The sequence below is a fragment of the Symphalangus syndactylus genome, chromosome 15 (genome assembly GCF_028878055.3).
Source record: "Symphalangus syndactylus isolate Jambi chromosome 15, NHGRI_mSymSyn1-v2.1_pri, whole genome shotgun sequence".
Lineage (NCBI taxonomy): Eukaryota > Metazoa > Chordata > Mammalia > Primates > Hylobatidae > Symphalangus > Symphalangus syndactylus.
The window spans coordinates 9,494,134-9,636,283 of NC_072437.2; the positions used below are offsets into that span (position 1 = coordinate 9,494,134).

The window sequence follows — 142,150 nt, forward strand, 5'->3', positions numbered from 1 at the left end:
AGTGAGTTCTCATGAGCTCTGATGGTTTTTATAAGGGGCTTTCTCCCAACCTTCACTCTGCATTTCTCCATCCTGCTAGAAGGGCATGTTTGCTTCCCCTTCTGCCATGATTGTAAGTTTCCTGAGGCCTTCACAGCAATGTGGAACTGTGAGTCAATAAAACCCTTTCCTTTATAAATTACCCAGTCTCAGGTATGTCTTTATTAGCAGTGCGAGAATGGACTAATACATGTGTACTTTTGTAAACACAGATAAAAGCATTTGTTTTTGTTTCCTTCTTACTTGATTCCCAGAATTCAAATACTATTTCTGGGTATTTTTATGGCAATATGATTATTTACCTAAGTCCAAGAAAAATCTGCTCTCTCTTTATAGCAGAATACAATACAAAATGTTTGTTATATTGCCAAGGCTTCAACTGAAATGTCATATTTGAAAATATAGGTCAGTTGCGGTGGCTTATACCTGTAATCCTAGCATTTTGGGAAGCTGAAGTGGGAGGATAACTTGAGCCAGGAATTCAAGACCAACCTGAGCAACATAGCTAGATGCAGTCTCTAAAAAAAAATAATAATAATAATTAGCCAGGCATGGTGGCACACACCTATAGTCTTATCTACTTCAGATTCTGAGGTGGGAGGATCACTTGAGCACAGGAATTCAAGGCTTCAATGAGCTATGATTGTGTCACTGTACTCCATCCTAGGTGACAGAGTGAGCCTCTGCCTCTAAAAAAATAAATAAAAACAAAATATGCATACACCATCTGACTTCAATGGTTCTCAGCCTTACGGTGAGTAAATAAAAACAATCATTCACTTCCCAGCAGGCCCACGAACCTTAAGACTATAAGTAAAATCTAAAGTGTGCGTCTGTTTGGCTTCCTAATTTCAAGAGGCTTTTAAATCTGAGATTCCTATAAGATCGATGTGGGGGGAAAAAGTCATGTCTCTAAAGGAGAGCTATAATACAACTGTTATTAAATTGTAGCTCTCTACATTTTCCAAATTCTGTTATGTTCCTCTATTCCAACTTTCTTCTATAAAGGTAGTAAAATGGGAACTTCTCTGTTCCTAAAGCCCTATTAGCTAAAACAAGATGAATTTTAAGGAACAAGTCTCATGCTTGATGTATGAGCCACAAAGAAAGTTCACCAAACTGCCAATGCTATACCAAGAGACATTCAAACTGCAAATCAGAGTGAGAAGTTGACATTTTCCACACTGTAAACAGCTTTTCCTAAGACTTCAGAACAAGACTCTGTATCATAATGAGACTTTTATCCACCTTAATACTATCTTTTTCATTTGACAGTATAATGGTATAATTAAAATTTCACCATCAGTAGCTTCTGCTGGTAACTTGACAAAATCTGACCTAAAAAATTATTATGCTGGGCCTGGTGGCTCGTGCCTGTAATCCCAGCACTTTAGGAGGCCAAGGCAGACAGATCACTTGAGGCCAGGAGTTAGAGACCAGCCTGCCCAACGTGGCGAAACCCCGTCTCTACCAAAACACAACAGTTAGCTGGGTGTGGTGGCACACACTTGTAATCCCAGCTACTTGGGAGGCTGAGGCACAAGAGTCGCTTGAACCCGGGAGGTAGAGGTTGCAGTGAGCCGAGCTTGCACCACTGCACCCTAGTCTGGGTGACTGGGCAAGGCTAAGACTCTATCTCCAAAAAAAAAAAAAAATTATTTCAGTCCATATAGTGGGAAACTTTAAAAATATCCCTAATAACTTTTTGTTCTAATTGTACTGGTGGTCTTTTTTGTTATATTGGCATTCTCTGCATTGATTCAACCCAGTCATAAAATGCTACTCAGTAGCTACAGCAAGTCTCACTAGATATGCCTGGACTTTTTCATCTTTACAGTTGGTTACCTTCAAAATTAGATTCATGACTTTGAACTATTATGCAAACTGGATTTATTATATAGTTGCTGATTATTTTTTGTAGCATAGTCTTTAAGCTTTGCTCTTATAGCCTGTCTAATCCTTGTAAAGCCAACTCTCTTAATAGAATAATATTAGCCCAGTGCTTCAAGATGATTGCTGATGCCTATGGAACTGACCATATGGAACTTGATGCCGGATTCCAAACAAGCCTGTCCTGAGAGTTTTCCTTCTGGCCTCTTTATTATTCAAATGTGGACTGGGACCCTTATATAGACCTTCCTATACTCCCCCTGACATGGGACAGACACAATTGTGACAGGTCCATCCTGGCACTGAAGGAAAATTAAGCCTAACTTCAAAATAGTTGATCAGTGCTGCTTTCAGAGAAAGATTTTGACCAAAAGGGGAAAGTGTGAAAGTTGATCATATGAATTGGGTCACTCTTGTCATAACCAACTAAAATAAATCAAGAAGCCAGAGGAAAAGAGACTTAGGGAACAAAACATTGCTCCAAGAATGTAATTTTCTGCAAGTTTTCCTGCTGAAGCTGCCTCCTATAGCCTGAGACCAGTTTTATCTAACCACTACTGAAACAACCTGCTACAACTGTAAGGCTAATGACTACCATTTTCACTCACCAGTCAGAGCTTGCCAGCTGCCCCAAACTTTGCTAGTGCCAATGAACTTTCTCAAAGAGGAACACACAACATTTCTCCTTTTTATAAAACCTCCAATCTCCTTTTTATTCTTCAGACATGCAGAGGACCACCCATCTGTGTGTATGCCCCAAATTGCAATGCTTGTATCCCAAGTAAAGCATTAAATAAGATTTGTCACTACAAATTTTATTTAACTTCAACAGAACCCAGAAGAGAATGACCATTTAGAATGAAATCTAAATAATTTTTATGGATATTTGCCTATGGAGAAAAAGTTACAATCTCCCAAAAAGATAAAACAATAATGAACAGTTAAGCACCTTGCACACACACACACACACACACACACACATTTTACATTCTATAAATATGTGTGTGTGTACACCATATACATATATACACCATTGTATTAGTCCATTTTCACACTGCTATAGAGAACTACCTGAGACTGGGTAATTTATGAAGAAAAGAGGTTTAATTGACTCACAGTTCCACAGGCTTAACAGAAAGCATGGCTAGGAGGCCTCAGGAAACTTACAATCACGGCAGAAGACAAAGAGGAGGCAGGCACATCTTACCACGGTGGAGCAAGAGAGAGGGAGAGAGCAAAGGGGAAAGTGCCACACACTTTCAAACAACCAAATCTTGTGAGAACTCAGTCACTATCATGAGAACAGCAAGGAGGAAATCTACCCCCATGATCCAATCTCCTCCCACCAGACCCCTCCCCTGACACATGGAGATTAAAATTCAAGATGAGATTTGGGTGGTGACACAGAGCCAAACCATATCATTCTGCCCCTTGCCCCTCCCAAATCTCCTGTCCTTGTCACATTTCAAAACCAGTTATGCCTCCCCAGCAGTCCCCTAAAAAGTCTTAATTCATTCCAACATTAACTTAAAAGTTCAGGTCCAAAGTCTCATCTGAGACAAGGCAAGTCCCTTCTGTCTATGAGTCTGTGAAATCAAAAGCAAGTTAGTACTTCCAAGATAGAATGGGGGTTCAGACATTGGGTAAGTGCTCCTATTCCAAAATGGAGAAATTGGCCAAAACAAAGGGGCTATAGGCCCCATACAAGTCTGAAATCCAGCAGGGTAGTCATTAAATCTCAAAGCTCCAGAATAATCTCCTTTGACTCCATGTCTCACATGCAGGGCATGCTGATGCAAGGGGTGGGCTCCCAAGACCTTGGGCAGCTCCTCTCCTGTGGCTCTGCAGGATACAGCCCCCTTGGCTGCCTTCACAGGCTGGTGTGGAGTGCCTGTGGCTTTTCCAGGCACATGGTGCAAACTGTTGGTGGATCTACCATTCTGGGGTCTGGAGGACAGTGTCCTTCTTCTCACAGCTCCACGAGCCAGTGCCCCAGTGGGGACTTTTTGTGAGGGTTCCAGTCCCACGTTTCCCTTCAAAGTTCTCCATGAGGCTCTGTCCCTGCAGCAGACTTCTGCCTTGACATCCAGACATTTCCATATATCCTCTGAAATCTGCACAGAGATTCCCAAGCCTCAGTTCTTGCCTTCTTCTCACCCGCAGGCCCAACATCACATAGAAACCACCAAGGCTTGGGACTTACACCCTCTGAAGCCACAGCCCAAGCTGTACCTTGGCCCCTTTTAGCCACAGATGGAGCTGGAGTGGCTGGGACACAGGGTGCCATGCCCCAAGGCTGCACAGAGCAGTGGGACCCTGGTCCAAGCCCATGAAATCATTTTTTCCTTCTAGGCCTCTGGACCTGTGATGGGAGGGGCTGCCACGAAGCTCTCTGAAATCCCCTGCAGACACTTTCCCCATTGTCTTGGCTATTAACATTTGGCTTCTCTTTACTTATGTAAATTTCTGCAGCTGGCTTGACTTTCTTCCCAGAAAATGGATTTTTCTTTTCTACCACATTGTACAGGCTGCAAATTTTCCAGATGTTTTATGCTTTGCTTCCCTTTTAAACAAAAGTTCCAATTTCAGACCCTCTCTTTGTGAACACATATGACTGCTGTCAGGAGCAGTCAGGTTATTTCTTGAATGCTTTGCTGCTTAGGAATTTCTTCTGCCAGATACCCTAAATCATCAGCTCTCTCAAGTTCAAAGTTCTACAGATCTCTAAGGCAGAGGCACAATGCCACCAGTCTCTACTAAAGCATAGCAAGAGTGAGCTGTACTCCAGTTCCCAATAAGTTCCTCATCTCCATATGAGACCACCTCAACCTGGACTTCATTATCCATATCATTATCAGCATTTTGGCCAAAACCATTCAACGAGTCTCTAGGAAGTTCCAAACTTTCCCACATCTTTCTCTCTTCTTCTGAGCCCTCCAAACTATTCAAACTGCCCATTACCCAGTTCCAAAGTAGCCTCCACATTTTCAAGTTTCTTTATAGCAGTATCCCACTCCAGGTACCATAATCCATATTAGTCCATTTTCATAGGGTTATAAAGAACTACCTGAGGCTGGGTAATTTATGAAGAAAAGAGGTTTAATTGACTCACAGGTCAGCACAGATGAGGAGGCCTCAGGAAACTTACAACCATGGCAGAAGGTGAAGGGGAACAAAGCATGTCTTACATAATGGAGCAGGAGAGAGAGTGGGCAATGGGGGAAGTGCCACACATTTTCAAACAACCTGATCTTGTGAGAACTCACTATCATGAGAAGAGCAAGGGGGAAGTCTGCCCCCATGATTCAATCACCTCCCACCAGGCCCCTTCCCAAACACATGGGGATTACAATTGGAGATGAGATTTGGGTGGGGACACAGAGCCAAACTATATCCACCATATACATGTAGCATATACATATATACACATATATACACACCATATATCATATGTATACACAGACACAAAAACATACATACATGTATAAAATGTGGGTATATATGTATATATACATATATGTATATGCATATAGCACATATATACACATAGAGTAATATATATGTACATGTATATATATAGGACACACACAAAAGTGAAAACTTGTAGAAATAAAAGAAACTAACAAATCCACAACCATATAAATTATATGAATACACTTTTCTTAGAAATTGACAGATTAAATAAATGTGGCTACACAATGTCTAAATAATAGGAGATTGACCACGTGCAAGAATATCAGAGGGACAAAAAGATTTCTAAAAAGCAGAAATCAGGCCAGGTGTGGTGACTTATGCCTGTAATCCCAGCACTTTGGGAGGCCAAGAGGGGCAGATTATGAGGTCAAGAGATCGAGACCATCCTGGCCAACATGGTGAAACCCCGTCTCTACTAAAAACACAAAAATTAGCTGGGCGTAGTGGCATGTGCCTGTAGTCCCAGCTACACTGGAGGCTGAGATAGGAAAATCACTTGAACCCGGGAGGCAGAGGTTGCAGTGAGCTGAGATTGTGCCGCTGCACTCCAGCCTGGTGACAGAGTGAGACTCCATCTCAAAAAAAAAAAAAAAAAAAAAAAGCAGAAATCATGAGGACCAGAGAATGTCTGGCCACAGCATCATAAAATCAGTGATAAAATTAATAGGATAGCTGAAGGAGAGTATTATACCTATGAAAACTTTAAAACGTGCTTCTAAGTAACTACTCAGTCACAGAAAATATAAAATGAAAAATACAGGCTATTAGAAATGAATGATGTTATAAATATGCAGGATGCAAACAAAGTAGTATTTGGATGAAATTTTATGGTGTTAAATTCATGTATTGGAAAACCAGAAAGACTGAAAATACAAGAGGCTTTTAACTCAAGAAGCTATGCAGAAAAAACGGGAAGAAAGATAAAAATCAGGCTGATAATAAAATAAATCAATAAAAGAAAAATAATAACAGGCCGGGCACGGTGGCTCATGCCTGTAATCCCAGCACTGTGGAGGCCAAGGCAGGTGGATCACCTCAGGTCAGGAGTTCAAGACCAGCCTGGCCAACATGGTGAAATCCCATCTCTACTAAAAATACAAAAATTAGCCAGGGGTGGTGGCGTGTGCCTGTAATCTCAGCTACTTGGGAGGCTGAGGCAGGAGAATCGCTTGAGCCTGGGAGGAAGAGGCTGTAGTGAGCCAAGATATCGCCATCACATTCCAGCCTGGGCAACAGAGCAAGATTCCATCTCAAATAAAAAAAATTAAAAAAAAAGAATAGATTTAATCAATAAAACAAAATACTGGTTCATTGTAAAGATCAATTAAATGGACTAGTATGTGACAAGCCAATTTAAGAAATAAGAGAGAAGATACAACCGATAATATTAGAAATGAGAAAGGTGATACAACCAGAGTCATGAAGGTGATGAAAAAGTAAGTGATATGTTCAATAGTATGCCAATGCATTTTAAGACCTAGATGAAATAGAACATTTTCATGGAAAATATAATATGGAATAAAGAAAATAGAAAGAAGAGATAGAGGCCAGGCACAGTGGCTCATGCCTGTAATCCCAGCACTTTGGGAGGCTGAGGCGGGCAGATCATCTGAGGCCAGGAGTTCAAGACCAGCCTGGTCAACATGGCGAAACTGTGTCTCTACTAAAAATACAAACATTAGCCAGGTGCAGTGGCATACACCTGTAATCCCACCTACAGGGGAGGCTGAGGCAGGAGAATCGTTTGAACCCAGGAGGTGGGGGTTGCAGTGAGACGAGATCGTGCCACTGCACTCCAGCCTGGGCAACAGAGCAAGGCTCTGTCTCAAAAAAAAAAAAGAAAGAAAAAAAGAGATAGAGACCCTGAAGAGAAAAAATTGAAAAGGCAGTCAAAGACTTACTGCAAAAATTATTGTTTGCCTGTTATTTTTAACAAATATTCAAGGGACAAATAATTCCTTGAAGAGGAATTTGCCCTCGAAGGATAAATAAATGGTAAAACACTGTCAAAAAATACAAAAAACTAATTAGCTTGGCAGGGTGGTGCACGCCTGTGGTCCCAGCTACCGGGGAAGCTGAGGTGAGAGGATCAGTGAGCCGAAATCTTGCCACTGTTCCGCAGCTTGGGCAACAGAGCGAGACCCTGTCTTCAAAAAAGAAAAAAAAAGATTGATTGTACCAACTGCCTGCTGTCTGATAGCCATTAGTCTCCAGATCTTTGTTTCTAGGGTTGACCCTCTGCTTTCTCTGCACTAGAGGAATGTTGGCCTGGCACCCTATAAAAAGATTTCAAGTCTCCCCATCACTGAAGAGAGGAACAACGCCTTTGGTAATGGAACAATATTTTATCCCACGAACACACTCCAGTGACATAATTTCACAGTAAAGCCAGAAATGTCATTCATTAGCTTCTTCCCTATGCTGGATATTAAGAATATAAATAAAACTTTCATAAGAGTCATTCTACAAAATACCATTATGGAAATATAAGAGGAAATAAAATTAGTAAATCTGTCCATGTATTTTGGTCCCTCAAGAAACAGTATTCCTGGTATTATTAAATGTGTTCTTCTATGGTCTATTTATGTCTTACATTTTTCAAAAATTAGGTTGCACTGCAACCTCAGTGGCAGGAGTTGTAACCTCATGTAAGATCTGCCTCATACCAGTGTCCTGTGAGAGCTTATCACAGTCCTCCTGTGCTGCTTTCCTTTGACCTTTCTGGATCATTCCTGAAATATGGAGCCACGTGCAGTAAGCCTCACAAGCTGTTTCCTAATTATCCTCACACAATCTATTCCCATTCCTCCCCTGCAGTGCAATCTAGCTTTTACTTCTGTAGACTGGGTTCTTAGCTGCTCATCTTTTTATTCTCCACATCTGGCCTGGCACTTTCTAAAGAATTAACGTCCTGGCCGGGCGCGGTGCCTCACGCCTGTAATCCCAGCACTTTGGGAGGCTGAGGTGGGTGGATCACCTGAGGTCAGGAGTTCGAGGCCAACTTGACCAACATGGCAAAACGCCATCTCTACTAAAAATACAAAAATTAGCCGGGCGTGGTGGCAGGTGCCTGTAATCCCAGCTACTCGGGAGGCTGAGACATGAGAATAGTTTAAACCTGGGAGGCGGAGGTTGCAGCGAGCTGAGATCGTGCCATTGCACTCCAGCCTGTGCAACAGAGCAAGACTCCATCTCAAAAAAAAAAAAAAATAATTAAACTTCTTGGTCGAGTGTAGAAGGTTTCAAAATTTGCAAAGTGAAATGGTTCTTACCAGCCTTCCAAGATGCCAAGGAAGGTCATCCTTGCATATCTTGACTTTCAACTACCTCATATTATTGAAGATCTTTGTGTCATAAAAGTATTTCATTGTTAGTTGACTTCTAATTTCTCATGTTTATGGAACAGATTGATGGTGCAGAGAGTCATAAATATTTTGAAAATTGTGTATATTGGCCATGGAAAACTGTAATTTCCTCTCTTCCATCTAACTTTTACTTGCTTTAAAATACAAAAATTAATTTCCATTCCCTGAGCACATCCCAATTAAAGGGAAAAGAATGAAGCCAGAGCCAGTAGTTGTCAGGGTGGCATAAGTGTCTATTCAAACACAGCATCTATCAGGGCAAGTGTTTTTGTTTTTGTTTTTGTTTTTGAGACGGAGACTCGCTCTGTCGCCCAGGTTGGAGTGCAGTGGCGCGATCTCGGCTCACTGCAACCTCCAACTCCCAGGTTCACGCCATTCTTCTGCCTCAGCCTCCCGAGTAGCTGGGACTACAGGCAAGTGCCACCACACCTGGCTAATTTTTTGTATTTTTAGTGGAGACGGGGTTTCACCATGTCAGCCAGGATGGTCTCGACCTTCTGACCTCGTGATCCGCTCGCCTCAGCCTCCCTAAATGCTGGGATTACAGGCTTGAGCCACTGCATCTGGCCGGGGAAGTGTTTTTAAAATGGAAGGATTTGCTCTAACATAGCACCTGACTGTCCCCAACAGGCTCCAGCAGCTCAGTGTCCACCACACCATCTACCCCTTGGCCATGGTGAGCCTCGTGGATCGGTCTCCACCCGGTCCCCACTGCGTCTGAACACATCTGTGCTGCAGAGAAAAATCCTTCCTGCAGTGTCCTCATTGCTCTTCCGATTCCTGAATTTTCTGACACTTATCTTCTCTGTCTTTGCTTGAGACATAGTCAATTATTGTTACTTGCAACCAAAAGATGCTCAAATAATATAGAAAATAAGTATTTATCTAACAATTTCTTATGTTAAATAAACACTTTGGGAGACAGCAAACTGTTTCCAGGCATCTTTGTAAATAGATACATTGTTAAACTCTGTGAATGATTATTTACATTTGTTTTTATAAAATTTTATAATAAAAATATTACATTAATTGGGTGATTAAAATCTAACCACATTGATGTCTCAAATATTAATCATTTAGAAATATTGCATTTCCAATGGCATACACATTTATCCAAAAATATTCCCTTCACACAAATCAAACTGAAATTCCCTTTTAGGTGTGTTTTTAGAACTGGTTTCCAAGTTAGAAAAGAAAATGTTTCATGTTTAAATGTCAATTCTTGGATTCAGGCTTTACTCTACATGTCTTTATTAAAGGCCTATGGCTTAACACCAGAGACCCACGGTTCCTAACTTCCACATAAATGAGAACAGGTGCACCCATGAAACAGCATGGCTGATGAAGCGGGGGAGCGGCTCTGGCCTGGAGTAACAGCACTTCATCCCGCTGGCAGCCCCACCCCCAACTCACGGAGTGCCTTTGAGGAAGTGGCTTCGTCACCCTTGGGCCTCAGTTTCCTCACCCACACAGTGAAGAGATTGAATGAGATTTTCTGCCTACTCTGAATTCAATCAAGAGGTGAGTCAAAAGGAAGTTTAACAGGCTCTGATTGCTGCTAAAAATAAAAATTTGATGTATTTACTTCTGTGTTCTACAAAGCGAAATGGAATTGTTTATAGAAAAGCAGCCATGGATGACTTCCTCCTTGTGCAGCAGGAACCTGGCAATGACCACTGACATGCTAAGGGTGGACTTGATTCTCTTCAGCTGTAAGGAATCGCAAGTCCCATTTTTTAAGAATACATGTGTTAAACTAGAATAATTTGACCAAAAATATTACTCAAATTGTTATCTATACGGTGCTCTAGCATTTCTGAAGTATTTTCAGACATTAACAAGTCTGGGCCGCCACTCCTGGGATGGGCATTATCACTGGCCTTATTTTGCTTCTGAGGACACTGGGCAGAGAAGAGTGACTTCCTTGAGGTCAGCCTGTGATAAACTAGGCCTGATTCAAATCTGACTTTGACTCTCATGCTGATTCTAGCACTGTGCATGGCTCCTGGTGAATTGCTTAAAACCTTGCAGGTAGGCTGGGCACGGTGGCTCATGCCTGTAATCCCAGCACTTTGGGAGGCTGAGGTAGGCAGATCACCTGAGGTCACGAGTTCGAGACCAGCCTCACCAACATGGAGAAACCCCGTCTCTACTAAAAATACAAATTAGCCAGGTGTGGTGGCGCGTGCCTGTAATCCCAGCTACTCGGGTGGCTAAGGCAGGAGAATTGCTTGAACCCGGGAGGCGAAGGTTGCAGTGAGCAGAGATTGCGCCATTGCACTCCAGCTTGGGCGAAACTCCATCTCAAAAAAACAAAACAAAACAAACAAACAAAAACCTTGCAGGTAAATTACAATCCTAAAATTCACTGTAGGGCAAAACAAGAAACTTGAAGTAAGCATCCTGGTTTACCTGGAGGAATATCAGAAGCATGAGAACTTGGTAGTGCAAATATCCGTGGCTCCCGCAGACCCCTTCATTCAGGCAAAGAAGCCCAGCAATTGAGACTTTTTCACTTTCTCCTCCCGTGAGACCATGAGCGTTTCTTTCACCTTCTATGGCTTTCTCAGTCGTAAGACCCCCGCAGAGCTGGGAGGACAGCACGCTCCTGGCATGTTAGGCGTTCAGGGAACACCAGCAGCAACACCAGGTCCTGACCATGAGGAGGCCTCCGGGTGCCAGGCGGTGGTCGAAGATGCCGGTTTTGGAGCCAGATGCAGGGCGTTGGCCTTGTGCAAGTCAGGTCCCTGGCTGGAGTCTCGGCACCTTCATCAGGAAAAGCAGCCATTTTTTGGCAGGGTTGTCATAAAATATAAAGTATGCAGTGCTAGCAGTGTCTAGCATATAGGAGGCAATAAATGGTGGCTATATTGATATACATACACCATGACACTGAGTACCTTTATTTAAAGTTGCCTGCTGAAACAAGCATTTTCTTGTTTCGTAGAAAATTCTACTTTAATATAAAATATTATACCATTGAAGAGTTTGGATGTGTAACCTGTGATGCCTTAGAAAAATATCCTAAGGGGCTAGGTGCGGTAGCTCACACCTGTAATCCCAGCACTTTGGGAGGTTGAGGCGGGTGGATCACCTGAGGTCGGGAATTCGAGACCAGCCTGACCAACATGGAGAAACCCCGTCTCTACTAAAAATACAAAATTAGCCGGGTGTGGTGTGGTGGTGCGTGCCTGTAATCCCAGCTACTTGGGAAGATGAGGCAGGAAAATCTCTTGAACCCAGGAGGCAGAGGCTGCGGTGAGCCAAGATTGCGCCATTACACTCCAGCCTGGGCAACAAGAGCAAAATTCCGTCTCAAAAAAAAAAAAAGAAAAAGGAGAAAGAAAAAAAATCCTAAGCACAAAATAAACTTTTCTAACCACTTCAAAAAAAAAAAAAGAAAAAAAGAAAATTTCTACTTTAGTCAGGCAGTGGCTCACGCCTGTAGTCCCAACACCTTGGGAAGCTGAGGCAGGTGGATCACCAGAGGTCAGGAGTTCGAGACCAGCCTGGCCAACATGGTAAAACCCCATCTCTACTAAAAATACAAAAATTAGCCGGGCATGGTGGCGCACGCCTGTAATCCCAGCTACTCGGGAGGCTACAGCAGGAGAATAGCTTGAACCCAGGAGGCGAAGGTTGCAGTGAGCCGAGATCGTGCCATTGCACTCCAGCCTGGGCAACAAGAGCAAGACTCTGTCTCAAAAAAAAAAAAAAGAAAGAAAAAGAAAAAGAAAAATTTTACTTTAATGGTGCATTGACTGACTCCAGTCAAGATTTAACCTGGACTGGGCGTGGTGGTTCACGCCTGTAATCCCAGCACTTTAGGAGGCTGAGGCGGGCAGATCACGAGGTCAGGAGTTCATGACCACCTGGCCAACATGGTGCAATCCTATCTCTACCAAAAATACAAAAAAATTAGCTGGGCGTAGTGGTGCGCGCCTGTAATCCCAGCAACTCGGGAGGCTGAGGCAGGAGAATCGCTGAACCTGGGAGGCAGAGGTTGCAGTGAGTTAAGATCAGGCCACTGCACCCCAGCCTGGGTGACAGAGCAAGACACCGTCTCAGGAAAAAAAAAAAAAAATTTAACCTGTTTACTCAGTTTGTAGTAGCTTTTCAGATTGGGGTTTTTAATTGGAAAAATACCAACCCCATCTTTATGAACAGTCAGGTAATACAGAGTATTTGAGGTAAGGAAAGAGAACTGACCTAATGATTTTCTTCATTCCAGTTATAGAATTCCTCATTCTTTTGGTGGCACAGGGGGCACAGCTCACTAATGTTTGGTTTGTTAGAAAAAAATGTAATAGTTGGATTCTCATTGATGAGCTGCTTAAAAAACAAAGACGGAATAGTTAAAATAAATACTCTGAAACAAAGACCCTCATAAAAAACCTCAGGAGGCAATTTTGACTTAGCAACACAACACACATTTGCTCTCCCACCTCCTTCCCATTAGCAGTGTCTTCCTAGGAGCCTTCCACATGAGTTCAGAATGACAGCCTGTGCAGAGAACACAAGTGCCTCAAGAAATGCAGTCACGGACTAGCAATTTTTCCAGATTAAAAAACCCCAGAAATCTAGCCCCCAAGGTGCTGAGAACTGTCTGGACTCTGCGATGAAAGACGCACATTCTACACGCTAAAACGGAGAGGGAGACAGACAGTATCAATAAAACCTCGCTCCATATATGCCGAGGATTCTAGAGCCATAAATTACTTTAGAAAGAAGGAAAAAAGCTAGATGTCCTCGAGAGCACATCGTGTCTTTGGAAATGCACAGATGAAGCTCTTAATCATTTTGCCTAAGAAAAAGATTTAATACTTCAATGAAATATTAACGTGTTCAGGTAAGTTCCAAGTGTTACCTGGAACACTACATAAATGTGAACTACAAAAGGATATCACAACTAAATGTGTACTCTTTCTAAAATAATATATAATAAGAAGAAATGGCTTTTACTTTGATAAATGCTTTATTCAGCACTGGCAACCACCGATAGTCTCAAGTATTGAGACAACTCGCATAGCTCTAATCACACCCAAAGAGAACCACCAGCCAACGTCCGGGTCACCGGCAAGTAAGTGCCTGCAGGTCTGTGACTCCTGCAGCACCTCTCTCAGCACCTGGGGAGCCTGTCCCAGGAACACCATGGCTGCTCAACACTTCCTTGAACATACAACGTTTCTTTAGTCCAGTTTACAATACAAAGTATTACATCATAACGAAAACACTTTGGACCCTTTATCTGAACTGTAGTAACTTAGTTATTATACAACAAATATGCATTGAACGTCTAAGTAAAAGCAACTGTTCTACATTAGATCGCTTTTCACTCATCTATTTTTCAAAAAGAATTCAGTACCATTTTTGGTCCTCATGTCGGGATTCCGGTGTCTTTCTATTGTATCCAATCATGATCTAAATCCCAAATCGTGAGTGTTTTAAGTACTTATCTGTGATTTTTTTTTAATGTCCACTGGAAATAACGAGTGATTTAAGACTGCCAATCCAACAAAACATGACTCTGTATTGTATCTAATTTTTTAAACGAGTAAGTGGCTACCCACCTGTCCTTATGAGAAACTTGAAGAAAGCTAGAGAAAAAATACCCAACATTTGAATATGCCAGTGCATTTATTTATTGGAACCACCCTCTGTGAAACATATTTTAAAAGTGTAGAACTATAGACCAACTGTTAAGCAATTTATTCAAGATCAAGCCCTTAAGGACAGGGCTGGGTTCCTAGATTGCAAGGCTTGGCCTCTGAGCCGTCCCTCTTCACCAGCTGTCTACACCAAAACTGAATATGAAGAAATCCAGGATGAGCAACCGCATTTCATTGAATCTTCATTTCTATAACTTAATTTCCATCATTACCTCCCATTAATACACAAGTGAAAAATTAGCATAAAATTTTATATAAGCAAAGACTCAAGCTATTTTTATTGTCACTGGATTTTTATTAAGTATTTTAGTTCTTCTATAACTTATTTTCATAAACTTTTTGTTCACTGTTTGTTTGGGTAAATCTCATCAAATTTAAACACCCAAGACTCTTAAATGTTCTGGAGTTTTGCGGGAAAGTAAACACCTATTTGTAAGTATTGATATGTAAAAAGTTCAAATTTTAGTGTATGACCAACTACAATTTGCATTTCTCTACCAAGTAACCCTCTATAATGTAATTTCACTGTAAAACAGTCAGACACTTATGTCCAGCACAAATAAAGTTCACAGTAATTGTCTATCACAAGTAAACAATCAGCAAACTTAATGTTTTACTTATAATAAATACATGCCATATACTTAGATTCTAGAAAGTCATCACTCACTACTTCTTTGTGGTAGCTTCACAGAGACTGTGAAACAGATCATGGAAAGAAACTGAGTTTACCATGCGTGAAGTTAAAGTGAATCATGTATCACTTAGCGCACGGTGGCTCACGCCTGTAATCCCGGCACTCTGGGAGGCCGAGGTGGGCGGATCACGGTCAAGAGCTCGAGACCACACTGGCCAACATGGTGAAACCCCATCTCCACTAAAAATACAAAAATTAGCTGGGCATGGTGGCACGCACCTGTAGTCCCAGCTACTAGGGAGGCTGAGGCAAGAGGCTGAGGCAAGAGAATCGCTTGAACCCGAGAGGTGGAGGTTGCAGTGAGCCAAGACTGGGCCACTGCACTCCAGCCTGGAGACAGAGTGAGACTCCACCTCAGAAAAAAAAAAAAAAAAAAGAAATGAAAAATCTGGCCGGGCATGGTGGCTGACACCTGTAATCCCAGCACTTTGGAAGGCCGAGGCGGGAGGATCACCTGAGGTCGGGAGTGGGAGACGAGCCATGACCAACATGGAGAAACCCCGTCTCTACTGAAAATACAAAATTAGCTGGGCGTGGTGGTGAATGCCTATAATCCTAGCTACTGGGGAGGCTGAGGCAGGAGAATCGCTTGAACCCGGGAGGCGGAGGTTGCAGTGAGCCAAGATTGCACTATTGCACTCCAGTCTGGAACTCCATCTCAAAAAAATAAAAAATAAAAAATAAATGAAAACTCCACTGACCCTTTCAATATGTGGGCAAATCAATGTTAGATGCTAGTCTAAATCAGGTCAGCAAACTCTTTCTGCAGAGGGCCAGAAAATAGTTTTGGCTTGTCAAGTCAAATGGTTTCAGGCGCAACTATTGAACTCTGCCGTTTTGCAAAAGCAGTCACAGACAATACATACGCACGTAAGCACGGCTGTGTTCCACTGAAACTTTGTTTATGGACACTAGAATTTAAACTTCATATAATGTTCAAACAGATGGTGAGCTGGACTTGACAAGTGGGCAGTAATTGCCTGACCCAGGGTCTGAATACAGATTCTTTTCTGACACGTATTTATTTGCTGGCAATTAAGTAACTTCTACTTCATTATTAATAATAAGTGAGAACAATAATACAAAATTTGCTTAAGGCTTTGTCTAAACTGCTGGTGTATAAATTTTTAAGACAAATTTTAAAAGTTACTTATGACAAAATTAAATATACTACTAGAGGAACAAACTGGCCAAGTTTCATTTATTTCTTCACGTAACATTTTTACAGCTCACATACAGCAGGAAGCACACCTTTGCACATAATTGTGACATTAGCTTCACAACAGCATCTGCTGACTGCACTTCCAATTATAACAAGTGCAAGTTCACTTGGAAATGTACATTTATACACCTGATATAAATTAAAGATGGCTAGACTATGATTGGTGATAGCAAAAGCATGACTTGAGGTTCCTTGACTAGACCACTTGTTTAAGAGAAGTGTACCCAAGCATTTTAAAATGGCCATTTGGGGAACAGGCCAATATATAAAATATCTGTCATGTAAAATTTAACCATTTACTTTTTTAAAAAATAATCTTCAAACTTTAAACCTTTGTTACTGAATTGTTATATGGATATACATCATGACAGCAAGAAACACATTTACTACAGGCTGTAGTTTTGGTGACGTGGCCAATTAAAAAAAATTGTTCATAAAGTAATAATATTACTTTTATTAAAATAAAAAAGCTAAATGAAATATCTTCCTTCCACATTTAATGTGTTAGGTTGAGTTTAGTCCCCCTCCTCCCGCAAGAAATCAGTCTGAGACTTAAGTGTTGAATCAAACCTATATTTGTAGTTTCTAAAATGCTGATCCACAGACCACTTTCTTGTTACACGTGTACCAATGACAACAAAAGGCAAACAGAATCACTGCCATCCCTATGATGAAAGGAATGGTTCCTTTTCTAACATTCTTTAAAAATATACATTTTACACTCCTTGCACCTCAACAAAGGCAGCAATGTAATAAATACACGGTTTATTTTGTCCTCCTCACTACAAGGCGCCTGTCCACAAACTACCTGTTGTAAGCCCTCTCTTTTTTGGATTTCTCCAGGGCTTTGTCCATGGTCTTCTCGTTCTCCCCCCGGCACTTGGGACAGTACCACTTGCCCTTGGGTTTATGATTGAGCCCCACGCACGAGAAGTGGAACCACTCGATGGGGCACTCGTCGTTGTCGCAGCCGATCATCTCCCCGTAGGAGACCTGGTTGCACAGACAGTACGTGGGTTCATTGGGGTCGATGGGGAGGTCGGCAGGGGACGCCTCTCGCTCCGCCTTGGCCTTGGAGCGCTTCTTCTTCTTGGAGGTCTTGGCCTTCTTCTCCTTGGGTGTGCCCGAGGCACCGTCGTCGTGGTCGTGGTTGCTGGATGCGTTCTCGCGGTTCTCGTTGTTGCGCTGCCGCCGTGAGCGCTTGCTGTTGGGCTTCTCAGCCTGCGCTGCCGCCTCGCCTTTGGGCCTGTCCGCGCCAGCCTTGCCGCTGTTGCCCGCTGTGTCGCCCAGCTCCTGCTGCGCCTCGAACAGCTCCACGTGGCTGTCCACCTGCCGCGTGCGGTTCTCCACCAGCTCCACCATCTGGCTCACGATCTGGATCTTCTCGTCGCCCAGCTCCTGGCTGCGGATCAGTGCGCGCTGCACACAGTGCAGCATCCGCCGCTTCTGCGCCCCGTCCGTCTCGCGGCTGAAGCGCTCGTAGCACTCGTCCAGCTCCTTCAAGATCTCTGGGGGGCAAGAAGGACAGGCGTCACTCGCGAGCAGGACACCGGGACAACCCACACGGCCCCGGACGGGTCTATGGAGAGGGCTGGCAGGCGTCCTAGGGGCCAGCGCATGGCTTGCCCAGAACAAAGCCCACCAGCCACAGGCCCTCCCGGGCCTATCTGTTCCTGTGCTAAACTAAACACAAATGCCAGCACAGCTCCCACAGCGGGAGCAGCCGCTCCAGCCACCCCAGGGAACCTGAGAACAGTTCCCAGGCACGCACGGGTGACAACGCCCGAAGCCATTAAGAGGAAACGTTTAAATGAGGTGCAGTGCTCGGGACCCAACGTTAATACTTTCTATTAATGATTATGTCTATACTGCCATCATTTTTACTCAAATGCTTCTGTTTGAATACAATTATTAATATACATATAACTATATAAACATGGTATTTATTACATTATTTATACACAATATACAAACATTAATAAAATATATTATAAATTATTTGAATATTTTAAATAAAAAAGGTCTTTATTTTCTTTATTTTAACATACCAACATCTAGAATACCCTGTTAAATTAAAGAATGTGTATAAATTTATATAATAGCTCTCTATGATTTAAAGAACCGGGTTAACAGTAAAGGTCTAGGCTACTTTGTGACTTAGGTCCTCAGTTTCAGTCCCCACATTTATTCTAGCATGTTATCCCTCTGTATTAGTGACAGCAAGAACAGTTCTGCCACAATAATCCAGAAAACCTAGCTTTGCTTTATTATCATCATGACTTGTTATTATTTTAGGGACAAGGTCTGTCTCTGTCGCCCAGGCTGGAGTGCAGTGGCGCGATCTCGGCTCACTGCAGCGTCGACCTCCCAGGCTGAAGGGACCCTCCCACCTCAGCCTCCTGAGTAGCTGGGACTACAGGAGCACCACTGTGATGGGCCATTATTATTATTTTTTAACTGCTGTGAATGCACTAGCCTTGCTTTAAAACGAAGCTGGTAGATTTTACTTTTGCATCTACTGCTTAAACAAAAACATCTTCACATCTGTTAAAGTCAATGGGCCTTAAAATGTTATCAAAAACAAAAGAAAACCTCTTCAGTATTTAAATGTAAACCTTCTTGGGCATGTTAGAGGAAAGTGTATATGATTTTAAAGTGTAATTTGGCAAGTGTAATTAGGCAATTTCTCAAGAAACAAAAGCTGTTAAAAAAAATCTAGTTGAAATAAGGGAAGTAAACAGTCTTGCCAAAAGGCTACTTAAATACACAGAAATTCCAGAGTTCTTTTTCCTCAAACAGTAACCATTAAATTAAACAGTACCAGATTATTCTCCTAAAACCTTTTTGCAGTCTCTTTAAACAAGGCAACAATACTACTTTTTTTTGTTGAGACGGAGTTTTGCTCTTGTTGCCCAAGCTGGAGTGCAATGGCGCGATCTCGGCTCACTGCAACCTGCTTCCCAGATTCAAGCGATTCTCCTGCCTCAGCCTCCCAAGTAGCTGGGATTACAGGCATGTTAATCCATGCCCGGCTAATTTTGTATTTTCAGTAGAGACAGGGTTTCTCCATGTGGGACAGGCTGGTCTCCCAACTCTCGACCTCAGGTGATCCACCCGCCTCGGTCTCCCAAAGTGCTAGGATTACAGGAGTGAGCCACCGTGTGCCTGGCCAACAATACTACTTGTAAACTAAGGGAGGGGCTGAGAGTGAGAGGCATTGTCTAAAATGTTACCCCCTTCCTTTCCAGATCTTATCTCCAAATAGTTATAAGACATATACCTAACACTAGAGTAAACATAAGAACTTAGGCCAATGCTGAAGCTTCTCTAAATGGTAATATTTTCCAGAGTATATTCTCAAACTAAAGACAGCTTGAAGACATTTCCTAGAGGAACAATGCAGGCTGCCTGCCACCAGGAGGAATGCCCTAGTCTAATATAGTAATTAATTATAAAAATAAATAGCTGTGTTCAACGTATCCAAGTAATACCAATTTATCCAACTTATTTATCATAATGTTAAAATTGTGTATCTTTTTTTTAAATGGATTTAGGGTTACAAAATGGTATCACTTCATCAGTAATCAAAGTTCTAAAGACAATATTGTCATTTCATAGAAAACTATCATAAATTTAAAATTTAATAACACAGAGGTTATTTTACATCAGAAGCAAGCTTCCATCCAGGTGAAGCCTAATTTGTGGGCAAGAGAAACAGATACCCCATCGCAAAATTACCAAGAAGTATTTCTGTTACCTAACATTTCTTTGATACTCCAAGCAAAGTATTTTATCAACAAAGCCACTAAATACAAATATTTATAAACAAGAACAACACCACTGCTAAATAGGAAGCCATCCTTCCAGACACTCTGCTTCTTCAATGCCAGCAACTCAGCTTCACACACACTGCTGCCTTTCTTCCAAACATATTCCACACCAACATTACCATGGAAAGCAGCAGCACATGCAATTTACAGATTAAATGGGATTGTAGCAACATTTAAATTGGTTTGTCCAGTTACTTTAAATGTATTTTAATTTTACATAAGGGTTGCACTGAAGTTCTTTATGAAGCGAACTTCCCAGGGGGTGGGTGGGTATTTTTATAATAATGCTTGAAAAATAATTCAAGCAACCTCAAACACCATTTTAAATCGATAAACTATAATCCAAGTTTATGAATTAACATACAATTGATGCCTACTAAGCAAAAGACGTTTGACTTCCTACAGAGTAAGTCTGTGAAAAAAAGCTTTGTCTTTCAGAACTACGGGGCAGAGCTCAGCATTTACACCTAAGTCCAAGGAGCTGTGACCCTCGAGACAGATTCGCGCGTTTCTCGGCGCTCCCAGCTGCGCGGCTCCAGTACTCCCCCGGGGCGGCGGGACTGTGATCTTTCCTGAAGCCAAAAAGTTCATCATCCTAGGTGAACGTGAAGCAAGCAGCAAGCCAGGCTCTCCCCGACAACAGGAGGACAAAGTGGCTCCGTGAACTTTGCTGTCTGTACAGCTGGGACCCTGCACCCCGCCCCGCGCTACTTTTTTCTATCGTCGAACAATCAAAGTGGTCTCAGCTCCTGCCTCCCTTCCGTCCGGAGTCCCAGGGTCACCCCACGGGGCCCGTCTGGCCCGAGGACAGCACCTTCCAGAAAAGTTTCTGCGCCGAGGGTCCCGCTCGTGGACGCAGCCCCAGTCACTCACGTTTCCACGGCCACGCGCGGCCCCACCCTCGGGTCAGCAGAGATGCGACCTGAGACTGTCTGCGAGCCGGTCTCGCGGGTCGTGGGAGGCGGCCCGAACTGCAGCCCCAGCCCCGAGCTCCCAGCCCCGGGATCACTGCTACTACCATAGCTCCGCGCCCGAAAGTGGCCGGACTGAGTGGAGGGGCCGGGGCGACACCCGCCAGGCCTCCAGCCAATGGGGAGGAAGCCAGCGAGACTCGCCCCGCCCCCCGAGAACCGCCGCCTATGGGAATCGCCGATTTGGAGGGCGGAGGCCAGGAGGAGAACCAACCACACCGCAGGGAGGACGAGCACGGCCCGCCCCAGCAGCGAGAAGGACCAATCCAAGGCCGGAGACCGAGCGACCCGAAGGCGTTCAAATCAATTCGTCCACCCTGCACCCCGCTCCTCCCCGAAAAAGAAAAAAGACAGCGGAAACACAGACCAATGCCAGTTATTGCGCTAGGCCCGCCTTCATCCGCCTCAGCGACCAATCGTTCCGCAGGGGAATGATAAGGACATTCCACGAAGGACGTCACAGCCAACCACTGGGAGGCTGAGGCGGGACGTTCCACAATATGCTAATGAAGTTCCTATAAAAGTCGCTGCGAAGCTACGTCTCGGATAGAGCGCGCAGGGGCGCCTTCCTGGTAGAGAAATCTAGTGCTTTCGGGGACAGCGGTCAACATTTTTTTTTTTGCGCCCCCCCCGCCCCCCCAGCCAACTCTTCCGTTTCCCTACTGCGTAGCCTTCTAAACATTAGTAAACTCCGAGTGGTGATCCACATTCAAAACAGAGCCCCTAAAGCCTTGACTGACCTCGCAGGAAAGTTTCCCCAACAGCCAACAATTCCCGGCGGACACGAACTCGCCACCTCTCTCTGACACCCTGGGCAGCCAGGTCTGCACAGAACGACCCACAGGTCCTCTCACCTGCCACGATCCTCTCCAAGCCAGCGATCTGCCCGCGCCCCCCCAAGCGCAGCGCAGCGCAGATGGGCGCCTTCCTCGCCTCCGCTCCTCCCCTTCCCTTCCCTACGGCACACAGAGAAAAGCCCTCGTCCTCCGCAAACTACTACCGGCGGCGTCGCCCCTCGCAGTCGGCCCCTACTCGGTGTCCAGCGCCAAGTGAGGGCCGGAGGGGGCTGGGCGAGGGCGGCCGACCTACCCCGAGCGGAGTATTACCCGGTACTTTATGTAACACTCAGATTTGGGACTGGGTGGGGGGCGGCGAAGAAGGGCCGGAGGAGCGGCGTTGCCCGGGACCGAGGCACCGGGTCGGCGGGAACCCCGGTCCACAGCCGCCCTTCTCCTGCAGCCCCGTCTCGGCGCCCTACAGCCCCAGGCGCCGGCACATCCCTCCATCTCGCGCCGTAATCTGCACCCCCTCCTAGAGGACGCGGCTTGGACCCGCCGCCCCCTCCCCCGCAGCACCCGCCTCATCACTTCACTACAAAGAGCGCTTTGGTCGCGCAGCCTTGCAGCGAGACCTCTCGCGCCTCCTTCCTCCTCCGTGTCCCGGGCTTTGCACACAAGGACCTTGGCGAATCAAAGGCGTTCCAGACCTTTTGTTCCTGCCCCTGCCGAGGGCCGCCGCTGCGGAGCCGGCCGCTTCCTCTGGTCCACGGCAGGACCGGCCCGGCTCCGCGGCGCGCCCGGACCCGCCGAGAAGGAGGCGGCCGCCCCCGCCCATCCATCACCCGGCCGTACCTTGGTATTTCGCGTCGATCTCCCGCATCAGCGAGACATTTCTCTGCAAGTCGAAAGGGAGAGACTCGATGGAGTCCAGGTAGTCCTCCACATAGTTCACCAGGTGGAGCTGCTCCCCGTTGGCAGGACTCAACATGGTTCACCCTGGAGGTCCCCGGCGACTCGGCGCGGCTTTCCGCTTCCTCCAGCCCCCGCCCCCCTCAAAAAATAGCACTGCAAAATGCAAAGCTCTCGCTCACCCGGCGACCCCCTCACGGGCTCCTGCTTCGGCCCGGCGGCTACATCTGCCGAGCCCGTCTGCCGCCTCCGGGTCCGCGGGGACCCCAGCGCCTGAAGGCGCGGGCCGCGGTGGCGGTGGCTCCCGGGCGCAGGCCCCCTCTCAGGCGGCTGGGCTGGCGCTGGGGGCCGCGCGTACGAGCGCGCACACACCGGCGGGAGAGGGCCCAGCGCCGCGGCCGCCGCTGCCCACCCGCCCACTGGGCTGGGGAGAAGAGAGGAGCGGAGCGGGCCGCGGGAAGGGGCGCGCTCCGCCGGCCGCTGAGCCGCACTTGTCCAACGTGGAAAACCCAAATACCAGTTTCAAACACTTGGGAAACATTCAGCCCCGCTGCGCAGCGCGCATGCGCCCCGGCCCCCTCCCCCGGCGACGGCCCCGCCCCCCGCCGCATTCACGCCCCTCACCGTCCCGGGCCCCGGGGGCTGCGGGCCCGAGGCCGGCCCTCGCTGGGGCGTGGCCTTGCCTGTCACTTTTGCCAGGGGCGAGGGTCGCGGAGGGGGCAGCGTCAGGGCCGCTGGGGTGGGGACGGCGGGCGAGGCGCAAACTTTACTAGGAGTTTTTGGCACTTGGAGGCAGAGCCCGTTGGGCGGCGCAGCACGCCCGCCGGGAAACGCAGGGGAGCGGCCTGCTTAGCTGAAAACCCGACCAGGACGTAACGGGCCGCGGGACAGAAGCCTCCGAGACCATAGAACGCAGCAACTACCACAGCCCGCTCCTCAGCCCGACTCTTCATCCCCGCCCCACAGCGCGGTATAAGTAGGACCCGAAACAGAACTGGCAACCGCAGTAGCCAATCTACTTGCTAACCTCACTTTGACAGCCCAATCACGATGAAGAGGAGGCGGGGAGACCGTGAGTAATGCCCCCAGACTCTTACTACTAGAAACCCAAGTCCTCCGGGAGGCGGAAGGAAGGGGAAGGCCGGCCACGGGCGGAAGTGGCGGCGCATGCGCACTGGCACCCTCTAGGAGTCCTTTGAGCTGCGGCCGCAGTGTGCGGGAGACCTACCCGTTCCGCGGCCGGACCACCACTCCCAGCAGCCTAGGCGGCTCCCGCGCCTGCGCCATCCGTCACCGCCCTCCCTTTGTGTCGCCTCCCGGTACTCAGTTTGGAACGGCTTGGAGACAAAGGGGCCCGAGAGGGAAGCTGCTTCCTAGTGCCGAGCCCCAGAAGAGGTGGATAGGCACGAGGGGCGCCTTCCCTAGGCCTTATCTCTTCCCGCCCTGTGCCATGGACACTGTTCTCGGAGGCCGCTCCTCACACTTGGAAAGGCCGCCCACAGTATGCAGACACCCGATCGGCCAGTGTCTTGAGGCCATTCAGCTCCCCGGACCGCCTTCCCCCGCGTCGCCCCTCTACCCTCCCGAAGCTCCCGGATTTTGGGCTGAGAAGCCTGCACGCCACGCGAGCCCGTTGCCTAGGCGACCGGCCCCGCGCGCCGGCCCGCCCCCTTCCGGTCAAAGGACCCGCCCCTCCTGGGCGTGGCCTCATGCCTTTGTGCACTTCCCGCCTGGTTCTCCGGTTCCGGCGCGGCCTCGGCCTCGGCTTCGGTCTCCGCCCGGCTGCGGCCGCCGCGGGTCCCCTCCGGGGTGGCCCCGAGAGCTGTGCTTGCCACGCTTGGCTGCTTTTTTTTCTCTGATTTTCTAACGCTTTGTACCCTGCTCTATTTGCATTGTCTTTTTTTCACCAAGTTGGAGAACGATACCCTGTCAGTTTTCACCTTTCTCACCGGACTTTCTCTTTTTCGGAGAGCCGGGTTGGTGGGCCCTGTCCCCAGCCCTTGCAGTGTTTTTATATCAACTGCACTCCAGCGCGGTTCTCCATTTTTCTTAGCCTCTTAATTTGGACAGGGTCGGATTTCAGCTTTTATCCACCGGGTTTATCCTGTTGCAAAGCAGAGTACACAGCTTTAGACACAAAATAATTGCAGTTGAAATGGATACACATTCTGGTGGTAAGATTTGGAAACGTGGTATTTGATGGAACCCTGTTGTGACATCTAAAACTATTTGGATTTTTAAAAAAAGTATTCTATGTAATCCAATAAAAATTTGGATTCGTCCAGTATTTATAGGGTAGATTATTAGCCGCAGTGGTGCTCATTCCAGCGCCCTGCGGGGTATTTTGTGCTATGGATGTGAGTACGGCAGAGACTGAATTGAGCTGTTTTGTATTTGGAATCGGATTGTTCACGTTGCAACGTTGCTGCAATGATAAATGGATGGATACTCTTTACACTTTGAAGTGGATTTAATCTTCACTTTTAAGCCCCTTCATCTCATCTACACATCAGGAGAGCTTTTGCTTTGATAATTTGAGGAAATGGCTGTTATTTTACTTACAGATCACGCTATTCTAGTCTTGGCCTAGTTAAAAGCAAATGAGTAGTTTCTACAAGATTTATTGGCCACTACTTGGTCTGCACAAAAGACCATAACACTTGGCCGGACGCGGTGGCTCACGCCTGTAATCCTACCACTTTGAGAGGCTGAGGCGGGCGGATTGCCTGAGCTCAGGAGTTCGGGACTAGCTTGGGCAACATGGTGAAACCCTGTCTCTACTAAAAATACAAAAAAATTAGCAGGGCATGGTGGCGCGTGCCTGTAGTCCCAGCTATTCGGGAGGCTGAGACAGAATCACTTGAACCCAGGAGGGGAGATTGCAGTGAGCCGAGACTGCGCCACTGCACTCCAGCCTGGGCGACAGAGCAATACTCTATCTCCGGAAAAAAAAGAGAAAAAAAGACTATGACAAGATAACATTATGTGGAAACAAACATTATGTCGAATAGAGAGTATAGAGGGAGTACAAAGTTGAATAAGGAAAATTACGTCTTTCCCTCAAAAAGCATATAAGTAATTTAAAAGTACAATAGTAAGAAATAGACCGGTTCTTCTATTCCTAGCATTCATTGGCTCTAGGATGAATAGTGTTTATCTGAACTCAAGAATAAAGTTGGAAGTAATTTACCCCTTACAAAGATAAGATGGAGTTTAACCTAGGTTATCTTTAAAAAAAAAAAAAAATCACAATACAGTACAATCTGAGTAATGATTTTGTTCCTCTCGTTATGTACTCTTCACATACACATAAACCAAAAAGGCATCTTATGCATTCAACAAGGAATATTGATGAGTGTCTACCATGTGCCAACTACTGGTTCGTGCGCTGGAGATACAGTAGTGAAAAGTTTTCTGGAGCTTTACATTCCATAAAACTCTTAGCCCACCCCTTGGGATAAAAAGTCAAAAAAGATTTTATCTTTTTTGGAACAAACTTAGAAGACCAAGCCATAAAACATAATTAACTTTGATAATGAATTTTAAATGTCACTGAAGAAAGGTGCTTAATTTTGAAGTTATGTTGAAGAATCTTGTCTCTCAGTTTTGTTTCCTGTGGCGTATTACAAAAATGGATGTTAAAACTTTTCTGTAGAACAGAAATTTCAAATGGATTAAAAAGAAACATTTAAGGCCGGGCGCGGTGGCTCACGCTTGTAATCCCAGCACTTTGGGAGGCCGAGGCGGGTGGATCACGAGGTCAGGAGATCGAGACCACAGTGAAACCCCGTCTCTACTAAAAATACAAAAAAAATTAGCCGGGCGTGGTGGCGGGCGCCTGTAGTCCCAGCTACTCGGAGAGGCTGAGGCAGGAGAATGGCGTGAACCCGGGAGGCGGAGCTTGCAGTGAGCCGAGATCGGGCCACTGCACTCCAGCCTGGGTGATAGAGCAAGACTCCGTCTCAAAAAAAAAAAAAAAAAAAAAAAAGAAACATTTAAAAATTAAACTTTTTTCTAAAATTGTATTTCCAGTCTAACTGAAAATGCTCAAACCTATGAGAGTCAGATATAAGAGATGAACATACAATTCTTTTTCTTTTTTTGAGACGGAGTCTTGCTCTTGTCGCCCAGACTGGAGTGCAGTGGCGTGATCTCGGCTCACTGCAACCTCCGCCTCCCGGGTTCAAGCAATTCTCCTGCCTCAGCCTCCTGAGTAGCTGGGATTACAGGTGCCCAACACCACGCCCAACTAATTTTTGTATTTCTAGTAGAGACGGAGTTTTGTCATGTTGGCCCAGGCTGGTCTCGAACTCCTGACCTCAGGTGATCCGCCCGCCTTGGCCTCCCTAAGTGCTGGGATTACAGGCGTGAACCACCGCGCCCGGCCAAGCATAGAATTCTTTAAGTTTCAAAGTGCTTAAAAAATAAATGCAAACTCATTCATCTTAAACCTGAAAACCCCTAAACCATATGCTACCATAATCAACTCTACTTCTGATTTACAAGATTTTGCCTTGAAAGAAAATGTAATACTGAGAACTCGATTTTGTTATTGTTGTCATTAAGGACTAAGAAATGGCATTAGTGATATTTTGGAATCATTAACTTTAACACACTTCTTCCTTCTAACCTGGATTGGAGAGGGAGGTGACTTAAATTAAACGAATCCTCTTTTTAGGTATATATGGTGTGTTAGTCAGGGTTCTCTAGAGGGACAGAACTAATAGGATGGACAGAGATATATATAAAATGTATATACATATAGATAAGCTTATTAAGTACTAACTTACATAATCACAAGGTCCCACGATAGACTGTCTGCAAGCTGAGGAGCAAGGAGAGCTAGTCTGAGTCCCAAAACTGAAGAACTTGGAGTCCGATGTTCGAGGGCAGGAAGCACCCAGCACGGGAGAAAGATGTAGGCTGGGAGGTATGGTAATGAAGAGCATTAGCAGTCTGTTTTACTTTACCTTAATATTCAACCTGCAAATATTCAATATGCAAAAAAGATCACATTTCTAACCATCATTAAGTAATGAGTTATGTTTCTCCTTGTTTTGATGATCCCCAAAAGCCTTAAGAAAACAGAATTGGGCCGGGCGCGGTGGCTCACGCTTGTAATCCCAGCACTTTGGGAGGCCGAGGCGGGTGGATCACGAGGTCAGGAGATCGAGACCACGGTGAAACCCCGTCTCTACTAAAAATGCAAAAAATTAGCCGGGCGTGGTGGCGGGCGCCTGTAGTCCCAGCTACTCGGAGAGGCTGAGGCAGGAGAATGGCGTGAACCCGGGAGGCGGAGCTTGCAGTGAGCCGAGATTGCGCCACTGCACTCCAGCCTGGGCGACAGAGCGAGACTCCGTCTCAAAAAAAAAAAAAAAAAAAAAAAAAAAAAGAAAACAGAATTGGCTGCTGGGCACAGTGGCTCATGCCTGTAATCCCAGCACTTTCAGAGACCAAGGTGGGCGGATCACCTGGGGTCGGGAGTTCAAGACCAGCCTGACCAGGCCGGGCGCGGTGGCTCAAGCCTGTAATCCCACCACTTTGGGAGGCCGAGGCGGGCGGATCACAAGGTCAGGAGATCGAGACCATCCTGGCTAACACGGTGAAACCCCGTCTCTACTAAAAAAAAAATACAAAAAATTAGCTGGGCGCGGTGGCGGGTGCCTGTAGTCCCAGCTACTCGGGAGGCTGAGGCAGGAGAATGGCGTGAACCCGGGAGGCGGAGCTTGCAGTGAGCCGAGATCGCGCCACTGCACTCCAGCCTGGGGGAGAGAGCAAGACTCCGTCTCAAAAAAAAAAAAAAAAAAGACCAGCCTGACCAACATGGAGAAACCCCATCTGTACTAAAAATACAAAATTAGCTAGGCATGGTGGCACATGCCTATAATCCCAGCTACTCGGGAGACAGGCAGGAGAATTGCTTGAACCCGGGAGACGTGAGAAAGAGGCAGGAGAATCGCTTGAACCCAGGAGATCACGCCATTGCACTCCAGCCTGGGCAACAAGAGTGAAACTCCATCTCAAAAAAAAAAAAGAAAGAAAAAAAAGAAAACAGAATTGGCCAGGTGTGGTGGCTTAGGCCGGTATTCCCACCACTTTGGGAGGCTGAGGTGGGTGGATCACTTGAGGTCAGGAGTTCCAGAGTCCCAGACCAGCCTGGCCAACATAATGAAACCCCATCTCTACTAAAAATAGAAAAATTAGCTGAGTGTGGTGGCATGCATCTGTAATCCCAGCTACTCAGGAGGCTGAGGCAGAAGAATCACTTGAACCCGGGAGGTGGAGGTTGCAGTGAGCCGAGATCACGCCATTGCGCTCTAGCCTGGGTGATAGGGCAAGACTCTGTCTCAAAAATACATACATAAAAATAGAAATAAAAATGCAAAAATTAGCTGGGCACGGTGGCGCGCACTTGTAATCTCAGCTACGGTGGAGGCTGAAGCAGGAGGATTGCTTGAACCAGGAGGCAGAGGCTGCAGTGAACCCAGATCAGGCCACTGCACTCCAGCCTGGGTGACAGAGCAAGATTGCCTCAAAAAAAAAAAAAAAAGAAAACAGTAGAATCACTGCCAGTGAGGGGCTAAAAACATTACATGAATTTTCTGAAGACAGAAGATACTATTGTTAATTTAAAAGTTATGATGTTCTATGAACAATTCAAATACACCACATGTCCAGATTCATGTGCAGATTTGATCTTCAGTGTTATTAAGCTGCTTTCAGAATCTCTGCTCCAGTTATTTCCTTGAATTCATGTGTTCTCACAGATTGCAGCTGAGCTTTTTGTTAATTGGCTTTATTTACTGGCACATCTGATATCTGAATCAGCTTTATCAGGTATTTTACTACCCAGATTTCTTCCCACCTGCACAATTAATCCCTTGTGTAAGGGATTAATTCATCAACGTTCAACAAGCTCTTTTATTTCTTTTTAAATTTTTTTTCCAGCCACAGGAAAACAAAAAACAAAACAAACAAAACCCAAGTCCTTTTCTGAATTTAGTGCAGGGCACAGTGAGAAGTTCAAAATAATGTACAATTTAAGATAGGGAGGTAAATATACACACAGCACTAGAAAGTTACAAAATAACATAAGGCAAGAAAGAAGTGATAATATTCAGGGGAATTTAGAGTAGTTAGGTAACATGAGTGGTCAGCGTTGATGCAGGCTATGTGGTCTCCTAATTCTAACATTTTAACCTTATTAAATTAGACCATAGATTACATTAGACTACAGTTAGCTTGAAACAGAATTGCAGAGTTGGACTCCAGGATATTGAGAAACTACTCTAGGTACACACTTGTTTGTGTCTACCTAAACCTTTGCTTTTTAATAAAACACCAAAGCAAACTAAAAACAACAAAAAAAAACCAGAGGAACCTCTCCTGTTTTGAGAACTGGAAAAGCAAAGGGGACTTTTCCTTTTTTTTTGAGACATTGTATTGCAAGACACCAATAGAGGCACTTTTTTTTTTTTTTTTTCAGAGGGAGTCTCCCTCTGTTGCCCAGGCTGCAGTGCAGTGGTGTGATCTCAGCTCACTGCGACCTCTGCCTCCCGCGTTCAAGCGATTCTTCTGTCTCAGCCTCCCCAGTAGCTGGGACTACAGATGCACGCCATCACGCCCGGCTAATTTGTGTATTTTTAATAGAGACGGGGTTTCACCGTATTGGTCAGGCTGGTCTCCAACTCCTGACCTCAGGTGATCCACCCGCCTCAGCCTCCCAAAGTGCTGGGATTACAGGCGTGAGCCACTGCGCCTGGCCCAATAGAGTCACGTTTGTCAAGCTAATGTGAGTAACTTTCAGAATGTTTCTGTTCTCAAGATATGGGATCATGGAACTTTTAACCTTAAGATGAATCACAAGCAGACATTTCTGCTGCACATACCTGATGAATGAAGTTTCCTAGCTTTGGTCATTTCATCCGGAGACCCCAGGAGAGTGTTGAAGTGCAGACATGCTATGTGTCGGGGCGGGGGTGGGGGGGAAGCGCCCTGTGTATTGGAGTGCAGACGTGGTGTGTGTTGGGTTGCACACTGTGTATTGGGGTGCACACTATTGGAGTATAGATGTGTGAGGGTGCACACTATATTGAGGTGCACATTGCATTGGAATGCAGATGGTGGGATGCACACGTGCTGTGTTGGGGTGCACACTGTACTGGGGTGCAGACATGGTGTGTGTTAGAGTGCACAGTGTATTGGGGTGCACACTGTCTATTGGGGTGTACACTGTACTGGGGTGCAGACGTGTGCTGGGGTGCACACTGTATTGGAGTGCACACTGTATTGGGATGCTGATGTGGTGTGTGCTGGGGTGCATACTGTGTATTGGGGTGCTGACTGTATGCTGGGTTGCACACTGTGTATCGGGGTGCACTGTGTTGGGATACTGACGATGTGCTGCAGTGCACAGTGTATTGGGGTGCAGATGTGTATGCTGGGATGCACACTGTATTGGGGTGCTGACGTGTGTTCTGGGGTGGACATTGTGTATTAGCGTGCTGAGGTGGGGTGTGCTGGGATGCACACGTGCTTCGCGAACAGGCCAGGGCCCGGCAGCAGAAGCTTGCACTGTAAACGCTCCCCCCGCGCGGCGGACACAGGTCCAGGCTGGTACAGGGCGCACACGGACGCCTCGCAGGACCTGGGCTAATAAGGAGAGGGGATCGGCACGGTCCCGCCTCTTCCTACGGCCTCCCGGCGCGGCACCGCCCTCCTCCCTCCACCCCGGGCCTTCCCCGCCCCCACCCCTTCGGGCCCTGGTTCTCCACCCTTGCCTCGGGCGACTCGCGCCAGGCCAAAGGGAGGCGCTACCTGAGGATTGCTTCCGGGAGTGGGCGTGGCCCCAAGGTCGTGGGCGGGGCGGGGCCGTGCTGCTTTTGCGCGCCCGGCCGCGTACCCGGCGTGGCTCCAGTCTCCGCCCAGTCGTAGGCGCTGGCCGCTGACATGTTGAGGACGACGCGCGGCCCAGGCCTGGGCCCCCCGCTGCTCCAGGCCGCGCTGGGCCTCGGGCGGGCTGAGTGGCACTGGCCTGCGAGCCGGGCGGCGAGCGGGGGGCGCGGGCGGGCCTGGCTGCAGCCCACGGGCCGGGAGATGGGCGTGCAGGTGTACAACAGCCTCACCGGGAGGAAGGAACCCCTAATCGTGGCGCACGCCGAAGCCGCCTCCTGGTGGGCCGCGCGGGACTGGGGCACGGGCGGGGGCCGAGCGTGGCGGAGACTTCCCACGGCTGAACGGGATCTGGGTTCGGGGAGGGAGTTTAGGAAGCTGCATGGAGCGCGCCGTTCTAGAAGCTGGGGATGCGCGGTGCTTTTGCAGGTTTGGGTATGAATTGAGCAAGTATGATAAACCCCGGCTATTCATCCACCAGAAGTGATTACTTTAAAAATTATATGATCATTATAACTGAGAATCGAATGTCTTTTCTTGCAAATATGTTCCACACGATGGATTTTAACTTTGTTTCCAGGTATAGCTGCGGACCAACTGTATATGATCATGCGCACCTTGGCCATGCTTGGTGAGTTTCCTGGATTTGAATTTTCATACTTCAAAGGACCATTTATTTTTGAAAGCCTTTTGCTGATTTCTTTTATCTCTTAAGTGGCAACTTAGGGATGCAGAATAATTCCTACATTCCAGGCATTGTGGGAAATGTTACAGCCTCATTTGGTTCTTGTAGGGATTCTGAGCACTTAACACCCGTTTTACAGGTGAGGAAACTCAGGCAATGTGGAGCACTGAAAAATGACCCGTTTTGGAACTAGATGTTTTTTGCTGGGTTTGGTGACATCAAGAGGCCTTTGCGGGGGGTCCCGGGGTCCTGCTGGTCAGTCATTCCTGGGCCCCAGCACTTCTTAGCTTCACAGTACTGAGCAGGTCACTTGATTGCTTTGAGTCCTGGTTTCTTCATCTTTGAGATGGGAATGATAACTTGGATCTTATAACAATTTTCATAAATAATTCTCATAAAATGCTGCTTAACACAGTACCTCACATGTGAGATGTCACGGGGCTCAATAGTGATTGAGTAACTTTGCTACGATTACACGTTGAAGAGGTATTGGAACTGGGGTGAGGCTTGGTTTATCTGACTGCCAAGTGGTTGCTCTCTTGACCTCTTAACCATAAGATGTACTGCCTCCTACATTTGCCAAAATTACCACTTTTCCTAATATTTTGTATATTTACAAAATATAATGTACAAAAATGACATATTGTAGATTTTTTTAAAACTTAGTATTGTTCAGTCCTAGACTAAAAGTAAAAAGTTACATTTACTCCGTATACTTTTTTTTTTTTTCTTGAGACGGAGTTGCTCTGTCGCCCAGGCTGGAGTGCAGTGGTGCAATCTCGGCTCACTGCAACCTCCGCCTCCCAGGTCCAGTTGCCGCCTCCTGGCAGCAATTCTCCTGCCTCAGCCTCCGGAGTAGCTGGGATTACAGGCATGTACCACCACGCCCAGCTAATTTTTGTATTTTTAGTAGAGACAGAGTTTCACCATGTCGGCCAGGCTGGTCTCGAACTCCCGACCTCAAATGATCCACCTGCCTTGGCCTCCCAAAGTGTTGGGATTACAGGCATGAACCACCCTGCCCAGCCTACTCTGTATACTTTAAATATACATTTTTTCCCTTTTACTTTGGGCTAACATACTTTTAATTATCAAAAGCATATTTCGACATCTTTCTTGAATTATAAAATATGTTGGGGAAATATTAAAAACAAAACCCCCACCCTGGAAAACCTTTCCACAAAGGTAGAAGAGAAAGAAAACAGTTCTGTTACTGAATACGCCTTAAACCAGAAGGGGATGAGCTAAAATAACTGCAGAGACAGAAAGAAATCTCATCCTTCTATAGAGCTTTGGGGATACAGCCTGTCTCGGTCTGTGAGTCTGCTGTAACAAAATATCCTAAAATGGATTACTTATAAACAACAGAAATTTCTTTCTTTCTGGGGCTAGGAAGTCCAAGATGAAGGCACCAGCAAATTTGGTGTCTGGTGAGGGTCTGCCTGCTGTGTCCTCACATGGTAGAAGTTAGAGGGAATTCTCTGAGGTCTCTTCTATGAGGGCGTTAACCCCAGTCATGAGCTCTCTGCCCCCATGACCTCATCACTCCCAGAGCCTCCACCTCCTAAAACCATCACCTTGGGAGTTAGGGTTTCAACCATGAATTTGGAGGGAAGACAAACATTCAGACCATAGCATAACCCATTGCTTCAGGTGAGTTACAGTGTGGAGTCAGATGACAAGGTAGGCCCATCTCTTCCCAGGACACTGGAAAATAGGGCGTTATTTTTATTGATTACATTTCAGAGGTGGGTCCCAGGTTTTGAAATTTTCTTGAGTTTTAAAACTGCCAAGAGGTTTATTTAGCCATTGAAAAGATTGACATGCATTTGAAGAGGACTGAGGAAGAAATCCTAAAAGTTGTTGGGGAGAGAATCTCTTCTCATTTCCAACTAGGAGAATCAAGTCTTGCAGTTTTAATTTGTATAATATTTGCCTTTATGAATACAGAAAAGAATACACATCTTAAGTGCGCAGCTGAATGCATGTTATAAGCTGTGTCCACACAGGGCCTTCCCAGGGGCTGGTGGGAGCTGGGACTCTCCTCTTGACCACCTTCCTGTCAGCCTGGCCAACCCCTCCAGGCCTTCACTGGGCTGGCCTGCCCCACCTCCCTCTCCCCATCTCAGCTCTCCTAGCATTGTACTCCTTCAGTGGTTATGCAACCATCTGATGTCGTTAGCATGATGTAATTATTTCAGCTCCAGCAGGACAGGGATCCACACAGTGCCTGCTGCAGAAAGGTAGAATTTGAGCAATGGGTAGGACTCAGTTCACTGGAAAGAGACACCCTAAAAAATAGCCTCCACCATTTCCAGAAGAGGTCAGGAGGATGGAAACCCTGTTTGGGGAAAACAAATAGACCAGTTTGGTGCTAGTGGGGAGGAGCAAGGGAAGGGATGGGGCATCAGTTGCAGCCAGACTGGGGAGGGTGCTGCGTGGTCTGGCCCAGAGAGTTTGGATTTCATGCCATGGTAGACGGAGTCACAGTGGAGCGTTTTGAGGGAAGTCTCTTAGGAAATGAATCATTTCAGCGATCACCCAGATGAGCACACTCACCCAGTGGATGGAGTAAACGGGGCAGAAAGAGCCAGGCTGACGGTCGCATGGTTCATGGTAGAGTCACAGAAGTAAGCCGAGGTCTCCTGATGCCGTGTTCTTCAGACTCGGCTGCCCGGCACTTGCAAGGCGTGTGTGTGCGTGTTTGTGTATAGAGTGGCCCCTGTGGTCACAGCCTGCCCACAGCGTCTCGGTCTCAAGTTGCTCATGGCCCTGCATTCTGCCAGCTCTGCCAAGCTGTGGAGCCTTTTTTGTCTCCAAGGGCAGTTCTGGGACTCAGCCTGGGCTCCTCTGGGCCAAGCAAGGGACTTGACTCTTGTTTTCATTTGCTTTAGGTTCCTGTAATTTTTTTCTTGTAAATCTCACATCTTTTAGAGTCTTTACCAACTTGAGGTGAATGAAGAGCATGGTCATGAGAATGGTAATAATAGCTTGTGTTTTTAGAATTCATGCTGCACGGGCGGTAAGACTGGACAGCGGTCCTATAAGCAAGCAGACTGAGCTGTAAGAGGTTAATAATTATCTTGTTGAGGAGTTTTGGAGATAGTTTTGTCCCTGGAATCAAGATTTGGTCTCAGCTGTGTTTGGAGAGGGGGCGTGTGGGAGGTTAAAGTGATACAATAACATGGCTAGGATTCCCCTACACCACCCTAAGATAAAACAATTTTATGAACTAAAATTTAGAGAGGCCACATGGATAGCAGAGGTGAGTGTGACATTAGATAACCTTGAGTTTTAAGGTTACTTTTATGGGAAAACAGATTCTTGAGATGCTAAGTAGATTTTAAACCCTTTTAGTTTTACAAGTCTGAGTTACCCCAGTGTAGTATATAAATAAGCTGGCATTTTTAAATATTCTACACTAGTGTATGCATTCTTAGGAGTAATCTTATATGGCTTTAATGGGATTGTACTTGTTTTGATTTGGTATTTGCTTCTGTCTGTTTTGTCATAGTGAAAAATTAGAATTACTCTAGAACATGAACAAGAACGGTGAAAACACTATCTTAACTGGGAGATTGTATTATGAGTGAATTTTTGTACAATTAAATAGACTTCAACTCAACTTAAGCAACAACTCCAAAATTAAAAATGCTAATATTGTGTCCTGAAATTGATGCAATACCTTTGTCAGTTTCTCCTGAGGACCCTTGTGGCCCAGGCCCTGGTGTCATCAGTGAGAGGGAGTTTCCTTGTACCTGCCCCGCTGACCTGTCCATTGTGCTACACAGTGGAAGTTATGGAGCAGCATGCTAAATGTAATGGATTTTTTACCAAGATAACTGATGACTTTGTGTAATAGAGACATCCTGATCCTTTTTTTCTTTCAGCTCATATGTTAGATTTGATATCATTCGAAGGATCCTAACCAAGGTTTTTGGATGCAACATAGTCATGGTGATGGGTATTACAGATGTAGATGACAAAATCATCAAAAGAGCCAATGAGGTAAGTGGAGAGGAGTTACAGCTATTGATAATGCCGTTGGTTAGTGTTCTGAGCCCTTCCTGAAAGTGGTTCTTGGCCGGGCGTGGTGGCTTACACCTGTAATCCCAGCACTTTGGGAGGCCAAGACAGGTGGATCACTTGAGGTCAGGAGTTTGAGACCAGCCTGACTAACATGGTGAAACCTTGTCTCTACTAAAAATACAAAAATTAGTCAGGTGTGGTGGCGGGCTCCTGTAATCCCAGCTCCTCAGGAGGCTGAAGCAGGAGAATTTCTTGACCCTGGGAGGCGAAGGTTGCAATAAGTGGAGATTGTGCCACTGCACTCCAGCCTGGGTCACAGAGACTCTGTCTCAAAAAAAAAAAAAAAAAAAAAGAAAGTGGTTCTTGTTTTCATTTTACAAGTAGTTCTCACATCTTATTGTCCATGTGTGGCCAGTGGGTGTAATCTGAGACATGAAACGGTGCTGGGTTAGCAGGGTTTCTTTGGTGCCCTAGTAAAGGAAGTTAACATCTATCGTATTGTGATCGCTGAAGCCTGTTCTGTGGCCTTGTGTCATTACCTCCTTCTGTGGTCATCTCCTGGCTCGAATCTTACTCCCACCCCTGGCCCTTTGGCCTCCAAGGGAAATGACTTGACTTTCTCTTCACTGAGGGAACCAGGCCCACCGATTGGACATACTCATATTTGTGCTAATGATGCCTTTCATGTCTGTGTCTTGATAGTTTAAAAAGTACTTTTTGTATCTATTACTATTTCAGTCTCAGAACAACCCTGTGTGCTGCATAGAGCAGACCTTATTGTGCTTTTTTAAAACATTTTATTCCATATTAAAAAAAATTTTGAAGCGATTTGAGATCTACAGAAAAATGACAAGAATAGTACAAAGATCTTTTGCAGCCACCCTGGGTTTCCTCATGGCCATTGTTGTGCTGCGTTGGGCCATCATCTTCTCTCTATTCTAGACTTTACCCACCAGGCTGCCTCCCCTCTCTGCACACGCCATGCGTGCCTTCAGAGCAAGGTCACTGGCTCTCGAGGCCCGCACAGCCCTCCCAGCCCTCCCAGTCAGGAACCAGACATTGATGCAGTGCACTGGCGTGGGTGACATGGACGTCAACCCCAGGTGTTGTCCCTGTCCCCCAGCCCCTCTTTCTTTTCTGTCCTAGGACCCCTTCCAGAGTCCTGTTGTCTCCTCGGTCTCCTTCAGTCTTCAGTGGTTCCCTGTCTCATGTCCTTGACAGTGTCAAGGATTGTAGGACTTTGATTTTGTAGGTAGCCCTCCACTCAGGTTGACTGGATGTGTCCCCATCTTGCAGAAGAGTCAAGAGGTTAAGGTGATCACATCTTGAGGTTGCACAGACCTTCAGGGTCAGGGCCACTCCCAGGGCTCTGACTTCAGCTATCTCCGGCAAGTCCCCCTGCCAGGTGGGAATGGCCTGCGCACTTGTGGCGGGTAGCAGAAGTCGCTTTCCCGTGCAGGCTGAGGGCCCCACTGGAGTCTGGCCCACACCTGGACCATGGTGCCTGGCAAGCTTTGGGAAGGCACAGTGGATGAGGTTGTACAGGCAGGTGGGATGTTGGAGGCGCCTCCTCGGGCTCTCCCTGTTGGCTGGGGGCCAGTGCCCCGCACATCACTTCTACCGGAAGGGCTTTGGTGGTCCTTTGACTTTAACTGCTGGCAAGGAAGGCTTTTCCTAAAGAAGCCATTCTGATGAAACGCTGTCACTCTTTGCCCCACGTGCTGTCTTGTGTTGGCTTTCTCCATTGCAGATGCTTCCTCTAATCACCATTCTCTCTGGACATTTTTGCCCATTTTCACAATTCACTGTGGTTTAGCATACAAGACAGTCTATTCATTTGTGTGTTAGGATGACTGGCTGTTTCCTTTTCCTGAATCTGATGAAGGAATTTAAGTAAAGCTGACCTAATTTTGATGTAGACGAGATGTAGTCTTGTGATACCTTTGCCAGTTACCACTGCTTTTACCAGCATGTGTTACAGTGGAAATGTTCTAACATATATGAAGTAGAGAGAAGAGCATATGAACCCATGCACCTGTCACCGGCGTGCATGGTCAGCACCTGTTCCACCCCTGTTCTCTCTGCTTTTTGTGGAGACTACCTGTGGATTGTCCAGTGGTGGGCTGCTGTTTGGCAGTTTGACACTCCAAGAGCATATTTTTCCATTTCATTTTCTAATGTTCTTTTCTGAAGTCTGGCTAATTAGATGGTGTTTGTCTTAGTTTGTTTCGTGCTGCTATAACAGAACACCACAGATTGGGTAATTTATAATGAATAGAAATGTATTTATTCACTATGCTGGAGGCTGGAAGACCAAGATCAAGGTGCCAGCATCTGGCAAGGGCCCTCTTACTGCATCATCCCATGGTGGAGGGCAAGAGGTCAAGGGGAGAGAACGAACAACCCCTGCCAAAAGCCCCCTGCCCCCACCCCTTCTTTGGTGTTTTTTTTTTTTTGGAGACAGGGTCACACTGTGTCGCCTAGGCTGGTGTGCAGTGGTGTGGTCATAGTTCAGTGCAGCCTTGATCTCCTGGGCTCAAGCTATTCACCTACCTCAGCCCTCCTGGTAGCTGGGACTCAGCTGTGCACCACCACGCATGACTAATTTTTTTTTTTTCTATTTTTAGTAGAGATGAGGTTTCACTATGTTGCCCAGACTGATCTCAAACTCCTGAGCTCAAGCAGTCCTCCTGCCTCGGCCTCCCAAAGTGCTAGGATTACAGGTGTGAGCCACTGCATCTGGCCGGAAAGCCCTTTTAAGAAGGCATGAAGCCCACCCAAGAGGGTGGGGCCCTCACGGCCTAATTACCTCTTCAAGTTGTCACCTCTTAATACTGTTACAAGGGCAAATAAATCTCAACATGAGTTTTGGAGGGGACAAACATTCAAACCATAGCAGTGTTTCTGGTGCGTTTAAAAAAAAACTTGCTGGATTTCTTTTTTTTTTTTTTTTTTTTTTTTGAGACGGAGTCTTTCTCTGTCCCCTAGGCTGGAGTGCAGTGGCGCGATCTCGGCTCACTGCAAGCTCCGCCTCCCGGGTTCACGCCATTCTCCTGCCTCAGCCTCCCAAGTAGCTGGGACTACAGGCACCCGCCAACACGCCCGGCTAATTTTTTGTATTTTTAGTAGAGACGAGGTTTCACTGTGTTAGCCAGGATGGTCTCGATCTCCTGACCTCGTGATCCGCCCGCCTCGGCCTCCCAAAGTGCTGGGGATTACAGGCTTGAGCCACCGCGCCCGGCTGATTTCTTTTTTTTTTGAGACAGAATTTCACTCTTGTCGCACAGGCTGGAGTGCAATGGTGCTGTCTTCGCTCACTGCAACCTCCACATCCCGGGGTCAGGCGGTTCTCCTGCTGCAGCGTCCTGAGTAGCTGGGGTTTACAGACACGCACCACCATGCCTGGCTAATTTTTGTATTTTTAGTAGAGACAGGGTTTCACCATGTTGGCCAGGCTGGTCTTGAACTCCTGATCTCAGGTAATCTGCCCTCCTCGGCCTCCCAAAGTGCTAGGATTATAGGTGTGAGCCACCACGCCCAGCCTGGATTTCTTTTTTGGAAAAAAACGTATACATACACATACTTTTTAAGTCAGTGAGATTTGAATTATAGCATTTGTCTGTCATTGTGGCTTCCCTTCCTCTTTAACCTCCCGTCACACCCATGCGTCTTCCTTTTGTGAAATGGGGTGGAACCAGTGACTAAAGATTTGGATTGGAAGTCAGAGGCCGCCTTTGGGCTGGGGCGTTTATCTGAAAAGAGGCTGAACTTTGTCATTTGTTGAGTGAACAGAGCCCTTCTCTTGTCTTTTAGGCATGAGTCAAAGGAATGGTGTAAGGTCCTTGAGGAACATTTTCACTGAGGTCGCTGTCTTCCTATTTTCCATTGATTTGTCTTTCTCATAACTGGGTAGTCTCCCACCGCATGGGGCTGTTTAGCAGTTCTAGCCTTTTCCCAGTTGCTGTTTGTGTTGCTTCTGGCTGTTAAAAAGAGTGCTGCAATGAACATATATGCTTTTGTTTTGTTTACTTATAAATATATTTCCTGTGGCTGGGTGCAGTGGCTCACGCCTGTAATCCCAGTACTTTGGGAGGCTGGATCACTTAAGCCCAGGAGTTTGAGACCAGTCTGGCCAACATGGCAAAACCCTGTGTCTACTTAAACACAAAAAATTAGCTGGGTATGGAGGTGTGCACCTGTAATCCCAGCTACTCGAGAGGCTGAGACACGAGAATCGCTTGAACCCGGGAGGTGGAGGTTGCAGTGAGCTGAGATCGTGCCACTGCACTCCAGCCTGGGCCACAGGGTGAGACTCTGTCTCTAAATAAAAAGTTAATTAATTTCCAAAGCGGAATTGCTAGGTCAAAGGGGGAACAGTTTATTTGATATCTTGCAACCGAGAGTCAGATCATTGAGAGATTGGCAGTGCTGGAAATTGCCTCCCACTTTAATAGTATTTCTTCACATCCTTACCCCCAGCCTATAAGAGGCAGGATTTAGAAGGCAGGTGCATGATGTCTAAGGCTGTGTGTGAATGCATAGTCACCAGGTAACCCTCAGCAGAGGTGGTGTTTGGAAATGCCACGCTGGTAAAGAAGGAAGGTCAGTGGTTCAGGGCTTTCACCTGCCGTCGGGGCAGCCAGAGCCTGAAATGAAGGCACTTGGTAGCTTCGTGCCTCTCATGAATCTTCAAGATCGGAAAGAATTGTGTCAGTCCCCGTGTCCTGGTGGCAGGGAGCTGGTAGAGGCTGAGACACTGGTTGAGTAGTGGAGGGAGCCCCGTGGGGGATGGGAGGAGAGGTGAGGACACAGTGTACTCAGAGGGTGTCATGGGGGCGATGGGGAAGGTGGGGCAGGAACGTTGCCATCAGAGAAGTGGGACAAGAGCCCCGAGTCCAGGGAGGAGAGAACTGCAGGAAGGAGGAGGTGGCCAGTGTGGTAAAGGGAGGAGGAAGCAAGAGTTAATTTCACAGATGCCACGAGGAGGGATTGGTTGTTAACTTTTTTAAAAATGTTATTATTAGAATATGAAAAACTTGGTAGAATTGGTGTAAACATTCTAACTGTAGAGAGTATTTAATTTTTGAACCAGAGAATTCCCATACTTGGTACATAGCAAGATCCTAAGATGGTATTGAGAAGTTTCTTTCCTCAAAATAATGTCTGACTTCAATGTAACAAAACATGTATCTGAAACCCATAGTTATGAAAACATCTGTTTTTTAGTATTTAGTGAAAAGGTAATTCTTTTAAGAAATGCAAATCAAAACCACAGTGAGATAACATCTTATGCCAGTTAGAATGGTCTTCATTAAAAAGTTAGGAAACAGCAGATGCTGGCGAGGATGTGGAGAAATAGGAACACTTTTACACTGTTGGTGGGAGTGTAAATTAGTTCAACCATTGTGGAAGACAGTGTGGCGATTCCTCAAGGATCTAGAACCAGAAATGCCATTTAACCCAGCAATCCCATTACTGGATATACCCAAAGGATTATAAATCATTCTACTATAAAGACACATACACACGTATGTTTATTGCAGCACTGTCCACAATAGCAAAGACTTGGAACCAACCCAGATGCCCATCAATGATAGACTGGATGAAGAAAATGTGGCACATGGAATACAATGCAGCCATAAAAAAGGATGGGTTCATATCCTCTGCAGGGACATGGGTGAAGCTGGAAACCATCATTCTCAGCAAACTAACACAGGAACAGAAAACCAAACATCGCATGGTTCTCACTCATAAGTGGGAGTTGAACAATGAGAACACATGGACACAAGGAGGGGAACATCACACACCCGGCGCCTGTCAGGGGATAGGGGGGCTAAGGGAGGGATAGCATTAGGAGAAATATGTAATGTAGATGACGGGTTGATGAGTGCAGCAAACCACCATGGCATGTGGATACCTATGTAACAAACCTGCATTTTCTGTACATATATCCCAGAACTTAAAGTATAATTAAAAAAAAAAGGTAATTCTTTTTATCCAATGTAAACTTTTTTTGATGGTAAAATTAAAACTTTTATTTTTCTTCTTTACCTTTTTTATAATATAAATTTACGATTTTAAACATTTTTAAATGTGCAATTCAGTGGCATTAAGTACATTTACAGCATTAAATAGCACGTAATGTCCTCAAGGTTCATCCACCTGCAGCCTGTGCCAGAAGTTCCTTCCTTTTTATGGCTGAATAATGTCACATTGCATGTACACTCTCCTCACTATCTATCTTCTGAATATATATGCTTTTGTTTTCGTTCCAGGACCCCCTCCCCACATATCAAAATCCTTGGATGCTCGAGTCCCTGATTTAAAATATATTTGCAGTTAATCTATGCACATCTTCCCATATACTTTAAATCATATCTAGATTACTTGTAATAACTAATACCATGTAAATGCTCTATAAATATTTGTACTATATTTTTTAAAAATTGTATTATTTTTTATTATTTATTTACTTTTGAGATAGGGTCTCACTCTGTTACCCAGGCTGGAGTGCAATGGTACGATCTCAACCCACCGCAACCTTTGCCTCCCAGGCTCAAGCGATTCTCCTGCCTCAGTCTCCTGAGTACCTGGGACTACAGGCATACACCACTACGCCCAGCTAATTTTTGTATTTTTAGTAGAGATGGGGTTTCACCATGTTGGCCAGGCTGGTCTCAAAACTCCTGACCTCAGGTGATCCAGCTGCCTCAGCCTCCCAAGTGATAGGATTACAGGCGTGAGCTACCGCGCTCAGCCAGTAACGTTTTATATTAAGAAAAATCATTAGGCCGGGTGCGGTGGCTCATACCTGTAATCCCAGCACTTTGGGAGGCCAAGGTGGGAGGATCACCTGAGGTCGGGAGTTTGAGACCAGCCTGACCACCATGGAGAAACCCTGTCTCTACTAAAAATACAGAATTAGCTGGGCATGGTGGCGCATGCCTGTAATCCCAGCTACTTGGGAGCTGAGGCAAGAAAATCACTTAAACCCTGGAGGCGGAGGTTGCGGTGAGCTGAGATCGCACCATTGTACTCCAGCCTGGGCAACAAGAGTGAAACTCCATCTCAAAAAACAAAAAACAAAACCCGAAAAATTATTATATATGTCTCCAAGTGATTCAAGTCAAAGTTTCTCTTTTTGTGTGCCAGGACACTGGCCTGCATCACCCTGGCTTTCTGGAAGAAGGTGAAATGTTCAGGAAGGGCTGGACACAGGGCCCAGCCAGCGGGCTCCTGTCCTGGAGAGAGAGCTAACTTAAAATGATTTACGATCCTTAGAGCTACCTGAGATAATCCGAAATAGGACTAGGACCCCGTTTTAGTGCCTTTCAACCTCGTCTATTTGTTTTATGGCAGTGAGAGAGCAGCACTACCCCGGTATGAGGAATGATCATATGTTTCAGGTTAAATGTAGCAAGCAGTTTGACTTTTAGAATATGAGTTGCCAGCTGGGCGTGGTGACTCACGCCTGTAATCCCAGCACTTTAGGAGACCAAAGTGGGCAGATCACGAGGTCAGGAGAGCAAGACCATCCTGGCTAACACGGTGAAACCCCGTCTGTACTAAAAATACAAAAAATTAGCCGGGCGTGGTGGCGGGCGCCTGTAGTCCCAGCTACTCGGGAGGCTGAGGCAGGAGAATGGCGTGAACCCGGGAGGCCGAGCTTGCAGTGAGCCGAGATTGCACCACTGCACTCCAGCCTGGGCGACAGAGCAAGACTCTGTCTCAAAAAAAAAAAAAAGAATATGAGTTTCCTCTCCCCAGCAGCAGCAGCAGTAGCTGGGTATTCCACTTACAACTCCTTGTCATTGTAGCATTTGTGAGCCACATCCTCTAGGACTGGGCCACTGGTGCTGGAGCAGCCACGTGCAGAGAAGGGAGTGTTGGGTGTTTGGGGTGTATTCTACCTGATGAGCCTTTAAAGTGTGTGTGCTTGTGTGTTTATATGTACATATGATTGTCTCCTTCTGAACTAGATAAATTAATTCTTTTTTTTTTTGAGATGGAGTCTTGCTCTGTCACCCAGGCTGGAGTGCAATGGCACAATCTCGGCCCACTGCAACCTCTGCCTCCCGGGTTCAAGCGATTCTCCTGCCTCGGCCTCCCGAGTGGCTGGGATCACAGGCACCTGCCACCACACCTGGCTAATTTTTTGTATTTTTTCGTAGAGATGGGGGTTTCACCATGTTGGTCAGGCTGGTCTCGAACTCCTGACCTCATGATCTGCCCACCTTGTCCTCCCAAAGTGCTGGCATTACAGGTGTGAGCCACCATGCCCAGCCAATTAATTCCTTTTTTGAGACAGAGTTTCACTCTGTTGCCCAAGCTGGAGTGTGGTGGCACAATCTTGGCCCATTGCAGCCTCCGTCTCCCAGGCTTAAGTGGTCCTCCTGCCTCCCAAGTAATTGGGACTACAGGTGTGTGCCACCATGCCTGCCTAATTGTTTTGTATTTTTTGTAGGGACAGGGTTTCACCAGGTTGCTCAGGCCGGTCTAGATAAATTAATTCTAAAGTTCGTATAGAACAGCAAAAAAAAAAAAAAAAAAAAAGAACAATAGGAAAAGTCTATAAAAGACGAATATTGAGAGGGACTAGCCTATAAAATACGAAAACTTTAATTAATTAATTAATTAATTTATTTATTTTTTGAGACAGAGTTTTGCTCTGATTGTCCAGGCTGGAGTGCAATGGCACAATCTCAGCTCACTGCAACCTCTGCCTCCCGGGTTCATGTGATTCTCCTGCCTCAGCCTCCCGAGTAACCAGGATTACAGGCATGTGCCACCACGCCCAGCTAATTTTTTTGTATTTTTAGTAGAAACAGGGTTTCTCCATGTTGGCCAGGCTGGTCTCCAACTCCCAGCCTCAGGTGATCCACTCACCTCGGCCTCCCAAAGTGTTGAGATTACAGGCGTGAGCTGCTGTGCCTGGCCCCCAAATATGAAAACATTTTAAAAGCTATAGAAGGTTTTTGTTTTCATATATGTGTGTGTGTGTGTGTGTGTGTGTGTGTGTGTGTGTATATATATATATATATATATTTTTTTTTTTTTTTTTTTTTTCTGCACAGCTTTATGCGGCAGGATTGACCTACAGCAGATTGCATGTATTATTCAGGAAGGTGCAGTTTGCCAAATGTTGACCTAGGGGTGCCCCTGTGGATGCATCCATCACCCCTGTGTCTGTGCCCCTCGTGATTCCTCCATGCACCCCCTAACCCCCAGTGCCCAAGCATCCACTGATCTGTTATCTGTGGCTTTAAGCCTGCAGAAATTAAACACGGGTACAGAGCGTGCATAAACAGATGATGGAATACACCAAAAAGTCCAGAAACAGCCCCGATAATTATTGGGAGTTTGTTTTATGGTAAAAGATGGCATTTCAAATCAGTGGTGGCGGGAGGTGGATTATTTCATAGAGTGTTGGCAGCTAGGGGTCATCTGGAGAAAAACATAAGCCAGAGATGGATAGAGGCCTCACAGCCACATTCAAGGCAGGTCAGAGATTTAAATATAAAAGACCCCAAGGCAAATTTGATAGCTTCATACTGGGGAAGGCTTTGTAAGTTTGTTTCCAAATCCAGAAGCCATCTATGAGAAAAGATTCAGAAATGTGAAAGATTGCTAAGTATAAAAACGACAGTTTTTACATTTCATGAAACAACCATAAAGTTGAAAAACTGGAAAAATGGAAATTATATCAGCGATAAAAGGTTAATTTCTTTAATATAAAAATACTTCCAGCCTGGCACAGTGACTCACACCTGTAATCCCAGCACTTTGGGAGGCCGAAGAAGACGGATCACCTGAGGTCAGGAGTTCGAGACGAGCCTGGCCAACATGGCAAAACCCCGTCTTTACTAAAAATACAAAAATTAGCTGGGCATGGTGGCATGTGCCTATAGTCCCAGCTACTTGGGAGGCTGAGAAAGGAGAATTGCTTGAGCCCGGGAGGCGGAGGTTGCAGTGAGCTGAGATCGTGCCATTGCACTCCAGCGTGGACAACAAGAACAAAACTGTCTCAAAAAAAAAAAAAAAAAAAAAAAAAGAATTCCTAACATCCAATAAGAAAAAGACCTATACCACTCAATAGAAACACAGGTGTGGATAACTACAGGTCATTTAATGCAGATAGTTCCCAAACATGCGAGATGTTCAGATTTACCCAAAATAAAAGAGGTAAAAGCTTAAAGAGTGAAGCACTTGTCAGCTGTCACACTGACACCATGTGAAAGTTGGCTGACCCTGCAGGTGAGGGCAGAGGAAGACAGACACCTCCAGGTGTTGCTGGTCGGGTGTAGCTGGCACAGCTTTCCTGGAAGGCAGCTTGCAGGAGCGGCCAAGTCCATGAGCCTGTGCCCTCTGTCTCCCGCCTGGGAGTGTAGCTCACAAGCACACTTGGGCTGCTGTGAAGTGACCTGTGCACAGTTGTGTTTGTAGTGGTGAGGATGGGATGTGCATCGGGACAGGACCGGGTAAGCACGTAGCGACACATCTGGAAGGGGGAGTAGAGGCCACCTTGGAAGGAGCGAGGCAGCTCAGTGTGTCCAGCATGACAGACCTCCAGGCTTCTGTGTGCTGCGAGGGAGAGAAGCCAGCAGCACAGAGCAGAGTGTGGAATGGGCTGCATTTGGGGATTCCAAGAAAAAGACGCAAATATATATATATGACCACGTTCATGCTTGTGGGAAAACTGGTCACAGTATTTTCCTTCTGGGAGGAAAGCCAAGTCTGGGCACCCCTTTATGCCATTTGACTTCTCCTGGCAATAAATTAACTCTGCAGAAAAGTATAGAATAAGCAACCTGCTGATCTTTATTATTTTATTTTTTATTTTGTTGAGACAGGGTCTCACTCTGTTGCCCAGTCTAGAGTGCAGTGGGGCAGTGTTGGCTCACTGCAACCTCCACTTCCTGGGTTCAAGCGATTCTCCTGTCTCAGCCTCCCGAGTAGCTGGGATTACAGGCACCTGCCACCACGCTCAGCTGATTTTTTGTATTTCAGTAGCAATGGGGTTTCACCATGTTAGCCAGGATGGTCTCGATCTCCTAACCTCGTGATCTGCCCACCTCGGCCTCCCAAAGTGCGGGAATTACAGGTGTGAGCCACCGCACCCGGCCACCCCACTGATCTTTAGGCCCACAATTGGGTGGAATTTGAGACTTCTGAAGTGGCAAGAAGACACAGTACTTTTGGGCTTTTTCCTTTGGTCTTTTCTCCCCTGGATAGACATACATTAACTGATTTATTGTCGTAAAGGTCTGCTTTGCCACAAAGCTGTACAGCAGGAGAAGGGCTGAAGTGTTTTGGAGTACCAGCTATGTGCTAGGTGCTGTGTATTTTCTCTCTTTAATGTGATATTTATGTAATGTTTTCTTTTACAAAGCTGTCCTGCCCGTATATACACAGTGGTTCTTCTAGCAGTCTAAGGGATTATTAGGTAGAATATCTCCATGCTGTAAAGTAACTGAAGGCCAAGAGGTTTGATTATTGATTCGCCCAAGACCCCAAAGCTTAAACAACACCTGGGTAGCAATACATAGTTCACCAGCTTGCTTTCTTCAGTGAGTATTCTTTGGTGGGGCTTTCTGGTTGACTATGCCATTCAGAGCCCTGGGTCTCAGGGTCCCATGGTTGGGACCTGGCCCCACGTGTGGCGTTGCACTTGAGAAAGTTTCTCAGTATTCTGGAGTGGTAATTCCTTCACCTGTGAAATGGGGAGACTTGGTTCCCGAGGCTGTGTGGAGCAGCTCGGGGAGACTAGCAGGTGGCAGGTGCTGGGCTTGGGAGGCCCAAGGGCCACTTGAGCAGGACCAGCAGTTATGATGCCTGGCTCCATTCCAGAGCTTCACAGCGTCTTGTGCATCTGTTCATGTGGAGTTTTTCATTGAAATTATGAAATAACATGAGCGAACCTAGTCTTGTGTCCTAGCCTCCTTGGATAATGTGGCAGGGGCTGTAGATGCCTGCCCCCAAGGCCCCCCACATTGTGAATTGATTGGACTGTTTTGGTGGTCTATCTCCAGAAACCCAGCCATGGGACCCGAGGGAATGAGTACTCCATTAAATCCCAGTTGTAGTGTGTTAAATTACTTTCAAAATATTTCTTTAGAGGTTCCTTTTTAATCTTTCTTTTTTTTTGGAACAGAGTCTTGCTCTGTCGCCCAGGCTGGAGTGCAGTGGCACCTTCTTGGCTGACTGCAACCTCCGCCTCCTGAGTTCAAGCGATTCTCCTGCCTCAGCCACCTGAGTTGCTGGGATTGCAGGTGTGCACCACCATGCCTGGCTAACCTTTGTATTTTAAGTAGAGACAGGGTTTCACCATGTTGGCCAGGCTGGTCTCAAACTCCCGGCCTCACGTCATCCGCCTGCCTTAGTCTCCCAAAGTGTTGGGATTTATAGGCATGACCCACAACACCCAGCCTCCTCTTTAGTATATTTTTGGCTATTTTTTTTTCTCCTGAGGATTAAGGGATAAGATAGGAACCTAGTTTCTTATCATACAGACTAGACTAGGATGATTTTGCCCTTGTCTTAGAAAAGTGGAGGATCCTTGGTATGTTTTGTTTTCTATTTTACTTTATTTTTATTTTTGTTTCGGAGATGGTGTCTCGCTGTGTTGCCAAGGATGGGATTGCAGTGGCACGATCATGGCTGTTTGCAGCTTCAACCTCATGGGCTCAAACGATCCTCTCATCTTGGCCTCCCAAAGTGTTGGGATTACAGGCGTGAGCCGCTGCACCCAGCTGGTTTGTTTTTTACTATATAATGGAAATTGTGACATTATTGCTTCTCTAACCAGAAGACAAGGTCAATAAGCCTTTTTTTCTAGCTAAGCTACTAGTAAAAGTTCAGTACCTAAAATGAGTGCCCCCGCTTTGGTGAGTGGGCAGGGGCAAACTGAGGCCGAGGCACCGGAGGTGGCGGGGGTACGTTTGCTGTCGTGTTGTGCACGTGGGCTTTCTTGTGGCTGGGTGGTTCTGTTGCGAATGCCCCAGACTCATTAATGTGCACATCTAATCCTTCTGCAGATGAATATTTCCCCCGCTTCCCTCGCCAGTCTTTATGAGGAAGACTTCAAGCAGGACATGGCAGCCCTGAAGGTAAAGTGTGGGGCTGGTTGTTCCTGCCATGAGGGTGACAGGCGTGAGCAGTGACAGCTGGTGCTGGCTGACCTGTACTTCTCCAAGGGAAACACGCTTACGTCTCCACTTCCTTGCAGGTTCTCCCACCCACAGTGTACCTGAGGGTAACCGAAAATATTCCTCAGATAATTTCTTTCATTGAAGGAATCATTGCTCGTGGGCACGCTTATTCAACGGCAAAAGGTAGGGTTTATGTTCTTTTTTTTTTTTTTTTTTTTTTTTGAGATGGAGTCTTACTCTGTCACCCTAGGCTGGAGTGCAGTGGTGCGATCTCAGCTCACTGCAACCTCTGCCTCCCTGGTTCAAGCGATTCTCTCGTCTCAGCCTCCTGAATAGCTGGGACTACAGGTGCGTGCCACCATGCCCGGCTACATTTTTTTTGTGTGTGTGTATTTTTAGTAGAGATGAGGTTTCACCATGTTGGCCAAGCTGGTCTCGAACTCCTGACCTTGTGATCCACCTGCCTCGGCCTCCCAAAGTGCTGGGATTACAGGCATGAGCCACTGTGCCCAGCCGGTTTATGTTCTTAAAATTAAACGTTACTGGGATTTGGAGAAACTGGATGTATTTATGAGTTGCAGGAACACGCTAAAATTTACTGTCTGTCTTGATAGGATTCCAACAGCAAAGCTGTTGTGGGGTTTTCTACAATATTGTGTCTCTTTGCGAAATGGTTGAATTAGTTCTTTCTAAAAATCTTTTCCAGTCACAGGGAGGGGGAACATCTGGACAGCTAGTCTTGGTAACAGTCATGGAATCTAGGTGGTAGGTGTACAGGTGTTCATTGTGGTGTTATTTCATCTTTGTTTAGATATTTTCCTAACAAAAAGTTAGGGACAAACACAGTATCTCCAGAGACCTGCTCTCTTCTTATTAAAAGTCAGCCCAGGTCACCCCCATCTGTTTGGCTATCGTTTTTTCACAGGCCATTAAGAGTGAGTTGCGGGAGTCGGAGGTTGCAGTGAGCCGAGATCACGCCACTGCACTCCAGCCTGGTGACAGAGCAAGACTCTGTCCCCCCACCCTCCCCCCCCAAAAAAAAGTGAGTTGCAGGGCCAGGCGTGGTGGCTGACGCCTGTAATCCCAGTACTTTGGGAGGTGGAGGCGGGTGGATCACTTGAGGCCAAGAATTTGAGACCAGCCTGGGCAAAATGTCAAAACCTTGTTTCTACTAAGATGACAAAAAATCAGCCAGGCCTGGTATCACATGCCTGTGGTCCCAGCTATTCTGGAGGCTGAGGCATGAGAATTGCTTGAACCCAGAAGGCATAGTTTGCAGTGAGCCGAGATCACACCATTGCACTCCAGCCCAGGTGACATTGCAAGACTATCTCAACAAATAAAAATAAAAAAGTGAGTTGCAGGGCTGGGTGTGGTGGCTGATACCTATAATCCCAGCACTTTGGGAGGCAGAGGCAGGTGGATCACTCAAGTCCAGGAGTTCAGGACCAGCCTGGGCAACATGGAGAGACCCCTTCTCTACAAAAATAAAAATTAGCTAGGCATGGTGGTGTGCTCCTGTAGTCTCAGCTACTCAGGAGGCTGAGGTGAGAGGATAGATTGAGCCCAGGAAATTCGAGGCTGCAGTGAACCATGGTTGTCCCACTGCACACCAGCCTGGGAGACAGAGCGAGACCTTATCTGAAAAAAAAAAAAAGCGTGAGTTGCAGATGTTCTGTGGCGTCAGCCATGACACGTCAACATGCATCTCTGCATAAAAGGAGTCCAGATGTCATGGTCAGACCTAAGACGATGAAGAATTTCTGGCTAGCTTCGCGTGTCCTCTCTGTATTAAATATACTCACTTGTCCCCAGGGCATGTGCTGCGTGTGCATTTGTTGGTTTAGTCTCCTCACTTTTTCTCCTCCTCTTTCTTTTTTCTTCTCTCTCTTTTTTTTTTTTTTTTTTTCATTTTTTCTGAGTAAGCACATGTAGACTCTTTCAAGACTGACAGGTCAGTCTTCCTGTGGAGCAGTCTGTGTTTAGATTTGCATGTTGCTCACTGCAGGTGGTTTCGTTGGTTTGCAGATGCTAATCTTTGTCTGGTGGCCCCCAGGCAAGGCTGGCGTCCTGCTGTTTTGCTGCTTTGGTGATGAAGCATCGCCATAAATCTGAACTAAATCCCACCCATCCTGGCCGCAAACCCTGACCACAGCCTCATCTCTGCATGAAGTTCTTCACCCAGCACAGTTGAAAGTGAACTTACTTTCTCAGCCTTGGTATCTCTGCCGTACCATTTGGCAGCCAGTTCTGCAATGCCATAGTTTGCTTTTTAATGTATTCATATTTTGTCCGCATCTAGATCATAAATTCTCAGACCATAAAAACCTTTTGCTTTATTGAATGATGCCTTAAGAGTATCCAGCCCACGGCTGAAGGTATGCAGGTATTGAATGTTTGTTGCAGTGAGTCAGAAAGCATGAAGCACTGCCCTGGACGTTCCTGTCCTTCCTGGGTCCTACCTGGGATCGTAAGATGAGCACGTGAGGTCCTGAGGATCTGCTCAGTAGGCTCTGTGTATGGAAGTAGCTTTTTACTTGTTCTAATGTGGTATATTTAGATTTTGTTTCAAAGAAAAACTTTTTTTTTTTTTTTTTGAGACAGAATCTTGCTCTGTCGCCTAGGCTGGAGTGCAGTGGTGCAATCTCGGCTCACTGCAACCTCCGCCTCCCGGGTTCAAGCAATTCTCCTGCCTCAGCCTCCCAAGAAAAACTTTTTTTAAAGGACTTAGGTGGTTGAATTAGAGTTTGCACCAGAAAACACAGGAATTAATTTTTTTGCTGTCGTGTAACTTGAAATAAGATATGTGGCCCTGTGCTTCCATTTTAGGAACAAACTGATAAATGTTCACGAGTCTTTAGGGATTCTCGTCTTCACAGGCTTGAGGAATGAATGCTGTTTGTTGTTTTGTTACTGTGTTTTATTATAAACAATTTAATGATAGTATAAATATAATGAATTCAAAATACACTTAGATTCACTCAAACCCCAGTAATTTGGACTTTGTGACAATTCCACAAGGGCTTGGTTGTAATTTGATCTTTGAACTCTTGGTGAAAAACAATTTGTTCAGCAAATTGATAACATAAACCAAAGTGAAGGGGGAATGTTTCCACTATTTAAGGGAGTGGTTTCTCTCCAGTGAAGCGCTTTTAAAGCACTATTTGTATTCTGACTTCATAGAAAGCAGCTCCCAGGGCCTGGATGTCCCCCTCCTGTCCTCTGGTTCATCCCCAGCACCCAGTGCCAGCTTAGTGGTCAACCCTGAATGCCCAGGGAGGATGCTGCAGGGACAGGGCAGGGTTTTCTGAGCGCAGTGGTCACTGGTAGGAGGAAAGGGCAGGGTGGCTTGGGCAAACAAAGCTGGGTGACATTTCAACAGAAAACCCTGCCCTGTCCCTGCAGCGTCCTCCCTGGTCATTCAGGGTTGACCACTAAGCTGGCAGTCGGTGCTGGGGATGAACCAGAGGACAGGAGGGGGACATCCAGGCTGAGGACATGAGGCAGGTCCTGGGTGCAGCTTGTGTTTGCCAGTTGCAAAGTTTCCTTGATCTTACCAAGACCAGTGTCCGCAGTAAGGATAGTACTCATGCAAATTAGTAACTGCATTAGTAAAAAAGAATGTCAAGACTCAAACTTTGTAAAGGCTAAAAGTTGCACCCACACCTGGGCCCTGAGGACAGCTACATGCTGCTGTGCGGTTGGAGGGTGCTGGATGGTGGCTGCAGATCTGTGGTACTGAGAATGGCCATAGTCACAGCCCAGATGAGCACTGCCTCCTTCTTATGGAGACACATGGCCTGGAACACACAGTGGCTGCAGGCTGGCAGCCTTGGAGCATGGCTTGGTGGCGCTTTCTTCTTGACAAAGCTCCCACTCTGAGCGCCTCCTACCCAGCTCTGCTTTCTTAGGCTTTGTGGTGGAAGGGGCAAGGGCAGCCCAGGCTTGCAGGAGGCTCTGGAGAAGGTTCTGACCTCAGACTGCAAAGCGGACCTTGGCGCTCAGCCTCACAGACACTTCAGTATGCAGGTGATTTTTTGTGTTTTTTTTTTTTTTTTTTTGGTAGAGATGGGGTCTCACTATGTTGCCCAGGCTGGACTCGAACTCCTCAGCTCAAACAATCCTCCTGCCTCGGACTCCCCCAAAGTGCTGGGATTGGAGGCGTGAGCCACTGCACCCAGCCAGATGATGTTTTCAATCTGAGTAAAAAGGTAGTTTTAGAAGATGACTGGGTAAAGAAAGAGTGTCTTTGCTAGCTGGTGTGTAACATAAAGCACAAGATCTAAATGAAGGTCAGTGATAACACTTTTCTCTTTTCTAATTAAATAATTGTCTCAGTAGTTTACAGAGAACTTACGTTTGTGTTTTCACTTTCCTATCTGTGTACTCATGATGTGTCCAAATCATGCATTTATCATATAGTATTGTTTTTAATTCTGGTTAACAAATACATTAAGCCAGGCATGGTGTTGCTCCTGTAGCCCCACCTACTGGGAAGGTTGAGGTGGGAAGACTGCCTGATCCCAGGAGTTCACGGCGATCGTGAGCTGTGACTGTACCACTGCCCTCCAGCCTGAGCAACACAGCAAGACCCTGTCTATAAAAATATAAATACTATATATGTATATGGGGGCCAAACGCTATGTTCTGTATTTAAATTCTAATTACTTGTTAGATGTTAAGCTTGTCTATATGCTGATATTCAGACTGAGAAGTGATGAATTCATAATTGCCTTTATAAACAGGCAATGTCTACTTTGATCTGAAGGCTAGAGGAGACAAGTATGGCAAACTGGTCGGCGTGGTCCCTGGTCCAGTCGGAGAGCCAGGTGGGTGGCCGGGCTCAGCCCTGTGGGTCCCTGACCCCTGCCTCAGGTCTCAGCTCTGGGGAGATGAGATCTGGAGCGCAGACCCTCCACTTGCTCAGACACGGGCCGTACCCAAGTCACAGCTGGGTTTTAAATTTAATGTGGTTTCTCTGGGTGGCTCCAGCTTGTGAGGCATAAAGTTCAAACGGCAAGTGGGACGTCGTCCACCCCCGCCCCCAGCGTGCCTGACTCCACTCCCTGGAGACAGTGCTGGTCACTGTCTCCTTTTTCCTCCCCAGGATTTTCAGTGCACGTGAAAACCTCATACACGTACATCGTATTTTCACATTCTTCTGTGTTTTGCTGTTACCGTACATTTAATTCCCATATGTTTCTTACCATGTGTTAAACTTTCAATCTATTTGAATCTCTTCCTTGCTCTATTCTGTTCCAGGGAGTTATTAGGTCAAAACATTTTTATGGAGAAGAAATAGTAAGCACAGTATATGGAACTAAATTTAAAATAATTTGAAAAGGATACTGTTTAAGGGAATCAAACAAGAATAACAGGGACAGACCCCAAAGATTGTTCAAGGTATTTCTGGTTTTAGGCACTGCCTTTCTGCCCCATAAACTGTGCCGATGAATCCTAACCATCCATAGCACTGACCCCTCAGGTTCGTTCCTTCCCCCGCCGTGGTGTCCTGTCCCGCTCCCCGCACGGGCTGGAATACAGACGCCCACATCATCCACGTGTGAGGCGTGGCTACCAGCAGGCCGTGTGGACTCTGCTTACACATGTGAGGAGAGGTTTCTGAGAGTTGTACATTCTGGCTCTGCTTACACATGTGGAGGAGAGGTTTCTGAGAGTTGTACATTCTGGCATCAGGAAGGTTTTTTTAAATTATTTATTTAATAGATTTGTTTTTTAGAGCCATTTTAGCTTCACAGCAAATTTGAGAGTAAGGTATGGAGAATTCCTGTCTACCTGCTACCCTCCACACCGCCCCCCACGCTGTCAGCATCCCCCACCATTGACGCATCAGCTTTGCCCAGAGACCAGAGTTGGCATCAGGGTTCACTCTTGGCGCTGTGTGCTCTGGGTTTGGGTGAATGTATAGTGACATGTTTCCACCGTTACAGCATCACACAGGATACTTGCACTGCCCTGAAAAATCCTCTGTGGTCTGTCTGCTCATCCCTCCCTCTTTCCCATCCCTGGAAATCATTGGTCTTTCTACAGTCTCTAGTTTCGCCTTTTCTAGAATGTCATATAGTTAGAGTCATACACTGTGCGCCCTTCTCAGAATGGCTTCTCTCACTTAGGAATACACAGTAATTTTCCTGTGTCTTTTCATGGCTGAGAGCTCGTTTCTCTTTAACACTGAGTCACATCCCAATGTCTGAATTTACAGCAGCTTACCCACTCACCTACTGAAGGGCATCTTCGCTGCTTCTGAGTGTTGGCAATTATGAATAAAGCTGCTGTAAACATCCATGTGCAGGTTTTCAGCTCATTTGGGCAAATACCAAGGAGCACAATGCTGGGTCCTCTGGGAAGAGGCTTATTTGTGTAAGAAACTGCCCAACTTCTTCCAGAGTGGCTGCGCCATTTTGCGTCCCCACCAGTGAGGATAGAGTCCCTGTCATTCCACATCTTCACAGCAGTGCTTTTTAAAATAAAACAATTTTCTTATATAAAAGCAACATATTTATATAATTTATAATGGTACAAAATTAGGAAATAGAATTACACAAAACAAAGATAATAAAACCACCATTTTTACATATGGTGAAAAAAATTTTAATGCCTTAGTCTATGTTATTTCCAAAGCAATGGTGTTTTCTTTTTAATTTTAAATTTAAATTGTTATAATAACACAACAATAGAAAACACCATTAAAAAATGTCCAACTTGGTTGAGCATGGTGGCTCACAGCTGTAATCCCAGCACTTTAGGAGGCCAAGGTGGGAGTATCACTTGAGGCTGGGAGTTCAAGACCAGCCTGGGCAATGTAGTGAGACCCCTTGCTGTCTCTACCAAACAAACAAAAATGCCCAGCTCAGTGAATTTGTGTTCAGTGGAGACCCTGCGGTACCCCCTAGTGGAAGGAGACAACAATGGCAAGGGAGTGAAGGCACCTGAGTCCTCCGGGTCCCACGCCCTGTCTGCCAGCCTCCCTGCCCCGCCTGCCAACCTCCCTGCCCTGCCCTGGGGGCAACTACTGCCCTAACTCTGACAGCAGCCACCTCCTCATCTTTCTGAGTGGGTTTATTGCCCAAACACGTGTCCCTTAACACGACACTTAGCCTTAGCTGTTTTATATTTGTGTCTTCTTGTTTTTAGTCCATATGTTCCTCCCCTGGCTTTTTCCCCTTGCTGCTCATTTGACGGAGAAACGTCATGTGTCTCACGGTTCCCCCAGTGTGATTTCGCTTGCTCTGAGTTTTGGAGTGTCTAACATTTCCCTCTGTCTTGTGTGTTTTTTGCAAACTGGTAGTTGAATGTAGAGGCTTATTCCAGTTCTAAATTTCTGGAGAAGGCTACTTTGTAGATGGTGTATTCCTCACCAGGAGACACGTAAGGGCTGTCCCTCTCTGTGTGTCAGCAGCCCTGGCCGCTCTAGGCTTAGATCCTTCACTGCAAAAAGAGGTTGCATGGTGGTGCGACTCCTATTCTGCTTTATTTGCTGGAATACCTTTTTTGTTTGTTTGTTTGTTTGTTTTTTGAGACAGAATCTTGCTCTGTTGCCCAGGCTGGAGTGCAGTGGCATGATCTCGGTTCACTGCAACCTCCACGTCCCAAGTTCAAGCAATTCTCCCTGCCTCAGCCTCCAGAGTAGCTGGGATTACAGGGGCACGCCACCGCACCCAGCTAATTTTTGTATTTTTAGTAGAGATGGGGTTTTGCCGTGTTGGCCAGGCTAGTCTTGAACTCCTGACCTCAGGTGATCCACCCGCCTCAGCCTCCCACCGATAACATACTAGGGTTATCAGTGTGAGCCACCGCACCTGGCCCATTTGCTGGAATGCTTTTATACAGGCAGACTCATCTGGTTACTCAGTGGTACAGTTTGCATAAGAAAGGCAGGACCTTTTCCTTAACTTACCAGTATTCAAAATAAGGAGTTGGCTTCCATATCTTCCTCTGGCGGTGACCAGTTCATGTTCTTTTGCTGTTGAGAGCTCGTGGGCTTCAGTGCACGTGCCATTTTAATCCATTGCTGCCGTCACCTTATTGAGCCTTGGCTTGCCCCCTCTTTTGCTGGTAGGAGCTACTCCCGAGTCCCTTACACTCAGCCCTGTTGTAGTTGATAGTTTTGTGGCTGTCTATCTGATATGGTAAGATATTTCTGGCTCATCTTAAAATAAGCTGTTTCTCCTGGAAGCCCCATTTTTCTCTTTTCTTTCTTCCCTTCCCTTTCTTTCTTTCTTTCTTTCTTTCTTTCTTTCTTTCTTTCTTTCTTTCTTTCTTTCTCTTTTTCTCTTTCTTTCTCTTTCTTTCTTTCTTTCTGTCTTTCTCTTTCTTTTCTTTTTTTGAGATAGAATGTCACTCTTGTTGTTCAGGCTGGAGTGCAATGGCGTGATCTCGGCTCACTGCAACCTCCGCCTCCCAGGCTCAAGTGATTCTCCTGCCTCAGCCTCCACAGTAGCTGGGATTACAGGCACCCGCCACCACTCCCGGCTGATTTTTGTATTTTTAGTAGAGACCTGGTTTCGTCATATTGGTCAGGCTGGTATCGAACTCCTGACCTCAGGTGATCCACCCGCCTCGGCCTCCCAAAGTCCTGGTATTCTAGGTGTGAGCCACCGCACCCAGCTCCCATTTTACTTTTAATGGGAAATGGTGATTTGAGAACACAGCGTGGGCACCACGGATACTCATTGTTGCCATCTGTCATTGTTTCCTGACCTCTCCCATAGACTGAGGTAATGAACGCATCAGCTCCGTAGGTCACACTGATACTCAAATTCAGAGCTATGGGGTTTCATTAACCCCTCTGTCTGTTCACATGTGTGGTTCCCTTTTCCCCTGTGGCAAGTCCCAGCCTTTAAGGACACTGGGAGTGACAGGATACCCAGTGGGCATCCACCTGCTTTAGTCCATCACGGACCAGCCCTGCCTGAGGCTTGACCATGGTTAGAAGGTTCCCATGCACGTGCCTCCTCCCCGCCCCACGTGTCCATATGTCGGAGTGCCCAGCCTCCGCCTGCGCTGCCTCCTGCAGCCCTGTCCACTCTCCCCCCTCCCACCGTCTCCAGGTCCGCTTTTTCCCTGTTGTTTTTGAAGCTCATTCCCCAGCACTTTCTGAAGGAAGAGCCCTTTCTCGGGGACAGTATTCCCTGAATTTGTGCCTGTGGATGACAGTGTGCTGCCTTCTACTTCAAAGGCAGTTTGGCTGGAAATACAGTCCTTGGCCGCATTTTCTGTCCTTAAGTATTTTCCTTCAGCATAAGGTGTTATTGATGCTCTCGTTTGCCATGCACTATGTAGGAATTGTTCTGTTTGCTTCGGTGCCCAGAGCATGTTATTCTTACTAAAATGACTAGTAATGAAAACATAGCCTGTCCAGTCTGACCCAGAAGAAGTATCTGTGTCTGCACGTCTTTAAATTCATCAAAGGTGATGGACGCCTGTGTAGGTGCTCCTGGGTGGAAAGGGTGATATTGGGATGTTGTGCACATGGGGTGTGCCTGTCCTGGGCAGATGAGACAGCGGGTTTTGGTGAGCATGTGCCACTGGCAGCCTCGCCGCACGGTGACGGGCACCTCGCTCAGAGTCTCGGGTCCACCAGCCGTGTTACCTGACACGATCAGGCACCTTTCACTGTGTGTGATTAGTATCTTTTTGGAAAAAACAACCCTGAAACTCAGTTACTGATAAGCAGAGCATTTCTCGTAAGACAGAATAAGGAAAAATGGGAAAACCCCACCCGGTCCACAGTACATTCCTGAGAAATGAGCCTCTGTGGGTTCCTGGCCGCCCAGCTCTCCCTGTGCGCTGGTGCATCTGAGATGAAAGCGTTGCCGGTGCTCCTGTCCCTGACGTGGGTGAAACAGGAGTGAGCGAGAAGTGCAGGGCTCCTTCGAAGAGACACAGCCTGGGGCGTGCTGCCCACCGGCACCTGGAGGGGCTTCCATCGGGGTGGCCAGCTGGATTTCCCTGGTGGGGGTGACCAGCTGAGTTTCTGTGGTGGGGGGTGGCTATCTGGGCTTCTGTGGTGGGGGTGAGGTGGTGGTGACAGCCTGGGCTTCTCTGGTGGGGTGACAGTCTGGGCTTTCATGGTAGGGATGACTGGGCGTCTGTGGTGGGGTGACTGTCTGGGTTTCCGTGGTGGCGTGACTGTGGGTTTCCGTGGTGGGGTGACTGTCTGGGTTTCCATGGTGGGGTGACTGGGTTTCCGTGGTGGGGTGACTGTGTTTCTGTGGTGGGGTGATTGTCTGGGTTTCCGTGGTGGGGTGACTGTCTGGGTCTCCGTGGTGGGGTGACTGTCTGGGTCTCCATGGTGGGGTGACTGTCTGGGTTTCCGTGGTGGGGGTGATTGTCTGGGTTTCCGTGGTGGGGTGACTGTCTGGGTCTCCATGGTGGGGTGACTGTCTGGGTCTCCGTGGTGGGGGTGACTGTCTGGGTTTCCGTGGTGGGGGTGACTGTCTGGGTTTCTGTGGTGGGGGTGAATGTCTGAGCATCCGTGGTGGGGTGACTGAGCTTCTTCCTAATGATGTACCGTTTGTCATCTGCAGCGGACTCTGACAAGCGTCATGCCAGTGACTTTGCCCTGTGGAAGGCGGCCAAACCCCAGGAGGTATTCTGGGCCTCTCCCTGGGGACCCGGGAGGCCGGGCTGGCACATCGAGTGCTCTGCCATCGCTAGGTAAGGTGCCTGCCGCTTCGTGGGGGTTGGGGCTCAAGTTCCCCTGCTGCCTGCTCAGGGCAGCAGAGGATGTGCATGGGAGCAAGTGCAGCCTGACACGTGTCCCCACGGGTGGTTTTTTGGGAAGAGATTTTTGCTGGAGTGTGACAGGCCATGGAAGGGGGCGAACCAAACCCATGACACATCAAGCTTTCCTGACCTCAGCACTTCCTCCGTTTAGTGGAGAGGCTGCTTTTTGGTTCACACTTGCAGCTGCCCTGTTCCCTCACCCTTCTCTGAGTGGCTGGTGCTCGGGGCCCTGGAGGAGAGTGCTTGCACCTACATCCCTCCTCGCTTCACACTTCTCTAGCCCCCAAATCCCTCTCCGCCTTCCTACCATCTCTTCTAGCTCAGGCAGCTCACATGCCAGGGTGCTCTGTGGCAGAAATCTCCAGCTCCTCCCAGATCTTCCTGGAGTCCCCACCAGCCACCCTCATGTGAGTCCTCTGTCACCAAAGCTCCTCTTCCCACCGTCTGCCCGGGACCGCAGCTGCCTGCCGCCCCCACTCAGTCGCACAACACTGCTCTCCTGGCCCACTGTGGCATCCCTACTCTGGAAACACCCTCTCTGTCCTGGTTTCTGCCTCTCAGTAGAGCTTTCTCCACCTTCTCCCTGGTCCCCTTTGGACGCACCTCAGGTGTCCCTACCCTGTGGCTCTGCCCGCAGCCAGGGGCACCTTGGGTGGGGTGTGTGAAAGGCAGCATACCGCCCGTGCCCCGTGCTGCACAGCTGCCCATGGGGCTCGCCAGGGTTAGTTTTGTGTTTGTGTTTTTGTTTTTGTTTTGACGGAGTTTCACGCCTCTTGCCCAGGCTGGAGTGCAATGGTGTGATCTCGGCTCACCACAACCTCCGCCTCCCAGGTTCAAGCGATTCTCCTGCCTCAGCCTCCTGAGTAGCTGGGATTACAGGCATGCGCCACCATCCCGGCTAATTTTGTATTTTTAGTAGAGACAGGGTTTCTCCATGTTGGTCAGGCTGGTCTTGAACTCCTGACCTCAGGTAATCCGCCCGCCTTGGCCTCCCAAAGTGCTGGGATTACAGGTGTGAGCCACCACACCTGGCCCACGGTTAGTTTTTTTACCGTGGTGCTGGTTTGTGTGGCCTGACCCTCTGCAGGCAGCAGGGTACCGGCCGCACATTTAGACTGTTCCTAGTGTTTCACTGTTACACATCTCCCTAGTGAATAACCGTGCATATGTTTCCTATTTGTAGAAATGGGTTTTTTTTTTCCCATTATACTTTAACTTCTAGGGTACATGTACACAATGTGCAGGTTTGTTACATCTGTATACATGTGCCATGTTGATGTGCTGCACCCATTAACTCCTCATCTACATTAGTTATATTTCCTAATGCTATCCCTCCCCACTCCCCCACCCCATGACAGGACCCGGTGTGTGATGTTCCCCACCCTGTGTCCAAGTGTTCTCATTGTTGAGTTCCCACCTATGAGTGAGAATATGCAGTGTTTGGTTTTCTGTCCTTGTGATAGTTTGCTCAGAATGATGGTTTCCAGCTTCATCCATGTCCCTACAAAGGACATGAACTCATCCTTTTTTATGGCTACATAGTATTCCATGGTGTATACGTGCCACATTTTCTTAATCCAGTCTATCATTGATGGACATTTGGGTTGGTTCCAAGTCTTTGCTATTGTGAATAGTGCCTCAATAAACGTATGTGTGCATGTGTCTTTATAGCAGCATGATTTATAATCCTTTGGGTATATATCCAGTAATGGGATGGCTGGGTCAAATGGTATTTTTAGTTCTAGATCCTTGAGGAATTGCCACATTGTCTTCCACAATGGTTGAACTAGTTTACAGTCCCACCAACAGTGTAAAAGTGTTCCTATTTCTCCACATCCTCTCCAGCACCTGTTGTTTCCTGACTTTTTAATGATTGCCATTCTAACTGGTGTGAGATGGTATCTCACTGTGGTTTTGATTTGCATTTCTCTGATGGCCAGTGATGATGAGCATTTTTTCATGTGTCTTTGGGCTGCATAAATGTCTTCTTTTGAGAAGTGTCTGTTCATATCCTTCACCCACTTTTTGATGGGGTTGTTTGATTTTTTTCTTGTAAATTTGTTTAAGTTCTTTGTAGATTCTGGATATTAGCCCTTTGTCAGATGGGTAGATTGTGAAAATTTTCTCCCATTCTGTAGGTTGCCTGTTCACTCTGATGGTTGTTTCTTTTGCTATGCAGAAGCTCTTTAGTTTAATTAGATCCCATTTGTCAATTTTGGCTTTTGTTGCCATTGCTTTTGGTGTTTTAGTCATGAAGTCCTTGCCCATGCCTGTGGCCTGAATGGCATTGCCTGCGTTTTCTTCTAGAGTTTTTACGGTTTTAGGTCTAACATTTAAGTCTTTAATCCATCTTGAAATGATTTTTGTGTAAGGATAGGCAGGGATCCAGTTTCAGCTTTCTACATATGGCTAGCCAGTTTTCCCAGCATTGTTTATTAAATAGGGAGTCCTTTCCCCATTTCTTTTTTTGTCAGGTCTGTCAAAGATCAGATGGTTGTAGATGTGTGGTATTATTTCTGAGGGCTCTGTTCTGTTCCATTCGTCTGTATCTCTGTTTTGGTACCAGTACCATGCTGTTTTGGTTACTGTAGCCTTGTAGTATAGTTTGAAGTCAGGTAGCATGATGCCTCCTGCTTTGTTCTTTTGGCTTAGGATTGTCTTGGCAGTGTGGGCTCTTTTTTGAACTTTAAACCACATGAACTTTAAAGTAGTTTTTTCCAATTCTGTGAAAAAAGTCATTGGTAGCTTGATGGGGATGGCATTGAATCTGTAAGTTACCTTGGGCAGTATGGCTATTTTCACGATATTGATTCTTCCTATCCATGAGCATGGAATGTTCTTCCATTTGTTTGTGTCCTGTTTTATTTCATTGAGCAGTGGTTTGTAGTTCTCCTTGAAGAGGTCCTTCACATCCCTTGTAAGTTGGATTCCTAGGTATTTTATTCTCTTTGAAGCAATTGTGAATCGGAGTTCACTCATGATTTGGCTCTCTGTTATTGGTGTATAGGAATGCTTGTGATTTTTGCACACTGATTTTGTATCCTGAGACTTTGCTGAAGTTGCTTATCAGCTTAAGGAGATTTTGGGCTGAGACAATGAGGTTTTCTAAATATACAATCATATCCTCTGCAAACAGGGACAATTTGACTTCCTCTTTTCCTAATCGAATACCCTTTATTTTTTTCTCTTGCCTGATTGCCCTGGCCAGAACTTCCAACACTATGTTGAATAGGAGTGGTGAGAGAGGGCATCCCTGTCTTGTGCCAGTTTTCAAAGGGAATGCTTCCAGTTTTTGCCCATTCAGTTATGATATTAGCTGTGGGTTTGTCATAAATAGCTCTTATTATTTTGAGATACGTCCCATCAATACCTAGTTTATTGAGACTTTTTAGCATGAAGGGCTGTTGAATTTTGTCAAAGGCCTTTTCTGCATCTATTGAGATAATCATGTGGTTTTTGTTTTTGGTTCTGTTTATGTGATGGATTACGTTTATTGATTTGCGTATGTTGAACCAGCCTTGCATCCCAGGGATGAAGCCCACTTGATCGTGGTGGATAAGCTTTTTGATGTGCTGCTGGATTTGGTTTGCCAGTATTTTATTGAGGATTTTTGCATCAATGTTCATCAGGGATATTGGTCTAAAATTCTCCTTTTTTGTGTGTCTCTGCCAGGTTTTGGTATCAGGATGATGCTGGCCTCATAAAATGTGTTAGGGAGGATTCCCTCGTTTTCTGTTGATTGGAATAGTTTCAGAAGGAATGGTGCCAGCTCCCCTTTGTACCTCTGGTAGAATTCGGCTGTGAATCCATCTGGTCCTGGACTTTTTTTGGTTGGTAGGCTATTAATTATTGCCTCAATTTCAGAGCCTGTTATTGGTCTATTCAGGGATTCAACTTCTTTCTGGTTTAGTCTTGGGAGGGTGTATGTGTCCAGGAATTTATCCATTTCTTCTAGATTTTCTAGTTTATTTGCCTAGAGGTGTTTATAGTATTCTGTGATGGTAGTTTGTATTTCTGTAGGATCGGTGGTGATATCCCCTTTATCATTTTTTGTTGCGTCTATTTAATTCTTCTCTCTTATCTTCTTTATTAGTCTTGCTAGCGGTCTATCAATTTTGTTGATCTTTTCAAAAAACCAGCTCCTGGATTCATTGATTTTTTTGAAGGGTTTTTTGTGTCTCTATCTCCTTCAGTTCTGCTCTGATCTTAGTTATTTCTTGCCTTCTGCTAGCTTTTGAATGTGTTTGCTCTTGCTTCTCCAGTTCTTTTAATTGTGATGTTAGGGTGTCAGTTTTAGATCTTTCCTGCTTTCTCTTGTGGGCATTTAGTGCTATAAATTTCCCTCTACACACTGCTTTAAATGTGTCCCAGAGATTCTGGTATGTTGTGTCTTTGTTCTTACTGGTTTCAAAGAACATCTTTATTTCTGTCTTCATTTCGTTATGTACCCAGTAGTCATTCAGGAGCAGGTTGTTCAGTTTCCATGTAGTTGAGCGGTTTTGAGTGAGTTTCTTAATCCTGAGTTCTAGTTTGATTGCTCTGTGGTCTGAGAGACAGTTTGTTACAATTTCTGTTCTTTTACATTTGCTGAGGAGTGCTTTACTTCCAACTATGTGGTCAGTTTTGGAATAAGTGTGATGTGGTGCTGAGATGAATGTATATTCTGTTGATTTGGGGTGGAGAGTTCTGTAGATGCCTATTAGGTCCACTTGGTGCAGAGCTGAGTTCAATTCCTGGATATCCTTGTTAACTTTCTGTCTCGTTGATCTGTCTAATGTTGACAGTGGGGTGTTAAAGTCTCCCATTATTATTGTGTGGGAGTCTAAGTCTCTTTGTAGGTCTCTAAGGACTTGCTTTATGAATCTGGGTGCTCCTGTATTAGGTGCATATATATTTAGGATAGTTAGCTCTTGTTGAATTGATCCCTTTACCATTATGTAATGGCCTTCTTTGTCTCTTTTGATCTTTGTTCGTTTAAAGTCTGTTTTATCAGACACTAGGTTTGCAACCCCTGCTTTTTTTTTGTTTTCCTTTTGCTTGGTAGATCTTCCTCCATCCCTTTATTTTGAGCCTATGTGTGTCTCTGCACATGAGATGGGTCTCCTGAATACAGCACACTGATGGGTCTTGACTCTTTATCCAATTTGCCAGTCTGTGTCTTTTAAGTGGAGTATTTAGCCCATTTACATTTAAGGTTAATATTGTTATGTGTGAATTTGATCCTGTCATTATGATGTTAGCTGGTTATTTTGCTCGTTAGTTGATGCAGTTTCTTCCTAGCCTTGATGGTCTTTACACTTTGGCATGTTTTTGCAGTGGCTGGTACTGGTTGTTCCTTTCCATGTTTAGTGCTTCCTTCAGGAGCTCTTGTAAGGCAGGCCTGGTGGTGACAACATCTCTCAGCATTTGCTTGTCTGTAAAGGATTTTATTTCTCCTTCACTTATGAATCTTAGTTTGGCTGGATATGAAATTCTGGGTTGAAAATTGTTTTCTTTAAGAATGTTGAATAATGTTGGCCCCCACTCTCTTCTGGCTTGTAGAGTTTCTGCCAGGAGATCCGCTGTTAGTCTGATGGGCTTCCCTTTGTGGATAACCCGACCCTTCTCTCTGGCTGCCCTTAACATTTTTTCCTTCATTTCAACTTTGGTGACTCTGACAATTATGTGTCTTGGAGTTGCTCTTCTCAAGGAGTATCTTTGTGGCATTCTCTGTATTTCCTGAATTTGAATATTGGCCTGCCTTTCCAGGTTGGGGAGGTTCTCCTGGATAATATCCTGCAGAGTGTTTTCCAACTTGGTTCCATTCTCCCCATCACTTTCAGGTACACCAATCAGACGCAGATTTGGTCTTTTCACATAGTCCCATATTTCTTGGAGGCTTTGTTCATTTCTTTTTACTCTTTTTTCTCTAAACTTCTCTTCCTGCTTCATTTCATTCATTTGATCTTCAGTCACTGATACCCTTTCTTCCACTTGATCAAATCGGCTCCTGAAGCTTGTGCATGCATCACGTAGTTGTTGTGCTATGGTTTTCAGCTCCATCAGGTCATTTAAGGTCTTCTCTATGCTGTTTATTCTAGTTAGCCATTCGTCTCATCTTTTTTCAAGGTATTTAGCTTCTTTATGATGGGTTCAAACATCCTCCTTTAGCTCGGAGAAGTTTGTTATTACTGATCATCTGAAGCCTTCTTCTCTCAACTCATCAAAGTCATTCTCTGTCCAGCTTTGTTCCGTTGCTGGAGAGGAGCTATGTTTCTTTGGAGGAGAAGAGGTGCTCTGATTTTTAGAATTTTCAGCTTTCCTGCTCTGGTTTTTCCCCATCTTTGTGGTTTTATCTACCTTTGGTCTTTGATGATGGTGACACACAGATGGGGTTTTGGTGTGGATGTCCTTTCTGTTTGTTAGTTTTCCTTCTAACAGTCAGGACCCTCAGCTGCAGGTCTGTTGAGTTTGCTGGAGGTCCACGCCAGACCCTGTTTGCCTGGGTATCACCAGCAGAGGCTGCAGAACAGCAAATATTGCAGAACGGCAAATGTTGCTGCATGATCCTTCCTCTGAAAGCTTCGTCTCAGAGGGGCACCCGGCTGTATGAGGTGTCAGTCAGCCCCTACTGGGAGATGTCTCCCAGTTAGTCTACTCGGGGATCAGGGACCCACTTGAGGAGGCAGTCTGTCCGTTCTCAGATCTCAAACTCCATGCTGGGAGAACCACTAGTCTTCAAAGCTGTCAGACAGGAACGTTTAAGTCTGCAGAAGTTTCTGCTGCCTTTTATTCAGCTATGCCCTGCCCCCAGAGGTGGAGTCTACAGAGGTGGGTAGGCCTCCTTGAGCTGAGCTGTGGTGGACTCCACCCAGTTCGAGCTTCCTGGACACTTTGTTTACCTACTCAAGCCTCAGCAATGGTGGAAGCCCCTCCCCCAGCCTCACTGCTGCCTTGCAGTTCATCTCAGACTGCTGTGCTAGCAGTGAGCGAGGCTCTGTGGGCATGGGACCCTCCGAGCCAGGCGTGGGATATAATCCTGGTGTGTCCTTTGCTAAGACCATTGGAAAAGCACAGTATTAGGGTGGGAGTGTCCTGATTTTCCAGGTACCGTCTGTCACAGCTTCCCTTGGCCAGGAAACGGAATTCCCCGACCCTTCGCACTTCACAGGTGAGGCGATGCCCCACCCTACTTTGGCTCACACTCCATGAGCTGCACCCACTGTCTGACAAGCCCCAGTGAGATGAACCCAGTACCTCAGTTGGAAATGCAGAAATCACCCATCTTCTGCGTCGCTCATGCTGGGAGCTGTAGACTGGAGTTGTTCCTATTTGGCCATCTTGGAAACGGCACCACAAACGGGTTTTAAAAAAATCACTGTTAACTCATGGATTTTAGTATACTTGATAGCAAATATTTATTTTAATGAACAGTTTTAAAAAATTAGAAATACAGGAAAGGATGATTAAGGTAAACATTTTAAGCTATTAGCTACATCAGAGATTTTCAGATGGATAAATCCAGTCACCCCGAAACCTGTGGGCATTGTATCTGGGATGTGTTCCTGGCTGGGTGTAGAGGGGGTTTGGGTGGAGATAATTATCTCCCACACGAGGACTCTGCTCCATTCATGGACTCCCAGACTGCTTGAGTATTCAGCCCCGAGTAGGGTCGCCCCATTCCACCAGGAGGGAAGGCCTTGTCTCCCACAACCTGCCTATCTAAATTTTGGTGGGTCTTCCTTTAAGACCCAGAAAGAGATTCCCTTTTCTGCTAAGCCCCCACCACTTGCACTGTGGTTATGTGGCTCATCTGGAAACGCTTCCATCATTCCTCAGACCTCAAACTTTGTTGTTAGTAGGAAGCATGGGCCTGACTTTTGATGAAAAAAATTAAAAATGTCCAGTCACCAGTCACACTTTACTTCTATGTGTTTATCAATACTTAATAGCAGACTATGGCATATAAACTGGGTTGTAGATTCATTTTTTAGATTCAAATAATTTCTCTAAAGCAGGCAGAAAACATTTAGTGAGTTTCAAATGTAATGTTATGTGAAATTCTTATTTTTGTTGAAAGATTAAACAATGAAGAGACCATTATTGCTGTTCCTTCTGAGCCTTCTCTGATTTTAAAATAGGTGTAACGTAGAGATCAGGAGCGAAACTAACATAGTGAAGGTTGTGGCCCCGTAGTTCAGCTTGTGGAACTTTCACATCGTTATGTTGGCTTCCGATCTTCGGAAGGGAGGATTGTCCATCCAAATAGAAATGAGGCCCCTCCTGCCCCCTCCCTAGTCCTGGTCCCACAGTCTCCTTCACAGCATTTGAACTGCAGGGAACGTTAGAGTTACCCTGAGACGACCCATGGCTAAGATGTAAAAATCTTTTTTTTTTTTCTTTGAGACAGAGTCTCGCTGTGTCGCCCAGGCTGGAGTGTAGTGGCGCAATCTTGGCTTACTGCAAGCTCCGCCTCCCGGGTTCACGCCATTCTCCTGCCTCACCCTCCCAAGCAGCTGGGACTACAGGCACCCGCCACCACGCCCAGCTAATTTTTTGTATTTTTAGTGGAGACGGGGTTTCACCATGTTAGCCAGGATGGTCTTGATTTCCTGACCTCGTGATCCACCTGCCTCAGCCTCCCAAAGTGCTGGGTTTACAGGCGTGAGCCACCGCGCCCAGCTAAGATGTGAAAGTCTTAGAACATCACACTAAAATGTGTGTTTCTGTGATGCCTGTTTCCCCAGGCTCGAGACCTCCGTGTGCAGTCCTTCCCTGAGCACAGGGAGCCGGACCAGTGGGAGCAGGAAGGACCTCTGCGAGGTGTTGGCACCTTTAGAAATTTCTGTATCTATCATTTCAAGAAAATCCACTGGCCTGCTGTGTCGCCATGCTTCTGCAGCTGGTCCAGGAACAGAGCTTCAAGTGGGCTGGCCCAGCCTCATTTCCCCCATCAACCCCATTAATTATTTTGTGTGGGTTTGCAGAAATGTGGTTTTTATGGATGCATAGCACAGCACTGTAGGAGAAATGGCAACCTGTGTTGCTTTGAATTCTCTTACCTTGTTATTCGTATGTGACTGTTAGTTACACTTGCAAAAGCCAGATGAAACACTGTCATGATTTTATAGTTCCATCTCTTGTTAAAATTGGAAAACCACTAAACTCTACCTATTGAAAGTAAGTAAAGGTAATTTTTTGAGTTAAAAAGAAAGAAAGAAAAAGAGAAAAGAAGAACCTGGAGCAAAAAGAATTAAGTCCCTTTACTAGGATGAAAAGTCATGAATTATGGGTTTGTGATGACAGGATTTCAGTTTTCATTTGAATCAGTTAAATTATGCAAATCGATTTAAAATTGAGATCCATTTATTCATTGAATTAAAAAGGCTGGAAGGAATAAATAGATGAGGTTAGAAGAAAATATGTTGCTTGATTGAATGAATTCACTACTTTGCACTGTTTCTTGCAGTATGGTATTTGGAAGTCAACTGGATATCCATTCAGGTGGGATAGATTTAGCTTTTCCACATCATGAAAACGAAATTGCACAGTGTGAAGTCTTTCATCAGTGCGAGCAGTGGGGAAATTATTTTCTGCATTCTGGTAAGTAATAACTTCAGATTAATTTGTTCTGTTTCAATTCTGGCAGTTCTGTCTTTGTCGGCAGAACAGCTACATTTGGAAATACATAGTAGATCAGCTAATAGGTCAAGAAATGGATTTGCCTCTTAAATTATTTTTGAGTTTCAATCATTTGGACATGAACTTCCTTGGATTGCAGCAATGATTATACCTTTTTGGAACTGACTAGAATATGGAAAATGTTTGGCAATGCTGTTCTATATAAAGTTTCTTTCAAGTAAAACTATTAAGGAACTTCAAGTAGTACAATGTAATGATAATTATGAACACTCCTTTCTGAAGCTATAATATTGTCACTAGACATCTCTGCCATCTTCTAATAACATTGCCCTTTCTTCCACTGTTCAAACACCTAACTGATGAACCCCAGCTGTCTGCTCTCAGAAGTAGATGCAGCACCATGAGTTAAGCAACACCTCAAACCCAGCAATTTTGGAATTCACTTGGATGCACTGGAAGAGTCATATTTCCAAGTTTACAGGGTCACGATTAACTAGTCTTATTAGCTTTTGGGGATGGACAGCTAAGGTATTTGAGACGAAGAAAGATAAAGAGTGTTTGGTAGTGATAGGATTTGGAGATGCAAACTTCAACATCTAAAATACAGAAAATTAACAAATACTATTTTTTGAAGTCCTTGAATTGGGAAATTAGGATGTCACAGTAAGGTGACATTAAATGCAGAAGTGCTCTGGTTTTCTGGTCCGCAGCAGAGTTCACGTGAGTTTCTTCGTGAAAGTAGATGAGGCTGATTGCCCCGAAGTCACTTCCTGCAGCGTGTTCTTCACCCCGGGCTTACCCTGTTGGGTCGGGGGACCCAGCAGGCGGCTCTGCCCCTACCATTACCTACTGTATCTGCCTCTCACAGTGCCCCAGTTTTTGTCTAAAAATGAAGCAGAAACAAAGCTGGCTGCATGGCTGTTGGAGGACTTGGGAGCTGTTGTCCAACACCCCATACCATTTCCCTGGGGAGGGCTCAGCACTAGCTGAAACCCGCTTTATTCCGGCGTCAGTGGAGTTTCTAATCAGAACAAACGCCTGCCGCCCTCACTTCCTTTCAGCTGGTGCTCGCGTGGGAAGGGGGTGCACACTGCCCAGTGGTGGAATATTTAAGGCATCACCCCTCGGGGAGCCCAGCACTGATTTCCACAGCTGGGGGCCTGCACTCCACTTTTGACCACGGAGAAGGAGGTCTCTCTTCCGTGGCCCAAGGACTTCTGAATTGTGTTCTTGGAGAGGAAGCGTGCTGGGAGCCCATCTGGTGGGGCTGAGACACTGTGTCTCAGGCACAGAGGTAGTCGTGTCTCTCGTCCCAGATAAAGGAAGATAAAGAGCGTTTGGTAGTGATAGATTTGGAGATGCAAACTTTGACATCTGAAATACAGGAAATTAACACATACTAGTTTTTGAAATCCTTGAATTGGGAAATTCAGATGTCACAGTAAGGTGACATTAAATGCAGAAGTGCTCCGGTTTTCTGGTCCGCAGCAGGGTTCACTTGGGTTTCTTCATGAAAGTAAATAGATGAGGCTGATTGCCCCGAAGTCACTTCCTCAGTGACTTCGTTCAGGGCTCAGTTCAGCACCCCCTGAACTGTCTGAGGACCTGGAGTTGCTCCCTCCGCAGGCGCGTTTGTCTGCCGGTTTATCCTGTTCAGTAGGTCAGGGTTTGTTGTTGACAACCATGACCTGCTGTGAGCCCTTCTGCGAGTGTGGAGCTGAGGGGCAGGAAGGGCAGCCTTAGCTGTGCTGACGCTTCGCCCTGTCAGGTAATGAGGAGGGGCCGGGGTCTAGAAACGGAGGTCGTGTTCACCTGATGTGGGAATGGGAAAACGTTGTTGTTGTTGTTGTTGTTGTTGAGACAATCTCGCTCCGTCCCCCAGCCTGGGAGTGCAGTGGCACTATCTGAGCTCACCACAACCTCTGCCTCCTGGGTTCAAGCAATTCTCCTGCCTCAGCGGTCCTAGTAGCTGGGACTACAGGTGCATACCACCACGCCCGTCTAATTTTTGTATTTTTAGTAGAAGCAGGGTTTCACCACATTGGCCAGGCTGGTCTCAAACCCCTGACCTCAAGTGATCTGCCACCTCTGCCTCCCAAAGTGCTGGGATTATAGGCGTGAGCCACCACACCTGGTGGGAAAGTTTTGTTGCTATTTTTCAGTGATTTTTTTTACTACCTATTAAGATACCAGCAATCTTTTTCATACTAGTTTGGCCCCAAACAAAACATCAGCGTCTCCTGACACAGGAGAAGTGACACCTGTTCTCCTGTACCCAGTGGATGGAAGAGCTAAGTGGGCAGACACTATCCCAGCCTGTTAGGGCTGCTATAGCCAAATACTAAAAGCAGGCATCTTATGAACAACAGCAGTGGATTCCTCACAGTTCTGCTGGCTGGAAGTCCTGCGTCAGGGCACTGGCAGATTCGGTGTCTCGGGAGGGCCTGCTTCCCATTCATAGACAGCTGTCAGCTCTCGAGGGGCCTCTGTTACAAGAGCACTGATTCCATTCACACTGGCTCTGCCCCTGTGACCTCATTACCTCCCACAGGCCCTGCCTTCAGTTACCGTCACCTGAGGGTTGAGGATTTTGACAGGAATTTGGGAGGACATAAACATTCAGGCCTGAGCAAATGTGTTTCATTTTCTAACTATCATCAATTTTAAAAAATCAGAATCACGCTTGGTGTAATCACATTGTATAAAATTACATGTTCAAAGTTATATATGTTTTTTGGAAATCACATTCTAATCGGTTGGTTGGTTGATTTATTTATTTATTTTTGAGGCAGAGTCTCGCTCTGTGGCCCAGGCTGGCGTGCAATGGCATGAACACAGCTCACTCTAGGCCCAACCTCCTGGGCTCAAGCGATCCTCCCACCTCAGCCCCCTGAGTTGTTGGGATGTTGGGACTGCAGGTGTGCCCCACCACGCCCAGCTAATGTTTAACTTTTTTGTAGAGACTGGATGTTGCCATGTTGCCCAGACTGGTCTCCAAACTCCTGGGCTCAAGCGGTCCTTCCACCTTAGCCTCCCAAAGGGCTGGGATTATGGGTGTGAGCCACTGCCTCCGGCCTGGAGCACTCCTATTTGAAGTTGTGTCAGAAAAAGAGGAAGAGTGTTCTGTTAGAAACAGAAAGCCGTTCTCTTGGAGATAAGCCTTGTAAAGCTACAGGCCAGGGAGAATTTCAGGGTCAGATTTAGGAGTTCCTTAAATGGGTTTGGTTTTCCTCCTGTCTTTCACATACATAGGGGACGAAATAATGCCCAGGTCATCAAAGTCTGTGAAGACAACTGCAACAGAACCTCTGATTCTCCCACTCAGACACCCACAAGTGCCGCTCTGTTTTCGGACAACGGTCAACAAGCTTCACCACCAAGTGCCTGATTTGCCAAATGAGAGCTTTGTCGTTTCTTCAGATGCTGTCTGTTAAATCAGTATCTCTGAATTACAGGAGAGGAGAAAACAGACGAAATACTGCTGTCGGTACCATGGTTGCTGGTTCTTGTTTAGCTTCTGAGTCCGCTGGGGCACCCCTGCCATCCGCCCTCAGTGTGGGGCTGGGTGTCCCTGCACCATGGAACAAGGGCAGGTCGTGTCTTCCCGGAAGGCCCAGCACGGGTGAAGATTCGGAGGCAGATTTATACCAACATACACTGGCCTATACATTGGATATGTGCAGGTTCCCATTCGTTTCCTGGGGAGCCATGTGTCCCTGAGGCCAGAGAGTCTCCTCACCAGCTCAGACTGAATGCTTTTGTTTTTGTTTCAGGGCATTTGCACGTGAAAGGCAAAGAAGAGAAAATGTCCAAATCATTAAAAAACTACATCACTATTAAGGTAACGTGCTTTTTGTACTGTATCTCTGAGGTGCCGGTAGCTTGTGGAACCCGTCTTAAAGGCTTCTGTGTCATTTGAGAACCACAGAATCCCATTTCCAGTGCCCTCTGGCGCCTTTCTTCGGACGCGACCTGCCTCACCTCCCCAGTGCCCTCTGGCCCCTTTCTTCGGAAGGGACCTGCCTCACCTCCCTCCCACTTTAAGTGGCTCTCTGCCTAATCGCGCTCCTCAGCTGTGCGCCTCCTGCAGGTTTCCGCAGTCCCTTTCTTGGTGGAGCTTCCCTTTCTCTTTCCGAATTTCAAGGCCGGCGTCTTCTTCCTTGCCTTTTCCTTTTATAGTGGTTGTCTCCCTCTTGGCGCGTCTGCTGACTTCCTTCCCTCCCTCACCCACCGCCTCCTACTAGTGTGGCTTTGGGATTTGTTTGGGTTTTGCTGTTTGCCTTTAATAAGCTCAGAGCTGGCTGGATCCTTAACCAACCTGAAAAATTGCATCGTGCTGTGGTGCTGACACATGGGATGTGAATTTCTGTGTGAATGGAAAACAGGCGCACCCACGGAGGGCTCTGGCTGACAGAGTTTGAACTCCTCCTTTGTCTTCCGGCCTGTCTTCAAAGCCACATTTAATTTAATTGCAAAATAAATGGAGAAGAATAGTATCCAGATCTCACTGCCTAAATAGCAAACCAGTGAAAGCTGTACCTGTCAGATTTAGGATACACCAACAGGGACTGCTCCTCACAAAATAATTTGTATATAATTTCCTTAAGTAGAATTTTTCCATTTTATCCTAGGCAAAATTTCAAACCTACCGGAAAGTTGAAAGAAACATCGCTATGGCTCCACCCTGGTTCAACAGTTGTGATGATTTTGCTGTATTTGCTGTGTAGGATCTTTTTCCCCTACCCAGCTTAGGTTCTCTCACCAGGGAGCCTAAATTAAATTAGTAAATTAGTAAATTAGACTGGCCAAAGACAGACTAACAAGAGAAAAACAGAAATGTATTAGAGCATGCACGGCACACGTGGAGGTGGAGGACAGGATTGCATGACACAGGGGGGCCGGAGCCCGGCCACAGGATTGCATGACACAGGGGGGCCGGAGCCCGGCCACGGGATTGCATGACACAGGGGGGCCGGAGCCCGGCCACGGGATTGCGTGACGCAGAGGGGGGCCGGAGCCCGGCCACGGGGTTGCGTGACACAGAGGGGGGGTCGGAGCCCGGCCGCGGGGTTGCGTGACGCAGAGGGGGGCCGGAGCCCGGCCACGGGGTTGCGTGACGCAGAGGGGGGCCGGAGCCCGGCCACGGGGTTGCGTGACGCAGAGTGGGGGCCGGAGCCCGGCCACGGGGTTGCGTGACGCAGAGGGGGGTCGGAGCCCGGCCATAGGGTTGCGTGACGCGGGGGGGGGGTCGGAGCCCGGCCACAGGGTTGCGTGATGCAGAGGGGGGTCCGAACCCGGCTACGGCGTTGCATGGTGCAGAAGGGGTCAGAGCCCAGCCACTGCAGAGACCTTGCTTTATTGAGCTTCACTTTACCGCACTTCGCAGATGCTGTGTTTTTATAGGTTGAAGGTTTGTGGCAGCCCTGCACCGAGCAAATCTGTTGGCACAATTTTGCCAACAGCATGTTCTCACTTCGTTTCTGTGTATCATATTTGGGTAATTCTTGCATTATTTCAGAGTTTCTCGTTATTAAATCTGTTATGGGGATCTGTGGTCAGTGATCTCTGATGTTACTGTTGTAATTGTTTTGGGGCTGCATGAACCACACCCATGGAAGACAGAACTTAGTATGTGTTGTGCATGTTCTGACTGCTCCACCAACTGTCCATTCCCTTAAATCTGCCCCTCCTTGGGCTCCCCTGTTCCCTGAGACACAACAGTACTGAAATTGGGCCAGTTACTGGCCCTACAGTGGCCTCTAAGTGTTCGCGTGAAAGGAAGAGTCACACATCTCTCACTTTCCATCAAAAGCTAGAAATGCTTAAGCTTAATGAGGAGGGTATGTCAAAAGCTGAGACAGGCTGAAAGCTAAGCCTCTTGCACCAAATATTTAGCCAAGTTGTGAATGCAAAGGAGAAGTTCTTGAAGGAAATCAAAAGTGCTATTCCAGCGAACACACGAATGATTAGCAGGCAAAACAGGCTTCTTGCTGATAATGGAGAAAGTGTGAGAAAGTTTGAGTGGTCTGGATAGAGAAGATCAAACCAGCCACAACATTCCTGTAAACCACAGCCTAATCTGGAACAAGGCCCTAACTTTCTTCAGTTCTATGAAGGCTGAGAGAGATGAGCAAGCTGCAAAGGAAAGTTGGAAGCTAGCAGGGGTTGGTTTGTGAGGTTGAAGGAAAGAAGTCATGTCTATAATATAAAAGTAGAAAGTGAAGCAGCAAGTACCGATGGAGAAGCTGCAGCAAGTTATCCAGAAGACCTAGCTAAAATAAGTGATGAAGGTGGCCACACTAAACAGCAGATCTTTCAAATGTAGATGAAAACAGCCTTCTGTTGGAAGAAGATGCTGTCTAGGACTTTTGTAGCTAGAAAGAAGTCAATGGCTGGCTTCCGAGCTTCAAAGGACAGGCTGACTGTTGTTAGGGGCTAATGCAGCTGGTGACTTTAAGTTGAAGCCAGTGCTCGTTGACAATTCAAAAAATCCTAGGGCCCTTGAGAATTATGCTAAGTCGGCTGGGTGCAGTGGCTCACGCTTGTAATCCCAGCACTTTGGGAGGCCCAGGTGGGCGGATCATGAGGTCAGGAGTTCGAGACCAGCCTGGCCAACACAGTGAAACCCCGTCTCTACTAAAAATACAAAAATTAGCTGGGCATGGTGGTGGGCGCCTGTAATCCCAGCTACTTGGGAGGCTGAGGCAGGAGAATCACTTGAACCCGGGAGGCGGAGGTTGCAGTGAGCCGAGATTGTGCCACTGCACTCCAGCCTGGGTGACAGCTAGACTCCATCTCAAAAAAAAAAAAAAGAATTATGCTAAGTGTACTCTTCCTGTGCTGTATACGTGGAATATCAAAGCCTGTATGACAGCACATCCATTTACAGCATGGTTTACTGAATATTTTAAGCCCACTGTTGAGACCTACTGCTCAGAAAAAAGGATTCCTTTCCAAATATTGACAGTGCACCTGGTCATCCAGGAGCTTTGATGGAGACATACAATGAGAATAATATTGTTTTTATGCTGCTAACAGAACATTCTGCAGCCCATTGATCAAGGAATAATTTCAACTTTTAAGTCTTATTATTTAAGAAAAATATTTCATAAGGCTATAGCTGCCACAGATAGTGATTCCTCTGATGGAGCTGGGCAAAGTAAATTGGAAACCTTCTGGAAAAGATTCACCATTCTAGATGCCAGTACGAACATGTATGATTGATGGGAATAGGTCAAAATATTAACATTAACAGGAGTTTGAAAGAAGTTAAGTCCAACTCTCATAGTTGAGTTTGAGGGGTTCAGGACATCATTGGAGGAAGTCACTGCATATATGGTGGGAATAGCAAGAGAACTATTGGAATTGGAAATGGATCCTGGAGATGTGACTGAACTGCTGCAACCTCATGATAAAAGTTGAACAAACAAGGAGTTGCTTCTTATGAATGAGCAAAGAAAGTGGTTTCTTGAGATGGAATCTACTGGTGAAGATGCTGTGGACATTGTTGAAATGACAACAAAGGATTTAGACTATTGCATACATTTAGTTGATAAAGCAACGGCAGGGTTTGAGAAGATTGGCTCCAATTTTGAAAGACATTCTGCCGTGGGTAAAATGCTATCAAACACTGGATGCTACAGAGAAATCTTTCATGAAAGGAAGATTCAATTGATGGCACAGACTTCATTATTGTCTTGTTTTAAGAAATTGCCACAGTAACTCAGCCTTCATCAACCACTACCTTGATCAGTCAGCAGCCATAATATTGAATGAAAACCTTCCACCAGCAAAAAGATGACTCACTGAAGGCTCATATGATTGTTAGCATTTTTGTTAGCAATAAAATATTTTTCCATTAAGGTATGTACATTGTTATTTCAGACATAATGCTATTACATACTTAATAGACTGCAGTATAATAGTGTAAACATAACTTTTACATGCACTGGGAAACCAGAAAATATGTGTGCCTTGCTTTATTGTGATATTCGCTTTATTGTGGTGGTCTGGAACCAGCCCCTCAGTATGTCTGAGGTCTGCCTGTGAACCATGCTAGGCCAAACAAAAAAAAGGAGATTTGGGCTTGAGGAGGGGCAGGCAAGTTTTGGGAGGGTGACTAGGAAAAGTGATAAACAAGGATTGTTGAGTAAAATTTGTTTTGCAGATTGAGCCTCTCTATTGAGAGTTGTTAGGGAGTCCTCACCCTGCTACAGCAGGACACATCTTTTACAACTGGGAGCTTTGTTTACAAGGAAAACTTGCACCCTGTTTTTAGAGCATTTCCTGCATCTGCTTGTTCTCAGTGGTCTTTAGCTCAAAATAATCTGTATGCCAGGGAGGCATATTCAGGGCTGGCAGGCTGTGGTACCCTTCAGGGGCTTTATCTGTGTTTATGGGAGTGGTGAGCGTGTGTGTGCCTGTGCACATTTGTGTGAGCATGTGTGCACATGCACACCTGTATATAATGCTTGTTATTGACCATTAGGAAATACATTGAAGACATCATGACAGTTCTCTATTCTGTAACCAACTCGTAAAAATAAGGATGCTTTCCTACATAATCCAAACACCTAAAAAGTTAGCAGTAATTTCTTAATACTATCTAGTCTGTAGTCTGTTTTTCTTTTTTGTTTGTTTTTTTGTTTGTCTCACTGTCACCCAGGCTGGAGTACAGTGGCATGATCTCAGCTCACTGCAACCTCCACCTCCCAGGTTCAAATGATTCTCCTGCCTCAGGCTCCCGAGTAGCTGGGATTATAGGTGCACACCACCATGCCTGGCTAATTTTTGTTTTGTTTTGTTTAGTAGAGACAGGGTTTCACCATGTCGGCCAGGCTGGTCTCGAACTCCTGACCTCAGGTGATCCACCTGCCTCAGCCTCCCAAAGTGCTGGGATCACAGGCATGAGTCACCGCGCCTGGCCTGTTTTCTGCAGTTATCCCCCAAATATGTTTTATACTTTTATTTTTAAACGAGGAGTTGATCAAGGTTCACGTGTTGCATTTGTCTGTTGTGTCTTCTTAGGTTTGTTTTTTTAATGTGGTTAAAAAAACCACATAACATAAAAGTTATCATCTTAACCATACAGTTCAGTAGTGTTAATATGTTCACATTGTTATGCAACAGATCTCTAGAATTTTTTCATCTTGTAAAACCAAAACTGTGGACTCATGGAACAACTTCCCATTTCCCCTTTCCCCAGGCCTTGGCAACAACCCTTCTACTTTCTGTTTCCATTTTGGCTGCTCTAGATCTCATGTAAGTGGAATCATATAGTAATTGTCCTTTTGTGACTGGCTTATTTAACTTGGTGTCCTCGAGATTCACCTATGCTGTATTCCATGTCAAAATTTCCTTCCTTTAGGCTGAATTGTATTTCATTGTTCTTTCTAGGTTTCTAATCTAATCTACAGCAGTCTTTCTACTTTTATTTTTCCTGTGGTGTTGACTTTTTGAAGAGATTGGGCCACTTGTCTTGTTGAACATCCCACATTTTGGATTTGTTTGTTTCGTTGTGTTGTCATTTAGCTTGTTCTTCTATCTCCTGTAGTTCCTTTCACGGGAAGTGAGGGTTAAAGGGTCAGTTTGATCCAGGTAGAAGCTTTTTGGCGGGAATACCTTGTAGTTGATGCTGTGAACTCACAGTGCATTCCCTGGGGGCTGTAGGGTCAGGTTGTCCTACTATTCATGATGGTGAGTTTTACCATTTGTTAAGGAATGACTACCAGATCCCTCTACTGCAGAGTTTATTTTCTTCTTATGAATATTAAGCATCTGAGAGGTGGCATGGTGTGTGGTAATTTGTTTCCTAATAATCTTCCACCCTATGGTTTAGACGCTTCACTTTGATCATGTATTTCAATGGTTATTGCAAAGTCACGGTTGTCTAATTGTTCCCTCTTTTACATTTATTAGTTGGCATTCCTCTTAAAGAAAAGGGTTTTGTCTTTCTTTTTTTTAGTAGACAGAGTCAATGATTCATATTTATTTAGTGTATTGTCAATTCAGTTATTATCTTTTGGGTGTTGAAATCATCCCGAATTTAGCCAGGGAGGGCTCTTCTGACTGGCTCCGGTCCCTCAGGGACAGGCTCCTCCGCCTCTGTTGTGCTCCTGCACCTGCCTGCCTTTTGCTTTCCTACCCAGACCTGCCATTTCTCCAAGCAGCCTCCCTGCCTTTAAGGGGAAATGGGATTTTGAAGGCAAGATTTGGGCACTGCAATGTTGATTGCTGCTGGAGTGACATTGCATCTAGGCTTTGTCAGGGGTCAGAGCTAGGGGAGAGGAAGATAAACCTGCACATACAAAATAGATTCCTTATTTGGGTTAATTTTGATATATCCAAATAAAATTTAATATCACAGGGCTTTTTAGTTTCAGCTCTTTATTTTCCTCTCTTACTAAACATCTTATAAGAGCATATCAACTTTTTGTTTTATCTTAAAATACACACAAAATAAATTTAAAAACTTAATACCAATATTACTGTTAAAAGTAAAACTATTGAGTAAAACTTAAGGTTTCTTTTTATTTCTTTTTAAACTAATAGTTTTATTGAAATATAACGCACATACTATATAAGTCACCGTTTTACATTGTACTGTTTACTGATTTGTAGGATATTCACAGTTGTCAAACCATCACCACTATCTAAGAACTTTTTTTTTTTTTTTTTCTTTTTTTGAGATGGAGTCTCACTCTGTCGCCCAGGCTGGAGTGCAGTGGCGCAATCTCGGCTCACTGCAAGCTCCGCCTCCCGGGTTCATGCCATTCTCCTGCCTCAGCCTCCCGAGTAGCTGGGACTACAGGCACCCGCCACCACGCCCGACTAATTTTTTGTATTTTTAGTAGAGACGGGATTTCACTGTGTTAGCCAGGATGGTCTCGATCTCCTGACGTTGTGATCTGCCCACCTCGGCCTCCCAAAGTGCAGGGCTTACAGGCGTGAGCCACCGTGCCCGGCCTCTGAGAACGTTTTCATCACCCCAAAAAGAAACACCACATCCATGGGCCGTCACTTCTCACTCCCACCTCCTCCCAGCCCTTGACAGCCACTCATCTACTTTCTGTTTCTGTGATTCAGCTATTCTGGACTTAAATTTCTTTTTCTTGTAGACTGCATCTCACTAAAGCTCTGTGGTCTGAACATATACTCACAGCGTGTAATGATCTCCTTTCATTAACATGAGAGGTTCATTTGTTCTGTTTGTTTCCGGTGTGATGGTCTCTCTCTTCCCCTTTCCAATTTACTTTTTGTTTTGTCTTTTTTGAGAGAGAGTCTTGCTCTGTCACCCAGGCTGTAGTGCATTAGTGTGATCTCAAGTCACTGCAACCTCCGCCTCCCAGGTTCAAGCGATTCTCATGCCTCAGCCTCCCAAGTAGCTGGGATTACAGGCCTACACCACCACACCCAGCTGATTTTTGTATTTTTAGTGGAGATGGGGTTTCACCATGTTGGCCAGGCTGGTCTTGAACTCCTGACCTCAGGTCCACCTGCCTCAGCCTCCCAAAGTGCTGGGATTACAGGCATGAGCCACTGTATCCGGTCCCAATTTACTTTTATTTGTCATATCTGTGAAACATTTGCAGGGTTCAGCATTAACACTAAAGAGAGCATGGAGAAGGCTGGCCTGGAGCCTGCCTGCACCCATTCCCTCCCCAGCAGGCACAGTTGTGTTCTCTGTTTTGGATTCGCCTTCCTGTGTTCTGTTATACACGATAGGCCAATACACATAAACCTTTCTCCTCTGTCTCATTGATGAGGCAGTGTCGTATGCGTGCCGCCTTTTCCCTAACAATTTAAGTGAGATTTTAATTTGATTATAGACGTGATGGGTTTAATTGCAGAAAGTTTGAAAACTGCAGACAAGACAGAGAAGCACACGGTAGAAAAATTCAAAGGAGCTATGGAAAGCAGGCCTCCTGCCCGACCACGTTCACTGTTGCCCGGCTTCTCTCCTGAAGCAGCGGTTAATTTTCTCGGAGCAGGTGTGTGTGTGCACACATCTCCCTGCAGCGGTGCTTCTCACTTTCTCTTCATGCACAGTGGTAGAGTTTTGCGCTTGCTTGATTAATCTCTTGGCCTCAGCCGGTTTTCTACCATATGGAGTTGGTTCATTCTCTCGAATGGCTGCATAGTCCAGTATGTGGGTGCAGCTTAATTAATGTAAAGAATCCCCTATTGATGGTCATTTAAATCCTACTGTATTTTCCACTAGGGTATGTGCATTTTAAATTTTCACAGACATTGCCATGTCTGCATTATTTTTAGCAGCCACTTAGTGGCTCATGGCCGTGAGGCACCGTGATTTTATTCCCCTGTTGTTGGGCTGTGAGACCTGTACTCTGCAGGCTGCAGTGCTGTGATGAATATCCTTTAGCTAAGTATCTGTGCACATCTAACGATTAGTGACTTGAGAAAAGTGCCTTGAGGTAGAATCGCGCATCAGAAGATACAGGCACATTCAGAATGTTTTGGATACAGCCCCTGGTGATTTTATCAATGAGTATGATTTACATTCCCACTGGCGGTAGATGAAAATGTGTGTTTCCCAGGTCTCTCCAGCATCAAATTAGAATTATAATCAGGTTACCTTGTTTCCTTTTTTCCTTCCTTTCTTTTTTTTTTTTTTTTGAGAGAGGGTTTCGCTGTCACCCAGGCACCTGGTGCAGTCCTAGCTCACTGCAGCCTGGAACTTGTGGACTCTGGCAAACCTCCCACTTCAGCCTCCTGAGGAGCTGGGACCACAGGCATGCACTACCACACCTGCTAATTTTGTATTTTTTTGTAGAGACGAAGTCTCATTATGTTGCCCGGGCTGGTCTCAAACTCCTGGGCTCAAGCAGTCCTCCTACCTTAGCCTCACAATGTGCTGGAATTACAGGTGCGACCCAAGGCACCTGGCCCATTTTTCTTGTTAATTTATGAAGAATGGCAACTAGATTTTAAATTTCCATGCCTTTGTCTATTTGCTGTGTTTATGTATTTACTGGTGATTTTTCATTTATATTTTTGGTAGCTCACACCTCCCCTCAGCCCATAATTCCTTGGAGATGTTAAGTTATTGCCCTACATCTTAAAAATACTTGCCACATTCCTGGTTTCTAGCGTAAGACCCTTTTCCCGCCAGTCTTCTTTGTCTTGGAGACCACTGATAGACCTTTATAATAGCCTGGGTGAAAACCCAATGCTTTCTGCGTAATGGAGGCCACAGCCCATGTAGAAGGAGCTCAACCCTGGAGCTCAGATAATGGTTTAAAACCTGCTTTCTAGTTACTGTACCTCTCAAAGCAAGCTAGGGCCTGGCCCAGTAGGAACGCTCTGGTGCCTGCTTCTGCCCAGGGGCTCCAGGGGTGTGTGCGGCGCTGGCATCATAGGAGGTCCCTCGGCAGCTGGCATGTGTACCCAGCAGGCTCCCTGTGAGTGTGCACCCTGTGACCTCACTGGGACTCACATTGCTTGTTACCGTCCCCACCTGAAGGCCGATCCGGTCCTCCGGCCTGGGCTCTGGGAGATTGCTTACCTCCTGGAGAGTTCCAGCACGAGCTTACACCACCGTCGCCACATTTTGCCTCTCAGGTAACCGTGGCAGATTGCATGGTGGAACCCGAGTAGTATAGAAACTTGCCGATACCAGCCGGCACAGAGCAGGAACACGCTAAAAAATTAATGTCCATGAACACCCACAGTATTCAAGAGTTTCACACCATTGTCAGAATACTGTGCAATGAAGAAGTTATATGTTTCCCCTTTAGTCCATGGAAACTCATGCTCTAGAAAGATTAGATTCCAGATTTCTATTAGAACTACTGCTGTAGCTCGCTACAGTAGCGCCCGCCCCCGCAAGAGCAGGGAAGATAAGCCCTTAATGTTGTTGGGGTTTCAGAGAACTATTAGATCTGTGAAAACACACTGAGGCTAATTCTGCATGCGTTTACATTCTGAATGAGAGGAAAACCCCTTTGAGAGAAAGCCAGGTGAAATCCTTTTTGGAATGAAGTGGAAAGCGTGGAGCCTGCTTGTGGAGTGGTGTTTTCACACCGAAACGTGGAGGCCTAAATAGGGCGCAACCTGAACTGAAACCAGCAGGACGTGGCTGTGTGCGTTCATTGGAACCACAACACCTTGGGTGAGGGAGGGTCTCAAGTGAACCTGCGAGTTGCGAATTAGAGGACCCAGGAATAATATTCCTTCTTTCACAATTTGGGAAGGAGCACGCAGGAGATGGACAGACGGAAATTGAATTCCAGTGTGATTACTGATGATTTACTGTTGGATTGGACAGGGGCTCTTCACACACACACACGCACGCGCGTGTGCAAACACACACACACACACCAGCCCCCCCTCCCCACCCCAGGCCCCTGTGGCAGCCTGGTGAAGTCTGTGGACCCAGCCTTACAATATGCTTTAAATACATAACATAAAATACATAGGATCCCGGAGGCCGTCGGTGATACTGAAGTAGAGGAGCGGGGGCTCTGCTTGACTCAGTGGTTAGCGCAGCGTAGGTGGGGTCTGATGGCTGCCGTTCTCTCGTGTGATTTGTGGCGTGTGATGTCATCCCTGCGGCGTCACCTGTGGCAGCTGTGGCCACCGTGCCAGGCTCTGTGCTTCCCGATGTGTTTGCTGCCTGCACTGACCATCAAAGGAAATACCCATTTCAGTGCAAGGCTGGCAGAAATAAACACATAATTGTTTAACCATCCCAGGTCACAGATCTCCCCACCCTCCCACCTTCTCTCTGTGGGCCCCTAGGAGGTCTGTGGACGCCAGGTTGAGCACCCCTGTGTTAGGGCATTGGCCCAGCAGCTTTCGAATTAATGCCACCCCACATGAGAATGCCCCTCACTGCCTCAGGCACAGGCAGACCGGGGTTGGGCTGTGGGGTGGGGGCTGAGCTCCTTCCTGGTGGAAGGCAGACCAGACCCGCTCCGTCCTCTGAAGGGACTGAGCCCCAGAGGCAGGTGGAGCAGTGTCCTCCTCTTTCCAGCTCAGCAGTCCAGGGAGCCCCCTCCTTCCTACCGGGTGGGCGAGGCTGCTGCAGCCTGCAGCAGGGACAGCCCCTTCTACCCCAGGATGCTTTTCAGTTGCGTTGTTTTGCTCTCAGTAGGGTTGTTGAGCAGCATGGCCTTAGACCAGTCTTTTATGCCTTATAAAATACCATGTGTTCTGGTGCAGTATTTTGAGCTGGACTCCGCCGTTTCCGGCTCACTCTCCCTGGCAGCTCTGTGCTCCCACGGCCACCCTGCGGAGGAAGTGGGTGTCCGAGCCCTGATGAGCGGGTGCAGACTGCGGGTTGGTGTCAGCCCCTGTGCTCTGGGCTTGTGTTACTTCCCATCAGCCTAGAGAAGAGGGGATTGTGTTTACCCGAGGGAGACGGAAACGCAGTCCTCACTCCAGCAAGGTCGGCGACAGCTTCCTGCACAGAGGACAGGCATGGGGTGAGCCAGTTCTGTCTTCTGAGGTGGTGGCAGGAAAGGGTGCTTTGGTCAGAGCCAGCACCATGTGCTACAGATCCAGGCAAGGAGCCACTCGGGCTCCCGTCGGAGTGCGTCCCTGGCCAGGGGTGCAGCTGGAGCTCGGCTTGCTTTCTCGGGGCCACGCTGGAAGCCCAAGCTGGGCAGAGCCCTCTTCCTTCTCTCCCCCACTCATCTCATTTCATCTCTTGGGAAAAGTAGCTGCCAGAACTGAACCCTGAGCACCCCACAGGAGGCTGCGCTGCTTTTGCAGTGCCTGTAAAGACCTCTCCTAAGCTTCTTCATGTAGAAAGCTCCACTTCTTTCTGGACAGACGTGTTCTAAATGATCTATAGGAGGATACTGGTTGGGTTCTGAGTTTTACTTACGTTTAATCAGAGGCAGGGTGGTTTAGTCTTCAAGAGACAGACTTAGCGCATGCTTTAAGCCCAGTGTTTACGAGAACTGTGCCACCAAATAGGATGAGTGAGGCTGTCGCCCCTTGGCTGGGCTGAGCCGGAGGTCATCCAGGTCTGACGTTAACCGCAAGCTTCTCCTGGGGGCCCGCAGGCAGCCAGAGCTGGTGTGCCTCCCGCCACCTACCTGGTCTCTTCCTGAGCACAGCATCGCTCCATGCTGTCTGTCCCACGTCCCTGTCATGTAGAAGGAGAGCCCAGGCTGAGCACAGGACACACCCCTCCTGGAGCAGGTGCGGATTCTCAGGGCAAACCGGCTTTCTCTTCTTGCTCTTTCCACAAATACTGAGATCGAACATGGAAAGTTCAGTGAGGAAATCACCAGGAAGCAGGTGGTAATTGTGAGTTTGGAGGGCTCACTTTGATCAAGATTCCAGATTTCTTGATAGGTAGAGAGAACTCATGTAATTGTAGTAAATAACATTCTCTGAACAGTGCGAAGTGTAAAAGCAAAGCCTCGTGACTGCCTGTCTCTCGCTTTACCAGGACTTTCTGAAGACCTTTTCCCCGGATACCTTCCGATTCTTCTGCCTGCGGAGCAGCTACCGCTCAGGTGAGCCGAGCACGCGTGGAGTGGACTCCTCCCCAGCTCGGAGACAGTCATTCTGACAGGACTGAGAACAGCAAAATGCAGGCCAGAGAATAAGCAGAACCTTGTGAGTGAGGCTGCTGTACGCCTTATGGTTCGGGTTGAGAGTGAACCCAGAGGACGAGGGATCCCAGCGCCGGTCCGGGCTCAGCCCGTAGTAGATGTGGGCTTCTTCGTCAAGCTCGAGTCCTCTCCACTCCTTCTCTGTGGGTCTGGACAAGTCGTGAACCCGCAGCACCTCGGCTTCCTGCTGTGTGAACTGGGAGATTGGAAGGGGCCAGCCTGGCACGGCCCCTGCACATGGGAGCTCTCAAACGTGACCCTGCCTGTCCTGCCCAGGGATAGCACTTCCCCGAACAGTGTGTAGCAGAGCGAGGTCTCCTGGATGGGTGATGACGGTTCCTGCCATGCTGCACAATTGCCTGCTGCCCCGGGCTAGGCTCTTGGCCAGGAGTTGTCTAGCACTGGCCTGGCATGGTGGCTCACGTGTATGATTCCAGCACTTTGGGAGGCCGAGGCTGGCAGATGTTTTGAGTCCACGAGTTTGAGACCCACCTGGGCAACATAGATCTTATCTCTACAAAAAATACAAAAGGCCTGGCACAATGGCTCACGCCTGTAATCTGAACACTTTGGGAGGCTGAGGCAGGTGGATCACTTGAGGTCAGGAGTTCGAGACCAGTTTGGCCAACATGGTGAAACCCCGTCTCTCCTAAAAATACAAAAATTAGCCGGGCATGGCGATGTGTGTCTATAATCCCAGCTACTCAGGAGGGTGAGGCAGGAGAATCGCTTGAACCCGGGAGGCAGAGGCTGCAGTGAGCCATGATCATGCCACTGTTCTCTAGACTGGGCGGCTGAGCAAGACTCCATCTGAAAAAAATACAAAAAATTGGCTTGGTGGCATGCACCTGTAATCTGAGCTACTCGGGAGGCTGAGGCAGGAGAATCACTTCAACCCAGGAGGCAGAGGTGCAGTGAGCTGAGATCGCACCACTGCACTCCAGCCTGGGTGACAGAGCAAGAACCTGTCTCAAAAAAAAAAAAAAAAAAAAAAAAAAAGTTGTTATCCAGAGCTGCATCCCTGGTGGCGAGTGAAGGCTGGGGACAGTGGTACTGCCTTGCCTGGCTTGACCACCTAACTGGCAATAAGGTCCCAGTGTATGGCTAGTGCTGCAGGAGCAGGGCCAGTGTCCTCTGGAGATGGTGACAGTTCCTTCCTGGTGAGCGAGGGTTGCTGTCCTTCTGGCCTCTGGTGTCCCCTCTGCTCCGTTGACACTGCTGAGGCCCTGGGCCGCTGCTGTTGCCATGCCACCTCCCTCTCCCCCTTCTTGTCCCTCCTATGTAGCTCTCTTGCTCCAAATTGATGATTTCACCTTTTTAATGAAGACGATGGGGGTGGGGACATGCAGCCGAAACATAGTTTATTCTCATTCCCCCATGGGGTGAATCTATCTGGCCAGCACACTTTATGTCACACACAAAGCTTTGGTGGGTTTGGGTGAGCCCCTGGGCTGGTCCCATGCATCTGCCTCCCCTGTGCTGTGCCTGCAGAATTTTACCCGGGCTGTGGCCTGGCACAGGCCCCACCCAGCCTGTGGCTCTGTCAGCTTGAGTGGGGCACACAGACATTTGCACCTTTGACCACCAAAAGGGTACCTTGGGCCATGTCTTTATCCTGGCTCTGATGCCACATTGTTGGCTTTCTACTGCAAACTCAGGTTTTCTGAGACGTGGTCTGAACCTCTCCCCTGGGTGGAACTGCAGTGCATCGGCCCAGGGGACCTGCGCTCACAGGTGCACGAGCTTGAGAAAGAAGTGTCGCCAGCCTCGTGCTCACCTGGCCTCGTGCAGCATCTGCGTGTGGTGTGCACTTATGCGCGATGAAAACAGCCCAGCCGTGCTGTGAGAGGAAGAGTCAGGGAGGCGAATGGGCTGGAGAAACTTTCCGCCCGGCTCCGTGTTGCTGGAAACGGGCAGAGGCGGCGGCGATGAATCCCATGTGCAAGCGCAGAGCTCTCTCCCCGGCTCGTGCTTGCTCCCCTCGTGGCTGGGGGCTGTGGTCCTTTCAAAGCTGTTCCCTGCGGATCCCTTCCCAGGGGCTCTTTGCCCTCGGAGGCTCCTGCCCCGCTTCTCACAGATTGTGGCAGGATTAGGGGCAGCACCTTGTATAACTGTCCTAATTGTGTGCAGTTCTTTTTGAGCTTTGAATACAAAGTTTGGTCTGAAAAGAGGCTTTTTCAAGCCTGGGCAGCTCTTTCAGGAACACATTCCCAGTGGAAATTTTGGGTGGGATTCAGGAGGCACCGATCTGCCAGTGAGGGATTTCTAGGAACACGAGGTTAGTCAGGATGTGGATCCCCACAGTGGACACGACTGCCCCACCCCCCGAGGTCGGAGGTGGCCACGAGGAGCTGGGCCGTCACTTGCTGTCTGAGCTTCCCTCCACGAATGGTGTGGGAGTTCAGGACCTTCCCAGACATGCTTTCTTCACCTTTGGGAAGACGGAGGGTGACAGTGGCGGCATCCCGTGCAGTCTGTGCTGCGCTGACACTTTGGAGAAGCGTCTCCCATCTGTAGAGCAGAATCCTCGTTGGAGAAATGCAGCTGTCCTTGACCTTGAGGCAGAGGGCGTCTCCATGCTGGGCATCTGTCTGCCCCTCCCCATCTGGATGCCTCTTGCTGTGTCATTAATGGTAATCTTATTCTAACAGCCTCCCATGCATCAACTCTATCAGTCCCCGAATATTATCTTTGTTTTAAATTTTGTCAGATCACTTTGTGGGTTTCTGGCTTTTTCTCTTTTCTGTCAAGCTATTCAAAGCAAAAACTGAAAGTGAATTTGGAAAAAAAGGAAAAATGTTAAGTAAGATATCAGACAACCCTGGGGGAGGTTTTCACTGTGTTGCTTCCAGCTTGAAGCCATGTCTGATTTTGGAATTCTCGTCTTGAAGTCAGGACTTGTAGGCATGTTGGGATGTAATTTTCAGCATATGTGTCCAGATAGGCTCTTTTTATTCTCGTGGTTTTCAAAGAGCTGTTTGAAGCAGCACTCCTCAAAAGCATGGACTGTGGACTCAGCCTGGGAAACAGAGTAGGCACGAGAAGGTTCTAGAAATGTGTGGATGGCTCTGCTGATATCCAAGGATATGTGATCACTGCAAAGCGATTCACTCCTGTTGTCTTACCCATCAGAATGCAGTAGACTAGAAACCACAAGAAATGAACAGATGTAAACAGAAACTGCCCCCTCATCCAGGTGGCCTAAGAAACACCCACAGACTGTAAAGCCAGGTCTGGGGACCGCTCCTCCCTCCTCCTTTGGGCTGTCCCATCACACACGGGCACTTTCCCCAGGGGCGCCTTCTCTAGAGGTGCCTCTGACCCCAGGGCGGGGCTCCTCTTTCCAGAGCCAGCCGTTCATCCGCACCTCCACCCATCCGTCCGTGGAAATGCACCTCCTGGCTGGCAGCACTGGGAGCATGTCTCCACCGCCACCGTGTTCTCCCAGGGCGGGTGACACTGAGCTGGGACAGACCCTGCGGTCTGTGTCCAGTGGGCCTAGGGACTCGCGGTCACTGGAGGGCAGTGAGGGCCATATGTCCCTCTCTCCGTGTGGTCCATGGGTGGCGGTGCCCTCAGAGAACACTGTGGTTCTGCTGGACCAGGGCAGGGGCAGGGGCACAGCATGGTGGGCACCGCCTCAGTGACCATCTCTTCTTCCTCAGCCATCAACTACAGCGACAGCGCCATGCTCCAAGCTCAGCAGCTGCTCCTGGGGCTGGGCTCTTTCCTGGAGGACGCACGTGCCTACATGAAGGGGCAGCTGGCCTGCGGCTCCGTCAGGGAAGCCATGCTGTGGGAGAGGTAAGAGGCCCGCCTCCCACCCGGCCTGGCGCCCCTCCTGCGGCCTGCTGGGTGCTGCTGGTGGGCTCCTGAAGGGGAAGAGGGGCCCCCAGGAGACAGGGCGCTGGACAGGAGGTTTGGGGTCAGGGACTTCCCAGAGAGGCCCCAGGAGACAGGGTGCTGGGAAGGAGGTGCAGGTGTGGGGTCAGGGGCTCCCCAGAGGCCACAGGAGACTGGGTGCTGGACAGGAGGTGTGGGGTCAGGGGCTCCCAAGACGTCCCAGGGAGACAGGGCGCTGGGCAGGAAGTGTGCCTGGGGCCCTCGGGCTCTGAGCCCCCTGCTCAGAGTGGCTTTGGGCTCGGGTTCCCTGTGCGAGGAGCGGAGCTGCTTGTCCCTCCCGGTCCTGACCATGAGGAGCCAAAAGCTATAAAACACACAGGCCTGGGCCCACAGCATCGCCTCCACTCCCCACCCACGGGTGTCCGGGGCAGTGCTGCACATTCATCCCGGCGTGCAGAGTCTTCTGGATGGTCTTGGTGACAACCCACCCCTGCCGCTTCAGCAGGGTAGGCAGCCAGGAGCCCCAGGCTGGGCCTCCCCAACCTCTCTTTGTGAGTGGTCGGCCGTGTCGTCTCTCCCCCACCGAGTCTTCCTTGCCACTCCCCTCAATATCTATTGATTTTTAAAACCATCATGAAAATGCCCACGTGTGTCTTGTATGTTAAAATACAAGCGTCACAGGTGACCTCTGTTCTGGGACTTTTTCTTGGGGTAACATGACAGTTTGCAGTTGATGTTACATAATTTTCTGCTACTCAGGAACTCAAGTCTTTGGGAATATGACCTAGAGAGAGTCCCCAAATTAGAGCCCCCAGCGTCTGTCCCTGGGGAAGGACTGGCGTGGGGGCCTCCTGGGGAGAGTGGAGCTCCCTCTGCTGCGACTGTTCTCTCCTCTTCCCTCAGGCTCTCCAGCACCAAGAGGGCCGTGAAGGCGGCCTTGGCAGATGACTTTGACACACCCAGGGTGATTGATGCCATCCTGGGCCTTGCACACCATGGGAACGGACAGCTCAGGGCGGCCCCGAAGGTAGCTCAATGAGCAGGTGACCTCGCGGTCCTGCTGCCACGGGCATGGGTCGGGTCCTCCGGTGGGTTTTTCTCATGTCAGCTGGGTGGGATCTCTGCTGATTTCGCCTCCTGCAGCTTCTGTGGAGGAACTCATGGAACCCGAGTCTGCCGCTGACACACGGGATGGCACCCAGCCTGGGGCTTGACTCTCCCGGGCCTCAGGGCCACCTGGAGAACAAGCTCTCGGGAGCCCCTGAGACTACAAAATTCTGTGTGCTTGACCCTCAGGGGACACATCTCATGTCCCCATTGCATTCATGGCACTTTCCCAGAGAGCTTTTGTGGGGAACTTTGTAAGGAAAGATCCAATTACCCCAATGCACTGTTATGCAGTCTGCACCCCGGTGTGATGACCACACCAAGCACCCAGGGGTCTGAGCCTGGACCCGTGGGTCACTGAAAGTGTTTAGGGGGTGGGACAAAGACCGTGGAGGTGGCGGCAGACTTTGGTTCCTGCACTTCTGAGGGTGTCCCTGCCAGGCCCTGGGAGGCGCTGCGTCAGGAGCCCTGTGACCTTTCATGACCTGGGAAGCCGAGGCTGTTCGTGCCTCTCCCATCTCCGGAAACACCTGTGGGTTCTGGCCATGTGCTCTGTTAGTTGAGCATCTCTGTGGAGGTCTCCATCCCTGGCTGCGTGCAGTGTTGGGTTTCAGGTGGGGCAGGGTGCCATGTGCCCGTGCCGGGTGGCTTCGGTCCAAATACTGCAGACGTGTAGGGCTCGCCTCTGAGGGAAGCGGGCATTTGAGTCACAGCCGGGTGCAGGAACAGGCTGCCCCGCACTGAAGGCAGCCAGGCCAGGCTGGGGCAGCTCCAGCAGCCAGGCTGCTCCTGCACGGGAGCCCCTCCTCCTCAGCCTGTCCGCAGCCTCCTGCCTTCACTGCAGCTGCTGCTGGCACTACCAGGTTGGCCCAGCTCTAGGGCAACAGGGTCCTCTTGTGGCAAGGGGCGGGGACAAGTAAAGAGGCTGGCTTTTGTCCTGCGCATTTCCTTCCCAACCTTTGCAATTCTGGGGCACCTGCAAACTAAGGCTAGTGTCACACAAGGGTCTCTGTGCTTGGTGACTGACGTGAGCCCCGTGCCAGGATTTCCTCGTTTTCTGAGAAACCCAGCCCAGTGCCCACTCAGCCTCCACCTACCATGCGCCACCTGCCATACTCCATGGTCATGCTTCATCCGCAAAGCCTGATGAGCTAGTCACCACCCACATGACTGATGGGTAAACTGAGGCACAAATTCCTCATGCACCTATAGTTGTATGGTCTGCAGTGAGGTAGCCGATGCCAGAGCTGTGTCCTCCCTCCATAGAAGCCAGGAGAAAGGCCAGACTGAAGTGACCTGCTGAAGCCTTTCTCTTTTGACATTGAATTCCGTTTGCCCACTGCCATCAAGACTGCTTTTAAGGCGCTTCCGCGGCATCATCTCTTACAGGAACCTGGAGGGCCGAGAAGTCCTGCTGTGTTTGGTGCCATCATCTCTTACTTTGAACAGTTTTTTGAAACTGTTGGAATTTCTCTGGCAAATCAACGGGTAGGTCCTATTATTTTAAATGCTTAATTCTGGAATTTTCTCCATACTGGGACAATAACCTTTACCCTTTTAACTTGGAATAGATCATTATGATGCCACACTAATGTATTTACCTGTTTAAAAACATGTTACTTTCCTGGAAAAGTAAACACACTCAGAGCCAATACTTATTAATTGGAATTGCACAATTCTACTTCTGCAGTTGGCAAACTTTCGTGCGCAGAACCAGAGATGAGTCCATCTCAGCAACAGAGTGTCGCCAGCTCTGCACACACGTTTATGTTGAAAGACTCTCAGAATGTGCAGAAGTCACAGGCACAGTAAGAGAACATTTTTTCCTGACCCATTTGAGGGCAAGTTGGCGGCCTGAGCCCCCTTGCCTGGCGCATGTTTCATACGGACAGGACAGGCTCCCCGACAGGCACGAGTCACACCTGCACCTTCCCGGCAAGGCTCACCCTGGCTGCGCAGTGAAGGTGGACGCTGCCAGGCTTCTCCACATCCCTCTTCTTCCTTTGTAACTCGAGCATTTTTGCAAGGAGACTTGGATCCTATGAAAATACCCCCTTCCTTACCAGGCTCACCTGGAACTCCTTTATTGTATCAATACGGATTTGAGGTTTCCTGCCTTATTCTCAAGGTCCCCCACCATCACTTTGTATGAGTATGTGGCTGACGGAGGCCCCTTGGAGCTGGCGCTGTGTCCCTGAACATCCCTGTCATTCTTTGGACACCCTTGTAGAATTCTCAGCACAAGGTGCTCTGGCTCTTTTGGGGTGTGGCTCAGCTGCTGCTGCCTGGACGGGGGCTACCACTCTAGACCAGCTGCCCGGCACCCTGGGGGTCCCACTGCTTGGGACTGGGGCCCGAGCAGGTGTGCTGGAGGCCTGGCTCTGGGCCAGACACATCTCACTGGCTCTCAACAGAGAACTATAGTGTCTTTTCCAAGTTTGGCTCATTTGTATACCTGTTGATCACCTGGTAGACTTACTTCCCCCTTTCCGGCAGCCCAGCGTCTATCGCCAATCACATAAAAGTCTACTGGTGTGAGATGACCAAGTTTTTGCAATGTAAATGTTCATTTTTAGGGGCGGCTTTCCAGAGTCTGTTTTGAGTAAGAAAGGGGGATCTGGCCAAGCTGGGCCTAGCCCTTGTCAAGATGCCTCATTCACCTTCCAGCCCTTGTCAAGATGCCTCATTCACCTTCCTCCAGCCGCAAGGGCCAATGTCGGGGCCCACTGTGGGCTCTTATTTTTGTAATAACAAAAATTGTCTTTTATCGTGGAAGCAATAACTGAGGGGTGCATGAGGCTTAAGTAGTTTGACACCAAGGTAAAATGTTGTGTTTATTTTGCACACATGAATTCAACAAATAGGAACAGCTGCCCCTTCCACACTGCCCCAGGATCTATCCTCAGTGGGAGGACGGCACGAGGCCTTCTGCGCAAATCCCGTCCGCAGCACCTGAGGCTGTGAATCTCAGACCATTTGCCGAAACGTGTGTGCAAGCGCTCAGTCGCTGCCTCCCAGCCTCATCCTCAGGTTGCTCCTGATACCTCGGCCACAGTTGTGTGGCATCTGGAACGCAGGAGCGCTTGTGTTCAGGGCGGGGCGGCGTGCGGCCCCAGCCCTTCCTTCTAACTCCCGAGTGAGCGTCACTCAGTCTTGCTTGGACGACAGAAGCTCAGAGTTGACAGTGGAGACTTGCCCAGGGCCCAGCCTTGCCGGCTGTACCCATCCCTGCCAGACCCAGAAAGAGGCCCAGCTGTAGGGAATCAGGGAAGCCCAGGGCTGGGTGGGGAGGGGGGGGCATCCACAGTCTCCAGGGGATGTAACTGTGCCCTGCTGGCTTCAGTGCGTTTCAGGAGACGGCAGCGAGGCTGCCTTGCGTGGTGTGGTGGACGAGCTGGTGCGGTTCCGGCAGGAGGTCCGGCAGTTTGCACTGGCCATGCCTGAGGCCACGGGGGACGCCCGGCGGCAGCAGCTCCTAGAGAGGCAGCCCTTGCTGGAGGCATGCGACACCCTGCGCCGGGGCCTGACTGCCCACGGCATCAACATCAAGGTGAGTGCCGCACCCAGGTCAGGGACATCACCCCAGGAGCCGGGTGGGTCAACAGGTAGGTGTCACACAGACATAGGGCTGTCAGAGGCCCAGACATCCCCCGTGACCATGCTTTTTTTTGAGACAGAGTCTCACTCTTGTCACCCAGGCTGGAGTGCAATGGCGCGATCTCGGCTCACCACAACCTCTGCCTCCCAGGTTCAACCTCTGCCTCCCAGGTTCAAGCGATTCTCCTGCCTCAGCCTCCTGAGTAGCTGGGATTACAGGCATGCACTCCCACGCTCGGCTAATTTTTTATTTTTAGTAGAGATGGGTTTTCTCTATGTGGGCCAGGCTGGTCTCAAACTCCCGACCTCAGGTGATCCTCCTGCCTCAGCCTCCCAAAGTGCTGGGATTACAGGCGTGAGCCACCGCGCCCGGCCCATGCTTCTTTCTGAGTAGAGAAACCCACCCCCATGAAAAATGAGGTGGGAGGGCCGTGAGGGAGGGGCCAAGCTGGCTGGAGAGGACACTGAGCATGGGGACGTGGGTCCTGCTCAGCCCCCGCCACCTCCTGCAGGTGCCGTGCAGCTCCTGGCCTTCTGCTGGAGGCAGTGGGGCCCTTTCTAAGCGCCCGACAAGCTTTTCAGGACAGGCCAGTGAGGGAACAGGCACCCTGAACCTGATTACGCCCATCAGCCCCCTGTGCCACGTGACGTGGTGTCTGCTCAGAGTTGGACCTCACTCTTCTTCTCCAGGACAGAAGCAGTACAACATCCACGTGGGAGCTGCTGGATCAAAGGACAAAAGACCAAAAATCAGCGGGCTGAGGATGGAGCACAGCCATGAACCTGCTCACAAGACACACCCATGCTCCTCAGGGTCAAGGCTTTATGTTAAAGCTTCCTGTCGGGGCTGCTAGGTCAGCATTAAAGTAAGGCAACCAACAGTGTCCCACTGGCGTCTGTTAGTAACTGAGCCTAAACACTCACTGCGTTCTGTGGCTACAGACTCACCGTCGATTGAAGTGGTGTCAGACATTCAGTAGCATCCAGCAGCACATGTGCCTGTGCGTGAGATCTGCTGGCCCTGTGCCCAGGGAACAGACAACACAGGAACAGAAGAGCAGGGACCCAGGGAGGCAGCAGGACGCAGCCTGTTTCCTCCTGGGGGCGGGGCTGGGGATGGGTGAGGTGGGTGGGCCACACAGCAGCACAGTCTGAAGCAGAGGGGGGACACCAGGCAATGCTAACCCTGGGACACCCTCCCCCAGCAAGAACACAATCTTATGTTTTTTCTCTGGTTACAAAAGTAACGTATTCACCATAGAAAAAATGCAGCTGAGAACCCGTCTGCAGTCCCGCTGCAGTTAACATCCTGACAGCCGCAGGCCACCTTGGTGGTCGTGGTCTGTGCAGAGCAGTGATGGGGCTGAGCTGGGCCTGGGAAAGGTTGGTTCTGAAGTCAGGGCAGCCAGGCTGAAAGCCCGCTGGCGAGCTGTGACAGGATTCCTGAGCGAGAGGTGGCGGCCAGCGCACGGCAGGCTGCCTAGGCTACAGGACGGTGCCTCCTGAAGCACCCGCCTTGCTCCTGATCTCGCCTTTCTGTGGTAAGCCCAGCGCCACAGTTGTCAGTGACTCAGCAGGGTGACCCCTCTCCACTCTTCCCGCTCGCAGACTCGGCCAGGCCTCTCCCTGTCGCACTGGCATCTCTGAATCCCAAGGGCACAGGTGGCAGCATGACCCGTGACTGGGGGTACAGCCTTGCTCATCATTTAACCGTGACCCTGAGGTACAGGTCTCCTGACTACAGTTCAGAAGTCACTCACCTAGAAAATCACCCTAGTAAAGCTACCGCTACCCACATAGAAAAAGTCCCCAGAGGGCTCCTTACAATGAGGCATCTCGACACGGCTGCTCAGTACTGGGGCACTCTGTCCCCGACAGCCAGGCCACTGCCTCACGGGCCGCCCACCCACCCACACACACTTTCCCATTGCTCTCCTGGTCCAGGGAAGCTCCTGGGAGTGTCTGGCTGGAGCAAGTGTGTGAAATACATGGGTTTGAGAAAGAACATGGAAGCAATGAGCTGATCGTAAAAAAACCCATTCTCTCCTTTAAGCAAAGGGATGTTTTACTTACTTAAAACAAAAACCATACGAATAGTTCCTGTGACTGCTGAATCGTATTTCCTAAGGAAAGAAGGGGCTGCCTTGGGCTTATCCTTCAAGGTGCTTTATTGCAGCCATCATGAGAGAGGCACTGGCAATGAGGCCAATCGCACACAGACAGGCTTATATATTTTTATCTCCCTGGTATCTCACAATATCCTCACCTAAGAAAGTCGAAAGGTGAGCTTTAGCTGTTTAAGGAAAAAAATACAACACTCGATTTAAATTAACCAGATCTGTCTTTTAATAGTTACCAGAATTTAGATGTTAATTAATTCCCCAGAGGAAAAATGTCCATGGCACAGTTTTTCTGGAAAAGTTCACATGTAGACAGTGAAGCATCTGAAGTTAGGCATCAAATTAGTAGTGACAATCTTTTTTTTATCTTCAAAGTTCCTAGTTTTAAAGAAAGTAGAATCCCTCTGGGGCGTGTCTGCATCACAGGGTATCACTCAAGAGTCATCATCAGGCCAAAAAGACTCTGAAGGGAACCAGGAGGGTTTGGCCCTTGCTGTGGAAAGACGCTACTGAAAGCATAAGAGAACACCCTAATGCACGCGTCAGGCACGAAACCGTATCGCACCCTGCTAAGACATGGGACCAGAGAACAGGTCAATGTCAGGCCGCTCCAGGAAAACCATCCACACAGACAACAGAAGCTAACCCGAGGTCAACACTGCCATGAAGCGTGTTTGCTGAAACTGCAGTTACCAGTGACTTTGCTGGACGTGAACATCCCTGAGGACACGGCTGTGCTGCTTCCTAAGCATACATGACCACGATACTGTCTTTCCCTGGGTCTCCTTAGCGCCATCGCTGCACCAGACCCAGCATGCCCCAAGTCCTCCAGAGCCTTCTCCTGAGACAGCACTAGGGGCCACATCAGACCCCAGGCTGCAGCCCTTCACCGTGCCCCTCCCCGGTCCGGTCTGCCCTGCTGGGGCTGGTGGGTGTCATGGGGACCTGTGTAGACATGGACACCGGAGAGCATGGGACAGGAGGCATCTCAGAGCTCCCCGCCCACACACTCAAGGGTCAGCGTCACTCATGTTTCCTTCTGTTCCCATGGTGCCTCCAAAAGGGTTTCCAAACAAAGTCATCACCGATTACCCTGGAGGATGTCAATAAGCCAAATACCAGCAGCCAGATACCACCAAGCTAGTCACCACTTTAAAAGAAGATGAGCTGGAGAACGAAGCAGCCCTCTGATGGAGCCAGTCAGAGGAAATGCAGTCAGTGCAGTCGGGACTCAGGGAGACACCCGGGGACCCGTGCCCAGCTTCCTGCCGGAGGAAAGACTAGGGGAGGGAAGCGGGGGAGAAATGAAGGGCGTCGGCAGAGAGAGTAACAAGTAGAAACTTCGCCAGTTTGGGAGCAGGCCGAGAAAGAAATTCCGTTGAGCTGCTAAAGAATTCTTCATTCTCATGTGATTTGCTTCATTTCTGTCTTCCCAGTTACTACCAAGGAGCTAAGGAAAGTTCAGGAATACTTTGTTTAGTGTCGCCATAATGTCTCCAACCACGCATTAAGTTTAGCCAAAAACTGCAATATTCCAAATTTTTAAATTCTCAACAGCAACCAATTTATGCTCAAGTTGAAAATCTGGCAAGCACCGTGCGCCTTCAGCACACGCGTGGGTCCGGATTTTCCAGCACTCGCTCTCCTCCATCCGAGGTGCCTGTTTACTTCTGGTCTGCGTGGGCTCAGGTTTCGAAGAGCTTGCTGAAGGCGGCCCCCACCTCGGCGATCATGTCGGAGGTGGTGGTGGAGCGACCATGCTTCTGGAAGGCTTGGTGGTTGCACTGCCTGGTGAGAGAGCAGGCGCCAAATGCGGCCACCAGGAGAGGGCTGGACCTGCGGAGAGGGGGACGGCAGGAGGTGTGGGGAAGTGGGCGTCGTGGTCTGGGGGCCGCAGCTACCCTGGGCTCTGGTTTTGACTCCTGTTTCAATCTCGGGACCCCAAACTGTCAATTTCAAGTCTGATATGCCTCTGAGGAGAAAACAGGTTTATCACAGCGAAAACCACCATTAACCCTCCACTACTCCCTGGCAGGAGGCACACGGGAAATGTCTGTGTACTCGGAGACAGGGCCAGGGCACGCAGTGGGCCAGGTGTTCCCGGGGAAAGCCAGGCAGCACAAGCTGCTTAGCCCTGTTTGACTGTGCTCTCAGTGCCTGGGGGCGGAGGGCATCTGAGGTCTGAGCATGTGGATTCCTGCTACCAGGGCTCCATCTCCTGGGAGAGGGGTGGAGGGAACTAGAGTGAACCCAGCAGAATGAACAGTAAGACTCCTGCCCACACCCCTACCTCCTTGGCTCTCAAATTCATGTGGACACACCTAGTTTGGGGGATGGTCCCAGACTCTGCCATCCCAGCAATGAGGACAGATGAGGCCACTGGATGACAGGCCTGCCCACCCTCCAGAAGCCCGGGTCTGCCACACCTAGCACCTGCAGCTGCCACCCTGATGGGCTCACAGAAGAGAAATGGAGATGCTTAGAGGTATGGGAACTGCTTGCATTCATAAAGTTCCCTGACTACAGAACTGGGCCAAGGGCCCTGGTCCTAGAATTCTGCTGTCTCTTAAAAGAAAATTCACATCTTTAAGAACAAGTGTCTAAGTAAGCCTTGACCCTGTCTGTTTTCTATCTTAGTATTCTGTGTTACAGAGAGTAAACCACTCAACTTCCCAGAGCAGCATGCTGCTGGGCCTTGGTTGCACCTCGGAACTCTCTGGAGAGCTCTGAAGACCACCCCTGCCCCAGGCCCCATCCACAGTGAATGATGGACAGGCCCAGGCCCAGGTGTGAGGTGGAAGCTTCTGCCAAGAGGGTTCGCCTGTGCCCTGAGATCTCTCCAGTGAAGCCTAGAGTTCATTCTCAGTGTTTCCAGGGCTACTTATTCAACGCATGAGCTACTGAAATAGCTTAGAAAAATCAGACGGTTTCAAAGTAGAATAAATGAAGACATGTGGCCTTACCCATTTGTTTTCTCTGGTCCAGCAAGGAGTGCCCAGTGTACCAGGACGCCCAGGGAGCCCGACAGGAGGTCCCCTTGCCCTCCACACCTGCGGCTGCTGCCTTCCTGGCTGCACACGAGCACTGTACAGGGCAGAAGTGAGCAGGTGTCAGCATGGCCAAGTGTATGAATATGACAGTAGCCACGGGTGTGGAAGGCCACACGGCAGGCAGAGCCACACCCTCCAGGAGCAGCCTGAGGCTCCACTCATATCCTGCCCGCTATGGCTCTTCCCTGTTTGTTCCAAGGGTTGGAGGCAGCCTCTGTTTTACAGAAGAGGAAACCAAGACACGCAGTGGTGAGGCTGCCCCAGACCCAGCCATGTAGCACAGCAGGTTGGTGGAGACACCCGCAGCTCAGAACCGCCTCAGACGAGCGCAAGCAGGCAGCTGTGAGCAGAGCGGCACCAGCCTCCAGCTCCTCCCACCAGCTCCCGGGGAACGAGCCCTCACCTGCAGCCCACACTCCAGAGTTCACCTTAAACCACAGCTCAAGCACACAGGGCACCACCGAGCGAGGCCTCCACCGGCCTCATAACATCATGTATGCCTGTGTATGTGGGAATTCTCTATTTATTTGGAAAATGTTTTGAAAACCAGGTGTTACATTCTCTGAACCTGTTAGACCCAAGAGAGCCTTCCAAGTGATTCAAAAACCCTCATCTCAAAGGTGTCAGAGTCCCTCTGAGAACATCTGCTCTGTGTTCCTTGTGCACAGCTGTGTGTGGATGAGTGTGCGAGGGCATGTGAGGCTGTGAGCACGACTGCATGTGCATAAGTGTGAGTGTGCGAGGGCATGTGAGGCTGTGAGCATGACCATGCTTGTGTATAAGAGTGTGCGAGGGCATGTGAGGCTGTGAGCACGACTGTGCATGTGTATGAATAAGTGCGTGCATGTGCACATATGTGCATGTGAACGTGAGTGTACAAGTGTGGATGTGCACACACCCACCCACAGATGCCTCGGTGTTCTACCCTGATTTTGGTAACTAGTCAGCAGCCTCACAGCTCAGCAGGTGAGTGCATTCGCTAGTCATCATCTGTTCGGGCCTGAATGGAGGGGCCTTCCATTTTCAGAGCTAACAAGGGCAGGCCTCCCCAGATGCCTCGCTGACGCTGGGCCCGGCCTCTGCCCTGCTCTCACATGGCTCTTGCTGAAGCCTCCCCAGGCTCCATGGGAGTGGCCGGCTGAGACTCACCACACTCAGCGCCTGAGATTCCACTACCAGCATCAGCTTCAGGGCTTTCTGCACTTTCCAATCATTTTGATAAAAGAGAATGAAATGCAGTAAAATACCCACATAACTGCATGGATCGTGGGTTGCCACAGGTGAGATGAAGGTGGCAGCTGGAGACGCGGGACCCTGCAGTGTGCCCTGCTATTGCAGGCACCCTCCTGCCAGACTGCTTCTCATAACTGAGGCACCAGAATTCAACCAACGGGTAAGGCCCACGGCTCGAAAGCCTGCCCTCACCACTGTCACCTCCCCTGGCAAAACAGTGAAAAGTCAAAACACGGACTCTGAAGAAGGTGTGGTTGACGAGCTCATCAGGAATCCCTTTGTGTGAATGCGTGTGAACACGGGTGTGCACGGGAGAGGATGCGTGTGAACACGGGTGTGCACGGGAGAGGATGCGTGTGAACACGGGTGTGCGCGGGAGAGGATGCGTGTGAACACGGGTGTGCGCGGGAGAGGATGCGTGTGAACACGGGTGTGCGCGGGAGAGGATGCGTGTGAACACGGGTGTGCGCGGGAGAGGATGCGTGTGAACACGGGTGTGCGCGGGAGAGGATGCGTGTGAACACGGGTGTGCGCGGGAGAGGATGCGTGTGAACACGGGTGTGCGCGGGAGAGGTCTTCCAGGGCTCACGCTCAGTGCGGCCATGCTGACTGACCTGGCACCGGCCCATGCACAAAGGGCAGCCGCCACTCACCCTGCTGGCCATCGGAGAGGATGTCACGCTCTCCTTTCTGGACCACCGTCACGTTGCCCAGGGCTTGGCTGAGTCTTAGCACAGATCCATGGCTGTCACTGCTGTCCACAGGGCCTCTGAGCTATGACAACACAGGAAGACACAGAAAAAGCAAAGTCTTCCTCAGACACACGACATGACAGTCCTGTCCCATCCGCCATGAGACTCACGCTCTCGTGTCTAAGGGATCACCCAGGCACCTGTTAAAGACCGCGTAGGTGGGAGGATGCCCAGGATATCACCTGCAGTGAGTCCTCCAAGCAGATGCTGACACGGTACCTGCTCCAGTGCCCATCCTCTACCTGATCAGAGCAGGCTGAAGGAGGACCACCCAAGGCTGGGTTCTGGGAGCTTTGCAGGAGTAATACAAATTCCAGTCGTACTGGGCACTAACACTGATGGGACACTTACCATGTGGGGACTCGGCTTTACACAGGTTTCCTCATCTCATCCTCACAACCCCGTGAAGCAGACGCCATCATTACATTACAGATGAGGCACTCAGGACACAGACAAAGTGATCTGTCCAGAGTGCACTGCAGGCGGGGCTGGCTGAGCCCAGTCCCTTCCTGTCCCAAGCCCACTACACCATCCTTCATCCAATCCAAGCACATTAATAGGAAGACGCGCCATCCACTGGGAGGGGCACAGCGATTACTTGCAGATGTGCCCACAGGGACAGGCTGGGCAGAAGCACGGAGCTCGTCCTTCACCCTCTTCAGGACGAATGGGGCTTGCGTCCACCCTCCAGGGGGTCCACTGACTCACCACAGCGTCATACAGTCTGCTGAACTCCATGTGGTTGGGAGTGAGCACGGCCTTCCGGTAGCCTTGGATGAGGGCTGGCTGCTGAGCGACCAGCCACAGGCCATCCTGCACAGAACAAGGAGCCGTGCTCACTGCACAGGCCTTCCGGGAGTCTGAGCCAGGAGGAGAGAGGTCAACTCACCGCGTCGATGACAACAGGGATGTCCCTGGCCTTGGATGCTTCCAAAATGCCCTGCCAGAAGAGAAAAGCAGACTGAGCACCACGGCTGCTGCTATGGTGTGGATGTGTCTCCTCAAACTCATAGTGAAACTGAATTGCCAATGGAAGGGTCCTGGGAGGTGGGGCCTTTAAAAGGTGATGTGGCAGTGTCCTCATGGGTGGGTTTAATGACCTTTAAAAGGGGCATAAGCGTCTCTCTCCTGCCCTTCTGCCCTCGCCAGATGCCAGCACCCTGATGTTGGACATCCACCTTCAGAACTGTGAGCCAGTAAACGCCTGTTCATTATCAATTACCCAGTCTGCAGTACTGCTACAGCAGCACAAAAGAGACTAAGACACTTTTCCCAAGAGTGAAAGAAAATCGAGCAGACTCTTAATAAAATGCAACATCAGGCCACCAAACAATAAATGGAAAATAATCACGTAAATGAATAAAATAGAGAAGCAGAAAGACCCAATGAACTCGCAGAGCCCCTAAATAAGGCAGGACACTGGGAACTCTGAAAGGCGAAGCCCAGTGGAAACGCTATGAACAACAGCTGGGCTCCTGGGCTAACCCATGAAGACAAGACACCCCCCGCCCCAGCGAGGGCTTCCAGTTCTCCAACAGATACTAATATGCAGCATTTGGAGGCAAGAAATCTGAATTACTGAGAATTCCCCAAATCATTAGTCATTATGTATTTTTCATATCACTTTACTTATATGTTTTAAAATAACAACAATAATAAACAGGGAATCATTTTTCCTTGATAGGATTACAGTGAAGGTTTCAAAGGTTTTCCACTAAAAAAGAAAAACTACATGTATAGATACACACACATATATGTAATCAATATTTGGTGGTTATTATTATTATGAACCAATACATTGTGACAAAATTATACACTGCAGTAGCATGTAAAGGGATCTTGACTTGATAGACACCTGATTAAAATAGAAAACATTGAACAAAATACATGCTAAGAATAATTTAAAGTACTGGAAACTAAAGCCGTGTATATTAAATGAAATTTGAAAGCTGACAAAGCATTAGCTGCTCGCCTAACAAAGTGCTCATTTCAGCCTGTTTATGACGCACATTCCAGCCGTAGGAAAGTGTGTATTTGGCTCTGACACTGGTCTGAGCATTAGCAGTGTGTCCTGAAGCCCCTTCCAGGGAGGCAGGTACCTGAGACTTCATGGAAGCTTATTCCCTTTATTAACAATAAAAATTCTTTGTCTGCTTGCCCTGAGTTTGGCTTTACTGTTAAAACTGGCAGGCTTTTGCTAATTCAGATTTTAGATCAGTTTCTGATTTCATGTTGCAGTATTTGGCAACAATCTGACATTTTCATCTGTTTCTGTGTTTTCTTTTAGTGTATTTGCAAATAGTAGTCAAAAGCGAATATTCAAACCCTGGAAAATGCAATGTTACATGGGTCCCCTAGGAAGGTTTGCAGCATCAGAGCACCCAGTGCAGAAGGGTCCCCCCACCCATGGGAAAGCAAACCGTGGTACACTAGGGAGAAATCTGGGAGCATCTCTCAAAAATTTAAACATCCTTAGTCTGATTCAGCAATGGAACTTCACCCAAGAGAGTGGACAAAACACATAGATTGAGGACACCACTGATGTTAACACGAAAAGAAAGCTTAAAACAGTGTAAATGAACTAAATACACTGTAGTAGATCCATAAATTCTGATGTAGCTGTTAAAAATAATGAGTATCCACATATCCTTCCATGAAAAAGTCCCCAGGACACACTGTTAACGAGTGTGAAAAGAGCACAGTGTGAGGACAGGTGCATTGGTCAAGAGCCTGCGCTCCAGATTCAGACAACGTGGGTTCAAAGCCAGCCCAGGAACCAGAAGACTTAATGTTGTTAGACGTTCCCCCAACTGATCTTCAGTTTCAACATCATCCCAACCAAAATCGCAGCTGCCTATTCCACAAATCAGCAAGCTGATCCAAAACTGGAATGCATGGGACCCAGGAGAGCCAAAACAACCTTAAAAAGTGAATTTGGAGGACTCAGGCTTTCCGACGTTAAGGCTTCCTACACAGCCACAGCAGTCAAGACTGGGCAGCTGCAGGACAGCTGTACAGATCAACAAAACAGAAACAAGAGTCCAGAAATAAGCCCTCACATTTAGGGTCAACGGATTGTCAGGTAGGATGACAAGTCGGGAGGAAAGGAGTCTCTCCAGCACATGGTGCTGCAACAGCTGGACACCCACAAGCGAAAGACTGACGCTGGAGCCTCCTCCTACCACACCAGCATCAGCTCGACATGCACCACAGAGCTAAAGTAACAGCCAAAACAATAAGGCTCTTAACATGTAGGAGTAAACCTTGGGTTAGGCAGAAGCTTCTGAGATGAGACACCAACAGCACAAGGGACAAAAGAAAAAACAGCTAAATTGGACTTCAAAATTAAAAACCTGTGCTGTAAATAAAACCATCAAAGAAGTGAAAAGACAACCTACAGAATGAGAGGGTATCGGCAAATCATCTCTCTGATAAGGAACCTGTGTCTAGAACATACATAAAGAACTCCTAAAAGTCAATAATGAAAAGTCAAAAAACAGTTTTCAAAGTGGGGAGGAACCTGTGTCTAGAACATATATGAAGAACTCCTAAAAGTCAATAATGAAAAGGCAAAAAACAGTTTTCAAAGTGGGGAAAGGGTATGAATAGACACTTCTCCAAAGAAGATACCCAAACAGGCCAGGCGTGGTAGCCCAGCACTTTGGGAGGCTGAGGCGGGCAGACACCTGAGGTCAGGAGTTCGAGACCAGCCTGGCCAACATGGTGAAACCCCATCTCTCCTAAAAATACAAAAATTAGCTGGGTGTGATGGTGGGCGCCTGTAGTCCAAGCTTCTTGGAGGCCGAGGCAAAGCAATCACTTAAACCCAGGAGGCGGAGATTGCAGTGAGCCAAGATCACGCCATTGTACTCCAGCCTGGGTGACAGAGTCAGAATCTGTCTCAAAAAAAAAAAAAAAAGATACGCAAACAATCAATGAGCACATGCAAAGATGCTCAACAGCATCAGCTGCCAGGAAAACACAAACCAAACCACAGTGAGGTCGCCCACTAGAGTGGCTGCTAAGTAGACGACAACAGTAACAAGTGCTGGGGACGATGTGGAGAATCAGAGCCCTGGCACACTGCTGGAGGGAATGGAAAAATAGCGCAGCCGCTATGGGAAACAGTGGCAGGGCCTCAAAATGTGAAACACTTGACACCAAGGAGAGTGAAAACACATCTACACAAAAAGTGGAAACCAATTTTCCATAAATTAATGAAGAGATAAACCAAAGGTGGTGTATGCATACAATGAAGGATCAGATATAAAAAGAAATGAAGTACTGATAGGTGCTACAACATAGGTAACTCTAAATATAAAATTATGCAGAGTGACACAACTAGTCACTAAATAGCACACGTTAGTAATTCCATTCATATGAAATGTCCTGAACAGGCGAATCCAGAGAGACAGAAAGCATACTAGCTGAGTGGCTGCCAGGAACTGGGGAGACTGGGGAACAGGGAGCAGATGCTAATGGGGATGGGCTGCTTCTGGCGGCAATAAACATATTCTAAGGTTGATCATGGTTATGGTTGCACAACTATGAATATACTTGAAGCCACCGAATAGTTCACTTTAAATGGGTGAAGGGTATGGTAGGTAAATCATCTAAATAAAGTCGTTTTTAAAAAACCATCCCCGCAGTTTCTTTGCTACAAGATCCCACGGGCGTCTTGAATCCTTGCCAGGACTCAATCTGTCATCAGAAGAATGGGGCTATGAACAGAAATCTAATCGGGTTGTTTTCAGGCCTGCACCAGATGATGACCTCATTCAGGAATGTCGACGAAGTAGGAAGCCTCTGCTCCGCATCAGACAGACACAAGCTGAAAGCTGACCAGGAGGCGGCAGCCCACGCTAGATGACCTGAGGGCTCTCAAGACCACGGCAAGAGTGTACAGGAAGCAGAATGCGAGGTCCGGAGTCTGGGCTGCAGGGGCAGCGACGCACACCCTCACCTCCCACCTTTCACACTTCCACGCAGTAGAGTGGTTTTTTAAGATACCAGTTTTTAAATTATGAACTTACATTCACACAGAAAATAACCTGAAGCAGAGCACTCTGGCTTGTTCACGTTTAATTCATCCGCACCCCCAGGATGCAGAGCTGGACAGGAAGCAGTAGCTGTGCACTGCAGACCCGCAGCCTGCAGATGGGACTCCCCACTGAGAGCCTCTCCCCGGGGATGACAGAGGGTTCTACTGCTCCTAAACATGGCCACCTCCTGCTTCCCGGTGAGCGGGTAAGGCCTTAAAGCTCAAAGAAGGGCTCCCGTGCTGACTCCACGCCACTTCCCTGGTCTGTGCAGTGTCAGCCTGCGTCTGCCTGCCCCTCAGATGACTCATCCTGCACTGCTGGCTCCATCACTCGCCGCCGCCTTCAAGCCCCACAGCCTCAGAGACCCCTCCATTAACTAAGCACCCAACGGAGTGCCATGCAGATGGCTGGCATTTTCAGGGTGACTGCTGATCTGGGGAACACAAAATGGCCAGGCACCTCCTAAGGGCTTTAAGCGTAGTCCCTCACTAATGCCCAGCCTCTGATCCCCATGCAGTCACCACGCCTTGCACATGTGAGCGCCCTGTGGCACCAGCCCATCTGGCACATTGTGTCTTCCCCCAGGAGCTCTAACAGGGGTCCCCTGGAACTTGAGAAAGGGTCTCAGACGGCAGTCCCTGAGATGCACCCCCACAGGAGCACAACCCCCAGCAGAGACACACCAGCCCAGGGAGCGTCAGAGGACGCAGGGAACACAGAGCTGGCAGCCATCCCCATCTTTTTATCGCCCCTGATCCCAGGTGGTATTTATTTACAGCAGGCACAAAGTGATCAGAATAACTTTCATCTTTTTGGATTTAGGTGGATATAAGATGAACTTTAAGAAAGAAATACCAGCATAAATGAGAGTCCATGTGCATATGCATGGGGGCACGGACAAGCAGGCCTGTGTCACCTCACAGTCTGATGTCAGCAGAGCATGGCGCCAGGGCTGTGTGGGAACAACAGCCCAGGAGGCTGAGGGAACCCCAGGGTCCCCCAGCGAGAAGGGGATGGCCTGGGAGGTACACCCAGGCCTGACCCCAAACCTCTGTCAGCTCCTCACTCCTGCTCACCCTCTCCTCACATCAGACAGAAAACATCTGAGCAACTCCACACACACACCTCCTGCAGCTGCTCCGTGAGAAAACAGTCGGGCCCGGAGGGAAGCAGATCTCAGCACAGTTCCTCACCACCTTTGCACTCAGTTTTCCTCCATCCCTCAAATCTTATCTCAATCATGCCATGAAGAGGCACACGGAACACTACACAAAATGCAAGAGAAATGCCTCTGTTCCAACTTCACGCCTAAGGGCTCAGCCTGTCATGAGGGCAGTGAGTGAGTATACACATTACCTGGACATTTCTGAGAAGCGCGTCGTCTCTACCCAAGCCAGGTCCTACGACAAGAGCATGCAGCCGGGGGAGCCATTTCTCCACCTCGTGAACAGCACTGGGGCTGTCGCTGAAGGAAAGGAAGGCCAGGATGGTTACCCACAATTTCTCATTTATTTACTGTCATGTATTTGTTTACATTTTATTTTGAAAAAATAATTTACAAATAGTAATGACTTTTAAATAATTTCTGTAATTTAGATTTACTATTTAATCAGTACAGAAGGCTCCCATGTACCCTTCGCCCAGCCTCCCCTGAGGTTAACGCCTCACACACCCACATTCCGGATCAGCATAACTAAGTTCACATTGGTTAATATTATTCATTAAACCACAGCGTTTTCCAAATTTCCCATTTCCTCTTTATGTCCTCTTCCCGTTTCAGGACCCAAACCAGGCCCCACACTGCATGTGACCATTGCCTCTCCCTGATCTGTCTTTTAATGCCCAGATTTAGATGCCTAGCTTTCAACAGTTAAGACAAGTTAGAAAAAGAGTGATGGCTATTTTCAAAATCATCTTTGCCCTCTAAAGTTAGCCAGTTTGTTTCCATCACATACATGTGTGGCTGTAAAGCCTACTTTGTGTGCTTATAGACCAGGCCCCATACAACACACTGATCCTGCTGCAGTTTCTCATTCAGAACAAGGCAGGGGTTTGCTTTTTCAGAACTCCTTCCTGTTCGGTGTGACCTCTCCTAGAGCCCACTGTTAAGGCTTCTATCCCCTTTCCTCCCTGACAAGCTCCCTTGTCAGGGTCACCCCGCACTGTGAAACGCACCAACTGTTCTCAGGCCTCATCTCCAACTGACCCAGAGTCGCACACACAGGCCCTTCTAGAGCTGTCTGGAAACATCTGCTTCACTGACTCCTGGAAGCCCCTGCTGCCTCCTCCCCAGCCCGTGCTCCCAGCATCTGAGTGCCAAGTCCCCCCTACCCCCAACCCCAGCCCCCTCCGCCTCTTACTCCCTCATCTTCCAGCTTTAAGCACTGTCCACATGTGCATGACTCCCAAGTCCATGTCTCCACTGTCCAACGCCCACTAGCCGCATCCCTTGGATGTCTAACCGGCAGGCAAACTGCGCCCCACACCCAACGCCTCATCTTCATCCCACCCAAGCCCGTTTTTCCACCACATGGAGTGACCACTCGCTCAGACCAAAACCCTTGGTGGAGTCTGTGCCACTTGCCTTTTCCAATCCAATCTGTCATCAGATTCTGCCCCTAAACTTTCCAAACATACCCAGAATCCAGCCCCTCTCACCTTCTGACTGCACCCTTCCCTCCCACAGATCCTTACCACAGCCTCCACCCCAGCCCCAGGGGTCCAGCCCAACAGCCGCCAAGGAGCCTTTATGACCCACACTGGCCCTGCCCTGCTCACTCAGGGCCAGAGCCACAGCCCTAACAGCAGCCCCACACCCTGTGGGGCCCAGCCCTGCACCTCTTGGTCACCCGACAGCACCCCACCTGGAGCTCCGCAGCCACTCCTCCCTGGTGTGGAGAGGCCGGACTCTACCCAGGTGTCATCACACTGTGCTGCCGCCCTGACCGCCCCTCTGCCCACTCTCACAACCCCCTCCCTGCTGCCGCTCTCTGCGGTTCCTTCACCACCTGACATCCTCCTCTCCCTTGTCTCCAGAGCAGCACAGCCCAATCCAGTTGGTGCAAACACACACAGTGAAAAGTAAACAGGAGTGGAGCAAAAGCTCCACTCCTGCACCTCCTAGCTACATTTCAAGCCCTCAGTGGCCACAATCCTGGACGGCAGAGAGAACACCTCCACACAGCAAGCTCTATAGCACAGGCTGTCTGGGGGAGCCCCACGGGGGCAGGTGTTTGCCTGCCCAGTTCCACGCTGACCCATGGAACGCAGGCTAGGGCCTGGCGTCAGACATATCTGCCGGGTGCAGGAAGGGTCTTGTTATTGCTCAGAGGCCCTTCGTTTCCACCTTCTGCAAACCTGTCACACACAGCCCACAGGGCCTCCCTGCCTCTGGAGCTGGGCCCCAGCCATTTCCAACAGGCCCAAGTTCCCCCCACCCACCTCTCCATCCCTCCGTGTTTGTCTTATTCTGACCACAGAAGAATGGGCTCCTTCATTTCCCTACTTCCTCTACAGCACCTGCTGACAAACTCTGAGGATGGAAAATCCATCAGACGCTTTCGGTGTCAGTGCCAAAACCCCAAATGATGCAGGAGGGAAAGAGAACCCACGAGAACCCGGCGCAGAGCGACTCACAGAACTGGGTGGACGATCAGCTCCGGGCTGTAGGCCTTAATCACAGGTGCAGCCGCACTGGCACAGAACACGTGGGACAAATCTGCGCCCTGAGGAAGGAGCACAAGAGGCCGACTCAGGGACCCGGTCCACAGGCTGCAGAAGACTCTAGCATTGCTGCCCACCAGCCAGACACAGCCGTCCAGCGCTCATTACTCAGCCCTGGTGACATGCATGAGAAACGTACTAGCTTGGGTTACACCCAGCCAGGTGGCTTAGCAAAGGGCCAGGGTGCATAGCACAATACCTAAAAAGAAAGACTTTTGCCGCCACCACAGCGGCAGGGTCAGAGCCACACACACCAGCACAGCCCAGCTCGGCCTGGTCACCCTCCAGGAGGAAGGGTCACAGGAAGAGGCCGGCTGTTAGCACTTGCTCAGTGCATGGGAAACTGCAGGATCAACTGCTTCAGCTGGGACCTACAAAGGCATCCCAGGTTCACTTTGGTGGAGTACAATACAAATCACACTTTAGATTTTAAAAATGGGCTTCAATTGAGGCCAGGAGCGGTGGCTCACACCTGTAATCCCAGCACTTTGGGAGGCCGAGGCAGACAGATCACGTGAGGTCAGGAGTTCGAGACCAGCCTGACCAACAGAGAAAAACCTGTCTCTACTAAAAATACAAAAAAAATTAGCCGGGCGTGGTGGCAGGTGCCTGTAATCCCAGCTACTCGGGAGGCTGAGGCAGGAGAATCGCTTGAACCCAGGAGGCGGAGGTTGCTGTGAGCCAAGATCCCGCCATTGCCTCCAGCCTGGGCAACAAGAGCAAAACTCCATCTCAAAAAAAAGAAAAAAAAAAAGGGCTTCAATTGAGTGATCTTGTTCATGCACAGGATGTCAGGATAGACTTCAAGGTGTTTCTATTACCTATGATTACCCTAAGACGTATTCAGATTTCTATCAGAAAACATTTGCTTTAATCATATTTAAATAATCAAACTCTCTCCCAGAAAAATCCCAATAAAGAAATTTAAAGTAAACATACCACTTTGAGAGCTGAGATTGCTGCAAAATATGGGGCTCCAGTGTACCTAAAAAGAAGGTATTTAGAGTCAAAAACTTCTGAGAATAAGGTAAGCATACATTGATCAATAAATAGGTTTTCAATAAAAATAGGCATAAATAATATAGACATGGTTTATCAGTTTATCAATAAATAACAGAGACATGAAGCACACAGCACAAACCCAACACCTAGAAGATGCTCAGCAAATGTTCAATGAACACGAACCAGGTTTGACTAGAAATTTTTTTTTTTTTTTTTTGAGACGGAGTTTCACTCTTGTTGCCCAGGCTGGAGTGCAATGACGTGATCTTGGCTCACTGCAACCTCTGCCTCCTGGGTTCAAGCAATTCTCCTGCCTCAGCCTCCTGAGTAGCTGGGATTACAGGCATGTGCCACCACACCCAGCTAATTTTGTATTTTTAGTAGAGACGGGGTTTCTCCATGTTGGTCAGGCTGGTCTCAAACTCCCAACCTCAGATGATCCGCCCACCTCGGCCTCTCAAAATGCTAGGATTACAGGCATGAGCCACAGCGCCCAGCCAGAAATGTCGATCTTTTACATAAAACCTTCATGCACTTCAGGAGAGTGACTCTCTGGCAGCAATGCCTGCAGTCTCTCTGCAATGTGAATGTTCAAGGTAAGGAGCTGACCGCAGGCTTCTGCCTGGAGAGAAGAAAGTGACAACCACATGTTCGGAGCAGTCGGGCATGGATAGGGTCCCAGAGTGGGCAGACCCTGTCCTCCAAGAGTAACAGTCTGCAGAGGCCAGATGGGGGCCACTTGGGACAATCAAGAAACGGCACCCACCACCCAGCTGCTTCCACCTCACTGTTGTGGAATCCCTGGCTCTCTAGGTCTAAGGGCACTTCAGGCACAGAAAGGAAGAGCCTTGCCCTGCATCAGATGGGCAAATGCAACCTTTATGTCCATTCCAAGCAGTGAAATGTTTTGCTAACCCAAGAAAAAGACCTGGGCAAATGCCGATACACATCACCTTACATGGCCTTCTCCTGCAAAGCAGTGTCAATAGAAAGTGTCGTAAATGCAAAAGAAAGTACAGAACAGGCAACATACACGCACACACGCTTCCATCACGTGAAAACAAGCCTCACTAAGAAGAGAAAGGCATTAAAACAACAAGAAAGCTTGTCAACTTGACTAACAAAGGTTGTCCTCCAAGGGCTGCAGGGAACAGGTGCTCTTGGGAGGCAGCACACACTAAGGCAACGGGGGGACAATTCAGCAGCGTCACCAGCATGTAAAATGCATGCATACCTGATCCAGTAACAACTCTAACACACCTGATGGCACGATCAACAGCTGCAAATGGAGGGATGGGCAAAGAGAGGTACCACATACATGCAAACAGAAGGCAAGCAGACACAGAAAGAGGAGCCACGGCAGGCTTTCCGTCAGACGCAGAAGGTATCCTTCACACCCAAGGACAACTTACAGACAGCTATGTACCCAACACAGCAGCAAAACAGAACAGAAGCAAGCTAGGGATTTGTCAAATTTCACAAATGACTTTCAGTAACGTCTTTAAATTGACAAAGTAAACCAAGAGGTTGCTGAGTGTTTCTATCCTAAACACACAAAACATGCCTGTGGTATGAAGTCCGGTTAAATACAGAAAAGCAGAAAGTGGAAAAAGCAGGCCCATTTCCTCACCACAAGCAAAACTTAACACTGATACACACAAGGGAATAATTCAGCCAGGGCTCCTCAGGGTTGTTTCCTAGTTCATCAAAAAGTGGATCACTGAGAAATACTGACTGTCCTATCAGGCTGCATTTGGAAATGATTCCTGAGGTCAAACTAGACAGCGTGAATGACAGGCAGGTAAGCAGCCAGCCAGCAACTGACTTTGTAAACACCAACACTGCACATCAGCTACTTACTCCTGACAGCCTCCAACTACGCCTATTCTTCCATCTTGCCCTTTGTGCTTTGTGGAAGACAGAGGAGGTATAATATTTCTCACCAGCTGCAAAGTATTTTCCATATCCTTTATCGAATGTGCTTTATGTAGCGAAAACGCTCTTTCTAAAACTGAAAGACAAGAAAAATGAATAATTCAGAAAGGTAAACAGATATTGTTAGTACACATAATAGCCCATTAGCCAAAACCCTCTCCAAAGTTATTACGAATGCTATAGATTTTTACCCAATGGTTTTATTTCTGTAAGCAAATACAATGTTCAAAATTACATTAACACATGCAATTTTTTTTCTTTTTTTGAGACGAACTCTGACTCTGTCACCCAAGCTGGAGTGCAGTGGTGTGATCTCAGCTCACTGCAACCTCTGCCTCCCAAGTTCAAGCAATTCTCCTGCCTCAGCCTCCTGTGTAGCTGGGATTAAAGGCATCCACTACTACACCTGGCTAATTTTTGTATTTTCAGTAGAGATAGGGTTTCATCATGTTGGCCATGCCGGTCTAGAACACCTGACCTCAAGTGATCTGCCGCTGCAGCCTCTCAAAGTGCTGGGATTACAGGCGTGAACCACCGTGCCCAGCCTGAACACATGTAATCAACACATATAGTAACACATGCTATTTTTTATTTATTTGAGACAGAGTCTAGCTCTGTCACCCAAGCTGGAGTACAGTGGCACGATCCTGCTCACTGCAGCCTCCACCTCCTGGGTTCAAGCGATTCTCCTGCCTCAGCCTCCCGAGTATCTGGGATTACAGGCACCCGCCACCCTGCCCTGCTAATTTTTGTATTCTTAGTAGAGACAGGGTTTCACCACGTTGGCCGGGCTGGTCTCCAACTCCTTACCTCAAGTGACCTGCCCGCCTCAGTCTCCCAAAGTGCTGGGATTACAGGCGTGAGCCGCCCCACCAGGACAACATATGCTATTTCTATCAGGCTTATTTTTGAAATGTATATGAAATTTTGGAAGACCATTTAATTTTCCAGAAAGTTTTATCAAGTAAAAAAATGCATTATTACTTAATAAACTATCTTACTTCATTTCGATTTCCCTTTAGGATTTTTAGGTCTTTTCTCTCCTCACAAACTGGAAAGCAAGCTCCCACCTGTAATCCACTGGGATGCTCAGAAGTCTGACAGATTCATCATATTACTCCCAACTGTATTCCAACACTCGACTGGGTATTAATTAAATAACCTAGAAATGGCATTCTAAACATGGCACACCTCTTAAATTGGGTTCAAAGCGGCATTTAAAGTAATTTCATGATCTTGCATTGTCTCGAAACAGCTACACTTTAATTGGCCTTTCTTGAAGAGCTTCCTCTATTGTATATTTTACCTTAATATTTAAAACAGCTCGGCTATGAAAGAAATGCTGGTATGTTCTATAGAGCTCAATGAATAAAGCATACATTCTCCCAAGAATGAAAGGATCTTTGCAAATATAAACAATATATTTTCAAACAAGGCACTCAATATTTTTATCCTTCCAATTATCTCAGCAGCAGAGAAAAACCAGTGTCACAAGTTCCACTGACCGCAGCCCAAAGTTGACTGAGCGTTTCATGGCAAAAGAGCTTTGTCTTTTAAACTCCTACAGTTTTACTCTTTACTCAACAAAATTTTTGAAGGAATTTTCTTTATGAGTAGATGTAACTGCCTTAGCTGATACAGCAGATGCTGGGATTCCCCAAGATAAAAAGATCCTATGAATCCCCATCAACCCAAATCCTTTTTTTTTTTTTTTTTTGAGACACAGTCTCCCTGTCGCCAGGCTGGAGTGCAGTGGCACAATCTCAGCTGGTCCAAGCGATTCTCCTGCCTCAGCCTCCTGAGTAGCTGGGACTACAGGTGCATGCCACCACGCCCAGCTCATTTTTGTATTTTTAGCAGAGACGGGGTTTCACCATGTTGGCCAGGGTAGTCTCGATCTCCTGACCTTGTGATGTGCCCACCTCGGCCTCCCAAAGTGCTAGGATTACAAGCATGAGCCACCGCACCCAGCCCAGCCCCAAACCTTTTCACCTTCTTCCAGACCAACACACGATAAGACCTGGCACAGAATCACTGTAAACTGTGGGCCACGGAGAGACACAATGAGGCCTGCTGCGCTACCTGCAGGGGACCAATGCACCCATCCTTGAAATCCCTCCAGGCAGGCTAAATTATGGTTTTAAAACAATACACTTGTCTAGAAGAGACATTTATGGGGCCAGGCACGGTGGCTCACAGCTGTAATCTCAGCACTTTGGGAGGCCAAGGTGGGTGGATCACTTGAGGTCAGGAGTTCAAGACCAGCCTGGCCAACATAGTGAAACCCCATCTCTACTAAAAATACAAAAATTAGCTGGGCGTGGTGGTGCATGCCTGTAATTCCAGCTACTCGTGAGGCTGAGGCGGGAGAACTGTTTGAACCCGGAAGGTAGAGGCTGCAGTGAGCCGAGATTATGCCACTGCACTCCAGCCTAGGTGACACAGCGAGACTCTGTCTCAAAAAAAAAAAAAAAAAAAGACATTTATGGATATTGATCAGCACCCTGTCTTTGTCGTGGGGAGCTGTTCTATGCACTGAAGGATGCTGACCAGCATCCCTGGCCTCTACCCAGTCAGCAGTGCATGCACACACACCCAGTGGTGACAACCAGAAATATCTCAACACTCCCAAATGTCTTCTGGGCAGGGCAAAATGAGCCTGGGTTAAGAACCACTAGTAGAGATGCATGCGTGTAGTTTTAGCACCTTTAAATATAACAGTACTTCAAATTAAATATTTAAAGTCATATAAAATATAAATTGTGACCTATGAAATCACAGAGAAAAACGATTTGGTCAGACTTCAACTTACGGATGTTAAAAATTAACATTTATATCAATGTACCCCGCCTGATGAAAACAACTCCTAAATGGTAATACTTGATAAATGTGTATTTCTCACAATAAGAAAAGGAATAAAATGGCTCCACCAGATAATACTATACATTTTCCAGGAGGCTTCTTTCTCCCAATAGCCAAGATTCATATCTTATAAACATCTGTATCTTAAATTTCAGATTTAAGTCTTAAAGTACTATAGGTGAGATATGAAATATTTAATGTTTATATCAAAAAGGGCAAATATCATAAACCGACATTTAACTACCCATTTGCACTGTGCCTCATAGTTGAAATAACCTATACATTACCAGAAAGGATCTGACACAAAATTAAGCTGCATCCACGAGTCAAAGTGGAGCACCTGTCGGGTGGAGGGGAGTGCTGCTGCCCCTGTGCAACCAGTGTCAACCAGCACCCCCAGGAGGGCACAGCAGGGCTGCCTCAGGGTCACAGCTGCAGCACCAGAGCTCCCAGGTATGCTGTGTTCCAAGTGCTTGTCCTCTCCGCATCTGCTCCTCAGAACGGAAAAGCTTCCCTTCTGCGTCACACCTTGCTGAAAGTCCTCCCAGTGCTTCTGGTACTGGGATAGCAGCTGTTTGATCTTTTTGGCTGAGAAAGAGGAGATGTGCTAGTCCAGGCATGGATACGCTTAAAACCTACAGGCTTTAAAGCTAATAATGATTTTTGTTGTTATTCAAATAATGACAAGAACACATACAATTTTTCCTCCACTTCAAGGGAAGCTTTATTAAGATGGTAAGATATCAGGGGACTTAAACATCACATACAATACACAAATATGGGCCACTTTCTAAGGCAGATTTATCTACAGTAGGTTAAGCATTAAAGTCCCATTTACCACAAGCCAAAAATATCAATTCTGATTGTGTAAAAACACACTACATTCAAATAGCAATCTTTATAATACCTAGGATGAAAACATGGGGGGGAATCCTGTTTTGAGCTATTCCTTTATCTTATATAAAAGGTAGTGTTTTGGAGCCCAAAATGTGCAAATCACCTTCACAGCAACTTGATCGACCCACCAGCGGGAGTCACCTCCTCCTGCTCCTGTTCCGTTGTAAAATCTTAAGACTTTGTCAGATTCCCAGTTCCCTGGCCATGATGCTACTGTAAGGGCTGGGTCTAAGAACCCTGAGAACAAGAAGCATCATCCAGAAACTGAATATTTAAAGATTTACACATGAGAAAGATGGCTCTCAAATGTAAGCTAGCTTAAAATTATTTTAAAATCATAACATAATAGTAACTTTTTTGCTATATAATTTTAAAAATTCAAAGTGATACTAAAAGTAACTATTATTACATGTGGGGTTCTGAAACTTTTCAAGCACACAGACAACCTACATGGTAGGGGTTGACCTGGACATAAGAAGGAAGTTCTTGTGTCTGGACTGGTGGGGAATCACCACCCTACTACTGTGTGCCCACAGGGAATGTGGCACCATCCGCACGCTGCAGCACTGACTGCTCCCATGTGGGACTCAATCACCACGAACACAGCCTGGCACAGAACAAGACACTTGATAAATGTTCGATGAAGTAAAGACATCGTGATTCACTCTCCTCACTAACAGCCAGTTTATCTTTCTCTCACAGATAAGGAAACTGGGGCCCAGAGAGAAACCTGTGCAGATGCTGTGGTTAGTAATGGACAAGCCAGACCACAAGACGCTATTTTACCAAAGTGCTGCCATGTTTTTGTTTTTATTTTTGTGGGCATATAGTAGGTGTAAAATGCTGCCATTTTAAGGCAAAATAAGAAGTACAGCATTTTCACTTGACTAGAATTGTATTAACGCAAAGTAAAATCCAGGCTGCTCACCAGCACTCACCTAAGATAAACAGCTTCTGTTAGCAAAAGAGCCAAAGCAGGTCAACTAAACTTCCCAGCACTTGGCAGTGAAGCAAGTTCCAGCTGGCTTACTGACGTCACCATTTGAACTTATCCACAGAAACATTTACATATAAACATCAAAGTTCTGAAGGATAAAAACGCCTTGACAATAGGTGACTTCAGATTTATCCCATTCAGTGACTCTTCAGGACAATTCTGAGTCTGGAAGAACAGGTTAAATTTGTTTGGCTTTTGTTTCAAGGAAGCATGTCTGGGGAAGACTATCACTGCTGCTTTGTGCTAAAAGTGCTTTTAGTACAGGAAAATTCTACTTCAAAAAAACAAAAATACTTTAAGTTAATGTGAATTATAACTAATTCAGAGCATCTAACAACAATCCCTAAGTTAACTGAAATATTCCCTAAAGCCTCAGTAATATACAACTCTAGCTGGCTTTTCGTAAAAGTTTAGGCAGTCTGATAATAAATCCTCAACCAAGTGCAAGGAAAAATCTTGCTACTAATCACGGTGTGTGAATTTAAGGTAAAGAGCTACAAATAAATCTCTAAATAAAGTGTTAACAAGCCTCCCTGCTGGTGTGAGTGAGGTGCAGAGTGGAGTACCTTCTCAGTGCCACCCAATGCATTCTGAGTGTGTGCTGATGAAAACAAAAAGCCGAAACTCTCTGACGATGCCCAACATATACACAAGGTAAAATCTGTCTAATGACTACAGCAACAAATGGTGCACTTAACCATTTCGGCCACTCACTTGCTGCAGAATCCTGGCTAAGTTACTTTCTCTGAGCTTCTGTTTATCTTCTATACCAAGGTGGATAACAGCAATCTCTCCTTAAGAGAAATGAGATATACACGAACTACTTCCTGTATAAAATATGTTAGATACACCAATACCAACAAGGCAAACAGAAAGACAAAAAACCCTATGAAGAGATGGGGCTCCAAGCACTTGCTCAGCTCCTTTTTAAATTCTTTCTACCTAATCCGTTCTATTTGAAAAGGCATCTCAGCGTGCAAGGACCAGCCAAGGCCAGGGCAGGGCCCTCGGGGACATCTGGCCAGCGCTTCAGGTTCTGGGGATGACTCAGGTAAGCCTCCCTCCCCAAGGGACCTCCTGCACGCACACACACACCCCGACCCGGGGCGGGCGAAGGAGGCCTGGCTGGTCGAGTCCTTTTCTGCGGCCCAGGCGTCGCAGTATCCAGTACCTCTCGTCCAAGGACGTGCAGGGTCTGTACTTGCCCAGTCGCACTGGGGCTTCAAGTTGGGGATGCAGACACGGCCCTGCTCCTGGTGTGCGCGAAGCTCGCGCACGCTCGCCGCGTCCCTGGGCCCCAAGAGGGGCCCCGTCTCCAGCTCGGACCAAACAGCAAGCCCGGAGTTGGCGAGCATCTTTCCCAGACCGGGGGCGGGGACAGAGCAGAGCAGACGGATCCGACCAGCGTACCACGGCGCCCCAGGGTCCTCCTATCGGCCCTCGGCCCCCCGTTCCCCGGCCACCGCGCGGGCTCCGCCGCTCACGCCAGCTTCCGGGACGTGCACTGGCTCCAGCCCAGCGCCACACTCTGCCCCTCTGTCACCCCGCGCGGAGGCTCCCATCACCCGAGCCGCGCCCAGCCGTCGCCGCGCCGTTCCAGGAGGCCTCCCTTCTCTCCCTACTCCGCCCCGCAGGCCACACGGCGCCCCGGCCACGCACGCGGGCTGCCCCTCGGCGGCGCTTCCCCCTCGCGAGCCTGCAGAGGCGGTCAGCGGTCGGGTACCTGCGTCCAGTGGCGGCCCGTACAGCGCGAGTGCGGCCGAGAGCAATGCGACAACGGCCGCGCCGACGACCGCAGTCCCGGCCCCCGCGCGTGTGACCATCCCCGGGCCAAATGGAGTCGACCTTACCTCGCCTGCAAGCCCAGATTGCCCCACAGCGAGGACCCAGGGCCATTGGGCAGCATTCCGTATTCCCAGCTGCCCCCGCGCCGCCGCCGGAAACACAGCCATTGGAAGCTTTTTCCGGTTTCCCGACCGCCCCCGCGCCGCTGTCGGAAGTGGGATCCCAACTCGCTCAATCACACTCCATTCTAGATGATTGACAAGCGCGACGCCCAACCCGGCCTGGCCCCAGCTCTGGCCTAAGAGAGTTCGGCTGGAAGGCAGGTTGAAGAGTTAACAACGCTCTGGTTCAGGGTCTGGGTTGTGTTTATCGGCCCATTTTTAGGCATGCGGAGTTATAGAAAATGATTTTGCCGGCAGGTGGAGTGCCGAGGCCCACTATGTGCTCCCAATGTAGCAGTCAGGTGCCTTTCTGCTCCAGGTGCAACCTCTGCCCTGAACCCCAAACCAGCTCACTGCGAGGCCCCTTCGCTTTCCACCGTCTCAGGTAAGGGCAGCTCCATCACTCCAACGCTGAGGCCCAAACCCTTGGAAGGCATCGTGACCTCTCCTGCCCTCCCACCCACGCTCCTCCTGTGGCTGATGGCCTCTCACCTCCACCGCCACCCTATTTGAAGCCACTCTCATGGTGCTAAAGGAAATTTGTGGGGCCAGGTGTGGTGGCTCACGTGTGTGATCCCAATGCTTTGGGAGGCCAAGATGGAAGGATCATTTGAGCCCAGGAGTTTGAGACCAGCCTGGGCAACATAACATAAGGAGACCCCCTTCTCTACCAAAATTTTTTTGGAAAAGTACCAGGGGATGGTGTTGTGCACCTGTAGTCCCAGCTACTTGAGAGGCTGAGGTGAGAGGATGGCTCAGCATGTCAGAGGCCTTTTAACCACAGCGATTCCATCTTGAATAGGGACTAGGTAAAATGAGGGTGAGATCTACTGGGCTGCATTCCCAGGAGGTTAGACATTCTTGGCCACAGGATGAGATAGGTGGTGGGCACAAGATACAGGTCACAAAGACCCCACTGATAAGATGACACAGTAAAGAAACCGGCCCAAAGCCTACCAAAACCAAGATGGCCACAAAAGTGACCTCTGGTGTCCTCACTGCTCATTATTTGCTGATTATAATGTATTAGCATGCTAAAAGACACTCCTACCAGCGTCATGACAGTTTACAAATGCTATGGCAACATCAGGAAATTACTCTATATGGTCTGAAAAGGGGAGGAACCCTCAGTTCCAGGAATTGCCAACCCCTTTCCCAGAAAACTCATGAATAATCCTCTCCTTATTTAGCCTATAATCAAGAGATAACTATAAGTGTGTCTGGAGTTGGTTCCTGCCGGTGGGTTCATGGTCTCGCTGACTTCAAGAATGAAGCCGTGGACCTTCACAGTGAGTGTTACAGCTCTTAAAGGTGGCATGGACCCAAAGAGTGAGCAGCAGCAAGATTTATTATGAAGAGGCCGGGCGTGGTGGCTCATGCCTGTAATCCCAGCACTTTGGGAGGCCAAGGCAGGCGGATCACAAGGTCAGGAGATGGAGACCATCTTGGCTAACATGGTGAAACCCCGTCTCTACTAAAAATATAAAAAATTAGCCAGACGTGGTGGTGGGTGCCTGTAATCCCAGCTACCCAGGAGGCCGAGGCAGGAGAATGGCGTGAACCCAGGAGGTGGAGCTTGCAGTGAGCCGAGATCGCGCCACTGCACTCCAGCCTGGGCAACAGAGCGAGACTCCACCTCAAAAAAAAAAAAAAAAAAAAAGATTCATTATGAAGAGCAAAAGAACAATGCTTCCACAGCGTGGAAGGGGACCCAAGCGGATTGCTGGTGCTGGTTGGTGGGGGGGTGGGGCAGCTTTTATTCCCTTATTTGTCCCCTCCCATGTTCTGTTTCTGCCCTATCAGGATACCCTTTTTTCAATCCTTCCTGCAATTGGCTACTTTTAGGATCCTGCTGATTGGTGCCTTTTACAGAGTGCTGATTGGTGCATTTTACAATCCTCTTGCTAGCTACAGAGCGCTCATTGGTGCATTTTACAATTCTAGCTACAGAGTGCTGATTGGTGCATTTTACAATCCTCTTGTAAGACAGAAAAGTTCTCCAAGTCCCCACTAGACCCAGGAAGTCCAGCTGGCTTCACCTCTCATAAGTATACTCAGTCAAGCAGCCAGTGCCCCTGCTCTGCCTATGGAGTAGCCATTCTTTTATTCCCTTTCTTCATAAATTTGCTTTCAATTTATGGACTCGCCCAGAATTCTTTCTTGCACAAGGTCCAAGAACCCTCTTGAGGTCTGGATTGGAAGCCCTTTCTGATAACAGAGTGAAACCCTGAACTACACCTACCAGACCAAACCAATAAGGAGTTTAACTACAGTAACTGAGCTTTACTTAATGGCAGGAAACTCTGTAACCAGTTAAGCCATGAAGCTATAATCAAATTAGCTGTCTCCGTCACACACTTCTGTTTCCTATAGGTGCTGTCAGATCAGGTTCCTGGTTGGAGTTCTCTTACCTGCTCTGGTTTGGAGGGCTGCCCCATTCGGGAATCTGCTTTGTTTTGCTCAAATACACTCAGTTAAAACATACACGTGTCTAAGGTTTTTCCGTTTAACAGTGTGTAGCCTGGATGATGGCAATAGTCTGCTGCATGGGTGTCAACGAAAAGAGTCAAACTCTAAAATATTTGAGGTTTATTCTGATCCAAAGATGAGTGACCATGGCTTGTAACATAGCCCCTGCAGATCCTGAGAACATGTGCCCACGGTAGTCGGGCTACACCTTGGTTTTATACATGGTAGGGATACAGAAGACATCAATCAGTACATGTAAGAAGTACATTGGTTTAGCCCAGAAAGGTGGGACAACTCCAAGAGAGGGGCTTCCAGTCATAGGTGGATTCAAAGATTCTCTGATTGGCAATTGGTTGAAAGTTTACTTAAAGACATGGAATCAATAGAAGGAAGTGTCTGGGTTAAGATAAGGGGTTGTGCAGATGAGGCCTCCAGGTAGCAGGCTTCGAAGAGAATGGATTGTAAATGTTTCTTTTTGTTGTTGTTGTTTGACACAGAGTCTCACTCTGTTGCCCAGGCTGGAGTCCAATGGCACAATCTTGGCCCACTGCAACCTCCGCCCCCCAGGTTCAAGCAATCCTCCCTACTCAGCCTCCCAAGTAGCTGGAACTACAGGCATGCACCACCATGCCCAGCTAATTTTTGTATTTTTAGTACAGACAGGGTTTCACTGTGTTGGCCAGGATGGTCTCGAACTCCTGACCTCAAGTGATCCGCTGCCTTGGACTCTCAAAGTGCTGGCATTACAGGTATGGCCCACCACACCTGGACTTTGTAAATGTTTTTTATCAAACTTCAGGTGCCAGGTCTTAGTAAATTATCTCCCGAATCAAGAAAAAGACCTGGAAAAGGAAGGGGATTCTCTGCAGAATGTAGATGTCTTTCCCTAAAGAGACAGCTGTGCAAGGCTATTTCAAAATGTGCCAAATGAATATATTTGGGGTAAAATACTCCAATTTCTTTCAGGGCTTGCAATCTGTCACATTTGTATCTTATTGCTACAAAAAGTCTGCTTTGTCAGTCTTAAGGTCTCTGTTTTAACGTTAATGCTGGTCAACTGTGCCTGAATTCCAAAGGGAGGATGGTATAATGAGGCATCCATCCCCCCTTTCCATCTCGGCCTGAAGGAGTGTTTCAGGTTTGCTGTAGAATGCCCTTGGCACCCTCCCCAGCCTCTGCCTCTGTCATCACATGATGGTCTCCTTGTTCTCATGCGGGATTTTCCTCTCCTTTAAGGACACCAGTCATATTGGAGTAGGGCCCACACTGATGATCTCATCTCATCTTAATTCAATAATCTATAAAGAACTCACTTCCAGTTACGGGTATAGTCACAGGTACTAGGGGTTAGGATTTAACATATTTTGAGGAGACACAACTCAACCCATAACACCTTCTGTTAATAAATTAACCTCCCTGCTTTCCTACAGCAATAGAATGATCTTCCTTATAATTCAGATCATGTCATTCCTCTGCATAGAACCATCCAACTATTTTCCATGACACTCAGATTAAAATTAAAGTGCATTCCATCACCCTCCGACCCCTATATGATTGGCGTCCTCAATCACCTACAGCTGTCGGAGGTCTCAGGAGGGTCTCCGGATGCCACTGAGACCCCAGCCCCAGCCAGTTTCCAAGTTCTTGACACCAGCATGAGAAAGAATTCAGGGACACGTCAGAATGAAACGAAAGGCAAGAAGCTTTTACCGCAAAGCGAAAGCACACACGTAAAAGAGAATTGCGGGTGTGCTCAGCAGAGTGAGTCAGTCACATCAGAGTTTGAGTTTCTAATTTTATGGATTTTTTTTAAATTAAGAGGTGGAATAATCATAAGGTATTCTGGAAAAGCAGTGATTTCAGGGACTCCCTCCCCCCGTTACCACAGACTTTTCCCCTTATTCGAGTTTTCCCAGGATCATGGACATATCACCCTGACCAGGATTTGACCATTTTCTCTTCCCTATTTTGGGTTTTCTGTTAACCTGTGGTTTCTTTGCCTCGTTCTTATTCTAGCTATTGTTTGGGTTTTTCCATCCTCCTATGACCACCCAGTGCTATTCCCATCTCATTTTCCCCCTGGGAGATTTCCATCCCTTCTTCTTTTTCCTTCCTTCCTTCCCTCCCTCCCTCCCTCCCTCCCTCCTTCCTTCCTTCCTTCCTTCCTTCCTTCCTTCCTTCCTTCCTTCCTTCCTTCTTTCCTTCCTTTCCTCTCTTTCTTTCTTGACAGGGTCTCACTATGTTACCCAGGCTGGGATGCAGCGGCGTAATCATGGCTCACCCCAGGCTCCAGCGATCCTCACACTTCAGCTTCCTGAGTATCTGGGACCACAGGTGTGTGCTACCATGCCCAGCTAATTTTTGTATTTTTGGTAGAGATGGGGTTTTGCCATGTTGTGCAGGGTAGTCTCAAACTTTTGAGCTCAAGCGATCTGCCCACCTTGGCCTCCCAAAGTGCTGGGATTACAGGCATGAGCCACCGTGCTCAGCCATTCCATCCTTATTCTTGAGGGAGATGAGGGAGGAGGTCAGTCTTCTGTGTCATCTTCCTGCTGATTTAAGAGCGCTGGCCCTGCCTACCGAGGGCATGGGAATCTCCGGCTGCTCGATCTAAGGGTTCCCAAGGGACAGCAGGAGAGTCTGATTCCAAGACAGGAAGCGGCTGGAACCCAGCTTGAAGGTCACCTTTACCTGGATCTGCTGTAACCAGAGACAGGCACTTTACAAGCAAGTTGAATATGCATGGGCCAAATATTAACAATGATGAGATCGCCCTTCACGGGCCCAAAAGTGGTAAAAACCAGGTACTAGAAGGTACAGCAGCTTTAACAGCATCCCACATAAAATCAGCAGGAGGGTTTTTCTTTTCGAAGGTGCAAAGGCATTTTGCCTGGTCATTTGTGCCTGAATTCCAAGGCATGGGGGAAGGTGGAGTGTCTGACCCCCAGCTTTCCATCATGGCCTGAACTAGTTTTTCAGGTTTTTTTTTTTTTATTGGATCCCCTTTGGGCAAGAGGCGTGTCCCTTCTACTGGGGAGGCTGCAGATTTTTTTTAGTTTATAGTCCGCCTTTTTTGTCAAGGTATGCCAGAGGCAGTGTCAATGGCCAAGCTTCTGTTTTGTCCCATATTGATGCCGGGGTAGTGTGCTACCTGCGCCAGGTCTATCATGTCCCTCAGTGGGACCCCTATGGCTAAGGGACTTAGAGTCAAAAGACTTATAGCCAATTAAATATTCTAAGCCAAATGGAATGGAAGTGGGCAGGCACTCATTAACCTTCATATCTCTTTTAAGCAACATAAGAGCCAAAAACCAAAAGCCAAAAGACAAAGTAACAAAATTGACTTATTTCTAAATTACGTGCATTGAGCCACCGTAATCTGGTTTGTGGCAATTAGGTATACAAAACACAAGCATTTTGTTAAGCTGCTGAGGCATCTCTGTGCCCTTCCTTGATTTGGAGGATCTGAATTAATTTTATTCCTCAGAATTGGCCCTTACGATCTCATGCTGGGCCTGGAGGGATTGTATAGTTCAAATTCTGGAGGCACAACAAACACAAGGAACTAACAACATTTTAAACAAAAAGGTCACAAGCCCTGCCTAGTTTTGCAAATGATAGAAAAAAAATTAAACCTTTATATTATTTAGTATCTAGGCATAGAATAAATTACATTATTTCAAATAAAGGCAAAATTATTAAATGAACCTTAACGTGTTTGAATACAGGCCTGTCACTGTGTTTCACGAAAGCAGTTTACTTTGAGTGTCACCTTTGCCCAGGTCTAAAGATGAGGCTTTGGTCACCTTGAGTTTGGTGTCAGTTTCTGGTAGGAGTCAGTGCCTTCTTCAGATGTGATATGTGTACCCAGGAGTCAAGGCCCTGCAACTTAACAGCACGAAAATTAGTTAATAGACCCTGATAGGGACTCTCTCAAGCGGCTAAGGGAGTTCTTCAGCTGATTTGCTTCCAGTAAATGTAATTATCAGGCCAGAAGTGGTGATACTGGAGTTCGTGGTCTGACTGGAAGCTGTAGAAAGGTTCTACAGCTGGGCGAGATGGCTCGCGCCTGTAATCCCAGCACTTTGGGAGGCCGAGGCGGACGGATCACTAGGTCAGGAGTTCGAGACCAGCCTGGCCAACATGGTGCAACCCCGTCTCTACTAAAGATACAAAAAATTAGCTGGAACGTGGTGGCACGTGTCTGTAATCCCAGCTACTCGGGAGGCTGAGGCAGGAGAATCACTTGAACCCTGGAGCCGGAGGTTGCAATGAGTCGGGATCTCTCCATTGCACTCCAGGCTGGGCGACAGGGCGAGACTCCATCTCAAAAAAACAAAAAAAAAGTTCTACAACTTTGCAGCAATTAATTTTTATAGATTTTAAAAGCCCCAGCAATAAGACTACCTCAGAGACTTAATTTAGGATTTTGATTTTGAGGACGTTTATTAAAGATGTTAAAAGGCTCAAAACATCTGATCCAAACAGAAGCACAGGTCATTGTAAAATAACACTTACTTAACCAAAGTGATAATCAGAAGACTTTAAAGGCAATACAGAAGGCAATATGAATGTAAAAACCTTGACCCTTTTACATTTCAGTTTTTGCAATCAAAAACCTAATAAAGACAGCATGAGAATTATAAAATCTTGTCTCTTAAGCCAGTTACCAAAAAAGCAAAGAAAAATCTTCTGCAGTGACTGCGTCTCCTTATGAGAAGCCCACTTAGATAACCTGGAAGTCAAGTTTGATGAAAAAGTACTGGAATTTAATCAGACACAGGAAGAGTGTGTTCAAGGTTATGAGTATACCAGGGAAATACATGACTCTTAGGAACAGCATGAGAAATTTTTTGATTACACTGAAAATTTAGATGTATCAAAAAAAGCCTAGAGTACAGAATGGAGGAAAACAATGTTTTCTGTTTTGACCTTCAAGATAAAACATTTCAGCCTTAGGCCATAACAGTAAAATTGAAACCAGAGGAAAAAAGTTACAAGAGCTGACAAAAAAGCTGAGTTACCATCTCAGGCCTTCTCAACAGAGAAAAGGCAGAAACAGATTATTATGAAAAGCAAAAGTTCAATTAATATTATTGAGAGCAAATCAATACTTTAAGGAAGCTTTGTTTTAACATACAGGACTATTATAAATGATTTCCTTTTATAAAAATTCCATTAAAAAATTTTTTTAAAAATTTTTTTCTACGACAGAGCCTGGCTCTGTCACCCAGGCTGGAATGCAGTGGCACGATCTTGGCTCACTGCAACCTTCATCTCCCACGTTCAAGCGATTCTCTTGCCTCAGCCTCCTGTGTAGCTGGAATTACAGGCATGAACCCCCATGCCCAGCTAATTTTTGTATTTTTAGTAGAGAGGGGGTTTCACCATGTTGGTCAGGCTGGACTTGAACTCCTGACCTCATATGAGCCTCCTGTCTCAGCCTCCCAAAGTGCTGGGATTACAGGCATGAGCCACCACGCCTGGCAGTTTCCTTTTAATTATAACCAAGTTAATCACATACAAAATTTCTTTCCTGAATTCCCATTTGCAAACCTTATGACAACTTGCACAGACCGTCTACAAAATGGCTCAAGCAATCCTCCTGCCTCAGCCTCCCAAAGTGCTGGGATTCTGGGTGTGAGGCACTGCATTCAGGCAATGCTTGGACTTTCTGACTTGTCCTAAACGTCCCTCTTTTGTAAATATTAGCTTGGTGCAAAAGTAATTGTGGTTTTTGCATTGTTGAAATTTGCCGTTTGATAATATATTCTTAAATACATGTGGTCATGCTACACATAATTTTAATGCACATTTCTCACTTTTTTTGCTGATGACTTATTGCTGCTTTATTTTATATTTATTTAAGACTGCGGAAATAATGTTAGACAAAAAGGAAATTCGAGCAATTTTCTTTTCTTTTTTTTTTTTTTTTTTTTTTTTCAGTCTTGCTCTGCCTCCCAGGCTGGAGTGCAGTGGTGAGAGCTCGGCTCACTGCAAGCTCAGCCTCCCGAGTTCACGCCATTCTTCTGCCTCAGCCTCCCAAGTAGCTGAGACTACAGGTGCTCACCACCACGCCCGGCTAACTTTTTGTATTTTTAGTAGAGACGGGGTTTCACGGTGTTAGCCAGGATGGTCCCCATCTCCTGACCTTGTGATCCGCCTGCCTCAGCCTCCCAAAGTGCTGGGATTACAATCATGAGCCACCGCGCCCAGCCTCAAGCAATTTTCTTATTCGAGTTCAAAATGGATCGTAAAGCAGCAGAGAAAACCTGCAACATCAACAACGCATTTGACCTAGGAACTGCTAACGAACACACAGTGCAGTGGTGAGTCAAGAAGTTTTGCAGAGGAGACGAGAGCCTTGAAGGTGAGGAGCGTAGTGTCCGGCCATCGGAAGTTGACAACAACCAACTGAGAGCAATCATTGAAGCCGATCCTCTTACAACTACACAAGAAGCTGCTGAAGAACTCAACGTCGCCATTCTACAGTCAATGAGCATTTGACACAAATTGAAAAGGTGGAAAAGCTCGATAAGTGGTGCCTCATGAGATGAGCGAGAATCAAAAAAATTGTAATTTTGAAGTGTCATCTTCTCTTATTCTCCACAACAACAGTGAACCATTTCTTGATCCGATTGTGATGTAAGACGAAAAGTGGATCTTACGCAACTGGCAACAACCAGCTCAGTGGTTGGACCGAGAAGCTCCAAAGCACTTTCCAAAGCCAAACTTGCACTGAAAACAGGTCCTGGTCACTGTCTGGTGGTCTGTGCCGGTCTGATCCACCACAGCTTTCTGAATCCCAGTGAAACCATTACATCTGAGAAGTATGCTCAGCAAATCGAAGAGATGCATTGAAAACTGCAACATCTGCAGCCGGCATTGGTCAACAGAAAGGGCCCAATTCTTCTCCACCACAGTGTCCCACCGCACATCACACAACCAACGCTTCAAAAGTGGAACAAATTGGGCTGCAAAGTTTTGCCTCATCTGTCATATTCACCTGACCTCTCACCAACTGACTACCACTTCTTCAAGCATCTCGACAACTTTTTGCAGGGAAAACGCTTCCACAACCACCAGGATGCAGAAAATGCTTTCCAAGAGTTCCTCAAATCCCAAAGCATGGATTTTTATGCTACAGGAATAAACAAATTTATTTTTCGTTGGCAAAAATGTGTTGATTGTTAACGGTTCCTATTTTGATTAATAAAGATGTGTTTCAGCCTTGTTATAATGATTTAAAATTTACGGTCCAAAACTGCAGTTACTTTTGCACCGATATAGGACAATAATTTACCATACAAGATCCTTTCTCTTTTACTTTTTCTTTTCGTTTTTTTTGAGATGGAGTCTTGTCTGTCGCCCAGGCTGCAGTGCAGTGTCACCATCTCAACTCACTGCAACCTCCGCCTCCAGGGTTCAAGTGATCCTCTTGCCTCACTCAGCCTCCTGAGTGGCTGGGATTACAGACGCCCTCCACAATGCCTGGCTAATTTTTTAAATTTTAGTGGAGACAGGGCTTCACTGTGTTGGTCAGGCTGGTCTCAGAACTCCTGAGCTCAAGTGATCCACCCGCCTTGGCATCCCAAAGTGCTGGGATTATAGGCTTGAGCCATCGCACCCAGCCCAAGATCCTTTTTCATACAAAATTATTCTCTTTTCTATATAACCTTCCTGACCAAAAATACATCTTCATATCCATAGCTTTTTTTTTTTTTTTCAAGACAGAGTCTCACTCTGTTGCCCAGGCTGGAGTGCAGTGTCATAATCTCAGCTCACTGCAACTTCCACCTCCCAGGCTCAAGTGATCCTCCTGCCTTAGCCTCCCAAGTAGCTGGACCTACAGGCATGAACCACCACACCCTGCTAAGTTTTGTAATTTTTTGTATAGACAGGGTTTCACCATGTTGCTCAGGCTGGTCTCAAACTCCTCAAGTGATCTGGCCACCTCAGTCTCCTAAAGTGCTGGGACTACAGGCATGAGCCATGGTGCCTGGCCCATATCCATAACTTTCATCACATCTTTCTCTTCCCTACTTACTGGCTCCTTCCTTATTTCAGGTGCGCAGCACCATGCTCAGCTAATTTTTTTTTTTTTTTGTATTTTTAGTAGAGATGGGGTTTCACCATGTTGGCCAGGCTGGTCTTGAACTCCTGACCTCAGGTGATCCACCCACCTCAGCCTCCCAAAGTGCTGGGATTATAGGCCTGAGCCACTGTGCCCAGACCGTTCCACAATTTTAGAGATATGTTTTCCCGTATCCTAAACTTTCCTTAATTGAAAATGACCCAGACATCCAATCAGTAATCCAAGCAGAGCTGTGGACCAAAATTTTGGGTAAAGTAACCTTTATGGAAGTTTGATTTTTCAAAAGCTTTTTTTCTTATCACTTCCTTCAGTTTTGTGAACCCCGAAAATTTGAGACAGGTCTTAGTTAATTGAGAAAGTTTATTTTGCCAAGATTGAGGACATGCACCCATGAGGCAGCCTCAGGAGGTCCTGACGACAGGTGCCCAAGGTGGTCAGAGCACAGTTTGGTTTTATACATTTTAGGGAGACATGAGACATCAATCAGCATATGTAAGATGAACATTGGTTGGGACTGGAAAGGCAAGACAACTCGAAGTGGGGAGGGGGCTTCCAGGTCATAGGTAGATAAGAGACAAATGGTTGCATTCCTTTTTTTTTTTTTTTTTTTTGAGATGAAGTTTTGCTCTTGTTGCCCAGGCTGGAGTGCAATGGCGTGATCTTGGCTCACCACAACCTCCACCTCCCGGGTTCAAGCGATTCTCCTGCCTCAGCCTCCCAAGTAGCTAGGATTACAGGCATGCGCCACCATGCCCAGCTGATTTTGTATTCTTTTAGTAGAGACGGGGTTTCTCCATGTTGGCCAGGCTGGTCTCGAACTCCTGGCCTCAGGTGATCCGCCTGCCTTGGCCTCCCAGAGTGCTGGGATTACAGGCATGAGCCACTGCACCTGGTCAAATTGTTGCATTCTTTTGAGTTCCTGGTTAGCCTCTCCAAAGGAAGCAATCAGATAAGCATTTATCTAAGTCAGCAGAGGGGTGACTTTGAATAGAATGGGAGGCAGGTTTGTTCTAAGTAGTTCCCAGCTTGACTTTTCCCTTTAGCTTTAGTCATTTTGGGTCCCAAGATATTTTCCTTTCACAGTTTCAAGTGAGTTTCTAAGGTTTACATTTTAGCCAGAACAAATTCTACAAGTAACCTTGAGAAGTAAGTTTTATCTCAACATGAGTAGCCTAATAATAGCAGATTCAAAGCAGGCAGAAAGAGAGAAAATAAATAGAGAGCTTCAGAATTTTCTATTTAATTTTATACTTGCAGGGCAAAAATTACCACTGGAATGCCAACAGGCTGACACTTCAGACAAGGGAATGGGACTCTGGGTTTAACACATTTTATGTCTTTCTTACCTTTTTTTTTTTTTTTTTTTTTTTAATTTTTGAGACGGAATCTTGCTCTGTCACCAGGCTGGAGTGCAGTGGCGCGATCTCGGCTCACTGCAACCTCTGCCTCCCGGGTTCAAGTGATTTCCCTGCCTCAGCCTCCCAAGTAGCTGGGACCACAGGCATGCACCACCACACCTGGCTAATTTTTGTATTTTAGTAGAGATGGGGTTTCACCATGTTGGCCAGGATGGTCTCGAACTCCTGACCTCATGATCCACCCCCCCCCCCCCCGGCCTCCCAAAGTGCTGGGATTACAGGCGTAAGCCACCACGCCCAGCCATTTCTTACCATTTAAGAAACCAGAGCTGCAAAGAGAGGGACGTAGGTCTTTGAAAACATTTCTCTAAAACTGTGGAATGGTTGTATCTCTAGAATGCTAACATCTGACAAACAGTTCAGGATTTCTTCCTTCCAGTGAGTCTGTCTAGTAGAGAGGCTGCTTCCAGAGAGGTGAGTTCTTGTCAAAGGTGCTGAACCTTTGGTGAGGATGATTTGGAGAGCAGATGCAACACATCTCCGTGCCTGGTGACATGGAGAACCTAGGAATTTCTAACCTGGTTCAACTCTAAAAACACACCTGGGGAGGCAGGCGTCCTGGGCATGCTGACACCCATTACAGCTCGAGGCTACTTTTTACAGCAGCTATTTATGGAAGTTTGGCTTTTAAAAAAAAAAATTTTAGAGACAGGATCTCACTCTGTCTCCTAGGCTGGAGACAGTGGCATGATCCTAGCTCACTGCAGCCTTGAACTCCTGTGCTCAGGCGATCCCTCTGCCTCAGCCTCCTGAGTAGCTGGAACTGCAGGTGTGTGCCACCATGCCTGGTTAATTTTTAACTGTTTTTATTTTTTATTTATTTTTATTTATTTATTTTAGAGACAAGGGGCTTGCTATGTTGCCCAGGCTGGTCTCAAACTCCTGGCCTCAAAGTATCATCCTGCCTCAGCCTCCCAAAATGCTGGGATTTCAGGCATGAGCCACCACTCCCGGCTACAAGTTTGATTTAGAAGTAAAAACAAAACAAACCCAAAGCAACAAGTCAACAAAGCAACAGAGAAATACTCCCACTCGGTACAGTTTCATAGAGACTGTTTATGAAGCTATATTTTAAAATCTTGCTCTTCTCTCAAAGTGCACTAACTCCTGGGAGGGGAGCGCTCTTCCCCTTTGCAAAGCCAGCTATTGCTGGGGCAAAGGACACAGGAGGGTAAAAGCCCTGGGGCTGGCTGGGCGGGAGGGAAGGAGGGCTTCCTGCTGTAATGGTTAATCCTATGTGTCAATTTGTCTGGGACACAGCAACCAGATATTTGGTCAGACACATATGAAAATTGCTGTGAAGGCATTTTTAAGATGAGATTAACATTTAAATCAGTCGACTTTGAGTAAAGCAGATTATCCTTCACAATGGGGTGGGCCTCATGCAATCCGATGAAAGTCTTAAGAATCACCTTTCCTTAGAAGCAGGTAGCTCTGACTGCAGACTGCTTCAGGCTCCCTTGTCCCCAGCCTGGCCCCTGCCCTGCAGACTGTGCACTTGCCAGCCTGCATGATTGCATGAGCCAATTCCTTAAATCTTTCTCAACACATACACACACACACACGCACCCACACACATACACATTTGCGTGCACACACACCCTATTGGTTCTGTTTTTCTGGAGAAGCCTCTCCAATACAGCCACTGAGGGTAAGAAAGGGATAAAAAGGCAGAAGGCTGGGTACAGTGGCTCACGCCTGTAATCCCAGCACTTTGGGAGGCCGAGGCGGGTGCATCACCTGAGGTCAGGAGTTTGAAACCAGCCTGGCCAACATGCTGAAACCCCATATCTACTAAAAAATACAAAAATTAGCCAGGCATGATGGCGGATGCCTGTAGTCCCAGCTACTCAGGAGGTTGAGGCGGGAGAATCGCTTCAGCCTGGGAGGTGGAGGCTGCAGTGAGCTGAGATCGCTCCACTGCACTCTAACCTGGTCAAACGAGTGAGACTCTGTCTCAAAAAAAAAAAAAAAGAAAGAAAAAAGAAAAAGTAGATGGGCAGATAGCATCCCAAACAAAAATCCAACAGGTGAGGCCTGGGGTAGAGGAAAGAAGGTTGAACTAGGAATTGGGGGCTGTGGGTTTCAGTTTACGCTCTGCTAACGAAAGGGATATGTGATTGTTTTTCTTATTTTTCTTTTTTGAGACAGGGTCTTACTCTGTCACCCTGGCTGGAGTCCAGAGGGGGAATCAAAGCTCACTATAACCTCAAACTCATGGGCTAAAGCGATCCTCCCTCTCAGCCTCCCTCTGCTTTCTCATGTGTAAAGTTAGGAGGCGGGGTTTGGTATCTGTGGCCTTTCTTGCTCTGAATGTTGTGGCTCAAGGTCTCATTGTTCCTCCCGTGGCCAGTCCTGTGTGTGACTTCTGCCTGCTCCGGGCGGTGGGGTAGGTCTGGTGCTGGTTGGCCCCCTCAGCTTCAGTCTCCATGTGAAAGGCCTGGCACCTCATTCTTCAGGAACAATATTCAGAAAAGGTGGCAGAACTTAAATTTTCTTTGTGATTGAAACTTGATCTTGCTACATCCAAGCAGAGGTCACATAGACTAAAGATTAGCCATTCGATCATGGATAAGAGAGGACATGTGTGACCAGGCAAAACACAAAATTAAAAGCAAAACTAACTAGCATCTTCTCATCCCAGGGAGTGGGTAGCTGGTGGTGAGGTCCGGGGATTCGTGATGGAAGTCCAGCTCTGTCTCCAGAAACTTCTCCTAATCCCAGCCCAGTCTCCCACGAGTTGTGCTCTGTGTACCCGGCCTGAGGCCACATTCTCAAAGTTCCTAGCACGCTGGCCCTAAAACCCCGGCCCCTCTGGGGACCCTGCTCACATTTCCTGCGGCACTCAGGAGTTTCTCTCAGTACTTTCCCACGGCCTGTGGGAAGATGCTCTCCGCAGAAATGGTTCAGTCCAAGTTCCCAAAATTGATCTCTGTGGCCGAGTTTATGCTGAGACATGGCATGCCAGGAGGCTGCTCAGGAAGGGGGACCCTGAGCGACCTCTTTCTGGCCTTGCTTTGCTCCTTTTGTCTAAGCCAGGGGTGTCTGATCTTTTGGCTTCTGGGGGCCCAATTGGAAGAATTGTCTTGGGCCACACATAAAATACACTAACACAAGTGATAGCTGATGAACTAAAAAACTCATAATGTTTTAAGAAAGTTTAGGAATTTGTGTTGGGCCTCATTCAAAGCCCTCCTGGGCCACATGTGGCCCATGGGCCTCAGGTTGGACAAGCTTGGTCTAAGCGTTTTGGTTCTCGACAGAATTTCTCTACGTTTTCCCTTTCCACGTTTCTGCCAGGCCACCTCTCCTGTCACATGGGACACCTCTTATGTATTTATTTGCAGACCCATGATCTCCAGGTTTCTCATAGTTTTAGACAAGGACAAACCTGGAGAAATGCTTGGCTGAAGCTTGATTCAGCAGAACCGCAGAGCATGTACCCTGGCAGGTGTCAGCTTCCCGGGTGGAGAGCCGCAAACCAGATCTGCCCCACCTGGTTCTCAGGGCCTGGCAGGGAAGGCACCCAGACCTGCTCAATTTCTTTTGGTGAAACTTACATATTTTTTTTAGCACATTTTCTTGTACAAAATAGCCTTTCGGTCTATTTCGTGCAGTTTTTTTTTTTTTTTTTTTCACTTTAGAGACGGGGTCTTGCTATGTTGGCTGGATTGGTCTTGAACTCTTGGCCTTAAGCAGCCCTCACACCTCGGCCTCCCAAAGTGCTAGGATTACAGGCATGAGCCACTGCACCCAGACTGATTTTTAAAAATTATTTTATTATTGTGGTAAAATATACATAACATAAATGTTAGCATTTTAATCAGTTTTAAGTGTACAGTTCAGTGGCATGAACTGCATTCACACTGTTGTGCAGCCATCACCACCGTCCACCTCTAGAACTTTTCATTATTTTAATCAGAAACTCTGTACCCATAAAACACTGACTCCCTGGTTCTTCCCTCCCGCAGTCCCTGGTGCCCACCATTTCACTCTCTGTCTCTGTGAGTGTGACTGTAATTTTTCAGAATTAAGGGGAGTTACTGAAGAAAAGAAACCAAACGCTGAGTAAGCACGAAGGGACTGGAATTAACGTAACACTAACAAACAATTACATTCTTATTAATTTAACTATGTTGGTAGGAGGTGCTGTTTTTCCTGCCTAGTGGAAACCGGGAGACGGGGTCTTCGTTGTCACACTTTACCCATTATTTTCAGCTTTATGATGAAGAGGAATATGGTTATGGGATACAGCCAGAGGAAAAAATAAAACTTATCTCCAGGATCAGGCAAACTTTGTCTTTCAGACTTGAGGAAGAACCGGTCAGGCTCGGGTAGACTTAGTTCCCCTGGGGGCCTTTTTGAAAGGCAGAAGCACAAAGGTACGTGTTGTTACCCGTAAAAATTAAGTCATCTATTTTCTAAGTGATTGCCATGATTCAGCATATTTTTCAAAAGCACAAATGATCAACGAAAATGTTGATGCAGTTATTGATCTGCTTGGCCATGGCTGGGACGCTTCTCTCCTCAGACTTCTCTCTCAGCCGCCGGTTGCAGCAGCGGTAGCACCCTCAGGGGCGGTGGGGGAGACACAGGCAGGGCCCCTGGAGGAGCACAGAGCTGCCTCTGCAACTTCACTCCCACTGCAGCTCCGCATGTCAGCGTGGGGGGGCCGGGGAGCAAGCTCGTTATCAGCATCTCAGACGACCCCGGCCCTTGCCATGTTCCTCACTCGTGCATGTGGTGCTGTCGGGGTATCTTACTCATTTTCTCCTACATCAAACTCACATTTGGATGGAGACATGTATTTCTTCATCGATTTTTTCCCATCCATTCTCCCTGCATTTACCAAAACAAGCCACATTGAACCGGAGGATCTGAGAGCACGGAATTCACCTTTCTGATCCCTATGCAGTTCAGAAAGTCAGACTGAGAGGGAGTGAAACACAGCGTGTGTGCACTTCTCTATTACATATCAACCACAATACATGATGTGATAGGTTTTCTTCAGAGCTCCAATCTCAGAGAATCTGGAAGGTCCACATTTTCAATAAAAACCTCTAATAGAATCATAACCTAAAGGAAAAAGCACTAGGTTGAGTTTAGATTTAAAGTTCCAATTCCTCAGCTTTAAGAATTTAAGAGAGTTACTTAAACTTTTTGGTTCACGAAGTTTTTTTAAATCATCAAAAAATGAAATATTTGGATTAGATATACTTCAATGTTTCTCTCAGTTCTAGAGACATGTGTTTGGTATAGTAATATATTTGCTTATATTTAACCTTTATTTAGTTTGTAGCTTGTTTGTTTGTTTGTTTGTTTGAGATGGGGTCTTGCTCTATCACCTGGCTGGACTGCAGTGGTCTGAACGTGGCTCACTGCAACCTCCACCTCCCAGGCCCAAGTGATCGTCCCACCTCAGCCTCCCGAGTGGCTCATGCCTATAATCCTAGCTCCACAAGCCTCAGCCACCATGCCTGGCTAATTTTTGTACTTTTTTAGTAGAGACTAGGTTTCACTATGTTGCTCAGGCTGGTCTCAAACTCCTGGACTGAAGCAATCCATCCACCTCAGCCTCCCAAAGTGCTGGGATTATAGTCATGAGCCACCATACCCAGCCAGTTTGTAGCTTTTAAAATATTGTTTTAAAGCTTTCTAAGATGAGAGCCAGGGCCAGAACTTTGAGAGCCTGAGGCAGTAGGATTGTTTGAGGTCAGGAGTTCAAGACCAGCCTGGACAACATAGCAAGACCGCATCTGTACAAAAAAATTAAAAATTAGCCTGGCATGGTGGCACGTACCTGTAGTCCTGGTTCCTCGGGAGGTTGAGATAGATAACAGGATCACTTGAATCCAGGAGTTTCTATTTACAATGAGCTAGGATTATGCCACCGCACTCCAGCCTGGGCAGCCCAGCTAAACCCTGTTCCTAAACAATAAATAAATAATTAAAAAGCTCTCTAAGATGCATAGTAATGTTCTCGAGGATTCTCAATAGTCTGTAATTTGTATACAGCAAGTTGTAAATGATACAAAGACAAATATCTCCCCTGTATCTTTTTTTAAGTTTTTCTCCAAAGTGAAAATTAGAGAAGGGTGGCTAGGTGACTTCACCTGATTAGAAGCCAGGTGACTTCATTTCCACAGATGTCATTGGTATACATGACACTCAGTATCCATAAGCTCAGGTGTGCAGCCTCCATGCTAGAATAGTTCCTATTTCGCAGTTACTCTTGGTGAATTGTGTAGGGCAGGAAAAAAAATGGTTTCCTCTGCCTTCTTAGGTACTGTAGCTGGGGCCTGTGAATCACGCTGATAAAAGACAGATTTTTTCTTCTCTTTTTTTGAGACGGAGTCTTGCTCTATTGCCCAGGCTGTAATGCAGTTGCACAATCTCAGCTCGCTGCAACCTCTTCCTCCCGGGTTCAAGTGATTCTCCTGCCTCAGCCATCTGAGTAGCTGGGTTTACAGGCACCCACCACCTTGCCCAGCTAGTTTTTGTATTTTTAGTAGATATGGGGTTTTACCATGTTGACCAGACTGGTCTCAATCTCCTGACCTCAGGTGATCTGCCTGCCTCGGCTTCCCAAAGTGCTGGGATTACAGGCGTGAGCCACTGTGCCCAGCCAAAAGACAGATTAATAGGAGGAAATGTATATACATTATATTTTATGTTAATTTTTTTTTTTTTTTTGAGACAGAGTTTTGCTCTGTCTCCCAGGCTGCAGTACAGTGGCACGATCTTGGCCCACTATAACCTCTGCCTCCTGGGTTCAAGTGATTCTCCTGCCTCGGCCTCCCAGGTAGCTGGGATTATAGGCATGTGCCACCACGCCTAGCTAATTTTTGTATTTTTAGTAGAGATGGGGTTTCACCATGTTGGCCAGGCTGGTCTCAAACTCCTGACCTCAAGTGATCCACTGGCCTTGGCCTCCCAAAGGGTTGGAATTACAGGCGTGGGCCACTGCACCTGGCCTTCAGGTTAATATTTTAATAAGTTTTAATTTTTTGTGTGCATGGAGGACTTCACAGGAAAGAAATGAAGAACCACACGAACAGTTAAACATGGGGCTGGGGGCCAGGCGCGGTGGCTCATGCCTGTAATCCCAGCACTTTGGGAGTCTAAGGCAGGCAGATCGCCTGAGGTCAGGAGTTTGAGACCAGCCTAGCCAGCATGGTGAAACCCCATCTCTACTAAAAATACAAAAATCAGCCAGGCGTGGTGGCATGCACCTGTAATCCCAGCTACTCAGGAGACTGAGGCAGGAGAATTGCTTGAACTTAGGCGGCAGAGGTTGCAGTGAGCCCAGATCGTGCCACTGCACTCCAGCCTGGGTGACAGAGCAAGACTCTGTCTCAAAAACAAACAAACAAACAAACAAAAAAACAATCCACAGAAAACCAAACAACAAAAACCATGGGGCTAGGGTTTTATGCCCTCTTAACAAAGGGCTATAAATTGTGGAGACATGACAAGACCAAGGAAAAAGAGTTTGGGCTTCTAGAGGTGGTAAACTGTGGAAAGGAGCATAGGAGGAAAATGAACAGAAGGGAAGGGTTATTTGGTAAAGCTAGTTTACGCAGACGCATCCTGGCCCCATCTCCATTGTCAGTGATAATGTTCTTCCCTTCCCGGTATGAGAGACGGGGACACCCTCATGACAGAAATTTATGCCCGGCTTTTAGGCAGAGAGGGGAGGGCAGAGAGCCTTTCCTGTGTCTACTTTTTCTCAACTGCCTTCCAGTTCAAAAGAATCTTTATGCCAAAGTGGCATATCTTGAGGTGGCATATTCTAGTCCCCTTCTATTCTAATAGATAATGGAAACTGAGACTTCAGAAGTTCTGTCTACTAGAACTTTCTGTGATGAAGGAAATGTTCTATGCTCGCACTGTCCTATATGGTAGCCACTAGCCACGTATCTATTGAGCACGAGAAATGTGGCTGGTACAACTGAAGAGCTCAATTTTAAATTTTATTACATTTTCATTAATTTAAATTTAAATACACATAGGTGGTTGGTGTCTGCCATATTGAATAGTAGAGCTCTAGAACATTAAGAACTTAAACAGAAAACACTCATTTAGCTTTGAGCATGAGAAATTTTACAGTGTTGTATTATGTACGACACCTAATACTCTAAGTTAAGTTTCCTGACGGGACATTTACTTTTTAGTTTAATATTTGCCTGTAGTGCCCTCTACTGTCTCTAGGATGACTGTGTTGGGAAATGTCTCCAACTTGAGTTCCTTCAGATGACATTCAGTTCCAGGGGCCCTGCAGTTTAGCCCAGAGCTGTCATTATCAGATGGTTTGTATTCAGGTCTGATCCTTCAAGCAGAACTTCTGATGAAGATAAAATTTAAACCAATAAAGAATTATGGAATTCTATCTTATTAATGAAACAATCATAGACCTTTGGGGAATTTTCTTTTCTTTTTCTTTTTCTTTTTTTTTTTTTTTTTTTTGAGAAGGAGTTTCACTCTGTCACCCAGGCTGGAGTGCAGGGGCACGATCTTGGCTCACTGCAACCTCCACCTCCCAGGTTCAAGCAATTCTCCTGTCTCAGCTTCCTGAGTAGCTGGGATTACAGGCACGTGCCACCACACGCAGCTAATTTTTGTATTTTTTAATAGAGGTGGGGTTTCGCCATGTTGGCCAGGCTGGTCTCGAACTCCTGACCTCAGGTGATCTGCCCGCTTCAGCCTCCCAGAGTGGTGGGATTACAGGCGTGAGCCACCACGCCCAGCCTGGGATTGTTGATTCTCCATTGTTTCGTTCAATCTTTCCTTCCTGACAGAAGTAATATCACTGGGCATTGTTAAGGGTTTATGTCTAACATGCACATTTGTATTCTGTGTTAGAGTAAAAATAGCCAGGAAATCCAGGACTTGATTTGCATGGGTCTGAGGCATATGTGGGGCAAAGCCGCAGGAAGCCCTGAAAATGACGTCAAGGAATTCAAGTCCAATCCAGAAAATGTGGAAACCCAAGGAGTCATCTTCAGAAGGGGCTACAACTGCCATTTGTTCTATAGATATATCGATTTTATGAGTCAGAATCATTTCTCATAGTTGACTCAGACGCAGGGGAAAGAAAAGAGAGAGAAGTCAGACTGGGTTCTGCTTAGGGGATATGGAACTATTAAATTCAAAACAGTATTTGGCATAAACTTTCGTGGGGAGAAAAAATGATGGCCTTTAGGGAGGAAGATCATTTTCATACTCAGTATGCCACATGAATCATGAAGTAAAAATTCAAATATCAAAGTTATATTAACTTCCCTCTAGACGATGGGAGGACAATTAAAAACATGAATAAACCAAGCATGATGGCTCATGCCTATAATCCCAGCACTTTGGGAGGCCGAGGCAGGAGGATTGCTTGAGGCCAGGATTTAGAGACCAGCCTGGGCAATATAGCGAAACCCCATCACTACAAAAAAAATTTTAAAAAGTTAGCTGGGTGTGGTGGTGTGCACCTTAGTCCCAGCTACTCCGGCGGTTGAA

At 47.4% G+C, this 142,150-nt stretch overlaps 3 protein-coding genes across 22 annotated transcripts; 1 reads left to right on the forward strand and 2 right to left on the reverse strand.

The window, feature by feature from the left end:
* Positions 1-16,315: 16,315 nt before the first annotated feature.
* On the reverse strand, positions 16,316-24,436 carry ING1 (inhibitor of growth family member 1). 7 transcript variants are annotated; one of them, XM_055244678.2, is made up of 2 exons: positions 24,071-24,436; positions 16,316-17,861 (listed from the first exon to the last, which is right to left on the reverse strand). In XM_055244678.2, the coding sequence occupies exon 2, from the start codon at positions 17,788-17,790 to the stop codon at positions 17,158-17,160; it is 633 nt and encodes a 210-aa protein (XP_055100653.2). In that variant the 5' UTR covers positions 17,791-17,861; positions 24,071-24,436; the 3' UTR covers positions 16,316-17,157. The 7 variants fall into 7 exon arrangements, with proteins under 7 accessions (XP_055100653.2, XP_055100652.2, XP_063474703.1 ...); XM_055244677.2 differs by lacking the exon at positions 24,071-24,436 and adding an exon at positions 22,786-23,433; XM_063618633.1 differs by lacking the exon at positions 24,071-24,436 and adding an exon at positions 23,025-23,393.
* Positions 24,437-31,718: 7,282 nt separating this feature from the next.
* CARS2 (cysteinyl-tRNA synthetase 2, mitochondrial) lies at positions 31,719-95,986 on the forward strand. 9 transcript variants are annotated; one of them, XM_055244665.2, is made up of 15 exons: positions 31,721-32,015; positions 32,315-32,365; positions 36,310-36,427; positions 49,483-49,554; positions 49,674-49,779; positions 54,342-54,425; positions 60,147-60,276; positions 69,794-69,927; positions 73,740-73,807; positions 86,390-86,456; positions 90,221-90,359; positions 91,302-91,425; positions 92,895-92,993; positions 94,849-95,055; positions 95,793-95,986. In XM_055244665.2, the coding sequence occupies exons 1-15, from the start codon at positions 31,792-31,794 to the stop codon at positions 95,862-95,864; spliced, it is 1,695 nt and encodes a 564-aa protein (XP_055100640.2). In that variant the 5' UTR covers positions 31,721-31,791; the 3' UTR covers positions 95,865-95,986. The 9 variants fall into 9 exon arrangements, 8 of the variants coding, with proteins under 8 accessions (XP_055100642.2, XP_055100640.2, XP_063474696.1 ...); XM_063618624.1 differs by lacking the exon at positions 95,793-95,986 and adding an exon at positions 95,204-95,759 and having other exon boundaries at positions 31,733-32,015; XR_008651358.2 differs by lacking the exon at positions 95,793-95,986 and adding an exon at positions 93,196-93,313 and having other exon boundaries at positions 31,734-32,015; positions 94,849-94,980.
* Positions 95,987-97,424: 1,438 nt separating this feature from the next.
* On the reverse strand, positions 97,425-120,710 carry NAXD (NAD(P)HX dehydratase). Of its 6 annotated transcripts, none has more exons than XM_055244675.2 (10): positions 120,566-120,710; positions 113,885-114,035; positions 111,962-112,007; positions 110,936-111,024; positions 108,656-108,764; positions 103,147-103,197; positions 102,966-103,070; positions 102,159-102,279; positions 100,186-100,306; positions 97,425-99,058 (listed from the first exon to the last, which is right to left on the reverse strand). In XM_055244675.2, the coding sequence occupies exons 1-10, from the start codon at positions 120,609-120,611 to the stop codon at positions 98,908-98,910; spliced, it is 990 nt and encodes a 329-aa protein (XP_055100650.1). In that variant the 5' UTR covers positions 120,612-120,710; the 3' UTR covers positions 97,425-98,907. The 6 variants fall into 6 exon arrangements, with proteins under 6 accessions (XP_055100650.1, XP_063474699.1, XP_055100648.2 ...); XM_063618629.1 differs by having other exon boundaries at positions 97,425-99,194; positions 120,566-120,683; XM_055244673.2 differs by having other exon boundaries at positions 97,425-99,194; positions 120,439-120,672.
* Positions 120,711-142,150: the final 21,440 nt, after the last annotated feature.

Excerpts from the sequence above, each read along its gene's own strand:
- ING1 (XM_055244676.2), bottom strand. The coding sequence starts at position 21,204 with ATGGTAGTAGCAGTGATCCCGGGGCTGGGAGCTCGGGGCTGGGGCTGC. Across the intron at positions 17,862-21,056 it reads CCGCGCGTGGCCGTGGAAAC|AGATCTTGAAGGAGCTGGAC; the intron begins GTGAGTGACTGG and ends CTTGCCCCCCAG.
- CARS2 (XM_063618624.1), top strand. The coding sequence starts at position 31,792 with ATGTTGAGGACGACGCGCGGCCCAGGCCTGGGCCCCCCGCTGCTCCAG. Across the intron at positions 92,994-94,848 it reads TTTCTCTGGCAAATCAACGG|TGCGTTTCAGGAGACGGCAG; the intron begins GTAGGTCCTATT and ends TGCTGGCTTCAG. Across the intron at positions 95,056-95,203 it reads CCCACGGCATCAACATCAAG|GCTGGAGTGCAATGGCGCGA; the intron begins GTGAGTGCCGCA and ends CTTGTCACCCAG.
- NAXD (XM_055244673.2), bottom strand. The coding sequence starts at position 120,667 with ATGGCTGTGTTTCCGGCGGCGGCGCGGGGGCAGCTGGGAATACGGAAT. Across the intron at positions 114,036-120,438 it reads CGGGCCGCCACTGGACGCAG|TTTTAGAAAGAGCGTTTTCG; the intron begins GTACCCGACCGC and ends CTTGTCTTTCAG. Across the intron at positions 112,008-113,884 it reads GTAGTTGGAGGCTGTCAGGA|GTACACTGGAGCCCCATATT; the intron begins GTAAGTAGCTGA and ends CCTTCTTTTTAG.